Genomic DNA, 139,508 nt, shown 5'->3' on the forward strand with positions numbered 1-139,508 from the left:
TTACATGGGGACAGACACAGAGCCTATAGAAGTGAGGCAAAGCAGCAGCGGAGTCATGGGCTCTATACCAATTACAGAGGAGGAGGTGTTTGCTATCCTGAGGCAAATAAGGGTGGCCAAGTCCTCAGGGCCTGACAAGGCATTCCCTCGGACCCTATGGGAGGCAAGTGCAGAAATTGCAGGGGCCCAAGTAGAGATATTTAAATCATCCTTTGCGACATGTGAGGTATTCGAGGATTAGTGGTTAGCTAATGTTGTTCCACTGCTTAAGAAAGGCTCTAGGAGTAAACCAGGAAAGTATAGGCCAGTGAGGCTGACATCAGTAGGGGAAAGTTATTGGAAGGTATTCTAAGGGACCGGATATATGAGTACTTGGATAGATAGGGATTGATAAGGGATAGTCAGCATGGCTTTGTGCATGGTACATCGCATCTAATAAGAGTCTTTTGAGGATGTTACCAGGAAAGTTGATGAAAGCAAGGCAGTGTATGGTGTCTACATGGACTTCAGCAAGACATCTGACAAGGTCCCACATGGGAGGTTGGACAAGAAGGTTGGCATTCAAGTAGTAAGTAATTCCCTTTCTGACTGGAAGCTTGTGACTAGTGGAGGACCACAGGGATCGGTACTGGGTCCATTGTTGTTTATCATCTTTGTCAATGATCTGAATGATAATGTGGTTAACCGGGATCAGCAAATTTGAAGGTGACACCAAGTCTGGGGATGTAGTGGACAATGAGGAAGACTATCAAAGCTTGCAGTAGGATCTGGACCAGCTGGAAAAATAGGCTATAAAATGGCAGATAAAATTTAATGCGGACAAGTGTAAGGTGCTGCACTTTAGGAGGAGCAATCAGAATAGGTGAGCGGCCAGGCACTGAGGCGTCTGATAGAACAAGGGGATCTGGGAATACAGATCCACAATTCATTGGAAGTGTTGTTACGGGTAGATAAGATCATAAAGAAATCTTTTCGCACATTGGACTTCCTAGATCAAGATATTGAGTCCAGGAGTTGGGATGTTATGTTGAAGTTGTATAAGACAGTGGTGAGGCCTAATTTGTAGTATTGTGTGCAGTTTTTGTCACCAACCTACAGAACAGATAAGTAAGATTAAAAGAGTGCAGAGAAAATTTACAATGATGTTGCCAGGACCGGAGGACCTGAGTTACAATGAAAGATTTGATAGGTTAGAACTTCATTCCCTAGAACGTAGAAGGTTGAGGAAAAATTTGATAGAGGTATACAAAATTATGAGGTTGGACAGGGTAAATGCAAGCAGGCCTTCTTCCACTGATGATGGGTGAGATTACAACTAGTAGTCATGGGTTAAAAGTGAAAGGTGAAATGCTTAAGGGGAACATGAGGGAAAACTTCTTCACTCAGAGGGCGGTGAGAGTGTAGAACCACACCTCTGTGAAAGTTTGTCAACGTTTTAGATAACTTGCTGAATCTGCCTAAACTCTAAGTAGAGGCTCTGCCGTGCCTTCTCTGTAATGACATTGCATTGTAATAGTAGGTTTGTAGGGAAAGAATTTGTTAGGTCCTGAGATGAAGTATGAGAAATGGTACTCTTACATAATGTAACCACTCCATGAATCCCTAATTCTGTAAAACAAAAGGGGGCCTTGGATTAATTTAATCAAGGTCTTTAAACTTATGTTCCGTTACAATGGTGGGCACAGATAAAATATTTCCATTTATTGGAAAGAGCACCATCATTGGAAGATAGTCACCATGAAATTCAACTCCTCTGTCATTGTGGTTACATCAGAGGGAGTGCCTGATTTGGAACCTGCACCAATAGATTTACAAGACGGCTGAGATTTGAGGGTGGAGACTGGAGAGAAGATTCAGCGCAGCAGACACTACAGCTTGGATTGGTTAAATCTAATGGCTCGCGATTAGACGGAGAGTACCAAACGCACCACTAAATCGTTCACAGCGCCGCCCGTCAGTTATTTCACAGGCTACTCTGATTGGCTATTAAGGTTCCAGAATAGGGAAGTGCCGATTGATTGCTCTGACGCTACCTTAGGCGAAGAACTTTATGATTGGTCACAATATCCAGCGCAGCCCTGTCATTTGACAATAGGGTTGTGGGCTGAAGCAAAGGAGCTGATTGGCTAGTCTGGCGCCTTCGGCTAGTGGCGGAGTCTGAAGATGGCGAGTGTGGGGCTCGGCTGCTCCTGGAATGCCGGAGCGTCCGTGGCGACCGAGGATCCGCTTTACGCTTCAATCGAAGACAGTCGGCAGGAGGATGACGAGTTGGCCGTGCCCCGCTGGGGCCCTCAGCATCCCGGAGCCAAAGAGCTGGCACAGTTGTACTCTCCCAGTGAGTGAGCGACGGGAGACGGGGCGGCGGCGGCGGCTCCCCGGTTTGGAAACTCAGCCCAGGCCGAGCGGCCTCTCGGGCTCTGATCGCCACTGGGCCCGTAATGACCTGGAAATAACTGGGGGTGGAGGCCCTCTGATGCGGGGAGAGCCGCTGGAAAGCGTGGGGGCGGCCTCTGTGACCAAGGAGGCGATGGGGCTGTTGGAAAGGGTGGAGTGGTCAGGGAAAGCATTCATAAATCTGTGGAGGGTAGCCAGTAAGTTTACGTTCACCCCTCCCCCCGAGAAAGGTATTGTTGGGGAGGAAGGACTCCTACAGTGGAGCGGAATAAGGAATGTGGGGTGGTTAAGTGAAGAGGAATATACCTAGAGGAGGGGGTTTATGCGTATTGGGGGGGGGGGAATTGAGATGGTCTGGAGAATGCTATCGTTGGAAGCAAGAGTACAATGGCAAAGTAAGATTATGCTTTGTATATTTAACAATTTTAGAAGTAAAGGGAGTTAAATTTGATCTTGTAAGAACGAATAAAATAATTAAATACATCAATGATGCAGAAAAAGCAACGAGACTAGGATGGAAAGCAGGGCAAATCTGCAAGGGATAGTAACACATTTTGGATGAGTTGAACATTGAAACAGATTGTCAAACACATTGAGTCTGGAAAGCTGTATAAATGGAGAAATCATGCTTGTATTGGTTCAGTACTGATACTGTTCAGTGAAGGATTAGATTGTCAAATAACTTAGCAGTCGGGGCTGTATTTATGAATAAAAAGCCTTTTGCACACTTTATTTTAAAGGAAGCTGCATTATTAGCTGTTAATGTTTTGTACAGCATTGCAGTGTAGAGAATCTGGTATGAATCCAGTAACAAATCATTCAGCCCATTGTGGAAAGGCCTGCTATGAGGGCAAGTGTTTGGCAAGTTGTGTGGCCACTTGGTACTGAAATGTGTGGTTTCGAGTTGCACCTTGGTTGGTGTGGTGTTGTTATTAGGGACTAGCAGTTTATACTGTGTTGACAGACTACTGGAAATGATTTGCTGTAATGAAATCACTGGACTGAAGGTGATGTGCAAGCAAAGAGGTGAGAGCAGTTTTCATAATCTTCAACAAGAGGTAAAAGAGACTACAGCATATAGTCATGCTGTATGCATGTAAGCAAGCATTCCCCAGCAATAGTACAGACCAGAGCATCAGAACCTTATCCTTAAGAAGCAGCCCCTCCACAACAGTCCATGGGGTGGTTCACTGTTGGGGAAGCACTAGCAGAATGCAGGGATTCATGTGGAGTTTCTGGCACAGTATTGAGCAACTAAAGATAATGTCTCTTTTTCAGCAGATGGGTGTGTTTGCACTGGATGCTATAACTAATTAATGCCTGCAGAGCACCTGTGTATTACTTTGGAGATTTCTTGAGGCCTCTTGCCAAGCAGGCATGGAATTTGTCCTTACAAGGGAAGACAAGAAGGGTAGATTTGAGAACATTTCTTATTCAGGGGTAGGAATTTTAACAATGGTGGCAAAATGTATCAAATTTCGGATAAGCCAGATCTTTTTAAAAATATTGTCTCCTCCCTTGAGTTCAATAAATTTAGGGTCATTAAAGCAAATTATTTTAATATGGGATTTTGCTTCTGATTTGGGAATTGTGTGCCATTCTCTGGTTTTATTTTGCTTGTATGCAATGAAATAGTTGCAAAGCTAATGAAGTGAGATAAGAGCAAGCATGAGGAAATCTGCAGATGCTGGAAATTCAGACAACAACAACACACAAAATGCTGGTGGAACACAGCAGGCCAGGCAGCATTTATAGGGAGAAGTGCTGTCGACGTTTCGGGCCGGAATGAGTCCTGATGAAGGGTCTCGGCCCGAAACGTCGACAGCGCTTCTCCCTATAGCTGCTGCCTGGCCTGCTGTGTTCCACCAGCATTTTGTGTGCATTGAAGTGAGATAAGCTTCATTTGTTAGATTAAATTAATTTTCACGATTGTGGGGGCTGGTGAGGAAAAAACAATAGTTGAGCTTTCATAATCTACTGTTCGTGCCATTATTTAACTTCAGCATAATCTAATTTAAACATTTTTGCCTAAAAAAAAAGACGATTTTTAAAGCATCTGAATTTCTGCTATTTTAGCTGGAAGCAGTTTTTAGAATTTGTTTTTATTATATTTTATTTGGATAGGGTATCTGCAAGTATTACGCAAACTTTTTACATATGAAACCTTTTCCATTTTTATGTATAAATCTATATATATTTATACATTCACAAGTACACACTGAGATGATATTAAAAGAAATATAATTAGGCACTTAAATAGATATTTAATGTGCAATGGTAATTCCACACTATTAAACTAAATAATAATAATAGTTTTTAAAAAAAGTAGTAATAATAGTGGTTGAATAATTTGTATCTCTTCCGGTCCATTTCTTTCTAGTCCAAAATATTGTGTGTAACCCTATGTAACTTCCATCATGGGTGTTTGTATTTTAACACATCCATGTTTGCTCCTACCAGCAAACATCCAATTCTTGTGTACTTATTTACTTCATTTTATAATTTTTTCCCAAATCTTTTTCTTTACTTGTGTTGATTCCACGTTTTCAGAAATAAGACAGTGAACATTCGAACCAAGGGAGCTTGCGTTAACACTATTACTATGTTGATGAGGAAAGCAGTATGAACCATTAGGAGAGTCATCTAAAGTCTGCTCACATTGGGGTTATAAATTCAATCCATTTATTCCAAATTTGATAATTTTTTTGAATTCTCATGGAGTAAGTCATCTTTTCCATTTTAAATATTTCCAAAATAATTCCATGCCAATCTTCTAATGTAGATGATATTGGATTTAGCCACTTTCTGGTGATTGGTTTCTTACTTGCCACTAAAAGGACCTGCAGCAACTTTATATCTTCTGTTCCAAAAACAGTACATGCCCCAAATAGAGAGTCACAAAATCCAGAGGTATCTGTGTCTTAAATACCTTAACTAATGCTCTGTGAATACCTTTCCAGTATAAACTTAATTTAGAGCAATCCCAAAAAATATGGAAATGATTTGCCTCCTTGGAGCCACACCTTCTCCAACACACCACGTTTGTGTTTTTATATTTTTCCTGGTATGGGATCTATATCATATTTTTCCAGCAATGTCTCCAATCCAAAAAGTTAGTTGAAGACCACGGAAGGCTGCATATTTTCCCCCAAGCCTCCTCTGAAAGTACCAACCCTACTTCTCTTTAATATACAATGTGTTTTCATTTTTGGCATGAGAAAGGGCATTATATAATCAAGAAATTGATTTACTTGGTATTGAGCTGTAAGCCAAATTCAGAATCTTGAAAAATTCCAATTCTGCTGTTAATAAGTCTGTATATCTACAATTCTGGTTAAAGTAGTATAGTACTTGAAGGTAGCTTAAAAAAAGAGGAGTCATTGTGTTCTAGACAATGTCCTACAGGGATTGAAAAGCTTTGTAATGCACTAACATTGACTTCTCTAACTTCCATTAATGCCGCTCCTCCACTTCTTACCCCATCCCTGACATATTTAGTTGTTTGTTTGTTTTTTTCTTTCTCTCTGCCCATCACTCTGCCTGTTCTCCATCTCCCTCTGGTGCTTTCCCCCCACCCCCCCTTTCTTTCCCCTGAGGCCTCCTGTCCCATGATCCTTTCCCTTCTCCAGCTCTGTATCACTTTTGCCAATCACCTTTCCAGCTCTTGGCTTCATCCCACCCCTTCCGGTCTTCTCCTATCATTTTGCATTTCCCCCTCCCCCCACTACTTTCAAATCTCTTGGTATCTTTCCTTTCAGTTAGTCCTGATGAAGGGTCTCGGCCCGAAACGTTGACAGTGCTTCTCCCTATAGATGCTGCCTGGCCTGCTGTGTTCCACAGCATTTTGTGTATTATTTGAATTTCCAGCATCTGCAGATTTCCTCGTGTATTGCACTAAAGTTCGTTTTCTGCTTTTAAACCAACGTAACCTCTAGGTTCATGAAAATGTCGAAGTAGGTAGATGCTTGTTGCCCAGGTCCAGAAAAGAAATAGGAGTTTGTTTTCAAAAGTAGAACTATAGTTGTACATGAAATGGATCAGTATAAAATGTGTCCACTCCAATAAATGGAGTGTTGCCATTGCTGAATTTTGATTTTAAACTTTTTTAATGACCTGTAAAATTAATTCAGTGAATTTTATTATTGTCACTTATACCAAAATACAGTGAAAGCTTGCTTTGCATACATAGTGTAATGAGATAGAATCAGGTAAAACAATAACAAAGCATAATAAAGTGCAAAAGCTAGAGAGAAAGCACAGTGCAGCTAAATAAGGTGCAAGGTAGATTGGAAGGTGAAGAGGTCTGTTCATGAGTCTGATAACAACGGCATAGAAGTTGTCCTTGATCTTGATGGTACACACTTTCAGGCTTTTGTGCCTGCTACCTGATGAGAGAGGTCTCCCCTCTCACTGAGTGATACCTCTCTGCTCCTTTATTAGGGAGAGAGCAAGTGTGAGCCTATGGTATGTTGAATTTGTATGGTGAATGATTAGTTTTTGTTGTACTGTGGATCATGAACTTTATTGGGGGCTTTGCTTTTGCTTGGTCGGTGGAGGGTGCTGATGCTTTTTGCTGAAGTGAGTGGGGGAGGGAGACAGCCATTGCTTTGCTTCTTGAAGGAGGGAGTGGGGGGCTTTGGGGTTCTAACATTTTTACTGTCACTCATTCTTTGGGGCACTTCTGTTTTCGTGGATGTCTGCAAAGAACAAGAATTTCAGGGTGTATATCATTGTGATATTAAATGGAACTATTGAGAAGAAAATATCCACCATAGGTAATGTCTGTCTTCATGCTGGTGGTTTTTCTGAGGATGTGAAAAGTATAGAGCCCATAGAGGGGAGGGTGGTTTCTGTAATGTACTGAGTTGTGCATGAGATACTATAGTTTCCTGTCATTTGCAGAGCTGTTGTCATACCAAGTACCTGGATGCATTGCAACAATACTTTCTCTGGTACATTGATTTTAAAAATAAGTATCAACAGGGGTTTTCCAAATTTCTTTATGCTTGGTAAATAAAGGTACCCACTATTTAATGGTGAGGGTTGTTTGCCTGTGACATCAATGTGGTTGGACCAGGAAAAGCTGTTGATGTTCTATGAACTTGAAGCTCTTGACCCTGTCAAAACATTAGCACTATTGATTTTTATTCAGGAGCATGTGCACTGTTTCTCTTACTGAAGTCAATGACCAGCTGTTTTGTTGGCATCCAAGAAATGGTTGTTGTCATGACACCATATCACTACACTGTCTACCTCCTTACTGTTTATTAGTTGTAATACAGTCCCCTGTGGTAATATCTCCAAACTTGTAGGTGGAGTTGGAGCAAAACCTGGCCACATAGTCACTGCATGCTGATGAGTTTGTTTGGAATTGTATTATTAAAGGCAGAGCTGTAGTTTTTTAAAAAAAAATCACAGTAGTCTGATTTAGGTGTCTTTTCAGTCCAGATGCACCAGGTTTGAGTGTAGTGCCAGGAAGATGGCGTCTGCTGTAGACCTGTTTTCAACAGTACACAAATTGCAGTAGGTGGAAGTTATCTAGAAACCTGGAGTTGCTGCTTGGCATGATCAGCCTCTTGAAGATGGATGTCAGAGCCTCTGGGCAGTAATCATTAAGGCACATTATCTTGTTTTTCTTATGTATGGGAATGATAGTGGCCTTATAGTAGAAGTAACCACAGCTTGAAGCAAAGAGAGGTTGAAAATGTCTGCAAATACCCTGTGATCCGATCCACATAGAATTTAAGGACAGAGCCAGAGACATCATTCAGGCCCACTGCTTGCTGTGGGTTCGTCCTCCATCTGCGACTGTGACTGCAGTTTCAGGTGCATTGGAAGCTGCTGGGGTAGGTGGTGACATACCAATCCTTTCTATTCAAATGGGCTCATTGGGAAAGATGTACTGCCTGACTGTTTTGTAACCAGTTATAGTACAGTCGGCCCTCCGTATCCACGAATTTCGCATGCGTGAATTCAACCAACCGCGAATCACGAAAACCCGGAAGTGCTCTTCCAGCAGTTGTTGTTCGAGCATGTACAAATTTTTTTTTTCTTATCATTATTCCCTAAACAATGCAGTGTAACAACTATTTTACATAGTATTTACATTGTATTAGGTATTATAAGTAATCTAGAGATGATTTAAAGTATACGGGGGATGTGTGTGGGTTATCATGGATTAGGATCGAAAAAAAATCAGAAGTTCTCTTACTAATTAAGTTGGAACAGATACATCCGGTATTATTTAGCGTCAGTTAGTCAAATGTTTGTCTTGGTATATAGTATATATTTTACCTTTCTATACATATAAAACACTGAAGTATGTATGTTTCAGTGCCGGGCTTGGGAACAGAAATTCCTGAGTTTGATCCAGTGACAGACCACTCCCGAGTGCGCTGTCAACCATGCCTGGTTGTTGTGGAGGATTAAAAACCCAAAACCCAATAATTAAACCACTACGTTGCTTAGTAATATTTGTAGCTTTCATCGAGGCACAGCCTTCCTCACTTTATCTTTTAAAATTGTTCCGATTGTTGACTGACGTAGCCTAATGCTCTTCCAGTGACCGATGGCGTTTCACCTCTTTCCGATCGCTTTATTATTTCCACTTTATTTTCAATCATGATCGTGATTATTTTCGTGAACAGAAACACTGCGGATTCAGATCTCTGCCGCCAGGTCATAATGTCCACCGCACTGAGACAGGTTAAATAAGGTCTGGGGTTCTGCTGGGTCCTAAGGTCCACAGCATTGAGACAGGTTGAATAAGGAACTTTAGAGCATCCGTGAATTTTGGTATCTGCAAGGGGTCCCGGAACCAATCTCTCACGGATAAGGAGGGCAGACTGTGTACAAGCCTTGCCACAGCTGATGGCTGAACTGGGACTTGATTTTTGGATGTGCGCTGTCTCTTAGCACCCATCTTAGCTTAATGGGAGTATTATCTTGATTTCTTGTAAAGGTCAGAGTCAGACCTGATTTCAGTGCTACAGTCTAAACTTTAGAAGAGAGTGGATTTCTTGTTAATGTACACGAATTGTGGCTGTTTCATTGTTCAAGGAAATGTGACAAGGCTTTGAGCTAAATGATTATGAATTTGGCAAACAAAACCTTTGAGCAGCTTGCACAAAACAAGAGTTTGCATTTAACTTCTGAGATTACTTAAGAACACTTTGAAGCATACTGTTTTAAGTAAGAGAATGATTCAGTCAATTTGCACAGCAATGCAAATTACATAATCTGCTAAACGATTGGAGTTTCTGGGCTAGGTTACTGATACCTTCCCTTCATTTCATTAGTATCTGAGATATAAGATATTTTTAATTTTAAACATTTAACAGTCCTCTCATTTGGACATAAGACAAAGGAGCAAAAATAGGCCATCTGACCCATCGAGTTTGCTCTGCCATTCTATCATGGCTGATCCTTTTTTTTTCTATCTTCTCCTCAACCCCAGTTCCCGGCCTTCACCCCGTAACCTTTGATGCCGTGTCCAATCAAGAACTTGTCAATCTCTGCCTTAAATGCACACAACGACCTGGCCTCTACAACTGCACGTGGCAACAACTTCCTCACTCTTTGGCTAAAGAAATTTCTCCGTATCTCTGTTTTGAAAGGGCGCTCCTCTATCCTGAGGCTCAGCCCTCTTGTCCTAGACTCTCCCACCATGGGAAACATCCTTTCTACATCTACTGTCTAGACCTTTCAACATTTGAAATATTTCAATGAGATTTCCAACCCCCCATCCTTCTGTATTCCAATGAATACAGACCCACAGCCATCAAATGTTCCTCATATGATAACCCTTTCATTCCTGGAATCATCCATGTGAACCTCCTCTGGACCCTCTTCAATGCCAACATGCCTTTTCTAAGATGAGTGGCCCAAAACTGTACACAATACTCAAGGTGAGGCCTCACTGGTGCCTTATAAATCTTAACATTACATCCTTGATCTTGTATTCTAGACCTCTTGAAATGAATGCTAACGTGGCATTGGCCTTCCTCACCACCGGCTCAACCTGCAAGTTAACCTTCAGGGTGTTCTGCACAAGGACTCCCAAGTCCCCTTTGCATCTCTGATTCCTGGTTTTTCTCCCCGTTTAGAAGATAGTCCTCACACTTACTTCTACCAAAGAGTATGACCATGCATTTTCCAACATTGTATTTCATTTGCCACTTTTTTGCCCGTTCTCCTAATCTAAGTCCTTCTGCATCCTACCTGTTCCCTCAACACTACCTGACCCACAAGCAGTCTTTGTATCATCTGCAACAATGGGAACAAAGCCCTATTCCATCATCTAAGTCATTTCTATACAACATAAGAAGTGGTCCCAACATTGACCTTTGTGGAACACAACTAGTCACTGGCAGCCAACCAGAAAAGGATCCTTTCATTCCCACTCACTGCCTCTTACCTATCAGCCAGTGCTCGAGCCATGTTAGTAACTTTACTGTAATAGAATGGGCTCTTAACCTGGTAAACGTCCTTGTGTGGCACCTTGTCAAAGGCCTTCACATCAACTGCAACCCCTTTATCTAGCCTACTTGTAATCTCCTCAAAGAACTAGAACAGGTTCGTCAGACAGGATTTTCCCCGAAGGAAACTATGCTGACTTTGTACTATCTTGTCCTGTATCACCAAGTACTCCATCACCTCATCCTTAACAATTGACTCCAATATCTTCCCAACCACTGAAGTCAGGCTAACTGGTCTATAATTTCCTTTCTGCTGCCTTCCTCTTTTCTTAAAGAGTGGAGTAACGTTTGTAATTTTTCAGTCTCCCTCTCTCTCTCTCCCCCCCTCCCCCCCCCAAAAAAACAATTTTGTTTCCTCTCCTGCTTTAATCTTGTTCAAATCTTTTAAAGAATAGACGTTCAATAGCCAATCAAATTTTCTTTGGCTTTGGTTCAATTTGTGTAATGTGGCAATAACAAGTTAAGTTGCTTGTTTTGAAAGGCAAGCAGCATGACTTGATTGAGTGATTGCTTCAAATTGTGTGTTTAGACAGATGGAATACAAAGCAGTAGATCTCCAGTAACAGTTAAAAAGTAAAAACTGAATGGCCCTTCTGTTAAGATAAGAAAATTAATACTACAAAATGCTGACTTGACTTTTTCAATATCTGGAGAATTCTGCACATTGTACTTGCCACATTTAGATTACTACTCATTGTAGAACAGTATTTTAGGATTAAGCGGAATTTCCTATGTAAGGATGCATCCAGAAACATTCCATTTTGTGCCTTCAGAAGCACTAGAATTTTAACCGATATAGAATTGGTATAGTGTAGAACAATTTGTAAATCTCCAAGTGGGGATGAAGCTACTGCCTTGCAGTGCCAGAGATCTGCATTGTGTTTAAACACTAAGGTGTAGAATATAAGCATTTGGATGTAATGTTGCAAGGCTCTGGCTTGGTCTTGCTTGTAGTATGGCAACCAGAACTACAGGAATGATGTGGAGAGTGCGGAGCACATTCACCAAAGTGTTGCCCAGGCTGAAGGACCTTTTTTTTTATTTAGAGATACTGCACATTAACAGGCCCTTCGGCCTAATGAACTGGTATCTCGCAGTTGCACCCATGTGACCAATTACCCTACTGACCTGTGTGACTTTGAAATGTGTGAGGAAACTGGAGCTCTAGGTGGAAACCCACATGGTCATGGAGAATATAAAACCTCCTTACACAGAGTGGAGGAATTGAACCGGAGTTGCTAGTACTATAATAGCATTACACTAACCATTATACTGTCTTGCAGACCTCTAGTCGTATAGAAATTGGATAGAATGGTCTTATTTTCCTGGATTTAAAGGAGGCTGAGGGACAAAATCATAGAAATTTCAAATTGAGAGGCACAGATGGAATATCACCAAATCAGAGTGTACAGCACTACTGACCAAGGCGTCTTACCGTCTGGTCCCTTTACATCTTTACCTTCTTACCTTAAAACTATGTCCTCTAGCTCAAGACTTTCTCGTACCAGGGAAAAAGGCTATGACCATTCTCCTTAGCAATGCCCCTCAGATTTTGTAAACAGCCATAGCTTCTTTTGCACCTGGGAAAACAGTCCTGAGCAATCTAGTCTCTCAACACTTAATACCTTTGGTCCATTCACAGACCATCCCTCTGGCCCTTTGAAGCCCACTCTTTTCCTGGTTACCATTTTGCTTCCAATATGCTTTGAAAGTGCATTGGCAGACTTTATTAACAAGAACCCCATGTTATTTCATGGCTACTTTTGCCCTCTTAGTTTTTTTTTAAGTACTCTCCCACTCTCGCTCTCTCCCTCCATTGGGGACTCTTGTTTTCATTTGCCTATCCCACAATATGATTCCTTTCCTTCAAACCTTCAATATTCTTGTTGTCAAGAGCTCCCTAATATTGTTATTCTTACCTTTCACACTTTCAGGAACATAGTCATACCACAAGGTAGCATGCCTTTATCAAACTTTTTCAATCTGACCAAGATGCCCACCAAAGCTAATCCCACTTGCAGATAGAATCTTTTTCCCCAAAGTAGAGGTATCAGAAACTATAAGGTGAGTGGAAAGAGTTACAAAGAAGATCTGAAAGGTAAATGGTTTTGCACACTGATTGATAACTGGAATTGGATATGATTACTATGTTTAAGGGGTATTTGAACACTTAATTGGCAAGGCAGAGATGGATATGGTGCTAACACTGAGAGTAAGGTTACTTTAAGTGGGGTGGGGGAAGTGATCAGCCTGGGTGTGGGGTCCAAATTGGAAAAAGAACATGCTACATGACTCAACTTTGAGTGGTGTGTCATCCATGCAGAATTTGCACATCCTTCCTGTGACTATGGATTTCCTCTCAATGCTTCGGTTTCCCTTCCTAAAGTAGGTTAATTAACTACTGTATTGCCTCTGGTCTGTTGGTGTGTGGTGGAATGTTGAGTTGGGTGGAATGATTTATGAATGTGGGGAGTACAAAAAAATCAAGATCAATATAAGATTACTGTACAGTGGTGCTAGAAAGTTTGTGGACCCTGTAGAATTTTCTCTATTTCTGCATAAATATGACCTAAAATGTAATCAAGTCTTCACAAAAGTCCTAAAACTAGGGAGAGAACCCAATTAAATAACAAAAAATATATACTTATTTATTGACAAAAATTGTCCATTTTTTATATGTATTTGTTGGGGGGGAAAGTATGTGAACCTCTGGGTTAATGCCTTGTACAAAAGCTATTTGGAGTCTGGTGTTCCAATCAATGAGATAAAATTGGAGGTGAGTTGTAGAGGTGCCCTACCCTATAATAAAGACACAGTCAGGTTACTGACAGTCTTCTTCTCAGGAAAGGTCTGTTTAGGTGTATCTTGCCTCATTCAAACAAATTTCAGAAGACCTTAGAGCAATTATAGAAATGCATGACGCTGGAAAGGCAAAAAAAAGCACATCTAAAGACCTGAGTGTTCATCATTCCACAGAAAGAGAAATTCTTGGAGGAAACTCTCTCTAGGAGTGGGCATCCTGCAAAGATCACATTAAGAGCACAACGTGCAATGCTGAAAGAGGTGAAAAAGAACCCAATGGTAACAGCTAAAGGCCTGTATAAGTCTCTGCAACTTGCTAAAGTCTCTGTTCATGCATCCACTATAAGAAAAACACTGAGCAAGACTGGTGTTCGTAGGACACCATGGAGGAAGCCACTGCTCTCCAAAAAAACATTGCTGCATGTTGCAAGTTTTGCAAAAGACCACCTGGATGTTCTACAACACTTCTCAGACAATGTGTGGACAGATGAGAGAAAAGTTGAACTTTTTGACAGAATTGCACACTACTTTGGAGGGAAAAGGGCACTGCGCACCAACACCAAAACCTCACCCCAACTGTGAAGCAGGACAGAAGAAGGATCATGGTTTGGGGCTGCTTTGCTGCCTCAGGGCCTGGACAGTTTGCAATCGCTGAGGGAACTATGAGTCCAAAATTGTGTCAGGACATTTTATGGGAGAATGTCAGGGTAGCAGTCCATCACCTGAGTCTTAATAGAAGTTGGATAATGCAACAAGACAGTAATCCAAAAGACAAATCAACAACAGAATGGTTTAAAAAGAAGAACATTAGTGTTTTGCAATGACCGAGTCAAAGTCCTGGCCTTAATCCTATAGAAAATTTGTGGAAAGGCCTGTTCACGCAAGGAAGCCCACCCACATCGCAGAGGTGAAGCAGTTTTGTAAGGATAAATAGCCTAAAATTCCTCCAAGCGGATGTGCAGGATAGATCAACAGTTACCAGAAACATTTGTTTGAAGTTATTGCTGTACAAGGGGATCGCACCAGTTACCGAAAGCCAAGGTTCACGTATTTTTTCCAGCACATGTAATACTGGATTATTTTTCTCAATAAATAAATGAACAAGTATGATGTTTTTTTTGTGTTATCTAATTGGGTTCTTAATCTAGTTTTAGCACTTGCGTGAAGATCTGATCACATTTTAGGCCATATGTATGTGAAAATAGAAAATTCTGCAGAGTTCACAAACTTTCTAGCACTACTGTACATGGGTGTTTGATGATTGTTGTTATCGCAGTCAGCCAGAAGGTTTGCTTCTGTTATATCTCTGACAAAAAGCGAAGTTCTTTTAACCATCACTTGCATATTGGCAGATATTTGTAAGAACTAGCTTTTGGGCTAGTTTTTCATATTTTATTACATCAACTGTTTCCTTTTTGATGTGGAGATCATAGGTAAACATTTTTCCATAAGACTTGTACAATGTTCAGTACAAGGTTTGCACCTGTTACACTGGCACAAGATAGGTTAATGGAATTATTAATTCTCGTTGAGATCCTATATTGCAATCAAGAAAGTATTATCTAACATGGCTTCTTTATCCCTCCTACCTATGGGTATCACTTCACTATTTGGGTTGAAATTGATATGCTATTTAAATCCCTAACACTTCCTTGTATGTCTGCTTCAGTGTTACCTATAACTGGTGCTTGAAATTTTTTGATTTTAGCTGATTATGATTGAACACCATGATGATGATTCAGGTTTGTCTTTAAAAGTAACTTTTTCAGTGCTACAAGTGCTATCAAGATTTTATTTTCAACTACCATTTTGTGGCTTTCAATACTGACAGTCTGTGTGTGGAAACCTAATACTAATTCAGTGACGTGCCTAGATTGACTTGATGAAAGAGAAGCTTTGTATAGAAAAACGGCAGGTGGCAATGAACACCCTTAAATGCAAACTACGATGTCATTATAGGTTTAGTTGTAATTTGTTTAAGAAATTAATTGGGTAAAATGATAATTTTCCTACAAATACCAAATTAAATAACAGATAAAGTATCTTCAAACTAAATGAACTAATGTTCCAGCTCCAATAATGCCTTCAAATTTTAGTGCCTGAAAATTTTAATGTTTTATTGTAAAATTCAAGTTACTTGGTTATGGCATTTTTGTTGGAAATATGATCTGGATGATAATGTGGTAAATCGGATCAGCAAATTTGCTGATGATACAAAGATTGGAGGTGTAGTGGACAGTGAGGAAGGTTTTCAAAGCTTGCAGAGGGATCTGGACCAGTTAGAAAAATGGGCTGAAAAATGGCAGATTGTAGCGCCTCATTTCCTAGCGTATCCGAACCGACTCACAATTAGATAGCCTACGGGGGTTTGCGAGCACAGAGCTTTGGAGCCTCTTCGCCATGGGGGGCCGGTTGACAGAGGCTTAAAAGTGAGGCTGAAGTTTTCGAATAAAGTTTTTCCTTCGACTGCAGTTACCGACTCCGTGTCGTAATTTTAGCGCTGCTTGTAGCATACCGCTACAATTGGTGACCCCGACGGTCCAAACGATTTTTGGACCAGAAATGACCGACGCCGCCTCTGTTCATGCGGTTTCGTTGAAACTGCCGGGTTTCTGGACACAGCGCCCGGACCTATGGTTCCAGCAAGCCGAAGCCCAATTCCACGTTCGCCGGATCACCTCAGAAGACACCCGCTACTACTACGTGGTGGGCTCCCTCGACCAGGACACAGCTGCCCAGGTCGCGGAGTTCGTACAGTCGCCCCCGGCAGACGGCAAGTACACGGAATTCAAAGCCCTGCTCCTCAGGACTTTCGGACTCTCACGGCGCGAGCGGGCTGCCCGTTTACTGCACCTGGATGGCTTGGGCGACAGACCTCCATCGGCTTTAATGAACGAGATGTTGTCTCTGGCCGAGGGACACACAGGCCTCATGTTTGAGCAGGCATTCCTGGAGCAGCTGCCCGAGGACATACGCCTGCTGCTGTCCGACGCGGATTTCAGTGACCCCCGGAAGGTGGCAGCCCGGGCGGACTTGCTGTGGAACGCCACAAAGGTGAGCGGGGCGTCCATCGCACAGATCTCCCAGTCACGCTCCCAGCAGCAAACCAGTCCAGGCCCGGCCGCAGAGCCCACTAACCCCCGGCCCAATGACCACTGGTGCTTCTACCACCAGCGGTGGGGCGCAGAAGCCCGCCGTTGCCGCCCGCCCTGCAAGTTCCCGGGAAACGCCAGGGCCAGCCGCCGCTGATGGCTACGGCGGCTGGCCATCGGGATAGCCTCCTGTATGTGTGGGATAGAAGGTCGGGACGCCGGTTTTTGGTCGATACTGGGGCTGAGATCAGCGTTTTACCTCCGACGAGTTACGACACCCGCAGCAGGGCACCGGGTCCCCCCCTGAGGGCCGCGAATGGCAGCACAGTAAGGACCTATGGCACCCGTCAGGTGCAGCTACTGTTCGGCCCCAGCCAGTTCACGTGGGACTTCACACTGGCCGCCGTAGCCCAACCGCTTCTGGGTGCGGATTTTTTGCGAGCTCACAGCCTGCTGGTTGACCTGCCCAGGAAGAGACTGGTACACGCCGAGACCTTTCAGACGTTCTCCCTGGGCGCGGCCCAGTTGCCAGCCCCTCACCTCGGCTCCATCACGCTGTCCGACAACGACTTCACCAGGGTCCTGGCGGAGTTCCCATCGGTTCTGGCACCGCAGTTCACAGCAGCCATGCCCAGGCACGGCGTACAGCACCACATCCCGACACAGGGACCACCCCTCCATGCCCGTGCTCGGCGGCTTCCCCCGGACAAGCTCCGACTGGCGAAGGAGGAGTTCCAGAGAATGGAGGAATTGGGGATCATCCGGCGGTCCGACAGCCCCTGGGCTTCCCCCCTGCACATGGTGCCCAAAGCGACGGGGGGCTGGAGACCGTGCGGCGACTACCGCAGGCTGAACGAGGCTACCACACCGGACCGCTACCCTGTGCCGCACATTCAGGACTTTGCGGCAAACCTGCACGGCGCCCGGATCTTCTCCAAGGTCGACCTTGTCCGAGGGTACCATCAAATCCCGATGCATCCTGACGACGTCCCCAAAACGGCTCTCATCACCCCGTTTGGCCTCTTCGAGTTCCTCCGCATGCCGTTCGGCCTGAAGAATGCCGCACAGACGTTCCAGCGGTTAATGGACGCGGTGGGACGGGACCTGGACTTCGCGTTCATCTATTTGGATGACATCCTCATAGCCAGCGGCAGTCGTCAGGAGCATCTGTCCCACCTCCGTCAACTCTGCGCCCGACTGAGTGAGTACGGTCTTACAATCAACCCTGCCAAATGCCAGTTCGGACTTGATTCCATTGACTTCCTGGGCCACAGGATTACTAAAGACGGGGCAGCCCCTCTGCCCGCTAAGGTAGATGCGGTCCGCCACTTCCCCCGACCCACCACGATCAAAGGCCTTCAGGAATTCGTAGGTATGGTCAATTTCTACCGCCGCTTCCTCCCTTCAGCTGCCCGGATCATGCGCCCCCTGTTCGCCCTGATGTCGGGTCCGAGCAAGGACATTACCTGGGACGAGGAGTCCGCCGCCGCTTTCGTTCAAACGAAGGAAGCTTTGGCTGACGCCGCAATGCTAGTACATCCCAGAATGGACACCCCTACCGCCCTCACAGTGGACGCATCAAACACGGCAGTCGGTGGGGTGCTGGAGCAGCTCATCGCAGGTCGCTGGCAACCCCTGGCGTTTTTCAGCAAACACCTGCGGCCACCCGAGCTCAAGTACAGTGCTTTTGACCAGGAACTGTTGGCGCTCTACCTGGCAATCCGGCATTTCAGGTACTTCCTAGAAGGTCGGCCCTTCACCGCGTTCACGGACCACAAACCGCTTACCTTTGCGTTTACGAAAGCATCCGACCCCTGGTCATCCCGCCAGCAACGCCACCTGTCCTACATCTCTGAATACACAACGGATGTCCGGCACGTCTCGGGTAAGGACAATGTCGTGGCGGATGCGCTCTCTCGCCCTACCGTTCATGCCCTTTCCCAAGGGGTAGACTTTGAGGCACTGGCAGAGGCACAGCAGGTAGATGAGGAGATTCCGAGTTACAGGACTGCAGTCTCTGGTTTGCAGCTCCAGGACCTCCCCGTGGGCCCAGGTGAGAGGACCCTACTCTGTGACGTCGCCACCGACCAGCCCCGTCCAGTCGTCCCCGCAGCCTGGCGGCGACGTGTTTTCGACTCCATTCATAACTTGGCGCATCCCTCCATCCGGACAACTGTCCGGCTGGTTTCCAGCAGGTTCGTTTGGCACGGTCTCCGCAAACAGGTCAGTGAATGGGCCAGAACGTGCATGCACTGCCAGACGGCCAAGGTTCAGCGGCACACCAAAGCCCCACCGCAGCAGTTCCATCCCGCCCACCGGCGTTTCGACCACATTCATGTGGATATCGTGGGCCCCCTGCCAGTGTCGCGCGGAGCGCGTTACCTCCTGACTATCGTGGACCGGTTCACAAGATGGCCAGAGGCGGTCCCGCTCACCGACACCACCTCCGAATCTTGCGCCCGAGCCCTGCTCGCCACCTGGATATCCCGCTTTGGTGTACCAGCCCACATTACCTCCGACAGAGGCGCCCAGTTCACCTCCAGCCTGTGGTCAGCTATGGCCAGCCTTTTGGGGACTCAGCTGCACCACACCACTGCCTACCACCCACAGTCGAACGGGCTAGTGGAGCGTTTCCACCGTCACCTGAAGTCGGCCCTCATGGCCCGCCTGCGAGGAGCCAACTGGGCGGACGAGCTTCCCTGGGTCCTTCTCGGCATCCGCACAGCGCCCAAGGACGACCTGCACGCCTCGTTGGCCGAGTTGGTATACGGCGCGCCCCTGGCCGTCCCCGGGGAGTTCCTACCAGCCCCGAGGGGGCAAGAGGAAGAACCCGCTGCAGTCCTGGGCAGACTTCGCGAGAAGCTCGGTAACCTGGCCCCCATACCCACTTCACAGCATGGGCGGCACCCGACCTGCGTACCCAAAGACCTACGGAACTGTAAGTTTGTGTTTGTACGAAGGGGCGGGCATCGGCCACCGCTGCAGCGGCCATACGAGGGGCCGTTTACGGTGCTCCGGAACAACGGGTCCACGTTCGTGCTGGACGTTGGGGGGAAGGAGGAGGTTTTCACGGTGGACCGCCTCAAGCCGGCCCATGTGGACCTGGCGCAACCGGCCGAGTTTCCGGCGCCTCGGCGCAGAGGCCGACCTCCCAAGCAGGTTCTGGCCCAGGCTGTGGACATTGGGGGGTGTATCGCCGGTTCTGGGGGGGGGGTTATGTAGCGCCTCATTTCCTAGCGTATCTGAACCGACTCACAATTAGATAGCCTACGGGGGTTTGCGAGCACAGAGCTTTGGAGCCTCTTCGCCATGGGGGGCCGGTTGACAGAGGCTTAAAAGTGAGGCTGAAGTTTTCGAATAAAGTTTTTCCTTCGACTGCAGTTACCGACTCCGTGTCGTAATTTTAGCGCTGCTTGTAGCATACCGCTACAAGATGGAGTTTAATACAGACAAGTGTGAGGTATTGCACTTTGGAAGGGCAAACCAAGGTTGAACATACAAGGTAAATGGTAGGGCACTGAGGAGTGCAGTAGATATCGTGGTTTTTCGTGCCTCACAAATGACCAGGAGACGCAGAAGATTGTTCAAGATGGGTTAAACTTTAATTTGCAAATCAAAGCTGAGACGGTCGGTGAGCTAGTCGGTGATTGCCCACCGATCCTCCGACACGACATTTTTTATAGCAAATCCTGGTCTAGTTTCACACGTACATGACTTAATCATGTTCCAATCCACATCTCCCATCCCTCTCTCACCAACACACCATTGTCTTCTACATTCTTAAGATTTCATTCTCCTACTAAATTGGGTACATGCATAGCAAATAGCAAGTTCAAACTACATAATCTACATCAAGGCTGACTACATAGTTTTGGTTACACAGCAAACAAGTTCAAAGCAAAACATCTCTTTGCTACCTCTCATTACCACACCATTGTCTTCTACATTCAATTGGATACATGCATAGCAAACTTCAAAGCTGACTACATCTCTTAGCTACCTCTCATTAACATATATTAACACACCATTGTCTTCTACATTCCTAGCATTTCATCTTGGGTACAAGCATAGCAAACTGACTACATAGTTTTGGTTACACAGCAAATAATACAAGTTTTATACTCCATAATATTTTTATACACCAATATATCCCTCTATAATATTTTTATACTCTAATATAGAACAGAGGAATCTAGGAATACAGATACAGAATTCCCTAAAACTGGCGTCACAGGTAGATAGGGTAGTAAAGAGAGCTTTCGGTGCATTGGTCTATATAAATCAAAGTATTGAGTATAAGAGTTGGAATGTTATGGTGAGGTTGTATAAGGCATTGGTAAAGTCAAATTTGGAGTATTGTGTACAGTTTTGGTCACCGAATTACAGGAAGGATATTAATAAAGTTGAAAGAGTGCAGAGAAGGTTTACAAGGATGTTTCCAGGACTTGAGAAACTGAGTTACAGATGAAGGTTGAAGAGGTTAGGACTTTATTCCCTGGAGCTTAGAAGAATGAGGGGAGACCTGATAGAGGTGTAAAAAAAAATTATGATGGGTATAGATAGCGTGAATGCAAGCAGGCCCTTTTCCCACTGAGGCTAGGGGAGAAAAAAAAACAGAGGACATGGTTTAAGGGTGAAGGGGAAAAGTTTAAAGGGAACATTAGAGGGGCTTCTTCACACAGAGTGGTGGGAGTGTGGAATGAGTTGCCAGATGAAGTGATAAATGCAGGCTCACTTTTAACATTTAAGAAAAACTTGGACAGGTACATGGATGAGAGATGTATGGAGGGATATGGGCCAGGTGCAGGTCAGTGGAACTAGGCAGAAAAACGGTTCAGCACAGCCAAGAAGGGCCAAAAGGCCTGTTTCTGTGCTGTAATGTTCTATGGTTCTAGAGTTGAACATGTATGCAGATGTCCAATGATTTCTATTTACATTTGCAAACATGACGAAATCTACAGACACTGGAAATTCAAACAACACACACAAAATGCTGGTGGAACACAGCAGGCCAGGCAGCATCTATAAGGAGAAGCACTGTCAATGTTTCAGGCCGAGACCCTTCGTCAGGACTAACTGAAAGGAAAGATTGTAAGAGATTTGAAAGTAGTGGGGGGAGGGGGAAATGCGAAATGATAGAAGACCGGAGGGGGTGGGATGAAGCTAAGAGCTGGAAAGGTGATTGGCGAAAGTGATACAGAGCTGGAGAAAGAATCATGGGACGGGAAGCCTCGGGAGAAAGAAAGGGGGAGACTGTTTCGCTGAATACCTAAGCTCGGTCCGCCAGAGAAAGCAGGATCTCCCAGTGGCCACACATTTTAATTCCACATCCCATTCACATTCTGGTATGTCTATCCATGGCCTCCTCAACTGTCAAAATGAATCCAAACTCAGGTTGGAGGAACAACACCTTGTATGCCGGCTGGGTAGCCTCCAACCTGATGGCATGAACATTGACTTCTCTAACTTCTGTTAATGCCCCTCCTCCCCTTCTTACCCCATCCCTGACATATTTAGTTGTTTGTTTTTTTTCTCTGCCCATCACTGCCTGTTCTCCATCTTCCTCTGGTGCTCCCCCCCCCCCTTCTCCCGAGGCCTCCCGTCCCATGATCCTTCCCCTTCTCCAGCTCTGTATCACTTTCGCCAATCACCTTTCCAGCTCTTGGCTTCATCCCACCCCCTCCGGTGTTCTATCATTTTGCATTCCCCCCCTCCCCCCACTACTTTCAAATCTCTTGGTATCTTTCCTTTCAGTTAGTCCTGACGAAGGGTCTCGGCCCAAAACGTCGACAGTGCTTCTCCTTGTAGATGCTGCCTGGCCTGCTGTGTTCCACCAGCATTTTGTGCTCGTTATTAGGAGACCAGTTAGATGGATTGGTAATAACAAATACAAAAGCCTGAAGACCAGCTCTCAACAGTTCAGAAACGGCTTCTTCCCCTCCATCAGCTTTACTGAATGGTCTATGACACTACTTTATTATTCCTTTTATTTTGCACTATTGTTCTCTAATTTATAGTAACTTTGTCTTTGCACTGTACTGCTCCCACAAAACAACAAATCTCACATTAGAATCAATTTTAATATCACTGTCTTAATTTATTGCCTACTTTCTTTCTGAGGCAGTAGACAAGTATTCAAACTGCAACTTGGGAGAGCTAATGGTAGGTGATAAATGTTAAATTTTAAAAGGTGGGTGCAGTTGTAATTTCTGTGTTACAGAGAAGCATGTTCTTAAGATGTGACTATTGATGAAAGATTTCTAGTAACTAATACTTCACTAATTTTCTCTTCCACAGTGAAACGGTTTCAGGAATGGTTGTGTGTTATTTTGAACATCGTTCTCATGAACTGCAACTTGTATCATCTGATCATAAACTTCACTTGGGATCATATTCATCTGATTCTTATTGGAATTAGTAAGTAAATTTTTATTGGATATAAATTTATTATGTAACTATGTAACCATTGAATTATGGTTCATGAAAATGCATCTAATTATTTCCCATATGTTGCCTATGAAGGTTATCACCAAGACAGCTACAGTGGATTCTGGTTAATTGGGCCAAATTGGACCAATACATCTTGGCCCTATTAAGTTACTGTCCTAATTAGCTAAAGTTTCATGGAAATTGTTAAATATATTTTTAAAAAGCAGCTGCCCCAATTAACTGGAAACCACTGTATTTGTTCTTATTATATTGGCTACCTTCCACCTCAAGTGCTATCATTGCACATTGATACTTAACTGACTTGCCTTAGTTCTGTGAAAAACCAGTAATATGAGTCTTGTACATCTTTTACACAATTGTATACAACTCGAACCTGCACTTTCATTACTGGTTACTTCAGTAAGTAGTAATTTTGTGAAATGAAGTTGATGTTTGAGGAATTGGATTAATTTGCCTGTCCTTTGGATTTGTTTGTCAACGTGGAACAGGCCCTTAGGCACATGATGTTTGTTCAAATAATTAAACTAATAGTTAAATCCCTCAGTAAACTAATCCCTTCTGCCTACACAAAGTCCATATCCTGTCATTCTCTGCATATACATGTGCCTCTTAAATGCCTCCATTTGCCTCCACTACCATCCCTCAAGCACATTCTAAGTACCTACCACTCTAGAAAATATAAACGTGCCCCATACATCTCGTTGAACTCGGAATCAGGTTTAATATCACTGACATATTGTGAAATTGGTTCTGCAGTAGCAGAACATTGCAATGCATAATAAAAACTATAAATTACAGTAATTATATATTAAGAAAGAAAATCTGGCAGAATGGAAGAATCTGTTCCTGAAATGTTGAGTGTGTATCTTCATGCTTCTGTATCACCACCTTGATGGGAGCAGTGAGAAGAGGCTGTGTTCCTGGGCAATGGATGCTGCCTTTTTGAGGCACCACCTTTTGAAGGTGTCTGAATGCTGGGGAGGCTAGTGCCATGATGGAGCTGGGAGAGTTTACAACCTTCTGCAGCTTTTTCCAATCCTGTGCAGTGGCCCCAGCATGCAATGACAGTGATACAAACTTAGAATGCTCTCTGCGGTACATCTGTAGAAATTTGCGAGTATCTTTGATGACATACCAATTCTCCTCAACCTCCTAATGAAATATAGCAACTATTGTGCCTTCTTTGTAATCATATCAATATGTTGGGCCCAGGTTAGATCTTCAGAGATTTTGACACCCAGGAACTTGAAACTGCTCTCCCTTTGCACTTCTGATCCCGCGATGAGGACTGTATGAATTCCCTCAACTTCCCTTTTCCAAAGTCCTTGGTTTTACTGATGTTGAGTGCAAGGTTGCTGCAGTGTCAACCAGCTGAACTATGTTGTTCATTGCACCACCTCATCTGAAATTCTGCGAACAATAGTTTTCTTCAGCATATTTACAGCTGGCATTTGAGCTGTGCCTAGCAACGGAATTGTGGGTGTAAAGAGAATAGAGCATTGGGTTAGAGCATCCTTGAGGTGTGCCAGTGTTGATTGTCAGCAAAGAGACGCTTTTTCCTGACCTGCACAGACTGGGGTCTCCTGTTGATGAAGTCAGGGATCAGGTTGCAGAGGGAGTTAAAGGCCCAGGTTTGGAGACTGTTGATTAGAACTGAGGGTATGATTGTGTTGAATGCTGAGCTGTAATCAATAAACAGCAGTCTGACACAGGTATTGCTATTGTCCAGATTATTCAAGGCCAAGTGAAGAGCCAGTGAAATTGCATCCATTGTGGCAATAAGCAAATTGCAGTGTGTCCAGATCCTTGCTTAGGCTGGAATTGGTTTTAGACATGGCCGCTCAACACAGTAGATGTGAGTGCACTAGTATGAACTTGCTGTTGTGTTTCTATAAAGGTAAATGGCTACAAATTTCAACAATACAATATTGGCAAATGTGCTTTTTTTTAATCTAGCTGGGCTGGAAAGTGTTGCTTAAAAGTGCTGTTTGAGTGAAATATGATATACAAGCTGGAATCCATGGCCTGTGTGGTTTGGTTTATAAATCCTATTTCAGGAGCTAGTTTCCTTTCTTTCAAAAAAAAATGGGAACTGACATAGATAAAAACTTATTAGCTTATAGAAATGACAAAATTGACAAAGTTAGGTAATGATACAGGTTAAGAGAGGCAAATTAAGTTTTACTGCATTTGGATCCACTCCTGAGAAGTGAATGTAGAAATCTAATCTGAGATTTCAGTGCAGTGCTTCTTGTTTTGGGCTAGGTGAAGGATTAAATGAGAATTTTAAACTGAGCAATGCTGGAGACTTGGTAAAGGTTATTTATTGTAAGTTGGTGAAGACAGGATAGGATTTTACTAAAGACAGTATTGAGGCTGTGGGCACTAGGATGTAGGCAAGAGTCCATTCTCAACTGAAGAGTGACAGGGGTTCCCAACCTGGGGTCCACGGACTCCTCAGTTAATGGCAGGAGTCCATAGCATACGGGTTGGTAACCCCTGATATAGATGCTGCAGGATGAAAGGGTGGACTACACTTAGTGTCTGGAAGTAATGAAAGCATGGATGAGTGTTTTAAATTGGAGATTAGAGTCTAAATTGGGCTATAAATTGCAAATTATTTATGAATAATGTTCGTACTAGCAAAGAAATAACTTTGAGCCAGATCTTAACCGTCTCTAGCCAAGGTGACTAGTGTAATTGAAGACCTATAGATTAGAAATATTAATTACAATTTGGACTTGCATGGATGCAATTTAATAAAGGCCTTGCATAAAGACTAATCTACTAAATTATTTAAAATTTTACAAAAGATCAGTGAAGTTGATTCAAATAATCACAGTAATGCCCAAAACTATACATGCAAAATTTCTCTTCCAAAACAATAGGTGGGAAATCTTTCTCAACATAAGCTTACTCACCAGATAAGTTGACCAAGTATGCCCACAACATCCCCACCAATCTATCAATCATTAATAATGCTGAGAGGTAATCAGAGATTACCTGTTCTCTCAAAGTAACAGCTTTTTTCCCCTCCCCTCGTTAATAAACATGGATCTTTACTACAAAGGTGTTTATTTAATTTGTTGCCGATGAAGGTTTGGTTTCTGTGCAGCAAAAAGGTGGAAAAACGTTTCATAATCTTCAAGTGCAGATACATCTTTTAAAACATTTCACAGTCTTGAGTGGATCAGTGGAAAGGAGTCTACTAAGTAAGACTAAAATTGAGGAAAATAATAAATAAGAAAACCTGCAGATGCTGGAAATCCAAGCAACACACAAAATGCTGGAGGAACTCAGGATACTGCCTGGCCTGCTGAGTTCCTCCAGCATTTTGTATGTATTGTGGAAGATAAAACTCTTGAGCATCTGGCAGTGATAGCCTTTTGAATGACTTGTAAACTTCAGCTTGTCAAAGCAAGTGTAGTTAAGCTTTTGATTTACTGCATCCTTGTTGAAAGATGATTGTGACTTTTCAAACCATTCACAGTAGCTGTATCACCTTTGTGGAAAGGTTTACTGTACCTTTTCAATTTACTTTTTTGGCCCATTGTAAGCCTCTTCAGGAACCTGAGTCCATTAACTGGGGATTACAGTGCACATGAATATTTCGCCACTTTTTTTTTACCCTCAATCATCCTTACACTATGCCTCTTTCAAGGGTTAAGAATTTCAAAGGTTTCAAAGATACATTTGTCTGAGAAATGTATATAATATACATCTTGAAATTCTTTTTCTTCTCAACCATCCATGATAACAGAGGAGTGCACCAAAGAATGAATGACAGTTAAATGTTGGAACCCAAAATCCCCTCAGATCCCCCTCCTACCAGCAAAAAAAAGCATCGGTGCCACTCCTACTGAGCACTCAAATGTGCAACAAAGCATCAGTAAAAAGACAGACTTGCAGTACCTGAAAGTCTACTCGTTCACCCAGTAATTCGACATAACACAGGCGCCCTCATCCTGTCGGAAAAAGAGGTGTCTCTGTTTCACAGTGAGAGGATGGATGTAACAAACAACTTGCTGATTTAAAATGTTAAAAGTCCCTTGCATCACTTTTTCCGAGTTCTGTGCCCAAAGAACTTGGGTCTCTGGGCACACAGCCAGAGATCTTCCATCTCCAACGACACACACTGATTTCCTGCAGAGGCACCGACCTCAAGTCCGTCCACCTCTAGAGCCACGGAATCCCAAAACTCTGATGGTGAGCTAATCTTCTTGGCCACGTCCTTTGTACTTCAAATAATGGCCAGTCATGAGACCCTGAAAGTGGGCACCATTCCCACAAAGAACTGAAGTTGGTGTGTAGCTCCAGGTCAGGGTCTTTAAAAGAACCCTGAAAGGGAAAAATAAAGATATTCAGGTTATAATTCAGAATATATTTTTAAATTAAGTGCTTTATAAGTATGAGTTGTTCAATACGATGGGAGTTGCAGTAATCAGAATCAGGTTTATTATCACTGGCATGTATTGTGAAATTTGTTAATTTAGCAGCAGCATTTCAATGCTATACATACTTTAGAAGAAAAAATAAAAATAATAAGTAAATCAATTACAGTATACATATAATGAATAGATTAAAATCATGCAAAAACTGAAATAATATATTTTTTTAAATGAGGCGGTGTTCACAGGAACACCGTCCATTTAGGAATTGGATGGCAGAGGGGAAGAAGCTGTTCCTGAATCACTGAGTGTGTGCCTTCAGGCTTCTGTACCTCCTACCTGATGGTAACAGTGAGAAAAGGGCATGCCCTGGGTGCTGAGAGTCCTTAATAATGGACACTGTCTTTCTGAGACACTGCTTCTTGATGTCCTGAGGACTTTGTAGGCTAGTACCCAAGATGGGGCAGACTAAATTTACAACCCTCTACTTCATTTGGTCCTCCCCCACCCCCCCATACCAGATAATGATGCAGCCTGTCAGAATGCATAGGTATTTGAATGTTTTTGTTGACATACCAAATCTCTTCAAACTCCTAATGAATATAGACGCTGTCTTGCCTTCTGTGTAGCTGCAACGATATGTTGGGACCAGGTTAGATCCTCAGAGATCTTGACACCCAAGGACTTGAAACTGCTCACTCTCTCCACTTCTGATTTTCCCCCTTGAGGATTGGTATGTGTTCTGTCATCTTGCCCTTCTTGAAGTCCACGATCGGCTCTTTCGTCTTCCTGATGTTGTGTGCAAAATTACTTAAAATCAGTGAATACATATGGGAGTACACAAAATGTTGGAGGAACTCCATAGGTCAGGCAGCATCAAGGGAGGAGAATAAGCAGCTAATGTTTTGGGTTTTCATCATAACATCAGCCTGACCTGAGTTCCTCCAGCATTTTGTGTGTTCCAGTACCTGCAGAATCTCTTGTTTGTGAATTGCTATGGGGATGTTATTTAAAGGACATACTTAAGATTTATTTGCCCAGTGGTGTAAGTATGTCATGTGTAAGTTAATGAGATTTCTTCTAACTGCAATTATTTTTTTTAAACTAGTTGCAGGGATGGTTACTGCTGACTTTGCTTCAGGATTGGTCCACTGGGGAGCAGACACCTGGGGTTCTGTTGATCTTCCTATACTTGGCAAGGTATCTAATAGGACTGAAATTATGAACCTTTGTGTCATTCTAGATTGCATCTCATAGGCTTGATTTGTTAATGCATGTGCACCATAAGTTGTGTTTTTCTGTAATTTGTGGACTTGCAAACTGCAAACCAGTGAAATGTAATATATGGAGTATAGACTTAAATTATCTTTAAAGTGTTTATGTGGATATATTGACTTATTGAGAGTTAACATTTTAGCTGGGCCCACATGCACACTAAATACCTGTTGAATGTTCAGTTTTGTAGTTACGTAAAGCTTGTAAGGTACCTGTTGAGTTTGAAGTTCTACTGAATGTGTAGTGTCATAACCTTTGTAATCTAGGGTGGCTTAGATAGAGTACTTATTGACTGAGATGTTTGGTCAAGTGTTTACTGTTTCTGTAAATAAATGTATAATATGATTACTTGTAATCAGAGCCTTCTGTCCCACTTGCTGAATCTGCGAACCTACTGTCCCATAACAGCTGGTGCTGTGAGCAAGGTTCTGTGTTTGGATGGAAAGTGAATTCCTTTAGAAGGAAAAGTAAGAAAGAGTCCTTGTGTGAGTAGAGCTAAGACCAGAGTTGGACCAAGGGTAATGCAGGATTTGGGAGTCTATCCAGCCTACTGATGGTCTTCTGGGCCCCTGTAGACTGGTCAGACAAGTTGGACTCCCGTGTGGTGCAAGTAGGACACCTCACAGTCTCAGTACTTAATCGGGCAGGGTTCCCCAAGAGGAAGGGGAGCTGGAGGAAAGCTTTCTGGCTGCTGGCAGCCATTGTAAGGCACCATGAGATGACTGCACTCAGCAGGAGATAGTCTCAGGAAGGGGGAAGCTGCACAAACTCTTGACCAAAGAGCTCGAAGAGAAGGGTGTGGAGATGGCCCATTGGGCATACTCGAATTACTGAAATTTTATTAGTTGATAGGCTATTTGGCAAATGGATCCTGTTAAGGACTGAGCCTTGATGCTGTGGGGAGTTGATCCGCATCCACATGGTGAAGAAGGTGAAGAGAATAGAGCAGAGTCCTATGAATTCCCCTTGTAAAGATTCCCCTTGCCTTTATGCACCTAAGGTAGTACCGGCCAGACTGGTAACCTCACAGTCCCAGACCAGGTAAGGGTGTCTTTGGCTCTGTGTGTGTGAGATCTGAGTGTGAGTGATTGTGATCTGAGAGGATAGAGATCAGAGAGCTCTCCACTAAGAAATTAGTGGGATTGGGGGACGTACAAAGAAGCTGGGGCAGCCTCTGTCCTTGTGGTTGAGGATATGGAATGGGGGGAAGGGGGTCCAAATATGGATCAATAGCACCCTGAGGATCTGTTTGCTTCCCGTGAGGGTAATACATCATTATAGGATTGGGTAGCAGCGGTGGTTAAAATCCCTCCTTGAGTGGGATTTAAGGCCCTGCAGGAGTGGAGTGGAGCACTGTAGATGAAAGGACCAGAGCCCTTCAGCAGTGGGCTCTCATTACAGGTTTATAAGGTAAAAGTCATGGCTGACCAGAGATCTCTGACTTGACCCTCGCTATGGTAGGGCATTTGGTTAAAGCAGCAGTTCTTCACTTGAAAGGGGTGACGCTGCCGTTAATGGCAGTTGGGTACTGTAAATGCAGCCATTTGGTTCTTGGAAGGGTTAGAGTCCCTGTAGTCGGGTGTGCATATTATATAAGTGATCTTGAGGTATAGGGGTAAATGGGGTTTTCACTCTGACTGTCAAGTGGAGGGAGCACTGCCAGGGGCAGAGGTCAGGAAGCCAATAAGGATGAAGGGTTATTTTCAAAGCCTTCTCACAATAAGAATTCCTCCTGTCCTCTGCAGAATTTCTCCCATTCCACCCAGGATTCCCTATATCCCTCTGGAGGTTCTGCAAAAGGCACTGCCAGAACTTCGAGCGGTGGGTGGAATTAGGTGGAGGATGAATGCGTGGCTGAGGGATTGGAGTAGGGGGCAGGGATTCAAGTTTCTGGGTCATTGGGACCTCTTCTGGGGCAGGCGTGACCTGTACAAGAAGGACGAGTTAGACTTGAATCCTGGGGGGACCAATATCCTAGTGGGGAGGTTTGCTAGGGCTACAGGGCAGACTTTAAACTAGTAAGATGGGGGGCGGGAATCTATTTGAGGAAACTATGGGAGAGGAGGTTAGTTCACCAGTAGAGCAAGTAAGTAGACAGTGTGTGAGGGAGGAGAGGCAGGTGATGGAGAAGGGATGCGCTCAGCCCGAAGATGTAGGGGAGAAGAAAGAAAAGGATAATAAATTTGAATGCATTGTTAGGGATGAAAAGAGAGGAGGAGGTGGAGAGTATCTTAAATGTATCTATTTTAATGCTAGGAGCATTGTAAGAAAGGTGGATGAGCTTAAAGCGTGGATTGCTACCTGGAATTATGATGTTGTAGCTATTAGTGAAACATGGTTGCAGGAAGGGTGTGATTGGCAACTAAATATTCCTGGATTTAGTTGCTTCAGGTGTGATAGAGTAGGAGGGGCCAGAGGAGGAGCTGTTGCATTGTTTGTCCGAGGAAAATCTTATGGCGGTGCTTTGGAAGGATAGATTAGAGAGCTCCTCTAGGGAGGCTATTTGGGTGGAATTGAGGAATGGGAAAGGTGTAGTGACACTGATAGGAGTGTTTTATAGGCCACCTAATGGGGAGCGTGAGTTGGAAGAGCAAATGTGTAAGGAGATAGCAGATATTTGTAGTAAACACAAGGTGGTGATTGTGGGAGATTTTAATTTTCCACACGTAGACTGGGAAGCTCATTCTGTAAAAGGGCTGGATGGTTTAGAGCAGGGGTCGGCAACGTTTACCACTAAAAGAGCCAATATGGACCCATTTCCCACAGAAAAGAAAACACTGGGAGCCACAAAATGAAATAACACTGCATACAACGGGTTTTTTTTGCCTTTATGCTATGTATAAACAAACTATAATGTGTTGCATTTTTGAAATTGATGAACTCCTGCAGAGAAAACGAAATTACATTTCTGCATGCAACAAAAACATTTTGAACTCCGAAAAAAAGACGTTGGGTTGAAGGTTACTACATAGGTAGCCTACCTTGGATCGAAGAATTAAAAGAAAGCGCGCACTGGCGGGTGTCAGGCATTGGCAGTTGTGATGTATATTAATAGCGATAAAAAACACGTTGTAGCGGTGTAGCGCTACACGCAGCGCTAAAATAAAGACTGCAGTCAAAGGTAACTTTATTCGAACTAAACAGCCTTGCTTTAAAGCCTCCCTCAACCCATCCCCGTGGGCGCGGATGCTCCAAAAGACACGTACTCACAAACCCCCATAGGCTATCTCCCTTAGTCGGAACGGTGGCTAATTGTGAGCCGGTTCGGATGTGCCAGGAAACGGTGTCTCCGCAAAGTTTTCATATTGTACAAGATCACCATAATCTTCAAATTTCGAATTACATTTCAAAAGCTAACAAACCACGGGGAGCCGCATCACAGAGATCAAAGAGCCGCATGTGGCTCTGGAGCCGCAGGTTGCCGACCTCTGGTTTAGAGTTTGTGAAATGTGTGCAGGATAGTTTTTTGCAACAATACATAGAAGTACCGACTAGAGATGGGGCAGTGTTGGATCTCCTGTTAGGGAATGCGATAGGTCAGCTGACAGATGTATGTGTTGGGGAGCACTTCGGGTCCAGTGATCACAATAGCATTAGCTTCAATATAATTATGGAGAAGGACAGGACTGGACCTAGAGCTGAGATTTTTGATTGGAGCAAGGCTAACTTTGAGGAGATGCCGAAGGGATTTAGAGAGAGTGGATTGGGTCAAGTTGTTTTATGGGAAGGTTGTAATAGAGAAATGGAGGTCATTTAGGAGTGAAATTATGAGGGTACAGAATCTTTATGTTCCTGTTAGGTTGAAAGGAAAGGTTAAAGGTTTGAAAGCACCATGGTTTTCGAGGGATATTAGAAACTTGGTTCGGAAAAAGAGGGATGTCTACAATAGATATAGGCAGCATGGAGTAAAGGAATTGCTCGAGGAGTATAAAGAATGTAAAAGGAATCTTAAAGAGATTAGAAAAGCTAAAAGAAGATACGAGGTTGGTTTGGCAAATAAGGTGAAAGTAAATCCGAAAGGTTTCTACAGTTATATTAAAAGCAAGAGGATAGTGAGGGATAAAATTGGTCCCTTAGAGAATCAGGGTGGTCAGCTATGTGTGGAGCCGAGGGAGATGGGAGAGATTTTGAATGATTTCTTCTCTTTCGGTATTCACTAAGAAGGATATTAAATTGTGTAAGGTGTGGGAAACAAATAAGGAAGTTATGGAACCTATGACAATTAAAGAGGTGGAAGTACTGGCACTTTTAAGAAATTTAAAAGTGGATAAATCTCCGGGTCCTGACAGGATATTCCCCAGGACCTTGAGGGAAGTTTGTGTAGAGATAGCAGGAGCTCTGACAGAGATCTTTCAGATGTCATTAGAAACGGGGATTGTGCCGGAGGATTGGTGTATTGCTCATGAGGTTCCATTGTTTAAAAAGGGTTCTAGAAGTAAGCCTAGCAATTATAGACCTATCAGTTTGACATCAGTGGTGGGTAAATTAATGGAAAGTATTCTTAGAGATAGTATTTATAATTATCTGGATAGACAGGATCTGATTAGGATTAGCCAGCATGGATTTGTGCGTGGAAGGTCATGTTTGACAAACCTTATTGAATTTTTTGAAGAAGTTACGAGGAATGTTGACGAGGGTAAGGCAGTAGATGTAGTCTATATGGACTTCAGCAAGGCCTTTGACAAAGTTCCGCATGGAAGGTTAGTTAAGAAGGTTCAGTCGTTAGGTATTAATGCTGGAGTAATAAAATGGATTCAACAGTGGCTAGATGGGAGATGCCAGAGAGTAGTGGTGGATAATTGTTTATCAGGATGGAGGCCAGTGACTAGCTGGGTGCCTCAGGGATCTGTTTTGGGCCCAATGTTGTTTGTAATATACATAAATGATCTGGATGATGGGGTGGTAAATTGGATTAGTGAGTATGCCGATGATACTAAGGAAGGAATTGTTGTGGATAATGAGGTGGGTTTTCAAAGCTTGCAGGGAGATTTATGCCGGTTAGAAGAATGGGCTGAACGTTGGCAGATGGAGTTTAATGCTGAGAAGTGTGAGGTTCTACATTTTGGCAGGAATAATCCAAATAGAACATACAGGGTAAATGGTAGGGCATTGATGAATGCAGTGGAACAGAGAGATCTAGGAATAACAGTGCATAGTTCACAGAAGGTGGAGTCTCATGTAGATAGGGTGGTGAAGAAGGCTTTTGGAACGCTGGCCTTTATAAATCAGAGCATTGAGTACAGAAGTTGGGATGTAATGTTAAAATTGTACAAGGCATTGGTAAGGCCAAATTTGGAATATAGTGTACAGTTCTGGTCACCGAATTATAGGAAAGATATCAATAAATTAGAGAGAGTGCAGAGACGATTTACTAGGATGTTACCTGGGTTTCAGCACTTAAGTTACAGAGAAAGGTTGAACAAGTTAGGTCTCTATTCATGGGAGTGTAGAAGGTTGAGGGGGGATTGGATCGAGGTATTTAAAATTTTGAGAGGGATAGATAGAGTTGACGTGAATAGGCTGTTTCCATTGAGAATAGGGGAGATTCAAACGAGAGGACATGATTTGAGAGTTAGGGGGCAGAAGTTTAAGGGAAACACGAGGGGGTATTTCTTTACTCAAAGAGTGATAGCTGTGTGGAATGAGCTTCCTGTAGAAGTAGTAGAGGCCAGTTCAGTTGTGTCATTTAAGGTAAAATTGGATAGGTATATGGACAGGAAAGGAGTGGGGGTTTATGGGCTGAGTGCGGGTAGGTGGGACTAGGTGAGATTAAGAGTTTGGCACGGACTAGGAGGGCCGAGATGGCCTGGTCCGTGCTGTGATTGTTATATGGTTATATGGGTGGTGCCTTCCTGCCCCACCCCCATAGTGAGGGGGTCATTTGAGGCGTGGCCACATGTGAATTCACTTGAGTGAGAGTTGGAGTGCAAAGTCTGTCCGTGTTTATTAAATCAACATCAGAAGGATGTTTGAATTACTCATGTGCTTCAGTGGAATAGGTAACCAGTAAAAATATTTTACTACCTGGTGAAGTGATTTTGCAGGAACTCTGTCCTTTAAGAAAATTGTCCCTTTAAGCAGCTGTGTGAATGTGTTGATGCACCTAGCCGTCTTTTCCTTCATTCTTTGGAAAATTTTTTACTTTTTGGAATGAACTATTTATTCTAAGTTTTTGTAGATACTTTCGATGGTTCTGAAAGAAGAAAAATACAAGCGTGGATTTTTTATTTGTGTAATACTCGGGTTCTGTCGGCTGCACAAGTCCAGGGAGGACAATCTCTCGTCCCACCAAACATGTGAGATTGAGGTCGCCCGAAATCCCCTCTTTCTGTGGATGCTGCGTGATTTGTTACCCTGCTACAATTCAGTACCACTAAATAACACCGTTCACCATATACAGTTAAACAATTTAGCTTATCGTTAATTTGACTGAAGGGTTAGTAAAGAAAAAGCAAAAGGGCCCATTTTAATGAAGCAGTCTAATGTGCACAAGTTGGAGCTCAAGTTTCCCTTTTCTCCGATCCTCCATTGATTACCCCGGGCATCATTGACTCCCAGCTCCACTCCTACTACCTCTCCTCTCTGGTGTCTTCTCTCCCCATCTCCCGCCAAACAAAAAACCCAGATTACCTCGGTGTCAGGCACACAGCATGAAAACACACTCCCTTCATTGGACAGCTCACATTTCAGAGCACCCGTTATCTCTAACCATAACCCAAACACTGCTTCTACAGAAAGACCATTACATTAGCAGTGAAACCTTTTCCAGAGTGTTACACTCTTTTCCCCCACCCCCTACCAAAATTAGTCATATCCTCATGACACTGAGATAATTTGCCAACCCTTCAAACAGCACAAAGTCTAAACAGGTGTAAAAGGTAGTGACATAGCTCCCCAAGGCAATAGGTGCCACACTCTGTTCACCTGGTGCTACACCGGCCAACCTGTCCAATGGTCTGATTCTTTGAGACTTCCTTACCCCATCATCTCCTGCTGTGGATTCTGACACTCCTTGGATACTTCTGATCTCTGTGGCGAGGCCTCCCCCGGTCTATCACTCATGCCCTCCCGCAACTTGGATCTCTCCGTCCTTTGACTGAGCCCCGCTTCATCCCTTTCAGGGTCCTGCCAAAACCTAGTCTGTCTACAGATAGCCCTGCCGATTTCATCTGACTCAGCCTGAGAAAGGTTGGGAATCTCTTCCTCATGCTCTGAGTCGGAATCCCCTTCAGGGCAGGGACCATTCTAATGTTGGTCCTTCAGTCGCCCGGTGTCACCGCAGAGTCCTCTTACTAGTTGTAGGCTCCAGGACGGGCTCTAGGTCAACCCGCACGGAAAGACCATTGCAATAGCGGTGAAACCTTTCCCAGGGTGTTACAATTATCCTAGTTTCTTTATTTGTTTTCCATGGGATTGGTTTTAGAGGCCCAGATTCACACTGGCCATGTGGAATCCAGGACACAGTGAAGGAAATTTGTATCTCTGTTCCTGATAGTAGATCCCCACGCTTCAGCGGGAAGTCAGTATTTGGCGAAGTTGTTCATAGGTGAACAGTTAGGTTGGAAATTTGGAATTCATATTTTGGAAGATCTGGAGAGCAATCCTAACAGTTGTTTTTGTTACGAGGTTGTTTTATGTCTAACCCAGTGACTAATCGAGTCAGTGAGTTTGTCTCCATTTATTACAGAAAGGCAAAGTTGTGGATGCTGACAGCAGTAGTAATGACACTGACCTATGCTATGAGGTCCTATAACTTGTTCCTGTGGATGGTGTATGAATATGCAAACAAGACCAATGTATTGGATTGCTGGATTTGCATGAGGATCCCTAAACACCCTTCATTATGGATGCCAATAATACCAGTCTCCTTCGAAGATGAGGAAAAAGACTGTTGGACAAACTTGTTCAGCTTTTTGGGTTTTTGGCATTTTGTTTTGAGAGCAGGAGGGAGTAGTTCATTCCAGCCAATCTCGCCCCGGGCTGGTATTTCCCTGCATATAATTTGTTTAACCCAAAGGTCCCGACTCTGGAAGTGATTCCCCAGCCAACAGGGAATGGGAAGGAATGTTGGTGTAGGTGGTATGATAGGCACAGGTCCCGTGGGACACAGCGAGTGTGAGCAGCGGTATCCTTGAATGAATGGTCTACGCCGAATGGTACAGTGAAGGTGGACACTAAATGGCACTTAACTGGAGTAGTAGACCCTGGGCCTACCGCGAACATCCACTGGGTGGTGCAGCTGATACTATTTGGAATATCTAGTGCTTTACATGCACCACCTCAGTGCCCTAGATGAGCACCCTGCCTGTTGCAGTGGGCATAGTAAGATGGCTTTCACAAAGGTAGAATGGTTTTGGATAATAGCCTTTCCCCACATATAATATGACCAGGCTGTCCTGGGAACTGATGTGCATGGCCTGTGTGATGGAGACATTGGCTAATGAGATAGCTGCAGCTTTCAAGCACATGGAGGATGTGCTGACTCAAGTACCAGCTGAAATGATGACTATTTGAATGGTTGCCTTGCAGAATTGGATGACCTTAGATTACCTGCTTGCAGAGAAAGGAGATACTTGTGCTGTTATCGGTCAAGAATGCTGCACCTACGTTCCCTAAAAGCCAGGAAGCATCTCTCACCCAGCTGATCACATTTGACAGTCGGTGGATAAGATTAAGAATGCGGAGGACCAGTTCCATAGCTATTACACTCTGGGGAGGAGGGGGAGTTGGTAGATTCTGGGGTGCTAGGAGGTGGGTGGAGTACTGTAGTGTACTAGGTGGTCATTTTTGGGCATTTTCCTTTTATGGTTTTACATATAGTTTAGTGGGGTGTACAAAGGGTTATACTAGCTGAAGGGAGAATTGTTATGATGCATCTTTCGAGGAATGTGGTGTCGAAAGCTGCTTCTACGGTGTCAGTCTTGGATGGACTCCTTCAAAGAATGCAGCAGCTCTCTCCTATTTCGTGCTGTGGCACCGGCTTCAAGTTTTTGGTACTTCAGAGATATAAAAACACATGCAAAAGACTGACTCTCACTAGGGGCATGTCTTCAGGCTGAAGTTATGACCAGCACTGAAGAACCATTGGTAAAGTATGTTAAAGTACCTGTTGAGCTTGAAGCATTACTGATTGTTTAATGTCATAATTTTTGTAATTTACAGTGGCTTAGATGAGTACTTGTTCAACTTGGTGTGGTCATTAGTAGCTAGCTACTAAAGGTGCAGAGTACAAAATGGCGTATCCACCATATAGCGTTTATAGTAATTCCTAGAAATAGCTTACAGACTTGACTTTAGACCCATTTTATGAAATCCTGGTTTCTTCCAGCTGCCCAAAGAGCAGCTGGCTGAACAAATGTCCCACAGCTTTTACTCTCCCAGTCATCCTTATTAATTCGCTGGAAATGATAACTCTAGATTTTTCAATTCCAGCAGTATTCAATGAGCTGGCTGTTAGGCGATTTGAAACTCTGTTCCTAATGTTTCAAATTATGTAGTTATCTAGAATCTTTTTGTACATTAATAGATTTTGAAAAGCTATATTCTGTTGGCTGTTGAATCTTATTACTTGTCAATTTAATCTTTTGAACAAAACTAATTATTGCAAACATCCAGCACATGCCTTCTGCAGCTGTTCAAATCCTGCCTATCAGTTGGTGGATGTATGTACAGTATATCTATATATATATATACATTTATATATATGTGTGTGTGTGTGAGAAAGTTTTATATAAATATATATATATGTGAAAGTTAAAAGTGAATGTTTGGTTTTTGTTTCTAGTGCATGAAGTATATGGTAAATCTGCAACAGTGCTATATTTCCAAAAACTAAGCTGTTCTGTGGATGGAGAAGCAAGAAAAGAGAACATAATTTTGTGGGCTATTGAGTAAACCACCTGAAGGACTTAAACATTCTTTTCTACAAGAATGAAATCGTTTTTAGATTTTCCGCCTGCAGTGAAGGGAGGTGCTGGAGTTCATTGCTGTCACCTAAGCATGCATTTTGGCTTAAAATAGTGGTCGCCAGCCCGTCGATTGCGATCAACTGGTCGATCTTTGAGACTTTCCCAGTAAATCCTGGGGGGTGGGGGGGGAAACACAAATGAAAAATAAATACACAAATACTGTTGAGGGATTGTTTGTGGGTTGCAGAGTTTTAGTTCTGTTTTTACTGCCCAGTGCAAATGTGTGTAGCCCCCCCCCCCCCCCCCCCCCCGCCATGCACTACACGGTGTACTTCAGTGGTCTCCAACCACCAGGCCGCAAGAAAATGGTATGATTTGGCAATTATGAAATGATGGGACAACTGCACCTTTCCTCATTCCCTGTCATGCCCACTGTTGAATACACGCGAGATCATCAGTCGCCTAAATGCAGTGATACCCTCGCGCCAGGGATCACTGGTTGGCCTCGGGTAACCGGCTGCCTCGCATGGCCGGGGAGAAATGCCGTTGCTACTGGCCTGGAGTGCGAACAGATGGGCGCCACCTCTAAACCTGTTTAGCACACTGAATGTTCATGGGGAACCCGGTGCTAAAATATTCACAGCGGACCTAATTTGGACTCAGTTTTGTAAGTAGCAGAGCAGCTACCTCGCTGCGATCCACTGAAAGTCATCCCTCCAGCCAAACTTTTGTCGGCCGATAGATCCTACAAGGGGTGCAACCTGTCGCACTCCTTGCTCGGTCAGTCGCTCTCTCCGGACTGTGACCACTGCGGCCCCGGCATGGGGACGTCGGGCTCTGACCTTGTCCTTTCACCCCACCCAAGACCAGCCGCACCTGGCCAAGGTGTCTGGCGGCGGGCAGGCGGGAGGCTGGAGTTCAGGCCCAGAGGCTGTCTAATGAGGCGATGAAGCACTCAAAGCTGCTTAGGTACCCTGAGTCCAGGCACCCTGCACTTAAAGACAAATATGTTGAGTTTCTTCAGCGGTCATGTTTAACAACCAATCCCCCACCCCCGTCAGCCGGTCTGCAAGAATATTGTCAATATTAAACTGGGCTGCGGTGCAAAAAAGGGTGGTGACCCTTGGTGTACATACTTTATTTCTACTTCTGGGTTGTGGGGTTTTACTTCCGGTCTTTTCTGCCCGGTGCACATGCGTGTGACTAATCGATTTAGTAGGTCAATCTTGCCTTTCAGTAAGGCCGAGGGAGGGGATCTTGGGCTTAAAAAGGTTGGTGACCACTATCTTAAAAGCGCAACATGGAAAGTCCTATTGGTGAAGGTAGATTTACCATAAGCTAAGGAAGGATCTGACTCTAGCAAATTAGAACTAGGGTCTAGGCAAAAAACATTGATGCTGTAGCAGCCTTGTTATGATTTATATGCAGAGTAAGTCTCCAAAGCCATTCCTCCAAGATGATTGAGAAAGTGAGATGAAGTGGATAATTGAAGGACTTGTATGAAAGATTGCAGGAGAATGAACCAGTGCTCCCAAGGATTAGAAGATTGTGATTGCATTGGATCATTTTAAGACCATATGGCAGTGGTTCCCACCCTGGGGTCCATGGACCCCCATGCTTAATGGTATTAGTCCATAGTATAAAAAATGTTGGGAACCCCTGCTCTATGGAGACTTAACAGGTTAAATACTGCGATTGTCTTTGTTAGTTCAGGGTGGGGGTTGGGTAGGAGAATTCGAACTCTCAGGTTGGAGAGTTGGCCATTAAAAACCATCTGGAGAAGCACATTCTGTCGGGATTGTGAACTGTTGGACATTCTGTATCCCAAGGAGCTCTGAGTGCTAATTCATTAAATATGTAAAAGTTGGGCTAGCTTTTGGGCTATAGTTGTTTTGAGAGTCATGTGTAACAGTGGGGAATGGAGTAAAAATCCTATTGAATGTCAGTAGCCTAAAAGGTGTATTAGCCTACATTCTGTTTTTAGTATATAATTCAAGGCTGAATATTTGAAAAATGTGGAAAGTACACAGTTCTGTAGATGCATTAGCAGTTAAAACATTGTACACGGTCATGACCATTAAACAACCTCTGGCGAAATCTTTCAATTGCCCTTACTAGTGCAATGCTGTGGGGTAATTGTGCCGAATTATCAACAGATCACCTGTTTCTTCAACCCTATTCCCACTAATCTGTCAACTTATTGCATTCTGATTGTGTTAATGGCCTTTGTTGGGTATCTTTCTCTTTCCCTATCAAATCTGCAACATTTCACAAAAACAAACCTAATCAAGTCAAGTCAACTTTTATTGTCATTTTGACCATAACTGCTGGTACAGTGCATAGTAAAAATGAGACAACGTTTTTCAGAACCATGGTGTTACATGACACAGTACAAAAAACTAGACTGAACTACATAATAAAAAAAACACAGAGAAAGCTATACTAGACTGTAGACCTACACTGGACTGCATAAAGTGCACAAAAACAGTACCGGCATTACAATAAATAATAAACAGGACAGTAGAGCAAGGTATCAGTCCAGGCTTCGGGTATTGAGGAGTCTGATAGCTTGGGGGAAGAAACTGTTATATAGTCTGGTCATAAGAGCTTGAATGCTTCGGAGCCTTTTCCCAGATGGCAGGAAGGAGAAGAGATTGTATGAGGGGTGCATGGGGTCCTTCATAATGTTGCTATCTTTGCAGATGCAGTGTGTAGTGTAAACGTCCGTGATGGCAGGAAGAGAACCCCCAATGATTTTCTCAGCTGACCTCACTATCTGCTGCAGATGGTGCAATTTCCGAACCAGGCAGTTATGCAGTTGCTCAGGACACTCTCAATACAACCCCTGTAGAATGTAATAAGGATGGGGGGGGTGGGGGTGGGAGATGGACTTTACTCAGCCTTCGCAAAAAGTAGAGACGCTGCTGGGCTTTCTTTGCTATGGAGCTGGTGTGGAGGGACCAGGTGAGATTCTCTGTCAGGTGAACACCAAGAAATTTGGTGCTCTTTATGATCTCTACCGAGGAACTGTCAATGTTCAGCGGGGAGTGGTCGCTCCGTGCCCTCCTGAAGTCAACAACCATCTCTTTTGTTCACATTAAGAGACAGATTGTTGGCTCTGCACCAGTCCGTTAGCCGCTGCATCTCCTCTCTGTAAGCTGACTTGTCGTTCTTGCTGATGAGACCCACCACGGTTGTGTCATCGGCGAACTTGATGATATGGTTCGACCTGTGTGTTGCAGCACAGTCGTGGGTCAGCAGAGTGAACAGCAGTGGACTGAGCACGCAACCCTGGGGAGCCCCCGTGCTCAGTGTGATGGTGTTGGAGATGCTGCTTCCGATCCGGACTGACTGAGATCTCTCAGTCAGGAAGTCTAGGATCCAGTTGCAGGGGGAGGTGTTCAGGTCCAGTAGGCTCAGCTTTCCAATCAGTTTCTGAGGGATGATTGTGTTGAATGCTGAACTGAAGTCTATGAACAGCATCTGAACGTATGTGTCTTTTTTGTCCAGGTGGAGGGTGGTGGCAATGGCGTCATCTGTTGAGCGGTTGGGACGGTACGCAAACTGCAGGGGGTCCAGTGAGGGGGGCAGCAGGGTCTTGATATGCCTCATGACAAGCCTCGCGAAACACTTCATGATGATGGATGTAAGTGCTGTTACGAAATCCCGTAACTGGATCACTTACCAGCAAAGATAGAGAGGTCCTTTGAAGTCTGATGGTACTATTTTTAACGGTATTGGTTGATAAAAATACACAAAAATAATATCAATGCAAACATACAGATAATATACATCGTCAATACTAAATCTACAAGTGCAGGTATAATAATAATCAATAAGAAATAGGTCTATCATTGTCAAGGGGATAATGTGTTGTCCGATGGAAAGATAACAGTCACTATCAGTTCGTTCAAGCTGCAGCGTTGTTGGGTTTGAGAGCGATGCCGTTTAAACTTGCCCAGGTCTTTTATGATGCCAATCCGTTGGGTCAGGGGAGCAGATTCCCCGGTTGTTGGCTAAAAGATGTTTTCCGTGGTTCCAGCCACCAATTCCAGCCACGGAATTGAACGCACGTGGCCTTCAGATGACTTCCTGCTGTTACGTGGTCGCTTAACGTTTCTTCTGGTGCGTCTGAGGGACTGTTCCTACAGACCCTCTTTTATCCTGACTTGCAGGGTCGTAGATGTCAATCAGGTTGGGGGTGTGCACCCTCTCCCTCAACCAGCCCACTTTGCCTGAGGGCATTCACGTAGTATAGTAGCTCAATCCACAAATTGGTCTCCAAGAGACAATGGCCATGTCCCGTAGCTTTACATCGCCGGGGAAACGAGCCAGCCTGTACATCTCTTTTCCCATTTCCTGGGCCCCTTGACCCAACCTAACAGTGATCTTGCGATTCTCACAAAGGAGGGGGCTACGGATGTAACAGTGCAACGAGACGGTAGTAATTTAGGCAGGACACTGAAGGCTTCTTCAGCATGGGGACAATGGTGACGGCCTTGAAGCACATTGGAATGGTGGCGCTTCTCAGGGAGATGCTGAAGATGTCAGTGAGAACATCTGCTAGCTGGTCTGCACATCCTCTGAGCACTCTACCAGGAATGTTGTCTGGTCCAGCAGTCTTCCATGGGTTGACCCTGCACAGGGTTCTTCTCACGTCAGCCACGGAGAGACACAGCACCTGGTCATTGGCAGGAGGGGTGGACGCGTCATTTTCCGCCTCAAACCGGGCGAAGAAGTTATTCAGTGCATTTGGGAGGGAGGCATCACCTACACAGTCAGGTGATGTTGTCTTGTAATTGGTGATGTCCTGGATGCCCTTCCACATGCATCGCATGTCGCCGCTGTCCTGGAAGTGACTGTGGATTAGCTGGGCATGTGCACATTTTGCCCCTCTGATGGCTCGGGACAGTTTGGCCCTTGCTGTGGTTAGAGCTGCCTTGTCGCCTGCTCTGAAGGTGGAGTCGTGGGACCTCAGCAGCGCACGCACCTCTGCGGTCATCCATGGCTTCTGGTTAGTGCGTATAGTGATGTTCTTGGACAGAGTAACATCATCAATGCACTTTCTGATGTAGCTGGTCACTGATGCTGTGTACTGTAAGTTGGTAGAGTTGCCGTCGGTTGCAGCCTCCCTGAACATGTGCCAGTCAGTGTGCTCAAAGCAGTCTTGAAGAGCAGAGATGGCTCCTGCTGGCCAGGTTTTCACCGGCTTCTGAACTGGGCTGGAGCGCCTGACGAGCAGTCTGTATGCTGGGATTAGCATAACAGATGTGTTCTGAGTATCTGAGGTGGGGCGGGGCTCTGCCCGGTATGTGTCAGGAATGTTTGTGCAAATCAGGTCCAATGCGTTCTCCCCCCTCGTTGCAAAGTCCACATACTGATGGAATTTGGGGAGCACTGACTTAAGGTTTGCGTGGTTAAAATCACCGGTGACCATAAGTAGACCATCAGGATGTGTGTTCTGCAGTTCGCTAATAGCTCCGTACAGTTCACAGAGCGCCTCCTTAGCATTAGCGCTGGGGGGAATGTAGACACTGAATATAAGGACAGAGGTGAATTCCCGTGGCAAATAAAATGGTCTGCATCGAACTGCCACAAACTCCACTAACGATGAGCTGTGTCTGGAAACCAGCACGGAGTTCTTACACCATTCTGTGTCGATATAAACAGACACCGCCATCGCGAACCTTACTGGAGATGGTTGCATCTGTCCAGACAAAACAAAGCTAGCCCATCTAGCTGGATGGCAGTGTCCGAAATTCCATCAGTGAGCCATGTCTCTGTGAAGACATACGCGGAGCAGACTCTGTACTCCTGCCGAGTATTACGTTGGAGTTGGATGTAGTCCATTTTATTGTTCAGGGAGCGGACATTGGAGAGCAGAATGGACGGGAGAGCCGGCCGGCTAGGGTTTGCTTTTAGCCTGACCCCTGCCCGCTTGCCTCGCTTCTGCTTCCTTGCCCATCGCTTTTGACGTCTCCATCTCCGGCTCCCAACATCAGGCAAGTCCAAGGATTGTAGGCCCATTCCCCTCAGCAAGCCGACGTCGCGTAATTCAGCCAGCAGATCTTTGTGGAGGTTTGTTTTTGGGTGATCTCTGTATTGTAGTAGTATCTGGCGATGGTAGATAACCGCTCTGTTATCCATGAGCCCTAATCGAAAACTCTGTATCACACTTAAAATAGAAAATTAAATTAAAGTAACAACTTGTGCCTCATCTCCTGCAGGCTGAGAGTAAGCCAGCACTGGGCCCTTCAGAGGTGATGGCACTAACTGCTGTGCCTTTGCAACTCTGTCATCAATGAGACCTTGTGTGATTTGTAAAAAAAAAATCCATCCATTCTTTCTCATTGACTTATTAGTAACTTCTGATATGATGGAGCACATTCTTCTCAAATGTACTTCATATAGCAACTGGAATGGTTTCTAATTGTCTAGTTGCATTATTATTTACAGTGCCTTGAAAAAGTATTTAGCCTCCACTGCTGTTTTACTGTCTCATTTTCTAAATTTAGGATGTATTGATATGGGATTTTTGAACTAGTCTATAAAATATGGTGCATCATGTCAGATAAAAAGAAAAATTCCAAAACCTGTCAAGTTTAAAAATTAAAAATCTGAATTGTGAAGCTGAAAAAGTATTCATCCCTTTTGTAATTGCTAAGCTAACTTTCCTCAGGTACAAATATATTAGCTTACCAACTCACTCAATTTGTTACCACAAAGTACAGTGCAGATGCTGGGGTCAAAGCAACACGTACAACAAACTGGAGGAACTCAGCTGGTCGGGCAGCATCCGTGGAAACGAGCAGTCAACGTTTCGGGCCGAGACCCTTCGTCAGGACTCAATTTGTTGGTGTGGAAAACTAGAGGATCACCTTTTTTCAGTTAATTCATATGAATAAATCCCCTTTCTCTGTAAGGTCCAACGGTATGGTAGATTTTTCAACAGACCAAACCAAAATAAGACAAAAGCGCATTCAAGTCAAGTCAGGGAAGTATAGTACAGAAGCACAAATTTGGGGAAAGGGACAAGACCACAAAAGCATGGAACACACCTTGGAACACAGTGCAGTCTATCGTGAAAAAGTGGAAAAAATATGAAACCACAGCTGCACTGCCTAGGTAAGGCTGCTCATCTAAAATTCGTTGCCGGTGAAGAATGGCATTTTTAATGAGAGGGTACTGTGATGCCAACAGCCACTGAGTGAGCTGCAAAAGTCAGTGGCTACAACTGGAGATGAAGTTCATGCCTCCCCAATCTCTAAGGCCTTGCACAAAAAGACTATGTATGGAAAAATGGCCATTAAAAAAAAAACACATAACCTTGCCTGTAAATACTCTGCAAAGCATCATTTAAAAGTGACGATATGGAAAGGGTGTTGTGGTCAGATGAGACTAAAGTGGAACATGTTGGTCTCAGCACTAAGTGCTACATCTGGAATAAATCTAATGATGTGCATCAGCCAAGTAACACCATCCCTATTGTAAAGTATGGTGGAGGTAGCATTTGCTATGGGGATGCTTTTCAGCAGCAGGACTGGAAATCTGGACAGGATTGATGGGAAGATGAATGCTGTTAAATACAAATAGATTTAAAAACCTGCTAATCTCTGCCAGAAAGTTCAAACTGAAGTTAATCTTTCAGCAGGACAATGACCCAAAGCACGCTGCGAGGGCAACCATGGAATGGCTTCAAATGAAGATGCTTGATGTCCTTGACTGGTCCAATCAGAGTCCTGAGCCTTAACTCGACCAAACATCTGTGGCAAGACCTCAAGATTGCTGTCCACTGCTGCTCCCCAACTAACCTGGCACAGCTTGAACAATTTTGCAAGGAGGAATGGGCAAATCTTGCTCTATCATGTTGTGCAAAGCTAATAGAGACTTGTAGCAAAATACTACTGACTAATAGCTGCAAGTACTGACAAAGGGAGATGGATACTTCTGAACTGCTGACATCCCAGTTGTATTTTTAGTTTTTCATGTTTTACTATTTTCCCTGCTTTTTGGGGCTGTACTGTGTGTGTGGGTGGATGGGGAGAGGAACATGTGACTCACAAATTTTTAAAAAATTCTGTTAAATTGATCAAAATCCCTGGTTATAATACTCATGTGAACAAAGGGTTGGGGCTGAATACTTTCACAAGGGAGTGTATTCAGTCATAACTAAGGATTTACCTGCAATGGTTTATTTCACTGCTACTGACCTCATTTCCCAACAATTACTACTTGGGTTTCTGCATGTTTTGTTCTTTCTCTCTCCATGCTGCTGCACTGTGACTTTGCCTAAAATCAGTTTCGATATTATATTGATCACGCTCAGCTTTGCCACATTTGAATCCTCCATAGCTAATAAATGATTCTGTCCATCATCCCTGTCCTTGAGTACAAACTAAATATTGTGAAGAATTAACATGCAGCTTTTAATCTGTTATAAACTCCGCCTCTCTCTGGGTTCTACTGCCGCTCCTGTATTATATTTATAAATGACTACCATCTTTATAACACTTCTGACTAAAGTAATGATCTGCTAATCTGGCTGAAAACGGAGTGTGCATTTGTTATATCCAGGATAGGCCATTTCAATCCATTCCTGGCTGCCTCCTTTAATGTTCTGTGGATTTGTCATTCAAACTTTTCACCCTAATTTGCAATGAGCATCATTTGTCCATTATCTTCCATTTGGTGATCCACCCTGGCAGTCAGGAGGTAACCGTAACTTTTTCTGGGATACTTCTGAGAAAATCTTGGAATTTCACATTTTCTACTGCTGGATGTATCTGCAAGGAACTGGCGTAGGGCATTTTTGCCAGTACAGGTTTCTTGGGCAGTTTTTGAATTTCCAGAATACTGTGGTCTCTGAAATTGTTCTGCCTACTCCATTAAGAGAATACTGATGAACTTGGTATTATTACTTCCTTAAAGTACAAGCATATCTGTATTTTTGTATCCACCTTTTAACTTTTGACTTGGGTGCCAGAAAGGATTGTGTGAAGTTAGTAACACAGAAAATGCTGGAGAACTCAGTAGGCCAGGCAGCATCTATTGGGGTGGGGGAGGGGGGGCAGTACTGGCTGTGTTTCAGTCCGATGCTGCCTGGCCTACTGAGTTCCACCAGCATTTTGTGTGTGCTGTTCAGATTTCCTGCATCTGCAGATTTTCTCTTGTTTGTCGTCTGATGTTAATATATTGCTTTGCCTGTTCTAGGCTTTCATTAGACCATTCAGAGAACATCATATTGACCCCACTGCTATAACAAGACATGATTTTGTAGAAACAAATGGTGATAACTGCATGCTTACTGTGATTCCTCTGGCCCATATGGCATACAAGTTTCTTACTCTGTCTCCAGGTATGTTGATCTATTGCTTTTCCTTTCCTACAATTACTGTGTAATTGAGTAGTGCTGCCATTATGTATGTTAATAATATTGGAATGAAAACAGAACTGTAAACCAACTGGATGGTGGACATTAGGGCCATTCTTTCACAAATGTTAGATTAGTTAATATTTGATTTGGGCGGTGAGTAAGAAAGTCAGTTATAAGAAATTGGATTGTGGAAGAGACTTGATCTTGTTAAATGTTGAAGAAAGTTCAGAGCTAAATATCTGCAATCACTGTCCTTTGTGGTGCAAAAAATTGCTTATCTGAGCTAAGGTGATACCTTAAAGAAGGCTTTATTGTAAACCACCCTTATTTCATTTTCCAACAAGTCACCAGAAGAGTTTAATGAAGCAATCCATTATTGTGGTCCATGGCTAAAGAAGTTGATGTCTTTGTTCTGAAGTGAGATTTTTAAGAAAAACATGGGTGATGTGCAGATTTTATTATAAAATTAATGGGAGTAAGGAGATGCAGAAATCCAGTTGCACTCTGAACTAATAGTTAAATAGTATGAAAAGAATTCTAATCATCTAGATAATTAAATGTCATGGATATCTTTAATTGATAATTATATGGTTCCATTGAGAATGTTTTTTTTTAAACCAAGACCTGACTGTTGGAAGAATTACTCTTGTACGAGAGGCGGAAACTAGAATGTGGTTGGCAAAGTAGGGCTGTGAAAGAATTTGGATGGGAAGGTAATTTTGATCTGGTGCAGTATATTTTAAAAAAATGTTAATGATTCTGGGGACCATGTGAGGAGAGAAAATTAGAGCAGTGATTTCCTAGAATGAAGATATTTGAAGAAAGCATTTAAGGAAGTTGGTCAACAAAAGCTTGATATAATTAATCCTTTTGAGAATGGCGATGACTCCAGCATTGAAGTAAAGGAATCTATAAAAAAAAATAGTGGCTTTAGAATTGAAATGCTGCAGGAATACAGAGTGAAGTAGGTCAGAGTTACCTATCTGTTTCAATGAATAGAGTCTAAAAGTGAATGAGTTAAGTGGATATATTTGTGTGGAAGATGCCATAGTGCAACATACCGGGTAGAATGAAGGGGAAATGAATCGTGAAATAATAGTGGCTCTTAAAGGGGACTATGTTGAGATCAAGAATAAAAAAAATCAGTGATACCAGTTACTGTCTATCAAAGATATTGTGCCACTGATGCAAGTAGAAGTGAAACTTGGGGATGAAAAGCATTATATTACCCAGCAAGGTAGAGTAGCCAGCATTCTTTTAATCTGGAAGCTGAACTTTCAGCCAAAATGAATGTTTTGATTAGTTTTTATCCTTTATTTCTGAATGCACTGAACAAGATAAAATAATGTATGCATCCCTTGGGCACTAATTCAGTTAATTCAGAAAGTGGCTACACAAGTCGAGGACAAACAAATTGACGTTCAGTTGGAATGTAAGCCAGTTGTCTAAGATTGACAGGGTTTGAGGAGGGGTGGTGGTGGAAGGAGAGAGTATTAGCTTTGTGATTATGGAGATAATGCATGATTAAAGGTTTTGTATAGCTGTTTTTTTTGGCTAAATTCTAATTGAAATAATTACCTTTTACAGAGGGCATCTATGCTATTTATCCTTGGGAGTGCTATATCTTTTCTCTTGGATTGTTTGTGACACTGACAAACCAAATTCACAAGTGGTCTCATACGTATTTTGGATTGCCTTCATGGGTCTGCTTTCTTCAAGACTGGCATGTAATTCTACCACGAAAACATCATCGCATTCATCATGTATCTCCACATGAAACCTACTTCTGTATTACCACAGGTTAGTTCTTGGAATTGGAGAGCTCTGTGCAAACATGCAAACCTGCATTTGGTAGTTTAAATGTTGTTAAACTGTCTAACTTGGAGTGTGGAAAAGGAAGAAATCTGGGCAACTTGCAGGGAGCATTACTCATTGCTCTCAATTAACCTGAGCTTTGAGTGTTGGATCTTCCTGCTGTAAATCTCTGCCCAGAGAAATGCAGTGATAACTGTACAAACAAGCTGGAGGAACTCAGCAGGTTGGGCAGCATCCGTTGAAACGAGCAGTCAATGGATGCTGCCCGACCTGCTGAGTTCCTCCAGCTTGTTTGTACGTGTTGATTTGACCACAGCATCTGCAGTGTACTTTGTTTGCAACGGTAAATGACTTAGCAACACTTTCCAGGCTTTCCGGTTACACGTGCATGCTTAAGTGGGGAAAAGGTCCTTGCACTTATGGCTGTTTTTCTCCAGCAGTCACTGGAGCAAGTGTAAATTAATACCACTGCAAGATCACCCAGATAAATTTCCTAGTCTATCTGCTGGTGAATAACATCAGGCTGATATTCCATCTCTGACTCCACAATATACACTGTTCAATGTTAGATTGCCATCAGTGACACAATGAATGTTCTGCAGCAATTGGAGTATCACTTTGCATTCCATGGAGGAGAATGACTTTCACACAGAATCGTTGCTATTTCGTTGGAAGAATGTGTCCAAGAGTTCACTGCTGTGGAGGAGATAGGTTACATTATCTCCACTATTACCATGCTCAACCATTTGTGTTGAAATGTAGCAACAAAAAAAAACTAGTCTAAACTTTATACTGATGCAGAAAATATGGGGAAAACGTGTTAGTTCTTTGATGTTGCTGCTCCAAATCACCAGTTAGACATTGCTGACTAGGCCAATACTTCTGGCCTTTTGAGAAAATAGGCTAATCTATCACCTTCGATGTTATAGAGTTCAGTAAGCTTTGCCCTTGTTTTCCATCACAAGCTAAGGCTCCTTAATGCTGCACTTGATTCAATACTGCCATGCTGTTAGGAGTATCCAGCTGTAGCCAAAATATAAATGATTCTGTTGCCTTTACTCAGTCCAGTGTTCACTCATTTTTTTGAGATAGTTGACTGAAGACTGGCTTTTACGTGGGGTTCTCAGGAGGAAGCAAGTGTGAAATGGTGTTAATTTTGTATATGGGCAGCTTCCAGTGATGCAAATTTAATTTTAAGTTATTTTCTAATTAAATTTGTAACTGAAATATCATGGCTGCCATTTAAAAAAAAAATTGAATGCCTTTTCATGTTTCTTTTCAAGGTTGGCTGAATCAACCCTTAGAAAAAATAAGATTCTGGAAAACTCTGGAGGATATTATTCAGCGATTAACTGGAAGTAGACCAAGAGATGATGATTTCAAGTGGGCTCAGAAAACGAAGTAAACTACACCAATATTTTGACTCTTAAACCTTTTGCCAACTAATTGCACCAGCCAAATCTGTTACTGCGTTCTGAAGATGTACTCTGGAAACGGATAGCATGCCAAAAAAGATTATCGTAAAAGATACTTGAAGGAATTTCAATGTATTTGGATAGTAATCCTTTGTAAACATTTTGTGGTTCAAATTAACATATGAATGCAGAATGTGCAGTACATCTTAATGTGAACTAAATTAAGTTACTAGAAATATTATTGGGACATAATCAAAAATGATGGAAAGAGAAGCATAAAGGGTACATATCAAGGATTCAAATGATCAGAATTGCAGGGTCCATTTGGTGCTTGCTTGTTTTGTATACTATACTGACAAAGCCTTAAATTTTTGTTTGCCAGAGAAATTTAATTAATTATTTTGAATATATGTATAAGAACTACTTATTAAAAGTAAAGCTGTATTTACAATTGCTTTGGGTATAATGAACAATTACGGAATTCTTTCAATTGTGGCTGTTGAAAAATGCAAGAAGAATTTTATCTCTTGCTTCAGAGAATGGTTCAATATTAACATTTCTCTTGTCTCCAGTCAGCCATGTAGTATTTTCCATAATGGACTATTCTAGGCGCTTAAAATGAAGTTCAAAAGGCACTGTACCATAGCTTTCAGGAGCCCTCGTGTACCAAGAAATACACTGCACTTTCTACATTAGGAATCTGAATTTGTTTAGTTTGACTTTTAAGGACCAGTTGAAATGCTTGATGTACTCACCAAATAACAAATGTACCATTCATTATACCTCATTTGTGAATGTAATTGCTTGAATTAAATTATTTAATTATTACTGGACATGCAAGTCACATGCAAGTTCTCTAGTTTGATACTCCAAATATTATTGCAGCCAACTTAAATAGTCAGAAGTGAAGCATTGAGAACTTCAAGTCTGCATCATTAGAAATGTTGCCATTATCTGGATCAATAAAATATTTCCACTGAGGTTTTGTCATTTTGTAGTCCAATTACTGTATTTACTTGTTTTAGCAACACATTGAGAGACCTTCTTCTCATTCCATCCCCTTCAGGGGAAGGTGTTGTTGGAGAAAATCTCAATTTCAGCTGCCACTCTGAACACCAGGCCCTTGGACATGTCTTAAACCTTTTGGTTTTCTTGTAAGTCCCTTTTTCTTTTTTGTTAGAATTAGTGATGTATTAATAAGAAGTACTTTATTGATCCCCAGTGGGGTATTCTTTCTTTACAGCAGCAAAACTACAAGAAATCACAGGATGCTATGTTGTGTATTGTTTTATCTCTACTTTGTAGGATAAATTTGACTGCTTTCATTTTTGCAAAGCAATGTTAATTTTGTACATTGAGGGTCAGTATTTAATGCTGTCGAGATTTTTTTTGCCAATATATCGATCTGCTAAATGTAGAAGATTGTTTCTGGCTAAATTTATCACTATTCATAAGTTCTTTTCAAATCATCTGCTCGATCATCATGCTTTTGTATTAATAAATTTATCTTCCTGGTGAGCTCATGGTAACCAGTAATGAATTTAAAAGAAAAATTAAATGTAACTCTGTATTTGCTTTATAAGTTTGTAAACTTAAAATATGAATTAACATTAAAATTGTGTAACACTTGTCTTGGCTGATCTGTCTTTATGCTTATTGAAAAGCGTGAAGCTGAATGTGTCATTAACTAAAAGTGGTAAAGTTTGAACTGAATCCTTACCCCTCCCCCACCCACCTGTGGTCAGTTAATAAAGTTGGTACAAATGATGAGGCACTCTTACACAAATCAGTACAATGATTGGAGTATAGATTTCAAAATTTTTTTAAATTGTAAAGAATAGAACTGCAACATGGTTTTGGTTTGTGCAAGCTATGTTCAAGGGAAAAGCTTTGTTCTTGTGTTTGGTTTTAAGCTTTGTCACTATGACTCTTCTATTTGTAATCTTTTGTCATTTGTTCAAAGTTAAAGTAAACATGATCAAGTTCCAAACCTTAGCTGGTCAAATCCCAAATCCTCCCTATTGTTTATTTCATGTGATATCAAGTCAATCACTGTGCAATTTCAGTTGGTTAATGCGTGATTCCTTTACCCATCCACAAAATATTCCTAGAAGACTGCACAGAGAATGTTCTGGAATTAGAGGCTATTGTAATAACCAGACAAATTAGAACTGAAAAGAGAAATTTCTTTATTCAAGGGTTAGAAGTCTGCTAGGATCTGGTTATTGCTTGCATTCAAAACTGAAATTAAAGATTTTTGAATGTTAAATGAATTGAGGGCTTGGTGCATGAAAACAGTGCTAAAAACAGAATGGAGCAGGCTATTACAGCCCTCAAAATAAATGTTGCAATCCATCTACTGAATCTGATCCTCAAATAATGCATTTTGCTTATTAACTTTAAAGTATCTTGAATGTGCTATGTGCACCTGAATAAAGATGTAAACTACAAGTATTGTAATTTTATAACATGCTCACACCTAATTGAAGAATAAATCCATAACTCAAATGGCAATGTCTAGTGATTTTGCTTATCTGAGTGAGTGAGTGAGATTAATATGCATTCAGATAAAGCTTTCACCGTACAGACCATGTGCTAGCGTATTGGTTAGCACAACATTTTATAGTACTGGCAGCCCAGGTTCAATACCCCCCACTACCTATAAGGAGTTCGCATGTGTTACCTGTGACCGTGTGCGTTTCCTCCCATGGTCCAATGACGTGCCAGTTGATAAGTTAACACCTATCAACTGTTCTGTTGCTTGGATCTCCTCCCTCACTACTATTCAGAACCCCAAACAGTCCTTCAAGGTGAAGTGACACTTCATCTGCTGTTCCCGGTGTGAGCTGACGAAGATTGGGAGAGCACCTCAGTCCATCTGCCAGAAAAGGCAGAATCTCCCAGTGGCCACACATTTCAATTTTACTTCCCATTCTCATTCCAACATGTCAGTTGTTACGTACCCCGTAACTGGGTTACCTACCAGCAAAGATAGAGAGGTCCGTTGAAGTCTGATGGTATTATTTTTAATGGTATTTATTGATTAAAAATACACAAAAGTAATATCAATGCAAATGTACAGATAATATACATCGTCAATACTAAATCTAAAAGCGCAGGTATAATAATAATAAGAAATAGCTCTATCGTTGTCTAGGGGATAATGTATTGTCCGATGGAAATATAAAAGTTACTTTAGTTCATTCAGGTTGCAGCCTTTGGTTGGAGAAAGACAGATTTTTAGAACTTGCCAGCTTTTCCTCTTTATGATGTCGATCCTTCGAAATTTTGTTGGTGGTGATCTCTTCTTTAGCTAAGCCGTCTTCCGTGGTAAAGCCCCAATCCCAGCAACAGGAAAGGACACACGTGGGCCCTCCACCAGCTGTCGCTATTAAACGCTGTCATGGGATTTCTAGCGTTTCTCCTGGTGTGTCTAAAGGGGTTGTTTCCCAGACCTCCTCACGGGGTCTCAGATGTCAATCAGGTTGGAATGATGCCATCCCCCAACCAGCCCACGTTGCTCATTCCTTGAGGGCTTCGATGAATAGCACAGTGCTCAATACACAATTCCGTCTCCAAGAGACGATGGCCGTTTCCTGTGGCTTTGTATCGCTGAGGGGCCAGAACATTCCAAACCCCTTGTGGATTCTGCGTGTCTTTCTCTCATTTCCTGGGTCTCCTGACCTGAATTAATAGCGATCTTGCGATTCTCAAAAAGGAGGGGGCTACTTTGTACCCTTCGGTCCCTCAGAGTTGGGGCACAGGCGTAACACAGTCCATAGTCCTCTCTACTGCCATGATGAGGTCACATTAAGGTTGGAGGAACGACACCTTGTATTCTGTCAGGGTAGCCTCCAACCCGATGGCATGAACATTGATTTCTTAAACTTCCAGTAATTACCCCCTCCATTCACCAATCCCCCATTCCCATTTCCCCCTCTCCTTATCTCTTACTTTTCAACTTTTTTTCCAGTCCTGATGAAGGGACTCAGCTTGAAACACCGACTGTCCACTCTTTTCCATAGGTGCTGCCTAGCTTGCTGAGATTCACCCAGCATTTTGTATATGTTAGTGAAGGGGTGCTGTGTTGCAGGAATAATCTGCCAAATGTGGTGCCAAACCAATTAGTCTTTTCTGACTCAGTGTACAGTAAAGATGCCATAACACTACCTGAAAAGAAGATATTCTTTGCTTTGAATTAATTTCCTTTCAAATTCATTAATATCCACCAAAAAATTTTAATATTCATGATTAGACTCACAATTCCCTTGATTTTATCGTCTTCCATCCTGCATCAAGGACTATTCTTTCAATTTTTCTTTCTCCTTCATATCTGCTCTAATGATCAGAGCATCTACAACAGTGTCTTTAAAATGTTTTCTCTTACTGTGGATTTCAATAGTGTCTCCTCCAATTTTTTTACACTTGTGTTCTCACACCCTTTCTCCTCTAGCCAGAACAAAAATTCAATTTTGTCCTTTGTTTCTATTCAAGCAGCTTCTATATAATTCAGCCACCTCCAGCTGAATTCCAAGAGCAAACGTATCTTCTCCACTATCAGCAATCCAAAGGGACTGTTCCCTCAACGTCTCCCTGATCAGGTCTTATGAATTGCTCCCCTTCTCTACAGAACTTTTCCATGCAACATCTGCTTTTTAAAGGAGACCTGAGAGACTGCAGGATTTTTTTGTCATCTGATCTTGCTTTGTATTCAGAGATCCAAATTGCCCTTACAGATTAAACAACAAAGGACTGATTTTCCAACATGACCTCTCTAGATTGGAAAAACCAAACGTAGATTGAGAGATCCCCGACATCGAACTTCCCACGAAGAATTCACGAAACAGAACGGCTTAAAGGCACTGACCTTTCCTTCTCCACTACCTTCAATCCTTTCTAGGTAAACCTAGGGATTAACACGAAGATAGTCAACGAAATCCTTCCAAATAAGGATCAAACAAAGGTCACCCCCGTTTCACCGTAGAAAGCGATTCTCCTCGATCTTTAACTTCCAACTTCGAATCTTCACTCTCCTCTAATTTCCTCGAACTAACAGAATCATAAAGAACCTGCTGGCAATAACCTTTTAAACTTTAGGCATTAAATAAAAACTTCATCCTTCAACTAAACTGCGTCATCACTTCAAACACGCAGTGGCATGAAGTCAACCTGGCAAATCCAGCCACGAACTGCCCCTCCTCACAGGGTGGGGTCGACCTTTTATAACCTGTAAAAAAAAACCGTCACATGATCTCTACTGGCGGGAAAATGACATCATTCCACCATCACAAGACCATCACCTCAAGTCCAGTACAGCTTCAACCCCAGTCACATGACAAGGGCTCCACTGTCATGTGTCACGAGTACGTAACACCTCCCTCCAAAAAAACATTTTTGGTCTGACAAGAACAAAAATTTTTAACAATTGCTTACAAGAAAAACAAAGGTATAAATTTTATAACATATACAATACACAACACCAGCATATAACAGCTTATAAGTCACAATACAGTAGGAGTGTTACAATCGAAAAAAAAACTCCATAAAAAAAATACAGTGTACATTCAACATCGAGATAGACAATCAGCAACCACATTATCTTTACCTTTAATATGAGTTATCATAATATTGTACTCTTGTAACATCAAACTCCAATTTAATAATCTTCTGTTTTTGTTTTTCATCTTACTCAGAAAAACTAACGGATTATGATCAATGTAAACAATAAGTGGTTTCTGAGTTGTACTAACATATACCTCAAAATATTCTAAAGCTAAAACAAGAGATAACAATTCTTTCTCTATTGTCGAATAATTTCTTTGATGCTTATTAAATTTCTTAGAAAAGTAAGCTACTGGATGATCAACCTCATCACCCTCATTCCGTTGCATTAATACTGCTCCTGCAGCCTCATCACTAGCATCCACAGCCAATGAAAAAGGTTTTCCAAAGTCAGGTGCCTTAAGCACAGGTTGTTGACATATCATTGTTTTCAATTTTTCAAATGCTTCTTGACAAGGCACCGTCCATACAAACTTCTCATTCTTCCGCAGAAGGTTAGTTAATGGAAGGGCAACATTAGCAAAATTCTTACAAAATTTCCGATAATATCCTACCATTCCCAAAAACCTTCTGAGAGTTTTTTTCCCCCGTTGGAGTGGGAATCTCTAAAATTGCCTGAACTTTTGCCTGAACAGGAGCTACCTTACCTTGACCCACAACATAACCAAGGTAAGTCACAGTGGCATGTCCAAATTCACTCTTAGCTAAATTAATAGTTAAGTTAGCTTTTGAAAGCCTTTCAAACAATTTCTCCATCGCAATAACGTGTGCTTCCCAAGTATCATTTCCTGTCACTAAATCATCAATATAAGCATCAGTATCTTTCAATCCCTGAATCACAAAGTTAATCATCCTCTGGAAAGTACCTGGGGCATTCTTCATCCCAAATGGAAGAACATTATACTCATATAACCCAGATGGAGTTACAAATGCAGAAATCTCTCTACCTCTGTCCGTTAATGGAACACACCAATACCCTTTCAATAAATCAATCTTTGTAAGGAACTTTGCCTTTCCAACTTTATCTACACAATCATCTACTCTAGGAATTGGATATGCATCTGTTTTCGTTACAGCATTCACCTTCCTATAATCCGTACAAAACCTAATACTACCATCTGGCTTTGGCACCATAACACATGGCGAACTCCAATTCGAGTTAGAATGTCTAATGATATTATTCTCTAACATATATTCAATTTCTTTCTCAGCAAGTTCACATTTTTCCATGTTCATCCTATATGGATGTTGTTTAATAGGTTTGGCATCCCCAACATCTACATCATGTGAAGCTATAGTAGTCCTTCTTGGAACATCTGGAAACAACTCCCTATATTTAAAAATCAACTCCTTCATCTGTTGTCTCTGCTCTAACTGTAAATGTGCTAATTTTTCGTCAATATTTTCCAGAATGGTTGAATTTGGTAACCTAACAGAAACAATGTTGGATTTAGAATGAAAGTCAGATGAATCATCTATCATGTTCCTAGTTAAATCAAACTCATTCTCACTAACCACAACAGTCACAGTATCAGTTTGTTTCTCAAAATATGGTTTCAACATATTTATATGGCAAAGTTGTGTTGACCTTCTACGATCTGGAGTTTTTACCACGTAATCCACATCATTGATTTTAGACACAATTTCATAAGGACCATGAAATCTATCTTGTAAAGGATTTGTCTGCACTGGGAAAAGAACCAACACCTTATCTCCAGGCTTAAACATCCTCATCCTAGCTTCTTTATCATACCAAGTCTTCATTTTCTCCTGAGCCAACTTTAAATTTTCCTTAGCTAAGCTACAAGCTTTATGTAACCTGTCCTTAAATTTCAACACATAGTCCAACAAATTAGTGTGTACTTCCTTATTAATCCACTGTTCTTTCAACAAAGCTAAAGGTCCTCTAACTCTATGCCCAAACACAAGTTCAAATGGATTAAAACCTAAAGATTCCTGTACCGATTCCCTTACTGCAAATAAAAGTAAGTTTATACCCTCATTCCAGTCACTTTCATTTTCCACACAAAATGTCCTAATCATATTCTTGAGGGTAGAATGAAACCTCTCCAAGGCACCCTGCGATTCTGGATGGTATGCAGACGAAGTGATTTGCTTAGCTCCCAATTTATAAACTATCTGTTGAAATAATCCAGACATAAAATTACTGCCTTGATCAGTTTGTATCTCCTTAGGTAATCCAAAATAAGTAAAAAAATTTATAAGGGCCTTTGTCACAGTCTTAGCTTTTATATTCCTAAGTGGTACTGCCTCTGGAAACCTAGAAGAAGTACACATGATAGTCAACAAATACTGATAACCAGTTTTTGTCTTTGGTAATGGACCAACACAATCTACAATAACTTTAGAAAATGGTTCACCAAATGCTGGGATAGGTTGTAATGGAGCTACGGGTGTAACCTGATTTGGTTTACCCACAATTTGACAAGTATGGCACGTTTTACAAAACATCGCCACATCTTTTCTTAGACCAGGCCAGTAAAAATGTTTTAAAATCTTGTCCACAGTTTTCCTTACCCCTTGATGTCCACCTAAAGGCACACTATGAGCTAAAGTCAAAATCTCATTTCGATAAGCTTTTGGAACAACTACCTGGTAAACAACATTCCAATCCTCACTTGCAGGAATTGTAGGCGATCTCCACTTCCTCATCAACACTCCTTTTTCCAAGTAATATCCTACTGGCACCTTATCAATTTCACTATCTAGTAAAACCTGCTCTCTTAATTTTATAATCTCAGAGTCTCTATTCTGCTCTGCTATCATCTCCTTCCGAGACAAAGATAAATCTTTATAGTCAGACTTACTCCCAGAATCTTGTTCAAACAACGAAGATAAGAAAGTCTCTGACACATCCTCAAAACTCGAATCCTGAGTTGAACAGTCCTGAATAACAACCTCATTCTGCGCATCAATCTTTTTAGCCATAGCTCTAGTCACAACACAGGAAGAATCTGTGTTAGAATTCAACTCTGGTTCCTCTGACTCCATTGTCAAATGCACTTCAGGAAAAACTTGTCCACCTGCCAAGTCATTACCTAACAATAAAGAAATACCCTTCACAGGTAAGCTATGCTGTAATCCTACTTTAACAAATCCGGTAACTAACCCCGACTTTAAATTTACTTTATGTAAATGTACAGGCATAAAATCACTTCCAACACCTCTTATGTAATTTACCTCACCAGTATCAGACTCTTCATTAAACTTCAACACACTGTCTAACATCAATGATTGAGAAGCACCAGTATCCCTAAGGATTTTTATTGGCACCAAAGTAGATCCTTCCTTCAAGGATACAAACCCTTCAGTTACAAAATGATCATATCCCTTTCTAACTTGGTCAGACTCTAACAAAGCCTCATTTGTGTTTATCAAACCCTGTAACTTTACAGGTGCTTCAGTATGTTGCACACAAGCATCTGGAACTGCTTCCTTCTCTTTCTTTTTCAATCTGAAACAGTTAGCTATTACATGGCCAGGCTTCTTACAATAGTTACAAGTAAGACCAAACTGTCTTTCCTTCACAGGCTTTCCTTTCTCATCAACTTTCTCATTAACCTCCAATTTAATTTCAGATTTACCTGGAGTCTCTGTGTTATTTTTCCTCTTAAAAATTCTGCCCTGAGGAAATTTGTTCTTATGGATCAAAACATACTCATCAGCTAATCTAGCACAGTCCTGCAATTTATCAGTATCCTTCTCATTTAAGTAGGTCCTTACTTCAACAGGAATGCTTCTTTTAAATTCCTCCATTAAAATCAGCTCTCTCAATGTATCATAGTCCCCATTTACATTTTTAGAAGAAACCCATCTCTCAAAACACATAGCTTTATCATAGGCAAATTCCACATAAGTTTTTTCCACAGATTTTTTCAAACTTCTGAATCTTTCCCTATATACTTCTGGGACTAACTCATATGCGTTTAAAATATGCCTCTTTACAATATCATAATCAAGTGCTTGCGCAGCTGTTAAAGCTGTGTAAACTTGTTGTGCTTGCCTTTAATTACACTCTGTAACAACACTGACCATTTATCTTTCGGCCACTCTGACATCCGAGCAATAGTTTCAAAATGTTGAAAATACCTTTCCACTTCTGTTTCACTAAATGGAGGGACCAATTTAATTTCTTGACTAGCAACAAACGTTTTTTTAGAACCAGAAGACTGATTTCCAGTCCTTAATTCCTCCATTGCATATGCAAATTCTCTCTGCTTTTGTTCCATCTCCAATTTACACCTCTCCAATTTCATTTGTTCGATTTGCAACTGCATCTCCAGATTACTTATTTGAAACGACTCTAAAATCGATTAATCAAAAACACCTGAATCCACATAGTGTGACGCGATTTTCCTCTGTATTACAGCCTTAGAAGTAGTCTGCAAAATACCTTTAAGTCGCAATCTACCAGCTATCTCAAACACCTCAGTTTTTATCGCCTTCGCCAACACCTCCGCAGCTGGCGAAGCCAGAAACTCATCAATATTCATTGCTGCCAAATACCACAACAAGCCAAACAAAAGAACCGAGTAATCCCCGTTTCCAAAACACCGATTTAAAAGTTAGCAAGCATTTAAACTCAAATGATTCAATCCTGGACGAGCCCCCATATTTAATGTTACGTATTCAGGCAACAATAAATATATGAGATCGGCAAGGGTTTCTTATAACAAACAACACGTTTATTAAACACAGAAAACAAACCCCCCCAAAAGTAAACAAACACTACCGTAACCGGAAACAGCTGCTGAGCAGCTGTTCAAACAGTTCATAAAGTGATATTGCAAAAACAGTTCTTTAAAGTGGTATTGCTAAAAGTTCGATATGCTCACAGTCCATTTAAAAGGAGAGACTTTATAGGACGATTTAGGTTCTCTTTCACGTCGCTTGCTTCGATCCCCGACATCAAACTTCCCACGAAGAATTCATGAAACAGAACGGCTTAAAGGCACTGACCTTTCCTTCTCCACTACCTTCAATCCTTTCTAGGTAAACCTAGGGATTAACACGAAGATAGTCAACGAAATCCTTCCAAATAAGGATCAAACAAAGGTCGCCCCCGTTTCACCGTAGAAAGCGATTCTCCTCGATCTTTAACTTCCAACTTCGAATCTTCACTCTCCTCTAATTTCCTCGAACTAACAGAATCATAAAGAACCTGCTGGCAATAACCTTTTAAACTTTAGGCATTAAATAAAAACTTCATCCTTCAACTAAACTGCGTCATCACTTCAAACACGCAGTGGCATGAAGTCAACCTGGCAAATCCAGCCACGAACTGCCTCTCCTCACAGGGTGGGGTCGACCTTTTATAACCTGTAAAAAAAACCCGTCACATGATCTCTACTGGCGGGAAAATGACATCATTCCACCATCACAAGACCATCACCTCAAGTCCAGTACAGCTTCAACCCCAGTCACATGACAAGGGCTCCACTGTCATGTGTCACGAGTACGTAACAATGATTAAGGAACTCTCCATCATCTATTATCGGCATGTATCAAATTCAACGATTTCAAAACAAGGTAAACATTTATATTTTTAGGAATTTTTTGCTCAGAATGTTGAATTATTACCAATATCTAAAGATGTGGGACAGTTTGTTGGGATGTGGTATTATCTATTTTAATCTGTTTATTCTTTTTCTGTCTCCAGCTGCTGCTTGTTAAATTAATTGTTAATTTTGCAGCTTTGTTCTGCATTTTACTATACTATCTGTTGTCTACCCCAACTCTTTCCTGCAATTTAAACTGTGGCAGTGCCTCACTTGTCGAGTTCTGATGAAGAAGCTAATCCACTGATCTGGTAAGTGCTTCCATCATTTCCTGTTTTTTGTTTCAAATACCACTAAGTTAGCTGGTCATTTTTTTCATTCAATGCTTGGAAGATTTATAATAAGAGAATTGGAGAAATGTTTGTTTACATAACAAAATCCTAGTAATGTTTCATTGTTTCTTAAATATATTGGAATAGATTGACAAAATGAAGTTTAATAAGTCTATTTTATCTTTTGAACAGAATCCTCATTAATGAAAGGTATTGTCCTTAACAGAAAAAGATGTAACTTAATTAAGGTTTCTGCTTCAGTTTCTCAGAGTTCTTGAAAATGTGAATTTTCAGAATGATTTTACTCTTTCTGTTATTCCATGCTGGTTGAATCTTGGATGTACACTGATCGTGTTGAATCTAGAACATTTGTTCATTCCTTCTAATTAGGTTTTTCATCAACAAACATATTTATATTGATAAGGAGGCTTTAGATACTGATTATATTTCAACCTTCTGAGCACAACATTTCTAGACAAATTATAAATTTGTACCTTGTTATTAAAGAACTACCCTTTCCCTTTGTTAAGGCATATTCATGTCACTCATTGCCTCAATAGTACAAGTTCTTCGTTGTCATAGGCAAACACACAGAGGAAAAAAATGCTATGAAAAATAGCAGCACAATACATTACAAGTGTGACAAAAGTTAACATGATTAACTTTTCATACATAATCATACATAACTTACACGTAGGTAAAATAAGCAATAAAATAAACATTGGTAATTGGTTTATTATTGTCACATATTCCAAAACATAGTGAATACTTTTATTTTCGTTTTGTGGCTATGCTTTGCCATATCAAAGTCTGCTGATAACACCACTGCTGTTGGCCGAATCAAAGGTAGTGATGAGTCAGCATATAGGAGAGAGATTGAAAATCTGACTGAGAGGGACCATCAGCAAGACTAGGAAGCTGATTAAAGTGCAGAACAAAGCCAATTATTCACTTCAGGAGAAGGAAACCAGAGGTCCATGAGCCAATAGACAATAGGTGCAGAAGTAGACCATTCGGCCCCTCGAGTCTGCACCGCCATTCTGAGATCATGGCTGATCATTCACTAACAATACCCAGTCCCTGCCTTGTCCCCATATCCCTTGATTCCCCTATCCATCAGATATCTATCTAGCTCCTTCTTGAAAGCATCCAGAGAATTGGCCTCCACCGTCTTCCGAGGCAGTGCATTCCACACCTCCACAACTCTCTGGGAGAAGAAGTTTTTCCTCAACTCTGTTTTAAATAACTGACCTCTTATTCTCAATCCATGCCCTCTGGTACTGGACTCTCCCAACATCTGGAACATATTTCCTGCCTCAATCCTATCAAATCCTTTAATTATCTTAAACGTTTCAATCAGATCCCCTCTCAATCTCCTCAATTCCAATGTGTACAAGCCCAATCTCTCCGATCTCTCTACGTAAGACAGCCCTGTCATCCCGGGAATCAACCTAGTGAATCTACGCTGCACTTCCTCAATTGCCAGAATGTCCTTCCTTAAAGCTGGAGACCAAAACTGTACACAATATTCCAGGTGTGGTCTCACCAGGGCCCTGTACAAATGCAAAAGGACATCCTTGCTCTTGTACTCAATTCCCCTTGTAATAAAGGCCAACATTCCATTTGCCCTCTTCACTGCCTGTTGCACTTGCTCATTCACCTTCATTGACTGATGAACTAGGACTCCTAGATCTCTTTGCATTTCTCCCTTACCTAACTCTACACCGTTCAGACAATACTCTGCCCTCTTGTTCCTGCTTCCAAAGTGGATAACTTCACATTTATTCACATTGAATGACATCTGCCAAGTATCTGCCCACTCACCCAGCCTATCCAAGTCTCCCTGTATTCTCCTAACATCCTCTTCGCATGTCACACTGCCACCCAATTTAGTATCGTCAGCAAACTTGCTGATATAGTTTTCAATGCCCTCATCTAAATCGTTGACATAAATCATAAAGAGCTGCGGTCCCAATACCGAGCCCTGTGGTACCCTACTAGTCACCTCCAGCCAGTCTGAGAAACACCCATTCACTGCTACCCTTTGCTTTCTATCTGCCAACCAGTTTTCTATCCATGTTGAAACCCTGCCCCCAATGCCATGAGCTCTGATTTTACTCACAAATCTCCTGTGTGGCACCTTATCGAATGCCTTCTGAAAATCTAGGTACACTACATCCACTGGCTTACCCTTGTCTAACATCCTTGTTACACCCTCAAAAAACTCCAACAGATTAGCCAAGCATGATTTGCCCTTGGTAAATCCATGCTGGCTCGGCCTAATCCTATTACTGCCATCAAGATATGCCACTATTTCGTCCTTAATTATGGACTCAAGCATCTTCCCCACGACTGATGTTAGGCTAACAGGGCGATAGTTCTCCGTTTTCTCCTTCCCTCCCTTCTTGAAAAGTGGGATAACATTAGCCACTCTCCAATCTTCAGGAACTGATTCTGAATCTAAGGAACATTGGAAAATGATTACCAATGCATCCGCAATTTCCTGAGCCACCTCTTTTAGAACCCTCGGATGCAGACCATCTGGACCCGGGGATTTATTAGCCTTCAGTCCTATCAGTCTACTCATCACAGTTTCTTTCCTAATGTCAATCTGTTTCAATTCCTGATATCTTATGACCCTGGCCCATCCATACATCTGGGAGATTGCTTGTGTCCTCCCTGGTAAAGACAGATCTAAAGTATGCATTAAATTCTGTTGCCATTTCCCTGTTTCCCATAACAATTTCTCCCAATTCATTCTTCAAGGGGCCAACATTGTTCTTAACTATCTTCTTTCTCTTCACATAGCTAAAAAAGCTTTTGCTATCTCCTTTTATATTCCTGGCTAGACTGAGCTCATACCTGTTTTTTTCTCTCCGTATTGCTTTTTCAGTTAAGATCTGCTGTTCCTTAAAACTTTCCCAATCATCTGTATTCCCACTCATCTTAGCCCTGTCATACTTCTTTTTCTTTAATGCTTTACAATCTCTGACTTCCTTTGTCAACCACCGTGGCCCCTTCCCCCTCTTTGAATCCTTCCTTCTCATTGGAATGAACTGCTTTTGCATCTTTTGTATTATCCCCAAGAATATCTGCCACTGCTGATCCACTGTCTTTCCTGCCAGGGCATCCGCCCATTTAACTTTGGCCAGCTCTTCCCTCATGGCTCCGTAGTCTCCTTTATTTAATTGCAACACTGACACCTCTGATCTGCCCTTATCCCTCTCAAATTGTAGATAAAAACTAATCATGTTATGATCACTACTTCCTAATGGCTCCTTTACTTCAAGATCACTTATCAATTCCTGTTCATTACACATTACCAAGTCCAAAATAGCCTCGTTCCTGGTTGGCTCAAGCACAAGCTGTTCCAAAAATACATCCCTTAGACACTCCACAAACTCCCTATCCTGGGGTCCAGCACCTACCTGATTCTCCCAGTTCACCTGCATGTTGAAATCTCCCATAATGACTGCATTACCTTTAGCACATGCCAATGTTAACTCCCTAATCAACTTGTACCCAATATCCACGCTACTGTTTGACTGTTTGGGGGCCTGTACACAACACCCATTAGGGTCTTTTTACCCTTACTGTTCCTCAGCTCAATCCACACAGACTCTACTTCCCCTGTTCCTAAGTCACCCCTTGCTAAGGACTGAATCTCATTCCTCACCAACAGGGCCACCCCACCCCCTCTTCCCATATTTCTGTCTCTACGATAGCACGTATACCCTGGTACACTCAATTCCCAGGCCTGATCCCCTTGCAGCCATGTCTCCGTTATCCCAACAATATCGTAGTTCCCCATTTTCATCTGAGCTTCAAGCTCATCTGTCTTATTTCTGACACTACGCGCATTCAAGTATAGAATTCTTAGCCCATTCCTCCTCTCTTTGCTTAAAACACTGTCTATTGTACCTAACCCAGCTCCTTGAACTTCCATCGGGCTAATTGCACCTTGAATTTTGATGACCTTCTCAAGATCACCCAAACCTTCTACACATTTAACCCCATGCTCCTTCTGACCAACCCTCTGTACATGTAACTTTTCCAACACATGTTCTGTCTCACCTTTCTCCTTTACACAATTAATATTTGGGAAACGTGTATTCCCCACCTGTCCCTTATCCTTCATCATATCATCTTCTCTCGTATTCTGGATCCCTGCCCCCTGCACATCTAGTTTAAACCCCCCCCCCACCCCCGAGCAGCACTGGCAAACATTCCTGCAAGAATAATGGAGCCGGTCCTCATCAGAGGATCAGAGATGGACAGGGTCAGCAACTTTAAATTCCTTGGTGTTATTATTTCAGAGAACCTGTCCTGGGTCCAGCATGCAGGTGCAATTATGAAAAAAAAACATGGCAGGAGTTCTTTCAGCATGACATCTAAAACTTGGATGAGTTTCCATAAATGTGTAGTGGAGAGTATATTGATTGGCTGCATCACAGCCTAGTATGAAACACCAATGCCCTTGAAGGAAAATCCTACAAAAGGTAGTGGATACGGCCCAGTCTTTCACAGGTAAAACCTTGCGCACCATTAAGCACATCGACATGAAATACTATCACAAAAAAGCAGCATTTATCATTTTGGATGGCCACCACCCAGGACATTGCTCTCTTCTCACTGCTGCCATTAGGAAGAAAGTATAGGAGCCCTGGACTCACACCACCGGGTTCAAGAACTGTTATTACCCCTCAACCATCAGGCTCTTGAATCAAAGGGATAATTTCACTTAACTGTACTTGCACCATCATTGAATGTTCCCACAAGCATTCCCCTTCATCTAATGTTCTCAATATTTATTGCATATTTATTTGCTATTATTATTTCTTTTCGTGCTTGTTCAATTTGTTGTCTTCTGCACTGTGATTAAACATCCAAGTTGGGTGGTCTTTCATTGATTATGTTATGGTTATTATTCCATAGATTTATTGAGCATGCCCACAATTAAATAGATCTCAGTGTTATATATCATGGAATTATACATACTTTGATAATAATTTTACTTCAAACTTTTTCATGCTATCTATGAAGATCATTTTGAAATTTAGTTACATTGTGATATCAGAATCAGGTTTACTATCACTGGCATATGTCAAGTTAAGTCAAGTCAAGTTTATTGTCATTGATATATGTATATGTTGTATATAATGTATATAGAAACAAGACTATGGATCTTTGAACCAGGGTGTAAAGCACATTAGTACACATAACATACGATAAATTATGAAGGTGACATTTTTTGCAGCACCAGTCCTTTGCAATATATAATAATTTTTAAAAACTACTAATTGCAATAAAAAGTTATATATATATATATATATATATATATATATACATACACACACATACATATATAAATTTATGCAAAGCGAGAGCAAACTGTAATAGTGAGGTAGTGTTAATGGGTTCATTGTCCATTTTTGAAATCTGATGGCAGAATATAAGAAGCTGTTCCTGAAATGTTAAATTTGTCTTCAGGCTCCTGTACTTCTTCCTTGATGATAGCAATGAGAAGAGGACATGTCCTGGTTGGTGGGGGTCCATAACGATGGATTGTGCTTTTTAGAGGCATTGACTTTTGAAAGTGTCCTAGATGTTGGGGAGGCCAGTGCCCATGATAGAGCTGGCTGAGTTTACAAATTTCTGCAGATTTTTCTGATCCTGTGCAGTGGTCCCTCCATACCAGAAGGTGATGCAAACAGTTAGAATGCTCTCTGTTATATCTGTAGAAACTTGTGAGTCTGTGATGACATACCAAGTCTCCTTTAACTCATAATAAGAAACATAGCTGCTACCGTGATGTCTTTATCTTTACATCAATATGTTGGGCCCAGATTAGATCTTCAGAGCTGGTGTCACCCAGGAACTTGAAACTGTTCACTCTTTGCGCTGCTGATCCCTCAATGAGGACTGGTAGCTATTCCCCTGACTTTGTCTTCCTGAATTCCACAATCAATTCCTTGGCCTCACTGTTGTGGGGTGCAAGGTTGTTGCTGTGACACTACTAAACTAGCTGATTTATCTTGCTCCTTTTTATCTCCTTGTCAAAATCTGAAATTCTTCAAACAAAAGTTGTATTATCGGAAAATTTATAGATGAAATTTCAGCTGTACTTAGCCACACAGTTGTGGGTGTAGAGAGTCTAGAGGTAAATACGCATCCCTTGAAACGTGCCGGTGTTGATTGTCAGCAAGGAGAAGATGTTGTTTCCAATCCACACTGACTTTGGTGTCCCCGTGAGGAAGTCAAGGATCCAGTTGCAGAGGGAGGTACAGAGGCCCATGTTTTGGAGCTTGTTGATTAGTATGAGGGTATGATGGTGTTGAATGCTGAGCTGTAACAATAAACAGCAGCCTGACGTAGGTATTACCATTGTCCAGTTGATCTGAAGCCTAGTAGAGAGACAGCAAGATTGCAAATGGTGCAGAACTATTGTGGTGACAGGCAAATTGTAGCAGATCCAGGTCTCCAGGAGATGATGACGGCCATGACCAATGTACAGAATACACAATATAGTGCCACAGTTGCAGTTATATAGAAAGTGTAGTGAAGGTAAGGCAATAAGATGTGAAAGCTATGAGGTCGATTGTGAGATCAAGATTCATGTATATTGTATGAGGTCTGTTCAAGACTCCTATTATAGCCAGATAGAAGCTGTCTTTGAGCCTGGTGGTGTATGTTTTTAAGATTTTTATCTTCTGTCCAAAGGAAAGGAGAAGAGGAAATGTTTGTGCGTCTTTGGTTACATTGGTTGTTTTCTTGAGGGAGTGGAAAATGCAGACAGAGTCTGTGGGAGCAGTTGGTTTTTGTGATGGTCTGAGATGTGTCCACACTCTTTACAATTTGCCACACCAAACTGAGATGCATCTGGAAGGATGTTTTCCATCAAAGTTCATTTATTATTGAATGAAATGCCCCAGTTTCCTTGGCTGAGTAAGTCTAGGGAAGACAACCTCCAGCCTCGCCAAACTCATGAGATTGAGACACGCTTGATCCCACCCCAAACCCTGGTTTGTGTGAATGCTGTGTCATTTGCTGCCCTGTTACAAATTAATCCCATGAAATAACAGACAGTTATTTCATACAATTAAAGGAATTATATTTATGAATCTTAACTGAAGGATTAGTAAAGAATAACAAAAAGAAAATAGCCTATTCTAATTAAACAGTCAAATATACACAATTTGTAGCTCGTCTTGAACTTCTTTGTCACTCAGCGTGGGGCCCTTAGTCCATGTGAAAGCACCACCACCTTTCGAATGTCACTCGCAATCCATCTCAAACAAATGGGTTTCCCACCAATCATATGCTACAACCTGTTCTCCCCAGCGCCTTCTCTCTCCATCTCCTCTCGAACAAAAAAACCTCAAGCCCAACCTTACTGTCCCTCACCAAGAAAACTTCCCGCTAATTGGATGCTACACATTCCACACCTCTTATCTTCAACAATAACCCAAACAGGCTGGAAGCAGAACAGCATCTCTTACAGCATAACAGTAAAGGTGTGAACCAGGGCATTACACATATTACTGTATATATACAATATACATTGAGGATCTATAAATATTGGTGAGGATCAATGATAACATTCCAAATTTCCTTAATCTTCTGAGGTCATTGCGGCGTTAGAGTGGTTTCTTGGATAGATTGTTCATTTGGTTGAAACAGGATAAACTATTGATGATGACGATTTACTAGAATGTTACCTGGGTTTCAGCACTTAAGTTACAGAGAAAGGTTGAACAAGTTAGGTCTCTATTCATTGGAGCGTAGAAGGTTGAGGGGGGATTTGATCGAGGTATTTAAAATTTTGAGAGGGATAGATAGAGTTGACGTGAATAGGCTGTTTCCATTGAGAGTAGGGGAGATTCAAACGAGAGGACATGATTTGAGAGTTCGGGGGCAGAAGTTTAAGGGAAAAACGACGGGGTATTTCTTTACTCAGAGTGATAGGTATGTGGAATGAGCTTCCTGTAGAAGTAGTAGAGGCCAGTTCAGTTGTGTCATTTAAGGTAAAATTGGATAGGTATATGGACAGGAAAGGAGTGGAGGGTTATGGGCTGAGTGCGGGTAGGTGGGATTAGGTGAGATTAAGAGTTCCACATGGACTAGGAGGGCCGAGATGGCCTGTTTTCGTGCTGTGATTGTTATATGGTTTTATGGTTTTATATATATGATTATACTTTGGGACTGAAGCTCTCAAGCATCTCCACTTTAGCAGTATTGATACAACAGGGGCATGTGCTTCCTGAAGTCAATGGCCATTTCTTTCGTTTTGCTAAAATTTTGGAATATGTTCATCTGACACCATGCCACTAGACTCTTTATCTCCTTCATAAACAAAAACATTTATGCAAGATTGAGAGTGAGAAAAAGAAATATAGTCCAAGGTAGCATTAGGATTTTTCAGATAGAGTCAAGAACTCAATGGCAGTTGGAACAAAGCTTTTGTTGATCCATGATATGTGGGCCTTCAGGCTCCTGATGGCAGCAATGAGAAGAGGGCATTGTCCATATGGTGTGAGTCCCTGGTGCTAGTGATGAATGTTGCTTTACTAAGACATTGCTTCTTGTAGATATCTTTGATGGTAGAGAGAGATGTACACATGATGGGTCTCGATGAATCAATTAGTCTCTGCAGTTCTTGTGTTTCTGTGCACTGGATAGGACTGCTGAGTCTTTCAAAGGCAAGGGAGGAGGAGTGTGCTTCGTGATCAACTCCTCAGGTGTACAAACGTGGTGGTGCTGTGGCAGTCCTGCTCAACAGACCTGGATCACCTCACGATCAAGGTTTGTCCATTTTACCTGCCATGGGAAATATCAGCAATCATTCTGGTAGCAGTATACATCACACCTCAGGCCAATGTCAAACAGTCTCTAGATAAACTGAGCAATGTAGTCAACAGGCATGAAGCATGATGTATTATTCATCATTATGGGGAATTTTAACTGGCCAGCTTGAAAAAGTCTCTAAATAATTATTACAAGCAAATCATTTGTAGTAATAGAGGAAACAACACACTGGACCACCGTTACATCACCATTAAGTGCACTTACCGTGCTACCCAATGCCCACACTGTGGAAAGTCTGATCATCTGGCTGTACTTTTACTCCCTGAGTAGAGGCAGAGACTGAAGACTGCAGCATCAGTAGTGATGACCAAGACGGTATGGACAAGGGAAGTGCAGGACTGTTTTGAATCGGTGGATTGGATTCAGGGATTCATCCGCGAGTCTGAATGAGTATGCCACAGCTGTCACTTACTTCATTAAAACCTGTGTGGATGAACCAGGAAGTTTGTAGTCTGCTGAGGGCTAGATCTGTGACATTCAAGTCTGGTGACCCACATCTGTACAAGAAAACCAGGTACAACTTGTGGAGGGCTATTTCAAGAGCTAAGGAACAACTCTGAGCGAGGTTGGAGACGACATTGGATGCACGTCCACTCTGGCAGGGTTTGCAGGACATTACTTCCTACAAAGCGATACCCAATGTCATGTATAACAGTGATGCTTCACTCCCAGACGAGTGCAACGCCTTTCATGCTCGCTTTGAAAGGGAGAATAAAACGACAGTGATGAGGATCCCTGGAGCACCCTGTTATCTCTGTCTCAGAGGCTAATGTCAGGCTGTCTTTCAAAAGGGTGAACGCTCGCAAGGTGACAGGCCCAAATGGTGTACCTGGTACAGCTCTGAAACCCTGCAATTTACCCATCGCCACAATGGGTTGATGGCGGACGCAATCTCATTGGCTCTCTACATGGCCTTGGATCAGCTGGGCAATACGAATATCTATATTGGACGAGCAAACACGAGGAAATCTGCAGATGCTGGAAATTCAAACAACACACACAAAATGCTGGTGGAACACAGCAGGCCAGGCAGCATCGATAGGGAGAAGCACGACGAAGTCCTGACGAAGGGTCTCGGCCTGAAACGTCGACAGTGCTTCTCCTTATTGATGAATACCTTTTATAGGGCACTGTATTATTACCCAGGAACTTGAAATTGCTCACTATTTCCACTTCTGATCCTTCTATGAGAACTCACATTACTCTTTCTGAAATACACAGTCGATTCTTTGGTCTTACTGACACTGAGTGCAAGATTTTTGCTGTGACACCACTCAACCAGCTGGTATATCTTGCTCTTGTATGCCTTCACATCCAATCTGAGATTTTGCCAACAATGGGTGTAATGGCAGCAAATTTATAGATGGCATTTGAGTTGTCCCTAGCCACACAGTCATGGGTGCTGAAGAGTAGAGCAATTGGCTAAGCACACATCCCTGTGGTGCGCCAGAGTTGATTGTCAGCAAGGTGGTGATGTTATTTCCAATCCACACAGATTGTCGTATTCTGGTAAGGAAGTTGAGGATCTAGTTGCAGAGAGAGGTACAGAGACCCAGGTTCTGGAGCTGGGATCACTGTATTCACCCTTTGGCAGTTTTCATGATTTATTTCTTTACTACATTGAATCACAGTGAATTTAATTTGGCTTTTCTGACACCGATGAACAGAAATAGAAAACAGATTTCTACAAAGTGATCTGAATTAATTACAAACATAAAACAAAAATAATTGATTGCATAAGTATTCACCCTCCCTTCAATAGGAAATCATCACTGGTGCAGCAAATTGGTTTTAGAAGTCACATGATTAGTTAAAGAAGATCTGTTTTTGGAGACAACACGAGTGAATCTGCAGATGCTGGAAATAAATAAAAACATAAAATGCTGGCAGAACTCAGCAGGCCAGACAGTATCTATGGAAGGAGGTAGTGACGGCGTTTCGGGCCAAAACCCTTCATCAGGAGTGAAGTAACATGGGATGGTCAATGGGGGATAAGAAGTGGGAGGAGGGATAAAGTAGAGAGCTAGGAAGTGATAGGTTGGAGGGAAATGGGCTAGGGGGAAAGTGGAGAATTATGGGAAATAAAAGAGAAAGAAAGGTAGGGCTGGGGGGGGGGTAGATTATAGTGAGGGGGGGGAAAAAGAGAGAGAAAGAGAACCAGACTGAAATAATAGATAGGGATGGGGGTAAGAGGGGGGCAGGGGTATCAACGGAGGTCTGTGAGTTGGATGTTCATGCCGGCAGGTAGGAGGCTACCTAGGCGGGAGATAAGGTATTACTCCATCGACTTGCGCGCGGCCTCATCTTGACAGAAGAGGAGGCCCTGGACAGACATGTCAGAGTGGGAGTGGTCTGTGGAATTGAAGTGTGTGGCCACAGGGAGATCCCACCACTGCTGGAGGACTGAGCATCGGTGTTCGGTTTTTGGAGACCTGTGTGCAGTCAAGGTGTTTCAGATGATTGTTATAAAAATACACCTTATCTGGAAGGTCCAACTATGAGTGAGTTAGTATCCGGGCAAAAGCTTCACCATGAAGGCAAAAAGATTATTGAAAAGCACAAGTCAGGAGATAGATACATGAACATTTCCAAGTCATTGAATATCCCTTGGAGTACAATTAAGCCATCATCAAGAAATGGAAAGGATATGGCACAGCTGTAAATCTGCCTAGAGCAGGCCATTCTCAAAAGCTGAGTGACCATGCAAGAAGGGGACTAGTGAAGGAGGCCACCAAGAGACCTATGACAGCTTTGGTGGAGTTACAATCCTCAGTTGCTAAGATGGGAGAGACTGCATACAACAACTGTTGCCTGAGTGCTTCACCAATTGCAGCTTTATGGGAGATTGGTAAAGAGAAAGCCACTATTAAAAAGACTCACATGAAATCTCAGAAAGATTTTGCCAGAAGCATGTGAGAGACTCTGAAGTCAGCTGAAAGAAGGATCTATGGTCTGATGAAATCAAAATTGATCTTTTTGGCCATCAGACTAAATGCTATGCACATCATCAAAAACACACCACCCTACCGTGAAGCATGGTGTTGACTGCTTCTTGCTGTGGGGATGCTTCACTGCGGCAGGCCCTGGAAGGCTTGTAAAGGTTGAGGGTAAAATGAATGCAGCAAAATACAGGGAAAACCTGATGCAGTCAGGAAGGGAACTGTGACTTGGGAGAAGATTTGTTTTCCAGCAAGATAATGACCCCAAGCGTTAAGACAAAGCTACACAGGAATGGCTTAATAACAACAAAGTTAATGTCCTGGAGTGGCTAAGTCAGAGTCCACACCTCAATCCAATTGAGAATTTGTGGCTGGACTTGAAAGTGGCTGTTCACTCATGAACCCTATGAAATCTGATAGAGTTTGTGCTGTTTTGTAAAGAAGAACGGGGGGAAATTGCAGTGTCCAGATGTGCAAAGCTGATAGAGACCTATCCACACAGACTCAAGGCTGTAATTGCTGCCAAAGGTGCATCTACTGAATACTGACTTGAAGGAGTGAATACTTAGGCAATCAATTATTTTGTGCTGTATATTTGAAATTAATTTAAATCACCTTGTAGAGATCTGTTTTCACTTTGGCTTGAAAGACTCTTTTTCTGTTGATCAGTGTCAAAAAAGCCAACCTTAATCCACTGTGATTCAATGTTGTAAAACAATAAAACATGAACACTTCCAAAGGAGGTAAATACTTTTTATAGGCACTGTACCTCTATCAAAACAGCAGGATACTCCCAAATGCCAATTGTACATCGGTAACCAATAGACTGGTAGCTTTGTATCACAAGATGCTAGAAATAAGGTAGAAATAAAAAGAAGAATTGCCATTGCCAAAACCAACTTCCAAAAAATGAAACCCATTTTTACCAACAGACACATTTCTATGACAACAAGGCTTAAGCTGCTAAAATTTTACATCTGGTCAATCTTGCTGTATGTTTCTGAAACATGGACTATAACACCAGAACTCTGAAGAAACTTAAAAGCAACAGAAATGTGGTTTCTTAGAAGAATGCTGAAAATATAATATATAGAGACAGGGTAACTAATTGATGCACCATCAATAACTCTCGGAGACGGGAGGCGAATGCTAGGCTTTTATTAGCAGCAAAACGGAGCACAGCATCTCAGAGACTTGGTGGGGGGGGGTGGTGCGGAACAGTGCCTCCAATCGCCTTTATACAGGGGTCTGTGGGAGGAGCCACAGGAGCAGTCAGCAGAGGGGCGTGTCCAGACAGGTATACATAGTGTACCACATTAATGAGACAGTACTCCAACATGCCCATACAAAAAGATCTGTAATGAGAACATTAAATGAGAGGAAATTTAATTTCTTGGGCCATGTCATCAGAAAGGGAGAAATAGAATGCCTTACATTACAAGGCCGTATGTCTGGGAAATGCGGAAGAGGAAGGCAAAAGAGAAAATATATGGACGCTGTGAAAGAACTAACAAATCTAGATGTGCGAGGTATCATTGACGCTGCAAGGGATCGTTTGATGTGGAGAGCCATGATTGCCCAAGCATCTAATGCGCAAGGCACATGAAGAAGTAGTACGTCTGAAGACCTAACCTGGATCCAATATATCAATGCAGTTATAAAGAAGGCAAGACAGCAGCTATATTTCATTAGAAACTTGAGGAGGTTTGGTATGTCACCAAAAACACTTGCAACTTTCTACAGCTGTACTGTGGAGAGCATTCTAACTGGCTGCTTTACCATCTGTTATGGTAGGGATGGGGGTGGGGTGCTACCGCATGGGTTCGAAGTAAGTTGCACAGAGTTGTAAAGTTAGTCAGCTCTATCATAGGCATTAGCCTTCATTATATCCAGGACAGCTTCAAGGAGCGGTGCCTCAGAAAGGTAGTGTCTATCATTCAGTACCCCCATCACCCAGGACGCTCTCTTCTCATTATACCTCTCAGTAAGGGGGTAAAGAGGACTGACGGCACACACTCAATGATTCAGGAACAGCTTCTTCCCCTCTGCCATCTGATTTCTGAATGGACATTGAACCCATGAACACTACTTTGCTGCTTTTTTTTTTGCACTACTTATTATCTTAATTATTTAATATATATATTCATATCGTAATTTACAGGATTTTTCTTTACTATTATGTATTGCTTTTTTTTTGCTGGAGCAAAGTTAACAAATTTCATGACATATGCCGGAGATATTAAACCTGATTCTGATAATCCATACCAGGCCTTGCTGTACTATAACTAGTCAGAATGCTTTCCACTATGCATCTGTATAGGTTTGTCAGAATCTGCAATGACACAACAACTTCTTAGAAAGTAGAGAACACTGACATGTCTTCTCACAATTGCATCTACTGTATGTGCTGGGCCTATGATTGGTCATCCAAGATATTGACACGCAGAAACTTAAACTTGCTCATCCATTCCACTGTAGCTTCTTTAATGAGAACTGATGTGTGCTCGCTTGACTTCCCCTTCATAAAGTCCACAGTGAGTTCTTTGGTCCTGCTGACATTGAACGCTGAGCTGTCACACAATAACACTCAACCAGCCAACCCATCTCATCCCAGTACTTCTCCTCATCATCATCCATGATTTTTAGGTGACATTGGAGCTGTCCTTAACTGCAGAGTTGTACATGTAGAGAGAAACATTACAATTGTTAAACAAGCTTTCATTTTTCCTTTTTATAAGCCTAGTGGTATTTCCTCAAAACATTTTAGGCTTTCTAAACTTTTCCTTCAATTGCCTTTACATATTTTGCTTCCTTTTTATTTTTCAATAGCCTTAATTTGACAATATCTGCTTCAAACTTCTTCAGGTTTTAGTTCCTATCTCCAGCATTTACACTTTTTTTATTAATATTTTTTGATTGAGGGAATCATGACTAAATGTTCCTGCCAAATATTGTGAAGATTACTCTAAAATTGTAAAGGAAAGGGCAAATGCTTTGCATGAAGGCTGGTCTACTTCCTCAAGTGTTGTCTTTGCTTCCTTGGATGGAGGCCTCAGAGTTGGCCTTCTCTGGCTGTGATCTTTCCTGACTTTTCTCACTGCTGTTGCAGGTGAAGTTATCAGAGCTCTGGCCTGTTCACAGGATTTAGTTATAACCCTGCTGTGCCCTTCCAGAAATTCATCTTGGCTTAGCCAATTAGAATAGAATAGAATAGGCATCCATTAGTCTCCTGAGACCATGGATTTGCGCGTTGGAAGGTTTGCGCCTGGGCAGGGTTGTATGGGAGACCGGCGGTTGCCTAAGCTGCAAGGCTTCCCCTCTCCACGCCACCGATGTTGTCCAAGGGAAGGGCACTAGGAGCCAAGCAGCTTGGCACCGGTGTCGTCGCAGAGCAATGTATTTGTTGTTCAGTGCCTTGCTCAGGGACACAACATGTTGCCTCAGCTGAGGCTCGAACCAGTGACCTTCAGATCACTAGACCTGATGCTTTGTCCACTAGGCCATGTGTCAACAACGTGGTCAATATGAGAGGGCCATGGCTAGTCAAAGATTAAAGAGATTACTTTATATATCGAACCATACAATGAAATGCATCACTTTGGTCAAATCAAATTGGTGATAATTGTGCTGGGTAAGTGTTGTCATGCTTCTGGTGCCAAAATACAATCCCCACAATGCACTATGCTTAACCATACATCCTTGGAGTGTGAGAGAAAGCCAAAGCACTCGCAGAAAACCCACACCATCACAGGGAGAACATACAAGTTCCTCACAGGCAGTGCCGGGAATTGAACCCCGATCTTACAACTGTCATTATAATAACATTACACTAACTGCTAAAAGACAATCAGATATACTGTAGAATTAGGCCATTTGGGTCATTGAGTTGGCTCCACCATTCCATCATGGCTGATCCAATTTTCCTCTCAGCCCCATGCCCTGACCAATCAAGAATCTATCAACTTCTGCCTTACATAAAGACTTGGCCTCCACTGCAGCCTGTGGCAAAGAATTCTACATATTCACCACCCTCTGTATAAAGAAATTCTTCTTCACTTCCATTCTAAAAGGACACCCCTCTATTCTGAGGCTGAGTCCTCTAGTCTTAGATTCTCCTTCCATAGGAAACATTCTCTCCACATCCACTCTTTCAAGGCCTTTCACCATTTGATAGGTTTCAATGATGTCACCTCTCATTCTTCTGAATTCTAGTGAATACAGACCCAGAGCCATTAGACTTTCTTCATATGACAAGCCATTCAATCCTGGAATCATTTTTGTGAACCTCCTTTGAACCCTCTCTTGTTTCAGAACATTCTTTCTAAGTTAAGGGGCCCAAAGCTGCTCACAATACTCCAAGTGAGGCCTCACCAGTGCTTTATAAATTTTCCAACAGTACGTCCTTGCTTTTATATTCTAGTCCTCTTCAAATGAATGCTAACATTGTATTTGCCTTCCTCACCGCAGAATCAACCTGCAAGTTAACCCTCAGGGAATCTTGCACATGGACTCTCAAGTTCCTTTGCACCTCAGTTTTCAGTATTTTCTTTCCATTTAGAAAATAGTCAACACTTTCACTTATTCTACCGAAGTGCATGACCATACACTTCCTGACACTGTATTCCATCTGTCATTTCTTTGTCCATTCTCCTAATCCATCTAGGTCCTTTTGTAACATCTCCAATCCTCAAAACAGCTATCTTCATATTGTCTGCAATCTTTGCAACACAATCATCAATTCCATCATCCAATCATTGACATATAATGTAAAAAGAATTGGCCCCAGCACAGACACCTGTGGAACACCACTAGTCACCGACAGCCAGTCAGAAATGGCTCCCTTTATTCCCACTCTTTGCCTCCTGCCAATCTGCCACTGCTTTATCCATGCTAGAATCTTTCTTGTAATACCATGGGCTTGTAGCTTGTTAAGCTTGTGGCACCTGTCAAAGTCCTTCTGAAAATCCAAGTACACAACATTGACTGATACTCCTTTGTTTATTCTACTTGTTACTTCTTCAAAGAATTGCAATAGATTTGTCAGGCAAGATTTTCACTTGAGGAAACCATGCAGACTACCGCCTATTTTGTTTTGTGCCTCCAAGTACCCTGAGACCTCAGCCTTAATAATCAACTCCACCATCTTCCCAACTACTGAGGTCAGACTAACTGACCAATGGTTTCCTTTCTTCTTCCTCTTTACCTTCTTGAACAGCAGAGTGACATTTTGAAATTTTCCAGTTGTCTGGACCCACACCAGAATCTAATGTTTCTTGGAAGATCGTTACTAATGTCTCCATGATCTTTTCAGCCACCTCCTTCAAAACTCTGGGGTATACACCTTCTGGTCCAGGTTACCTACCTACCTTCAGATCTTTCAGCTTCCAAGAACCTTCTCTCTAGTTATGGTAACTTCACACACTTCATGCCCCCTGACTCTTGGAACTTCCACAGTGAACACCATGCAAAATACTAATTCAATTAGTCCATTATTTCATTGCCCCCATTACTACCTCTTCTAATAACTAATCAATTAGACCTATATTGTGGTCATTGACACCTGTTCTTGTCATACTATCACTGATAATAAGCTCAGATAAATGTCTGGCCTAAATAGTCTTATGGGTTTGGATTTACCACTACTCTATATTTGCCTAACCTTCCCATCTGTCAATTCTAAAGAGCTGCTTGGCCACAACTAAGAGGACAGAGGACAAGAAATGCATGGGAATATTACTGCCTGCAGGTTCCCTTCAACCTGCATGTCCTACTAACATGAATTAATTTACTTCATTGTCATTGAACCTAGATCCTGAAACATCCTCCCCAATAGCATTATTGGAAGATCCTTTGTCGGAAAGACTAGTGAAACAAAAAGTGCACCACCAATTTTTCAATTAGAGTGTGCAATCAATGCAGACCCTGACTGTGATGCTCACATCCTGAATTATGAATTAGAAAATTGCCATTTTTCCTCCTATTTACTTGAGTCAACTTTATTTCAAACAGAAAATTTGCAGTGAATTATTTATCTTTTATCAGTGAGGTGCTTTCTTCATCAGGTTTGACCTGCTGTGTTCCTCCAGCATTTTGTGTGTACTACTTGATTTCCAGCATCTATGGAAAAGAGTAAACAGTCAACGACACTCTTCATGAGTCTTGATGAAGGGTGTTGGCCTGAAACGTCGACCGTTTGCTTTTTTCCATTGATACCGCCTGGGCTGCTTCCTTCAGCATTTTGTGTGTGTTTCTTTGGGATTACAGCATCTGTAGATTTTCTCATGTTTGTGATCTAAATAATCTGTTCTGTGCATGGTGTTAGTGGTATCTCGGTATCATAAGATGCCTGATGTGCCTCAAACGCATCTTGAAGGGCAGCAGTCACTAGTGCCAAGTGGACAATGAGATTTGTCGTGGGTCTGAGGTTCTTGATCTTCAAAAAATTTGAGGCTACTCCTGCTCATTTTAGGCAATGGTGAGTTTTATATTTCATGAAATGGGATGCAGACACGTTTTCCGTGGTTTTACCATTTATAATGAGAGGGTATAGTGTGATGCAACAAAGCGAGGTTGGCAAGAGTTTTTTTCATCTGTAAACTTGAGTAGTATAAGGCTGAATGACCACGGTTTTGGAAATCATCCTCGGAGTTGCTATACAAGTTAACCTTACGGACAACATGTCTTAACAGCTTTAAGTACATACAAATTAGTCTGTCAGGCCAAATCCTTCTTGTTCAATGTTACCGCAATGCTCCTTCCGCTTACGAAGACTCGCTGAATACAAAAAAAACGAACAAGAGAAAATCTGCAGGTGCAGGAAACCCGAGCAGCACACACAAAATGCTGGAGGAACTCAGCAGGGCCTCGGCCCGAAATGTCGACTGTTTACTCTTTTCCATAAATGCCTCTCGGCCGGCTGAGTGCCTCGAACACTTTGTATGCTCGGTACCTCTCCGCTTCCAGAAGGCGCAGTGCGCCCCCGATGCGCGCTCCCGCCGCCAGTTCCCGCGTTTAATGACGTCACGACCGGCGGAGGTCAGCAGCGACCGGTAGCGACACAAGATGGCGACCACCGGGAGCAAGAGTGAGTCGGGCATAGGGTGTGGGTGTATTTTTTTTGTTAAATCTCCCTTCACTTTATAAAGGCTCCTACTTGGAGTCTGCTGGGGTGAGGAAGCGGTTGCTCGATCAGAATGCGGCCTTTCCCCGCGCCTCTGGGAGCTGCTGGTTCTAGGGGAAGGGCCCAGGGAACCGCGTTCCGCAGGTTAGCCCTGGAGCCTTCGCCGTCTGTGTTGGTCTGGGCAACTTGGCTTGGTTTCCTTTTCACTGGGGAAGCTAAAACCCGTCAATCGCCTGAGCGGCCTGCCGTATTTATCAGCGGCACAGAAGGGGTGGGGAGAGCGGAAGCGCGTTTAATCAGCAATAAATCATTGTCCGGCGGGGTCTTTACTTAGTGAATGTAATCGTATTTTATCGTGTTTAATGGCAGTCTGATCTCGGCGGAGGGAGGTTGCCGTCCCCAGCCTGCGCTCACTTTCCTGTGGGTGAGGCTGCGCTGCTTTTTTTTTTGCCGTTTACTGGGGTTCACGCGGTTGCCTGCAAGTACGTAGCACACGCAGGCCAGCGTTCTGCTTCCTCCACGGCCCTATTTTGGGCTCCCCTCCCCCTCGGGACCTTTTTTTATTAGTTTCAAACATCTGCTTAAATATTTCAAATGTAATTGGCATGTCCATTAGCAGTTTCTTTGTCGTAATTTTTTTTAGATACTCGTACTTATTCTTGATACTGCAAAATCTTACTCTGCAATATCTATCATAGTTGTTAAACTGATTTTGGAACCTTTATATGATCACTAGTTTGTGTTTTGTATTTTGCAGCATTTTTAATTTTGGCATTAACTGTTAGAATTTTATGATTATTGACAAGTTGAAACTTTTGCTTTCAAGCTTCAGTAAAGTTTTCACTCAGTCTGCTTTAGAATTCAAAACTTCAGGACCTTACAACTTAGTTTGATGATATTTATTATTCTGAGTTTTGTGTCCTTTTTTGTATTTGAGACGAGATTATTTTTTGGTTAATTTAGAAGGAGACTATACAGAAATGACTGTAGTTATTGTAGTTGATTATTTCAAGGAATGCTAAAGAAATTAGAACAAGAACTTTTTTCCTCAATTTCTAAATATCTTAAGCGATGTCTCTTGTAGTGGATGACTATTGAGTTGCTATTTTAACATTTCTGATGAAGTCTGACAATAAAGATGGCAAAAATAAACAATACCAAGCCAGTTTTTCTACTACTTAATGGTGAGCAACGTTGTAAGGTGTTTAATATGCGAGTAAATCTGCTGATGTAGATGTGTAGAGCTAATATTTACTGCTTGGATTGCTTGTAACTCAAATGCAGGTGTATTTAGCTGGTGAATATAAAGTAGTGATGAAAATAACCAAACAAGTGTCAGTACTGTGTGTAATAGAATAAGGGGGACATGCCATTGTAAATTATTAAATATTGAAATACCTAAATAGAATGGACTTGGAGAGGATGTTGCCAATAGTGAAAGTTTAAGACTAGAGAGCATTGCCTTAGGATAGAACAGTGTTGCTTTAGAACAGATGAGGTATCTCTTTAGTCAGAGTTTAGGTTATCTGGAATTTTGCCATGGATAGGTGTGGTGGCCAAGTCATTGGGTACATTTAAAATGGAAGTTGAGCAGTTTTGATTAGTGAGCAGGCAGAAGAATGGGGCAAAAAGAAAATAAATCAGCCATGGTTGAATTGTGAACCAAACTCAGTGGGCTGAATGGCCTGATTCTGTAGCAGCTGGAAATCCAGAACAAGACACGGAATGCTGGAGGAACTGATGAGGTCAGGCAGCGCCTATGGAGAGGAATACATATTTGATGCTTTGGATTGAGACCTTTCATTAGAACAAATAATTCCTGTCAATAGATGCTGCCTGACCTGCTGAGTTCGCCAGCATTGTGTGTGTGTGTGTGTGTAATGCTCTACTCCTATGCAGTAGGGACTACAATTTCCTATGTTGGACAAACATAAGAATGTGGTTATTCAAAGAGGACTCTAAATAACTTCATAAGAAAGTCATTTAGCCACATGCATAGTTGAAATTTTAACTGAAAAGGATGTGAGTAACTAAGCATCAAGCAGAGAGATGTGGTGTATGCACAGATTTTTAAAATGGAAGAGAAAAGAAGTTGAGACTAGAGTTTAAAAACACCAGGATATAATTGAAGTAGTAGTACTACTTGTTCAAACACCTGTTTAGGCTCCGATTGGAATATTAAGTTTTAAATTTTGGTAAGATGAATAAGTGTGAGGCAACACCAGAGCAATGGAGTTTTTAATTACCACGAGAGGAGCAGCCTGCTTAGCCACTTCCTGTGTTGTTAAATTCTATGCGTATACTTTGGTGATTTTCCTCCCTTTGTATCTTCCTTTCAAAACCAGATGAGTATGAAGTTTTTGTTGTTTTCATGTATCAGCCTTTTTAAAATTGGACATTAATTTTGATTTTTTTTCTACATCATCCTCTTGGAATTTATTTTTCTGATATGGTACTCCTCAGATGGAAAGAATAGTATAAGAATATATATTATAAAATTTTTGGGTAATCATTGCAGCCACTTATTTGGGACTACTCTTGAGGAACAAAAAAAAACTAATCGACAAAATTCCTGGGATTTTATATATTTATTATAATTAAAATGCCACTTAATTGGAGCAGGATTCTTGCTGAACAGTTTCTGACTAGTGTCAGATGCCTGTATTTGTGTGGCTGTTAGATGCTACACCATGATTGAATCAAACAGTTTTTAAAATAGCATCAGTTTGTGGTCAAAAAGCAGTGACTTCTGTCACTGATTGTTGGCGAGACATAAGCAGAAAGACAATTCCTAACTGCCTTGTTCACTGTTGTTTCAAGCAATCGTGCTTGGAGATGCTAGAAATGGCCAGGAATGAAAGTGAAGCAATTTCATTACAGCATGGTAGGAACAACCATCTTGAATGTTGCAATGAAAATTAAGAGGATGCAGTTGTTGACAGCATTGTATAAAATCAGTCCATTATCTGTACTAGGTGTCTGCAGTGATTTTGTTCACTGTATGCTCTGAATAGTTGATAACTATTATGAACTAATTCAGTTTTCGAGTACTGTTCTAATTTGTTCTGTATTTCATTTAAATACAAAATTTGTAACACAAATTGCCTTTTTCAGAGAATTAGTTAAAAATATAAAAATTTAGTTAAATGGGTGGCTGCTAAATTGATGCAAAATGTACTGGTCCTGATGTCCCAATTAACTGGAATCCACTTTTCTGGAAGTTTGTAAGAATATGCTGAGAATAAACACCAGGTCTGCTGCTTGCTGTATGGAAAGTTGATTGTTTCCACTATATAGTAGGGTTATACTATTTTGGCTGATGTTACTGCTGCCATTTACTCTTGCATCTTCTACTTTTAATTGCATCATTCTGAAGATATGAAGTAGATTAAACAGATTCTATCTTGCTCCAGTTTTTTTCTTGCTATTTGATAAAGATTTTCAGTATTTGTTTTACCAAGTAGATGTTGAGTCTGTTAAAACTCCAGAGCTTTCAGCTTCAGCCGCTGGTATTTCTGCTCCCACTCATGCATTCTCTGTGGAATATTTTGTATTCTTATTTGTAAGAATGCCTGTGTCTTTATTAAAATAGTATTGATTTACATATTTTGTCTACTCTTTTGTAGAATCTTAGCTATCTAAAGATTGAGTTGTCTATTCTAATTTTGGATTTGATGCTTTTTTTTGCTTTAAGATTTTTAAAATTTGTTAATGTTTATTAAACTGCTCAAATACTGTTTTATGAGGTAATTCCTGGAATGTTGGAGTGCAAAAAGTGAATAGTCTAGGAAAAAAATCTGAATTATTTACATTTCTTAAGTATTGCCTCAATGTTAAATGGGGTTCATTTTCAGATACTATATTAGAAACATAAAATGGAAGCATTGTAAACATGCTCACCTTTGCTTTCTTAGTAATATAACTAGTGGTGGCTTTTTGAAGGTAAGCTGCAGTGAGAGAAATCAAAGGGCAAAGGATTGAGGTTTTTGTTAGGATTTGCAGTGTTGTAAAGCAACAGTGGGTCATTGGAATTGTCTTGCAGATCAGTCATTTCATGACAGAATAATCTCTTTCGACAGGTCGTCTCTACTTCCTGTATTTCTATGAAGGGAACATAAGTTAGTCTTTTGTTGAAGGCAGAATAGACTAAGTTGTGTAAAAGTAGTCCTTGTTTATTATTGTGGTCAATGCATTGGTCTTGACTCTTTTTTGGGAGGGAGTGGGGTTGGTGTCCTGAATTGGTATTTGGTTAAGAGCGAAAAAGATATTCCCATGTTTGAAAAGAATATGTTGTATAGCATTGTGGTTTGTTTTTGAAATCCAAATTCTATTATTGCTAAATTTTTATGTGGCAAATTTAGTTCTTCACTGCTTTAACTAGAATGCTTGATAACTAGGTGATTAAATAAAATGCATCATAAAATGCTCCAATTTCCTACATCACTCTTTGATTGCACTGGAAATGGATAGATTATGTTAGAGTACTGTACTGCACTCCTTCCATTTTAAATGTTGGTTGCTATTTATGACATCAGACTTGGCTCACTAGTAGTACACCATTGCTGAGTAAGGCCATGAATTCATGGAGGCTGGAGTTCATAATGCAGGTTGAATGAATATTGAGGGCTGCACTATTTATGCCTGCTTGCCTGTCTGCTCTGCTAATTCCTTTCAGTTAGTGTTTATTCTGCAACAACTATCAAAGGGACAAAGCCCCAAAAATGTTTAGAACAAAAATGGGTGCATTCATAACTGTAATTTTGATCCATGCATCTTATTATTATGATTCAAATTATTCTTTGTCTATATATAATTTTTTAAATTGTTTTTAAGGAAGAGATCCGAGGGCTAGAAATTAATTTCTCTATCCCTGGGTAGTTACCTGAATTTATTCAGGTGACAATATTTAAACCTTGTAATTGCTGAATTGGTTAGGTGTATTATTAGGCAGTGTCCTTTTGGGTTTGTATGCTTGGAGGTTCTTGTCAAGGTGATAAGTGAAGCTTGGTAGGTGGGAGGGTGAAGTAAGAAGCTGGGAGGTGATGAGTGGAAAAGGCAGAGTCCTCTTCTCCAGCCCTTTGCTGTTTTTATTTAACATCTCTCAGCTTCTTACTTCATCCCTCCTCCCCCACCCACCTGGCTTCACCTTCTAGCTTGTCCTCCTTCCCCTCTTTCCACCCCCCACCCCCACTTACTCTGGCATTATCCCACTTTCTTTCCAGTCCTGATGAACGATGCACTCTGCCCGAAATGTTGACCGTTTAATTTCCAGAAACTCTGCCTGACCTGCTGTGTTACTCCGTGTAAGTCTGTATATTTGATATAATTTGAACCTACTCACCTGCTTTTTCAAAAAGCTTTTAAGTGGAGCAGAGCAAGCCAGACTCTTGAAACAGACATTCTGTTTGGATTTTCATCATTGCAGGTAAGGGAGGTGAAATGATTTGGAAATGCTTTCTTTGGGGGTAGGGAATGTGAGATTAATATCACTTCCACTTTGCATGATTTCTATTTTATAGCTGATCAAAAGAAAGGCATTCTTAATGGAATTGAGAATATGTCCATGTGTGAGAGCGCACAGAAACACATAGTAAATGAGAAGTATGCACTGTGTCCCAAACTACCTATGTACCTGCATTGTCAAGCATCTCTGTCCCCCCTGCGGCAGTATCTCCAGGTCTCACTATAGCTTCTGACCTGTTCAGAACCCATCGTGCAGAAAAAGGTGCAAGTTATCTTTAATCCTGCAGGAGTGCCAAAGAAGAAAGTAGGTGTTGCATTGTTAGTTGTCTGTTGTTTCTGACAATGACATTTGTGTATCTGAAGAGCTGCACAGAGGAAAATCCTATGCGGGAGGAACTTTATAATGGAAAAAGTTGTTGCACTGGGGCAGTTCCAGTTGACCTCAACTTTTGGTCCAATGGTATGAAAATTGTCGTGACTAGAGACTTTCTCGACTGCAGTGGATAGCCATGAGGCCTTCTGTGCCTTGTCGTGCCCTTTGCTTTCCAGGAAGCGTTGCAGTACTGCCTTTTTAGTCGTTGGATCTTGTAGTTGATCTAATCTACCCAGTCTGCCAGAACTGTCTTCACATGTTGGGGTTGATATATTCCTACCTCTCTGAGGTTGGAGGTTCCCGGCTACCCTCACCTGGTTTAGCCCGCCTTTTGAAGCTGTGTACCAGGGTTTGGCCACTGTCACATGCAAACAGTTAGAGCTAGGTGGCAGGTGGGGACCAAAGGTGGACGAGCTGCAACTGGGAGGAGGACAACAAGCCCACATACTGGGGTGCTGCCCCTCCCTGGATACCCCATACACCTAAGCTAAGTGACTGAGAGTTTGTAAATACAGGACAGTAAACCTGGACCTTGACCATGCCTCTTCAATATGGACTGATGTATAGTTGTCAGATATAGCACTGCTTTCTGCTTCCTCATCGCTTAGCCAGTTACCTAAGTAACACTGATTATTTGAGGCACCTTAATGAATGTATATATAAAACTGAGGTTTAGTTTCAGTTTGCTAATCATGAATTAACTGGTGGTGGTGTGTTATAACTAATTAAAGGGGAAATGTATGATTTGCATTAACAAAGGATCTATGCTCATTGTTCCTGAGTAGATTTAGTATCAAGTTTATTTTTTTAAATAGTTTTCCAAGCAAGCTAGTGAATATTTCAAGTTCACATCAATTGTATTTTGACAATTTTTGTCCTTTGCATTGCACAGAGGTTAAAACGAAACCAGCATTGAGGCTACACTATTTGTACATTTTTAACCTTGCATATTTGAGGGTGGAATTTATATCTTCTTGGTAATAAATTTATGGAGGATTTGAAATGGGTCTTGGCGATTGTAAACACATTTTGCCCTGACAATATATTTTCTACCTGTCACAATTGAGTTAGTTTTGGTCTTTTGGTATGGGACTGTATATGATTGAAAAGAAGAAATAACTTGGTATGGCAGTATTTTAAAGATGTTTGACAAGCTTAGTAGCTGAGTTGCCACAAATTGAAGATTAGCTTTATTTGTCACATCTATACCAAAACATACTGTGAAATATGTTGCTGCATCAGAGATGTGCTGGGGCAGCCCCAAGTATCTCCACACTTCTGGCACCAACATAGCATGCCCACAACTTGTTAACTCTAACTCGTACATCTTTGGAATGTGAGAGGAAACCCATATGGATAAATGACCAACTCATTGCCAAAGTCAGAGGTTCCCACAGGGTATCAATCATATCAGTGGCCAAGAGCAGAGTGAGCTCCATCTATAGCCAATGCCTTGTAGCACTAACACATATTGTGATGAACAGCGTTGAGAGAGAGGTCATTGCTATAATGAACCCTTGATTGTCAGGAACCTCAACCTGCTGTTGCAACAGGTCTACAGCAGACACAATCTCGCTAGCTCTGTCGTGCTGCTGTTTCTTGATTTCAACTTGGTTTTTAACACCATTGTCCCCTCACTAATCACTAAGCTTCAAATCCTGGGCCTTTACCTCCGTCTGAATTGGATCCTTGACTTCCTTATCGGGAGACCACAATCAGTGCAGGACATTTTCTTCTCACTGGCAATCAACACACACACACCTGAAGACTGCATGCTTACCCACTGCTCTACCCTCTCTACATTCATGACTGTGGCTGGATGTAAATTCTGGCAGAATGCTTGATGGCAATGAGAGGGCATATGGGAGTGAGATCAGCTGGTTGTATTCAGTGTTAGAAGACTAAGGAACTGAACTTAAGGAAGAGGAAATCGGGAGAACCTACACTTCCTCATTGAGGAAAATATGGTGGAAAGGATGAGCAGCTTCAAGTTCCTTGGGGGTAAACATCTCATATGATCTACCCTGGGCCACATACATTGAGGCATTGTCAAATTTTGAGAATGTTAGATTTTTAATTGAGTTATTTATGGAAATTTTGGCATTTATTGGCTGATAGTGTTGTCAGTGATGGGATGGGATGAGTGGAATGTTGCATATCACTTGCAGCAGATAGTCTGTTTAAAGAGTAATGGTCATTCAACATGTAAATTGTTATTTAGCCCACTCCACATTGGTCTGTAGCCACAAAATATTCTTTATCAGCTCTTTGGCTTGCAGCTGTCTATGCCAAGTGATTGAATTGTTCACCTAGACACTTGACTCTGCTTTCATCACCCTCTGGGTGAAAAGGGTATGTCTGCATTCCTCTAAATCAATGTATTTTAGTTTTATTCATGTTTGGGCATCACAAGTAACATTGGCACAAGCTTTGTTAGCAGGGAATTTCCTGGTCTGCTCATGGTTTCATTGTATGCAACCAAAATATGTAACTGAAAGAATGACCCCATGTAAATTATTTTAATTAGTAATTATGGAATAATTAAACGATGGTCTTTTGTGTGGCATCATGTTATCGGTTATATTTCATTAGGAGTTTGTGGAGATTTGGTAAGTTGCCAAAGACTCGAGCAAATGGTTGGGTTGAGTTGTTCTCTGGTCTTAGCAATTTACTTGCAAATGGTTTGTCATCATACAAGGAGACATCATCAGTGCACTGTTAATTGTGGTATCCTCCGAATGCCTTTATATTCTTGTCAACCAGCTGATTGGTTGTCATCACGTAAACTCAGTTGTGATGTAGTCTCATCACTGATTAGTTGCATGGCAATTTCGTGCATTGTGGTCTGGAATTTTGCCTGTATTGGCTCATAAATAGGATCTATCACAACAAACCGAAAATTGAAAGTAATTGTGAATATTCAGCAGGCTGGTTGCAGAAATTTAAGAAAAGGTGCGGCATTATATTTTTAAAGATTTGTGGTGATAAAGTGTCTGCTGTTTGTGAAGCAGCAGTGAAATTTATTGAGTTTGCTAAGATCGTCGTCAGCGTGTTAGATCTTCATCAGCTTCATCAGTACATATGGATGATGAACAAGGGTAAGGCAAAAGCTGCTTAGCAGCAGCCATACATTCAGGGACTGAAATTATGGTGATCCCAAGTTATTTCATTATATATTCTAAAATCTGAACCATTTCTTGAGCCAAGTATTTTGGATAAGGGGTACTTAACCTGAAATTTAAGAAGCCAGCATCCGTTGTTAAGAAGCTTCACCATCCAGGACAAGTCCTCTTCTTGTTACTGCTACCAGAGAAGAGGTGTAAGAGGCTGTTTGAGGAACTGCTTCCCTTCTGCTGTCAGATTTTTGAACAGACAATTAACCCATCGACACCACCTCACTTTTGTTCTTTTATTATGAACTTATTTTTATATTATTGTAACTAATTTTTAATGTATTGCATTGTACTGCTGCCACAAAACTGTGGATACAAGTTCTGCGAATTCACATTGGAATGAGCTACAACACACTGCTTCCGGAGGATGATGTGGGAACCACTAAAAATAGCTCTGGATTTCAGTATTTTGCATGTATTTGCTTCAAAGTACACTTTTACTGTTTTACATTATAACAATATTGATAACTCATTTAAACAAAACCAAAGTCAAAGTAAACTTATCAAAGTACATTTACATCACCATATACTAAAGATTCATTTTATTATAGAAATTTACAGGAAAATAATAGAATTTATGCAATACCATACCTAAATAAAGACTGACAACCAATGTGCAAATGAAGACAAATTGTGCAAGCAAACAAAGAACTTTTGGACAAATATATGAAAGCCAGGTGCCCATGAATTATTTGCATGTAAATCTTTATATCTTTTTCTTTTTAAATCTTTTTATTAATTTTAAAACAAACAAATGAAACATGAATACAGAGAATTTGAGAGTACATAGTTAATAGTTTAAATAAACATTCAAATATATGATAATCCATATATAATAACCTCCCAAACATAGTAATTACAAAAGAAGTAAAAAAAAACAAAAAAAAGAGGGGGGAAAACTAACCAACATGGGCCATTGCATTATGTCAAATATATACAGTAATGTCAATAACTCCATACCTCCATCCAAATAATTAAGGATAGTAAAAGTGAGGTTTAGGAAAAGACAGTTTAACTCATATGAAAATGTTGAATAAATGGTCTCCAAGTTTCTTCAGATTTAACTGAAGGATCAAAGACAACACTTCTAATTTTTTCTAAGCTCAAACAGGAGATAGTTTGAGAAAACCACTGAAATATAGTTGGAGGATTAATTTCTTTCCAATTCAATAGAATAGATCTTCTAGCCATTAATGTAACAAATGCATTCATCTGTCGAGCTGAGGGGGATAAACGACTATTATCCGCCATTGGTAAACCGAAAATTGCAGTAATAGGATGAGGTTGGAAATTGATATGCAGAACTGTTGAAATAATACCGAAAATATCTTTCCAGTAATTTTGCAAACAAGGACAAGACCAAAACATGTGGGGTCAATGAAGCAACTTCAGAATGACATCTGTCACAGGTTGGATTAACATAAGAATAAAATCGAGCAAGTTTATCCTTAGACATATGAGCTCTATGTACAACCTTAAATTGTATTAGGGCATGTTTAGCACAAATAGGAGAAGAATTGACTAATAGTGAAATTTTCTCCCACTGCTCAGTGGGTATAAGACAATGAAGTTCTTTTTCCCATTCCTTAATTTTTTTCTGATATTTCTGGCTGTATTTTCATGATCATATTATAAATGGTAGCTACTAAACCTGACAAGGATTCAGAGCTAAAAAAATTTCTGTAATGTCTGATGGACATAATTTCGGAAAAGACTAACTTACTATTCAAGAAATTTCTAACTTGCAAATAACTTTTAAAAAAAAAGAGTTTTAGGTAAATTATATTTATTAGATAGCTGTTCAAAGGACATACAACTATTATCTAAAAATAGATCAGGAAAACATGTTATACCTTTTGTTTTCCATAAAACAAAGGCGTGATCCATAAAAGCGGGCCGAAAAAGCAAGTTAGATATTATAGGGCTTGATAAGATAAACTTATTCAAGCCAAAAAATTTACGAAATTGAAACCATATTTGCAATGTATGTTTAATTATAGGATTAGTTATTTGTTTATTCAATTTAGATAAAGAAAAGGGATGTGAAAATCCTAAAACTGAAAACAATGAGAAGTCTTGTACAGATTTACATTCAAAATTTACCCCTTGTGGGCAAGCTGCTATAGTCGATTCTTGTGTCCAAAATATTAAATATTGTATATTAACTGCCCAATAGTAAAATCTCAGGTTTGGCAAAGCCAAACCACCCTCCTTCTTAGGCTTCTGTAAACATTTTTTGCTTAGTCTAGGATTTTTATTCTGCCACAGATAGGAAGATATTTTGGAGTCAGTATTATCAAAAAAAGATTTAGGAATAAAAATTGTTAATGCTTGAAATAAATAGAAGAATTTGGGTAATACCATCATCTTAATAGCATTAATTCGACCAACCAATGATAAAGATAATGGAGACCACCTGGTAACAAGTTGCTTAATTTGGTCAATTAAAGTTAAAGAAATTAACTTTAAATAAATCTTGTTTTTTTTTTGGTAATTTTAATACCCAAATAAGTAAAATAATCTGTGACAACTTTAAATGGTAAATATTTATAAATTGGAACTTGCATATTTAATGGAAATAATTTGCACTTATTAAAATTCAATTTGTAACCAGAAAAGTTACTAAACTGAGCAAGCAAGGACGAAATAGCAGGAATAGATCTCTCAGGGTTGAATATGTATAGTAACAAATCATCAGCATATATTGATAACTTATACGTCCCTTCCCCACGAGTAATACCCAAAATATTAGGTGATTCACGAATGCCTATAGCTAAAGGTTCCAAAACAATGTCAAATAGTAAAGGACTTAAAGGACAGCCTTGCCTTGTACCACGGAATAACTGAAAAAAAGATCTTTGATTATTGGTAAAGACTGAAGCCAAGGGTTTATAGTATATTAATGTAATCCATGATATAAATTTCAAAGTAAAATTAAAATGCTGCAATGTATTATATAAATATGGCCATTCAACTCTTATCAAATGCTTTTTCAGCATCTAAGGAAATGACACATTCTGGTATTTTGGATGAAGGAGTATAAATAATACTAATTAGTTTTCTAATGTTAAAAGATGAGTAGCAGTTTTGAATAAATCCAGTCTGATCTTCAGAAATAATTCGAAGTAATATATTTTCTAATCTAGAGGCCAAAATTTTACTAAAAATCTTAAAATCCGTATTCAGCAAGGATATAGGTATAGGCCAATAGGATGCACATTCAGTGGGGTCTTTATATCTTTCTTAAGAATTAAAGAAATAGAGGCTTCATAAAAAGATTGTGGCAATTTACCTATAGTTAGCGCATCTTTAAAAATTTTACAAAGCCAAGGAGAGAGTACAGCGGAAAAGGGTTTAAAAAATTCTACAGTATCACCATCCGGACCAGGAGCTTTACTGGAATTCATTGAAAAAGTAGCCTCTTTTATTTCAGTTTCTGTAATAGGTGCACCTAGGAATACACTATCTTCTGTTGTTAATTTTGGGATATTCAATTTTCTTAAAAATTCATCTATTATAGAAGAATCCTCAACAAATTCTGAGTGATATAAAGAGTTATAAAAATCTTGAAAGGCTTTATTTATCTCTTTATGGTCAATCGTCAGAGTGCCATCTCGTTTACGAATCCTAGTAATCTGTCGATTAACCGAAGCAGTTTTCAATTGATTAGCCAATAATTTGCCAGGCTTATCTCCATGTACATAAAACTGGGTTCTAGATTTAATTAACTGATGTTCAGTCGACGACGATAATAACAAACTATGCTCCATTTGAAGTTCAACTCTTTCTTTATAAAGTTCTTTGCTGGGGATCACTGAATAAATCTTATCAATTGCTTTGATTTTATCAACCAATGTTAGTATTTTAGAATTAGTTTGTTTCCTAACTCCAGCAGAGTATGAAATAATCTGTCCACGAATAAATGCTTTAAAAGTGTCCCATAAAATTCCACTAGAGATCTCTGCTGTAGAATTTGTTAAGAAAAACAAATCAATTTGTTGTTTAATAAAATTAGGAAAGTCTTAAGTCCTGCAATAACATAGAGTTGAATCTCCAAGATGTAGCATTAGTAGATGAGTCCGTTGTCTTAATAGATAGCTTCAAAGGTGCATGGTCAGAAATGGTAATGGAGTTTTTTTTTACAATTTTTTACAATCAATAACATCTGTAAGTAAACAGTGATCAATAAAAAAGTAATCAATTCTTGAATAATTATGATAAACATGAGAGAAGTATGAAAACTCTTTGTCATTGCGGTGTAAAAAAAACGCCAAATTTCGGAAATTCCAGAATCAATCATAAAGGAATTAATAAGAGAGGCCGATTTATTCGGAAGAGCTTGGGTGGGCTTAGATCTATCCATCGAAGGGTTTAAGCAACAGTTAAAATCCCCACCCATTATCAGCATGTACTGATTCAAATTGGGAAAGGATGTAAATAGACACTTAATAAATTCAGGATAATCAGTGTTTGGAGCATAAACATTAACTAAAACAACTTTTTGATTAAAAAGTAGACCAGTAATAAGCAAAAATCTACCTTGTGGGTCTGAAATTATTTCGTAGTGTATAAAGGAGGTTGAAGAATCTATAAAAATGGAAACGCCTCTTACTTTGGCTTGGGAATTTGAGTGATACCATTGACTTTTCCAAAACCTAAAAAAAAGTTGACTATCCACCTTTCTCACATGAGTCTCTGATACAAAGATAATATTAGCATTCATTCTGTGGAATACCTTGAATATTTTTTTCCATTTGATTGGATGATTTAAACCATTAGTATTCCAAGAAACAAAATTAGTAATCTTATCCATATTGCCAATATTTATTACAATTAACACATAGGGTTTAAAAAAAAGATGAACTCATGAATCCGGAAGAGGGAAGTAAGTTCAAGGAGGAACCGGAAGTCATGACACTGCAACCATTTTTGTAGCTTCGAGTCAGCCCATGAAGTAAAACTAAGCGTGAAGCAAGCAAAAAGAAAAATCTCCCTCCCTCCACCCGCAAAACCCCAAAAAAAGCCAAAGAGAGGCAAGCAAGTGATCTAATACTAAATTTATCCCCATGTCTCAAGACAGCAACTCAAACAAAAAAAGTTAAATAAAAGATACAAACCACCCATATTATAAGAACGGGTTAGTATAACAAAGATTAAAGTATAAAATTAGTATTATATATATATATATATATAAAACAAAAGGATTAAAAAAAATTAAAATGGTAAAGCCCATAAATAGATAATATTGTATTAGTGTTTTAAAAGAAAGTCCTTAATCTTTATATCTTTTATCTGCTTTTCATAACAAAATGAGGTATCTTAACTCTACTTTTTTACCAGCTTTCTTCTGGACAATTCCACTGCAAGAATACTAGCAATTGTAACTTATTGGGTTCAACAATATCATAACAAAACTGCATATTATTAATATGCTCCAAACTGCGGCCCTGCTCCTGACACCTCTTTGACGATGTTAAAAAATGGCAAGCTAAGCCCATATTCCACTATTTTCATTGTAATTGCAAAGGAAAGAAGGCGTACAGTGTATTGGCCTTCATCATTCGTGGAATTGAATTTAGGATCTGAGAGGTAATGTTGCAGCTATATAGGACCCTGGTCAGATCCCACTTGGAGTACTGTGCTCAGTTCTGGTCGCCTCACTACAGGAAGGATGTGGAAGCCACAGAAACGGTGCAGAGGAGATTTACAAGGATGTTGCCTGGATTGGGGAGCATGCCTTATGAGTATAGGTTGAGTGAACGTGGTCTTTTCTCCTTGGAGTGATGGAGGATGAGGGGTGACTTAATAAAGGTGTATAAGATGATGAGAGGCATTGATCATGTGGATAGTCAGGGGCTTTTTCCCAGGGCTGAAATGGTTGCCACAAGAGGACACAGGTTTAAAGTTCTGGGAGTAGGTACAGAGGGGATGTCAGGGGTAAGTTTTTCACTCAGAGAGTGGTGAGTGCATGGAATGGGCTGCCAGCAATGGTGGTGGAGGCGGATACGATAAGGTCTTTTAAGAGACTTTTGGATAGGTACATGGAGCTTAGAAAAATAGAGGGCTATGGGTAAGCCTCATAATTTCTAAGGTAGGGACATGTTTGGCACAACTTTGTGGGCCCATATTGTGCTGTAGGTTTTCTATGATATATTATGCATGGGGTGACAGTTGGTGCATTGAATCTATGCTAATTTGCTTAGCAACCCATGTCTCCCTACCAAAGTTGCCTTTAACCTATGTCCCCTTCTCTCCTTCTCCTCCCCATGATTTCTACCTCTTGCCAATTCACTAGGGAAAGTAACCTACAAATTGCAGATTTTGGGATACAAAAGAAAACTTGAAGCACTTGGCAAAAAATCCAGGTGGTCACTGGAATAATGTGCAAGCTTCACACAGTACTGGCAATCAGAATTGAACTCTTCAATACATACAAACAAGCTGGAGGAACTCAGCAGGTTGGGCTGAGACCCTTCGTCAGGACTGACGATGGTTTGATGCTTTTTGGTGGGTCCTGTTCCCGAAATGTTGACTGCTCATTTCCAGGGATGTTGCCCGACCTGCTGAGTTCCTCCAGCTTGTTTGTACATGTTGATATGACCACAGCATCTGCAGTGTACTTTGCGTTTAGAATTGATCTCTTGGTTGCCAACAGTGAGGCAGCACAGCAGCCGTACTAACTATCATTGTCACCTTGTTATGGTTGGCACTATTTGATAGTTGGTTTTCTGTAATAGAAGGAAAATATGCTACTTGTCTTCAGAAATTCTTCTGCTCTTTCACAATAACTGGGTGCGTGATGTGCTCAGAGGTATTGAGATGTTGTGTAATCCTAAACAGAATTCAATTGTTCATTCTATTCTGACAGGGTTCTTAATTCCAAGCTGTGTATTTTAGAACAGAACAAACAGCATTTTGCGAGCTATACAAATCTTCTAGCTGGGATTGAGTTGGGGTAGTAGTTTGATTACTTTAGCTGCAGATTATTCCACTAAGAGTTTTTGTAGTCTCCAAAGCATTAGTGTTTTCGGAGTTGGAGTTTTTGCACATCTCTTCGTGTCTGTTACTAGAAATTTCCAAATTGAGCCAGATCCATTCCCCTGCTCCAAAATGAGCATTGTGCCAAGGGCTGACTAGTAGGACCTTGAAAGCTCTTGTACTGAGTAAGAGTGAGGACACCAAAGAACATTACGTTAAGAGTTTTTGAGTGTGAGCAAAAGACCAATGACCAGAGTTGCCCTCACCATTTGTGAGGATATGTACTGAGACAGAATATTGAGGAAGCGGAGTGATGTCAAGTGGCATACTATGCATTCAAGGAAATGGAGGAAACAGGTATTATAATTTTGAAGTTTATTTTGGTGTTCAAGTTATTAATTATATCTTGACATTTCTGGCTTTCTGCCTTTGGTTTTGTTTTATAAATGTTGACAATTCTGAGCAATGACACCAACTCCCACCTTTCAACCCATCAAACTGCACTCCCTACCCACACAACATATTCTCACTTCTCTCTTTGGTTTCCTCAAAGATGAGATTGCAGAGGCCTGCATGCTAAGGATTTTGTGTTGGAATTCACATACTCAGTGGCCACTTTTATTAGGTACAGTTGTACACCTCACCAATGCAGATATCTAAGCAGCCAATCATGTGGCAGTAACTCAATGCATAGAAGCATGCAAACATAGTCAAGAAGTTCAGCTGTTGTTAAGACCAAACATCAGAATGGGGAAGAAATGTGACTTAAGAGACTTTGATCGAGGTGGTTGAGTACCAGAAGCTGTTCATCCTTTGGGATTTTCATGCACAACAGTCGCTGGAGTTTGCAGAAGTTCCCACCCTTTTTTACAACATGGACCTTTGGACCCCAGGTTGGGAATCCCTGCTTTAAAGGTCCATTTTTTTAATGGTGTTGGTAACAATCTGTTCACTGTTACTGCGTGATAACATTTTACAACCCTAACAAAAATACAGGTTTCCCTGTATATTACTCAAGATTGTCTTTGTTCACTGATTGGTCATGTCTGATCTCCAACTACAAACTCCATTTCCAGAAAAGTTGGGATATTTTCCAAAATGCAATAAAAACAATGATCACGTGAAAACAGTTCACATGAACCTTTATTTAACTGACAAAAGTACAAAGAAAAGATTTTCAATAGTTTTACTGACCAACTTAATTGTATTTTGTAAATATACACAAATTTAGAATTTGATGGCTGCAACACACTCAACAAAAGTTGGGGCAGAGTTAAAATAAGATTGAAAAGTGCACAGAATATTCAAGTAACACCGGTTTGGAAGACTTCACATTAAGCAGCTAATTGGTAGCAGGTGAGGTATCATGACTGGGTATAAAAGTAGCATCCATCAAAAGCTCAGTCTTTGCAAGCAAGGATGGATCATGGCTCACCACTTTGTGCCAAAATTCGTGAGAGAATTGTTAGTCAGTTCAAAAGGAACATTTCCCAATGCAAGATTGCAGAGAATTTAGCTCTTTCAACATCAACAGTACATAATATTGTGAAAAGATTCAGAGAATTCAGAGACACCTCAGTGCGTAAAGGGCAAGGTCAGAAACCACTGTTGAATGCGCGTGATCTTTGAGCTCTCAGGCGGCACTGTCTAAGAAACCATCATGCTACTGTGACAATTATAGCCACCTGGGCTCGGGAGTACTTTGGAAAACCATTGTCACTTAACACAGTCCGTCACTGTATCCAGAAATGCAACATGAAACTGTATTATGCAAGGAGGAAGCCATACATTAACTCTATGCAGAATCGCCAGCGAGTTCTCTGGGCCCGAGCTCATTTCAGATGGACTGAAAGACTGTGGAACCGTGTGCTGTGGTCAGATGAGTCCACATTTCAGCTAGTTTTCAGAAAAAAACGGGTGTCGAGCTCTCCGTGCCAAAGATGAAAACGAGCATCTTGATTGTTATCAGCGAAAGGTGCAAAAGCCAGCATCTGTGATGGTATGGGGGTGCATCAGTGCCCACGGCATGGGTGAGTTGCATGTATGTGAAGGTACCATTGACTCTGAGGCGTATATTAGGATTTTAGAGAGACATATGTTGCCATCAAGGCGACGTCTCTTCCCGGGACGTCCATGCTTATTTCAGCAGGACAATGCCAGACCACATTCTGCACGGGCTACAACAGCATGGCTTTGTAGACACAGAGTGCGTGTGCTTGACTGGCCTGCTGCCAGTCTAGATCTATCTCCTATTGAAAATGTATGGCGCATCATGAAGAGGAGAATCAGGCCATGGAGACCACGGACTGTTGAGCAGTTGAAGTCTGGTATCAAGCAAGAATGGACAAAATTTCCAATTGCAAATCTGCTACAATTAGTATCCTCAGTTCCAAAATGATTAAAAAGTGTTATTAAAAGGAAAGGTGATGTAACACAATGGTAAACATGCCTTTGTCCCAACCTTTGTTGAGTGTGTTGCAGCCATCAAATTATAAATTTTTGTATATTTACAAAATACAATTAAGTTGGTCAGTAAAACTATTGAAAATCTTTGTACTTGTGTCAGTTAAATAAAGGTTGATGTGAATTAACATCACAGATCTTTGTTTTTATTGCATTTTGGAAAATATCCCAACTTTTCTGGAAATGGGGTTTGTACATTTATATTTCTATCTTGCTTACCTGCTGTGGTCCACTAGGTCTGCAGTTAATTATTCTCAATGCTCTTCTTTCCCTCTGATACCACTTATAAATTTTGCAGCAAGATTCCCCTGTGTTTTGATTGGTAGAATAGTGTGAAATTTGAATGCCTGTAGCTTTAAATGACATTTGCTTTGCAGAATTGTATTGGCATTATTTTCTGATCATTTTGTCAATATTTTCCTTTCTGACCTTGTTGTGATTTATGGAACATTTTCCTGTATATGTTACCAGCGTGTCTCTTGTTTCACAAGGGGCCCAAATACCCTTAACAGCTGTACAACCATCAGAGATGCTTGTTGAACCATTAACACTGCCCCCCCCCCCCAACACCACCACCACCACACCAGCCTCCTTTCATACAAACAGAAGCTGAAATGGGAGGTTCTTTGTGTACAGCATTCAAATCAGGTAGCCCTGACCTTCACAAGAAATAGAGATAGAACCTCTGTAAAGCTACCAGACATGCCAGGAAACAATACCAGTCCAAAACAGAGTCCCAGATCAGCTGTCGGTGGTGGCAGGGCTTACATGTTATAATGAGCTACACAATGAAGTCCGGCAAAATTGCACACAACAGCACATCCCTTCCCATAGGCTTAATGCATTCTATGCAAGTTTTGAACAGTAAAGGATTGCAGCTGAACCCCCAGTCACTGTTGCAGATAGAAGATCAGTCTTCCAGAGTGTGAACTCTGAATTTGTCCTTCAGATGAATTGGTGAGAGTATGTGCAGATGTTCTTAATGTATCCTTGTTTCAGTCCAGTGCTCCTACCCTCTCTGAGGAGTGTTACCGTCCCTGTATCTATGAAAAACAAGGTAATGTGGTAGGGCATTCAGGACATCAACTACAGGACAATGTCACCTGCCTGTACTTATGATGCCTCCCTCTCAGATGTGTTGAACAACTTCTAAGCTCGTTTTGAGGCAGAAAATGATGTGGTGGTGAGGAAGACCACTCCTCCTTCCAATGGCCAGATGCTGTCTCTTAACCATGGCCGATGTGAGGAAAACTGTATGCAGAGTCAACCCACAGAAGGCTGCAGAATCAGACAATATTCCTGGCAGGGTGCTTAGAGGATGTGCAGACCAGCTGGCAGATGTTTTCACTGACATCTTCAACATCTCCCTGAGTAGCGCCATTGTTCCAATGTGCTTCAAGGCTGCCACCATTGCCCCCGTGCCAAAGGAGTCTTCAGTGTCCTGCCTCAACAACTACTGTCCTGTTGCAGTCACATCCGTTGTCATAATGTGTTTCGAAAGGCTCGTCAAGAGGCACATAAAGACCCTGCTGCCCTCCTCACTTGATCCCTGCAGTCTGCATATCATCCCAGCCGCTCCACAGACGACGCTATTGCCACCACCCTCCACCTGGCCCTCACCCACCTGGAAAAAAAGACACATATGTTCGAATGCTGTTCATAGACTTCAGTTCAGCATTCAACACAATCATTCCTGAACACCTGACTGGAAAGCTGAAACTTCTGGGCTTGAACACCTCCCTCTGCAACTGGGTCCTAGACTTCCTGACTGGGAGACCTCAGAAAGAATGGATCGGAAGCAGCATCTCCAACACCATCACACTGAGCATGGGGCTCCCCAGGGCTGTGTGCTCAGTGCACTGCTGTTCACTCTGCTGACCCACAACTGTGCAACAACATACAGCTTGAATCACATCATCAAGTTTGCCGATGACATGACCGTGGTAGGTCTCATCAGCAAGAATGATGAGCCAGCTTACAGAGGAGGTGAAGTGGCTAACAGACTGGTGCAGAGCCAACAACCTGTCTCTGAATGTGAACAAAAGTAGAGATGGTTGTTGACTTCAGGAGAGCATGGAGCGACTGCTCTCCACTGAGCATCGACGGCTTCTTGGTAGAGATCGTTAACAGCACCAGATTTCTTGATGTTCACCTGGCAGAGAATCTCACCTGGTCCCTCAACACCAGCTTCATATCCAAGAATGCCCAGCAGCATCTCTACTTTCTGCGAAGGCTGAGGAAAGTCCATCTCCCACCCCTCCATCCTCATCACATTCTACAGAGGATGTATTGAGAGCATCCTGAGCAGCTGCATCACTGCCTGGTTCGGGAATTGCACTGTCTTGGATCGCAAGATCCTGCAGGGGATAGTGAGGTCAGCTGAGAAGACCATTGGGGTCTATCTTCCTGCTATTACAGACATTTACACCACACGCAGCACCCGCAAAGCTATCAGTATTGTGAAGGACCCCTCACACGAACTCTCCTCCTTCCTGCCATCTGGCATAAGGTACCGAAGCATTTGGGCTCTCATGACCAGACTGCAACAGTTTCTTCCCCCAAGCCATCAACTCTTCAATACTCAGAGTCTAGACTGACATCCACATCATTTATTATTATATTGTAATTTGTCCTCTACTGTGCCTATTGTCTTTATTAATTATTGTACTGTCCTGCACTGTTTTATGCACTTCCTGTGCAGGTCTGTAGTCTAGTGCAGTTTTTATGTTGTTTTACATAGTCTAGTGTAGCCTTGTGTTTCATGTAGCACCAGTGCCCTGGAGGAACATTGTTTCGTTTTTACTGTGTACTGTACTAGCAGTTTATGGTCGAAATGACAATAAACTTGACTTAATAATTACCGCCCTGTGGCTCTAACATTTACCATTGTGAAGTCACTTAACAAACTGGTCATGGTGTGCGTTAACTCCAGCCTCACAGATAACATTAACCCTCTGCAATTTGCTTACTGTCAAAATGGGTGTATAGCAGCTGATATCTCCCTGGCCGTACCCTTACCTTTGGTGCATCTGGATATTAAAGACATCTTTGTTAGATTATTATTGATGACAGCTCCACTTTCAATACTAATTAAAACAAACTCTTCACCAAACCTGTGCAACTGGATCCTTAGCTTCCAGGCCAACAGATCACAATCACTAAGAATAAGCAGGAAGACTGTCGTCACCATCATTTTAAACTCTGGTGCTCCACAAGTTTGTATGGCCAGATTCTCAAATAACCATGCATTGAATCAGTGGTATGCAGAAGTGCATCTCTATGCACGATATGTTGAACCTTGGAGTGGATGGGCTATAGCAGCAGAAGACCATGAACATGCAGAAATGCACTCAGTAGCCACTTTACCATGTACCTCCTATACTTCATAAAGCGGCCACTGAGTGTATAAATATCCCTAGGTTTTCTAGTATGCATTTATTTATCCTGTGTTATATAAAAAGACTTGGGTTTGGTTTCTCTTTCATAAAGGCATGCTAATTGCCCTGTGATCATGCTTTTTGTGCTCTTTTACCACTTCCTTGATTGTGCCTTTCAACATCTCAGCAGCTAATGTCAAAATAATTAGCTCATACAGCATTATGGTAGTGTAGTGTTTAGCACAATTTTTACAGACCTGAGTTCAATTTATCTTGCTGTTTGTAAGGGGTTTGTAAATTCTTCCCATGACCTCTTGGGTTTTATCCAGGTGCTCCACTTTCCTCCCACAGTCCAAAGACGTACTGGTTGGTTGGTTAATTGGTTATTGTAAATTGTCCAGTGATTAGGCTAGGATTAAATCAGTGGATTGCTGGGTGGCACAGCTCAAAGGTTCCATTCCAAGCTGTATCTCAATAGATAATATTCAATCATGTCAATCTGTTTAAATGGAACCTGTGGTGAATCATAAGGAAGATGTAGAGTCAAAGACTTTAAGGCAAGTTCTTGGCTTGGTATGAAGAAATGATATTTCCATGTTGAGCTGGTGTATTTGAAAGGAGAGTGCATTTGGCTATTCTCTCCCTCAGTGCTATGAACTGTCTTTGGTGAAGTTTTGCTCATACAAAATTTTGAATGCAGTAAATTCAAACTAGACCTCAACTTCCAAAATTATCCATGTTTGACTAGATGTGGGGTACAGTTATTGTGATCAAATACTGGGGTTCTGTGATATTTCTAAGCAAATTGTACTGACATGGATTTACTGAATTGGTTGTCTGTAGGTGATGGTAGGCCACTTTGATAAGCTGCAGTCTCTCAGTTCTCATACTTGGATCCCACAATCCATTTCCTGGTTAGAATTGTGTATGACTTGAGGACACCTTGCAGGTGATGGTGCTGTCATGTGTGTCTGTTACATTATACTTCGTGAATATCATGGAGTTGGGAGTTATTCGAGTACACAAGATGGATGACTGACTGGTGGTAGAAAGGATGAATGCTTTCATGAGTTCATGTGCCAGGCAAGAGCAGAGTTTTAACCTGTGTGGTGTTTTGTAGATGATCAATTGGGGTGTCAGAAGGTCTCACATGAAGACAGCTACTGATCTGGTCTTTATGGCTGGTCCAGTTGAATTTCCTGTCAATGTCGAGTCTTAGAATGTTGATAGAGTGGTACTTGGTGATTGCAATGCCCTTGAATGGCAGAGGTAGCTTACTAGACCTCTGATGGAGATGTTGTTTGTGTGGGATGTGCGGTGTGATGCTTCTGGCCTCTTATGAGCTCATTACTGCAGGTTGTCAAGGACTTGCCTGTAGTCACAGACTGCTTCATTTGTTGACTATTTCCAGATGGAATTAATTGAACATTCCAGTCATGAGCAAACATCCCATTTCTGGTCTCATGATGAACGGAAGGTTATTGGTATACTGAAAACGATTGGGCCCAAGACACTGCCCTGAGAAGCTATTGTAGAGTGTTCTATGATTGAACTACAAGAACCTTATTACTTTTACTATATTAGCATGTTTTCTTCCTAATGCCAATTTTGTTGAAGTTTCACAATGAGGCATTCTGTAGAGTACTTTCTTTGATGTCTAAAGGCAGTCACACTTCTGCCACCTGAAATTTTGCTCTTCAGCTCATTATTTGAACCAAGGCAGCATTGAGGTCTGGAACAAAATGCCTTGGTAAAACCAAAATTGTTTGTTAGTGAGCAAATACTGACACCACTTTCAACCACTTAGCATTGCTGGTTAGAGAGGAGATTAACGCAATAGAAAAGAAGGACATAAGCCTGGAGGATGTGGAATCGATATGAGTAGAGTTGCATAACACTAAGGGGCAGAAAATGCTGGTGGGAGTTGTGTACAGCCCACCTAACAGTAGTAGTGAGATTGGGGATGGCATTAAACAGGAAATTAGAAATGCATGCAATAAAGGAACAGTAGTTATAATGGATGACTTCAATCTACATATAGATTGGGTGAACCAAATTGGTAAGGGTGCTGAGGAAGAGGATTTCTTGGAATGTATGCGGGATGGTTTTCTGAACCAACGTGTCGAGGAACCAACTAGAGAGCAGGCCATTCTAGATTGGGTATTGAGCAATGAGGAAGAGTTAGTTAGCAATCTTGTCGTGTGAGGCCCCTTGGGTAAGAGTGACCATAATATGGTGGAATTCTTCATTAAGATGGAGAGTGACATAGTTAATTCAGAAACAAAGGTTCTGAACTTAAAGAAGGGTAACTTTGAAGGTATGAGACGTGAATTAGCTAAAACAGACTGGCAGATGATACTTAAAGGATTGACGGTGGATATGCAATGGCAAGCGTTTAAAGATCGCATGGATGAACTACAACAATTGTTCGTCCCAGTTTGGCAAAAGAATAAACCAGGGAAGGTAGTTCACCTGTGGCTGACAAGGGAAATTAAGGATAGTATCAAGTCCAAAGAAGAAACATATAAATTACCAAAAAAAAAAGCGGCACACCTGAGGACTGGGTGAAATTCAGAGACCAGCAGAGGAGGACAAAGGGCTTAATTAAGAAAGGGGAAAAAGATTATGAGAGAAAGCTGGTAGGGAACATAAAAACTGACTGTAAAAACTTTTATAGATACGTGAAAAGAAAAAGATTGGTCAAAACAAATGTAGTTCCTTTACAGTCAGAAATGGGTGAATTGATCATAGGGAACAAAGACATGGCAGACCAATTGAATAACTACTTTGGTTCTGTCTTCACTAAGGAGGACATAAATAATCTTCCGGAAATAGTAAGGGACCAAGGGTCTGGTGAGATGGAGGAACTGAGGGAAATACATGTTAGAAGGGAAGTGGTGTTAGGTAAAGTGAAGGGATTAAAGGCAGATAAATCCCCAGGGCCAGGTGGTCTGCATCCCAGAGTGCTTAAGGAAGTAACCCAAGAAATAGTGGATGCATTAGTGATAATTTTTCAAAACTCCTTAGATTCTGGATTAGTTCCTGAGGATTGGAGGGTGGCTAATGTAACCCCACTTTTTAAAAAAGGAGGGAGAGAGAAACCGAGGAATTATAGACTGGTTAGTCTGACATCGGTGCTAGGGAAAATGGTAGAGTGTCAAAGATGTGATAACAGCACATTTGGAAAGAGGTGAAATCATCGGACAAAGTCAGCATGGATTTGTGAAAGGAAAATCATGTCTGACGAATCTTATAGAATTTTTTGAAGATGTAACTAGCAGAGTGAATAGGGGAGAGACAGTGGATGTGGTATATTTAGATTTTCAAAAGGCTTTTGACAGGATCCCACACAGGAGATTAGTGTGCAAACTTAAAGCACACAGTATTGGGGGTATGGTATTGGTGTGGATAGAGAATTGGTTGGCAGACAGGAAGCAAAGAGTGGAAGTAAACAGGACCTTTTCAGAATGGCAGGCAGGCAGTGACTAGTGGGGTACCGCAAGGCTCAGTGCTGGGACCCCAGTTGTTTACAATATATATTAATGATTTAGACGAGGGAATTAAATGCAGCATCTCCAAGTTTACGGATGACACAAAGCTGGGCAGCGGTGTTAGTTGTGAGGAGGATGCTAAGAGGATGCAGGGTGACTTGGATAGGTTAGATGAGTGGGCAAATTCATGGCAGATGCAATTTAATGTGGATAAATGTGAGGTTATCCACTTTGGTTACAAGAACAGGAAAACAGATTATTATCTGAACGGTGGCTGATCAGGAAAAGGGGAGATGCAACGAGACCCGGGAGTCATTGTACACCAGTCATTGAAGGTGGGCATGCAGGTACAGCAGGCAGTGAGAAAGGCAAATGATATGTTGGCATTCATGGCAAAAGGATTTCAGTACAGGAGCAGGAAGGTTCTACTGCATTTGTACAAGGCCTTGGTGAGACCGCATCTAGAATATTGTGTGCAGTTTTGGTCCCCTAATCTGAGGAAAGACATTCTTGCCACAGAGGGAGTACAGAGAAGGTTCACCAGATTGATTCCTGGGATGGCAGGACTTTCATATAAAGAAGGACTGGATTGACTAGGCTTATACTCACTGGAATTTAGAAGATTGAGGGGGGATCTTATTGAAACGTATAAAATTCTAAAAAGATTGGACGGGCTAGATGCAGGAAGATTGTTTCTGATGTTGGGGAAGTCCAGAACGAGGGGTCACAGTTTAAGGATAAAGGGGAAGCCTTTTAGGACCGAGATGAGGAAAAACTTCTTCACACAGAGAGTGGTGAATCTGTGGAATTCTCTGCCACAGGAAACAGTTGAGGCTGGTTCATTGGCTATATTTAAGAGGAAGTTAGATATGGCCCTTGTGGCTAAAGGGATCGGGGGTATGGAGAGAAAGCAGGTACAGGGTTCTGAGTTGGATGATCAGCCATGATCATACTGAATGGCGGTGCAGGCTCGAAGGGCGGAAATGCCTACTCATGCACCTATTTTCTATGTTTCTAACCATTTTGCTGATGATTGAGAATAGACCTGAGGAAAATGTACATGGACAACATTCCATATTGGGTAAGTGCCAGTGTTTTAAAATTACCGGAACAGCTTGGTTATGGTGGTATGACATAACAGTGGTATGACTTGTTCTAGTGCATGGACCTTCACTCACTTGCCTGCGGTTGATATTCTGAGATTGAAATTTTAGTGCTGCAATGGGCTTCCTTTATTTTACACTTAGCATGCTACGTTTTTTCCCCGTTTTCTTATTCCCAGTTCGGAAAACACTAAATGACCAAACGCTCCCTTGTCATTTAGATTGTCTCTTGACATGAATTTTGCCATTTACACTTGTATTTAGGTGAATTTTGCTCTCTCCTAGTAAAATTGCTCATTGTTCACCTGACCATCAGGATAATGGGGTGGTATGGTAGTGTAGCAGTTGCTGCAACACTGTTAGAGTGCCAGTGCCTGGGTTCAATTCTGCTGTTGTCTGTATGGAGTCTCTATGTTCTCCCCATGACCACATGCGTTTCCTCCCACATTCCAAAGGTGCAGGAGTTAGTAGGTTAATTGGTCACATGGGTGTCATTGGGCTCATCAGGCAAGCTGTATCTCTAAATTTAAAAAAAAACCCTATTCTTCGTTGTAAGCTATGGCCTTTTCTCTCTCCTCTGTCCTGCAAGAAAGAGAACCTTGGTCTTTTGATCTTCAGGTTGAAAGTATCTGATTAACATCTGGGTTTTCCACTCCCCTGTTTTACCACTCTGGCAACTCTTTTGACATTCCCTTCTAGCCAAGCACTGAACTAGACTTCTCATATCTCCTTGCTGAAAACCACAATTCTATTATCACCAAGCTTCAAACAAACATGCCCCCAATGGTTGCTAAGACCTTCAAGTGGTTCTCATCAAACACTTGCTTCTCATGTCTTTCCAAAGCCTTGCTTTTCTCGAAATTACTGGATGTGCTATTGCAAGTTAAGTCCATGTTTATTTCTAGAACTTCATGAACATATCCCTGCAATTGGACATGTGCTACTCAGTAGGAAATTGTCAATTACTAAACTCAAGAATGACAATCAAAAAACTGGTGATGTGTCCACAGATATGATTTGACCTGCTGAGGGTTGCAAGTAGTTTGAATTGTTTCTAAATAAGTTTGTGATGGATAAACAGTGTAGTTGACTTCACCACTCTTCTAGTGTTTCTAAGGTGTAATTCTGTAGGTGTGCACTGATGACATGGTCCATTTAAGCACCCCAGCTTTTGCCATAGGTGTCTCGTATTTGTCCAGCTGCTTGTATAATATCTATGGATTGAGTAGAATTTAACTTCAGTTATTCACAACCAATGGCTGTTGTCCCTGTGAATAGCTCTCCGTTTTCCTTCATCAGCAATCCAAATTTTCTTCAGCCTTCATTATGGACTGGAAAGTTGTACTTTTCTATTTTGTTTCAAAATATGGCTTCTCTCAATCAGAATAGCACTTGGGTCAAGTGTTTCAGATCAGGAAGGTTTTTGTAGCTTGACCAGAAGGAATTCCTCTATCTGAAATCTAATGGATGTTCTAGCTGACCTTTGCTATCAGCCTACTTATCCAAAATTCTGCCTTATGTATTTTACCTTTCTCATCCATTGTTCCTTTCCTTGCCACTACATTAATGCCATCTCCTTACATCTGTAAAATTGTGTCCAATTATTGAAAAGCCAGCTATGGAGAACTTGATATAGTACAAGAGTTTTTAATTAAATGCCAAAGAAGATATTTATAGACCTATTGGGTAAGTCACTGCTTGGTCAGTGTATGGAACCACTGACCACTCATTACATAACTAGGTCTTGCTTTTAATTTATTTTATAGAATGTTTTAAAACCATAAATGGCTGTATTAATTGAAGATATAAGATCCACCTTTTTTAAGCCAGAGGGTGTTGAATTTGTGGAATGTATTACCACAGGCGGCTGTGGAGGCAAGGTTGCTGAATTTATTTAAACTAGAACTTTGATAGGTTTGTGATTTTATTCATTCAAGCTAGAAGGTAGTACAGGTGGCCCCCATTTTTTGAACGTTCACTTTACAACAGCTCACTGTTACGAAAGACCTACATTAGTACCTGTTTTTGCTAACCAAAGAGGATTTTTTGCTTTCACAAAAAAAAGATGCCTGCTTTATATATGTGTTTACCCTGAGAAAGACTACCATGACCCTGAAGCCTTGTACGGGCAGTTGTATGCGTATGCGTGTACGTGCTGAATTTTTTCTCTCCAAATCGATTTTGGGTCGCTGTCTTCCCTATTCTGATGTGAAACTACACCGTACATACAATATTTCTACTTTATATAGGCTGTATATTTATCATATCATTCCTGCTTTTACTGTATGTTTGTGTTAGTTTAAGTTTTATGTGTTATTTGGTTTGATTTAGTAGGTTATTTTTTGGGTCTGGGAACACTCAAAAAATTTTTCCCATATAAATTTATGGTAATTGCTTCTTTGCTTTACGAAATTTTGGCTTACAAACAGTTTCATAGGAAGACTCTGCCTTCGGATGGCGGGGGAAACCTGTATTAGGGAACTATGCATTTGTTTTATGTTTCACTCACACCTCAATCTGGGAAGAAGTTCTATTAGCTAATAATTATGAATTATTTCTGCCATTGCTCTGAACTGCTATGAAAATTGTAACTTTGCCATAAGTATGTGTTGTATCCTATAGGTTTGTGCCAAAACGATAATTGCAAGAAGTAAGCTATAGAAATGTAGTACTTTTGCAGACCAGCAGTACTTTTTTTTTATCAATGAACATTGCACTACCTGTTTTTCCATAAATATATTTTTTGTATCTTTGTTACTTTTGGCTAGAAAGATTTAAGTAGAACCTTTTTTCTAATGTCTGAGTAGTTGGTTTTCATTTCTAATTTTGATTAAAGTGTTTTAAAGCATTAATAGTTAGAGACTGATTAGTAAATCCCCTGAGACCTGTTTATCGTTTAAGCTCTACTGAAGATGGAGAATATGACATTTACTATTTTTTGGAGTTTTGGAGGCAGTATGCAGATTAAACATATGTTTACTCCCTCAGAAATTATGCACTAAAAATAAAATCTCTGCAGTTTTTATATGAGTTTGGGTGCTTCATCAAAGGTGTGTATTTACATTTTATTAAACATTTTTGTAATTCTCTTCCAGTAATTGACATGTAGTTGAAGGTTACATCCTAACAGTTAAAGTCATGCCCACAACTCTGTCGTTATATTGATTTATCAGGGTAACTGATGACTGACCATTATTAGTCTTATATTGCACTAATATTTTCAATGAGTTGTATAAATATTTCAGATTTTCCCAGGCAATATCTTTCCAAAGTGCAAAGCTGTAGTAATTTTATGAATATTGTCTCTAAACTTTGGGTTTCTTGCTGGCCTTTTTTCTTCCTCACTGAAGATTACCTTAGATTAGTGGAATTGTCATTGGTTAATCAAACCAAAGAAGATGCATGCCATAAATTTTTGTATGGACATGAGAACTTCTGTAGCTTTACAGAATGGGGAAAATAAACATCTCTTGCATCAAAAGGATAGGATATATCTCTTACATCACAAAGAAGTGGCATATTGGATGGAAAGCAAATGTTAATGTCCAAAGGAAGTTTGTAACTGGAACTCTGCTATTGGATTTGGCTTAATATCAATCCTTAGCTTTTCATTGTGTCTTTTTTTGGCCAGCATGGAATGATGGAATGAATTTCTCATTTTGTAGTACAGTTCTTCAAATGTATCATAATTTGAAAGTTAGCAATAGAAGTTTCTTTAACTGTATGTAAAGCGTAAAACTAATCAAAGAACTGCTACAAACTGAAATACAAACATTAAAATTGTTTAACAGATCAAACAACTGGAAGAAGAAACGGTCAATGTTTTAGCTGTTTTTTCCTTCACAGATGCTGCCTGACCCTCTTGTATATAAAACTCTTTAATTTGTACTGTCTATTACAGCTGTAACAGTTCCACGTAATTTTCGCCTTTTGGAAGAACTAGAAGATGGCCAGAAGGGAGCAAGTGATGGGACAGTAAGTTGGGGGCTTGAAGATGATGAAGATATGACACTTACGAGGTGGACAGGGATGATTGTTGGACCTGCCAGAGTAAGTAAGATTTAAAAAAAGCTTACTGATTGCAGTAATAATTATCTAGTTTCTTGGGATTCGTATGATTTGAGTCTAATGTTTTGTGTAAAGAAAATGTAAGATTCTGAGTACAGGAGTAATGTACAAAACACCAGGTCAGGTTCTGTTCTTGTATTAAAGAAGAACAGAACCTTTTATTTGTTCTAGATTCATTTAAATTGTGGCTCATTTAATTCAGTTATGCTATTTGCATTTGTTCTAAATTTGCTGAATTTCTTGGTAATCTAGCATCAGACTCAAATTAAATTGATTCGGCCTTAATATACTTATGAAAAGTGAATAAAAATATGTAGCCCCCACCTTTTTAAGAATACAAATGCCTGAGATAATTGGCTTGAGTGATCATTTGTGCATATCATCTTTTACAAGATGCTGTTTAGCAAATTGTTTCTAGAAATCTGTGTTTCAGTTTTACAAACTAATGTTATTTGAAATGGATTTCAGTATTTGTGTACACAATTGTTTTATATATCATACTTGCCACATGGGTGAGGGCAGCTCAGCCCATCTACTCCATGATTGCTCTCAGTTCAATCCTGTTCCTCCACTTATTTCTCTGGCTTTTCTCAAACCCATCAAATTGCAACAATTATTTAAAATTTGGCTTTGGACAACCAAATTCAATATCAAATTAATGTTAGTTTGCAGTTCAGGCTAGTAAAGTTTTAAAGTGATAAAAGTTTTAATGATATGATTCATTGAAGGAAAACTGCCAAAGTCAGCAGCAAATTGGAGAGTTAATTTATGCCTTGTTATTTTTATTTAGCTGTTTCAACCTTCTCAATGGTCAAAATGGAAGTATAAAATAAAAAATATGGTTTGAATCTTCCATTTCTGAAATGGCAAATATTTGAACTAGAACTCTGAACTAGAACACTGGAATCTCAATTCAACATTTCAACCCAAAACTCGATTGTCTCTCTACAAATGCTGCCTGACCTGCTGAGTTCCTCTAGCAGCTTGTTTGTTTTTGCTTCTAATACAATTACCTGTATTTGATTTATTATAGAAGTAAGTCAAGTTAAAACATTTTCTTTCTGCAGACAATTTATGAAAACCGAATATACAGCCTTAAAATAGACTGTGGACCTAGATATCCAGAGGTAGCTCCGCATGTTAGATTTGTAACAAAAATAAATATGAATGGAGTAAATAGTTCCAATGGAACGGTGAGTCTCTGTGCCTTTTGAGCATTTTTCACAACTGTCTCTGCAATCTCATTGTCATAATACTATTGTATTGAAAAAATCCATGGTTGTAAATTTTTGTACAGGAATGATTTGAAGGTGCAACTTTTGGATGCTTTATTTTGATTGGGAATTTAAACCTTTAGAAAAGTTTGGGTATCAAACAAAGACAAACCATTTAAAATGTTTGGCTTCTGAATCAGACAATTGTAAAACTATATGTACCAAAAGTTCTATTTTATTTCTGTTGTAATTTTTGGTCCATTGGAATTTGGCCCATCAAGAACCCCTATTATAATCCTATTTGATCATTGGAGGAGACAGTTCCCGATTTTCTTCCTCCACAAAGTATTTTCTGTTGCTTTCTTTGGTGCTTTAGCTAAAATTTCATAATTAAGCACAAATGAAAACTGGTAATCAAAAAGAGGGTTTGGAAAATTGAAGTAGATAGCAGATAATTTTAAATTAATTTTCTGCACAATTACATTTTAATATCAACTCTTTTAATTATCCAGTTTAGTTGTTTCCATAAGTTGAATGGGTTTACAGTGTAGCAGACATGCAGTAGCTTATACAAGATGATTTTGTGTTTCATTTCTACCATTGATTATACTGAAATTTGTCTTAACCAGACCAGTATGAATTGTTATTTTAGGTTATTCCAGAAGATGGAGCACTTCTTAATATGGAGCATTTGAGAAGGATGCCCTGCACCAGCCTGCAGAGAGCATGTAGAATATTTTAATTTCATTCTGTTCATAGTATTGCACTTAAATTTATCTTTTGTTAAAGACAGTTTTTAATACATTACCTAATAGGATGGTATTATTTATCAATTGACCTGTCTGAATTCATTTGGTAGTTTTCTGGATATTTTAAAGACATTGAACCTTGAGGCATATTTTGAAAGTCATTGTAAAATGTTGGTCTCTGAAGCTTTTCATAGTGAGGATCACATGAAAGCACATGAAGGATTTTATCAAAAACATTGCTTAACATAGCAGCTTATTGACCTGATTTTGCTCTGGTATTTAAATGTACAAAATGTGAGATACCCATAGTTCCCTTAATTAAAAAGTGAAAATACGTGCCATTTTTTTAACCTGAGTTTATTTTTTTTTTAGGTGGATCCAAAAAGCATATCAGTTTTAGGTAAATGGCAGAATTCATATAGTATCAAAGTTATTCTGACGGAGCTTCGGCGTCAAATGATGTGTAAAGAAAACGGAAAACTTGCTCAGCCCCCAGAAGGACAAAGTTACAGCAATTAATCCGGAATCGTTCCTCCCTCAATTCAAGCTTACTTCATTTTCCACCGTACCGTAGTAATTTTTTTTTCTAGGCGCATCTTGTAGATCTCAAAGTACTGGAAAAAGAATAATTCCCATTAAAAAGCAATTAATCTTAATACTGTAAATGTAAGCCAATACTAATTGTTTTTGTTGGACAAAAGTTGTATGATAACACGAATAATCTTGCGCGTAACCACTGTCTACACAATAGAATCTTTGTTGTCAGGAATTATCTATGAAATTAGTACTGTTGAGACCCGTGTGGCACATTTAGCTAAAGCTGTGAATATGCACATCACACAGACACTTGCTGCAGGTTTGCCCTTTAAATTATTGTCCCTTTGCAATAGTATTAAAGCTCAGGGCTATTTATTAGAGTCCAAACACAAAGGTTGAAATGATCAGTGCAGTGCTGTTTTCTGGTCTCCATCTGTCAATGGGATTTATCTTACTTTCAGAGCCAACTTTTCCTTTGTGCTGTCTCTAGTAAATGCTGAACACGGCTGATGTATTTTGGACCACTAACCTTAGTTTGCTGTATTGTGGATGCAAGCTACGTGTATAACTATTTGGTGCGTCCAGAAATTTTTTGACATTCATATTTGTACAAAGCCACATTTTAAAGCAGCGATATTACAACACTTAAAACAGCCATTGTTTCCATTAAAAGCATATTTTGTTGAAAAATGTTTAAGATATTAGATGTATGGATATAACAGTCTCAGAAATTAAAGAATTTAACATAACTTAATGGTATTCTATTGATAGCCTTTTATTGTGTCAACCTAATTTTGAAATATTAAAATTGTGAAGTGAGGGTAATACATGGATTATATTTAAGCTAAATTGTAAATGCATTAACTTTGATTGAATTAGAAGTACAAGGGCATATAAAATGGAAGACAAAAACATCTTAAGTTCATCATTAAGCTTTGACTTGTACTTTTTAGTGGACTGAATATTAGTGTCTTGTACCGCACTTAAGACAATTGTAATTGAAATAAGGCATTTAAAATATATATTTGGATACGTTTGGCTATTTGTATCTTTTGGAAGTTTGTCTGCATTAGTTGCAGAACTTGAATTGATTTCTGTGTTGCTGCTGAACAGAAGTTCAATAAGTTGGAGCAATCGCTTTGCTTTTGGGGCTTCAGCTATTGAGACAAAATTCATTGACCATTGCACAATGTGGCTTGATTTATATGAAAGCACAATCTGGTTCTCCGAGCTTGAATCCACAAACTGGACTGCTTTTTCTTTGTGTTAATTGTCAATAGTATAGATAGAAAATGATGCAGTAGTCCATCTAAAGGTGTACAATTTGGGTGAAAGCTTTTTGGTCCATTTATCCCACCATCTATCACCACCTCCCAATTTTCCTTAGTGCAGATCTCGTCATTCTAAATTGGATAGCAGGGTTATTCTGGTTGTTCTGCACTATATGCCAAACTTCCTGTTTCTATGTAGAGATCTGTCGTGAATTTTTGAATGCTATCCCAGATTTTCAGTCTTTCCACAGTCCCTCTGGAATGATATTTCTGCAAAGAAGGCAACAATGTTGAAAACTCCATTTTTTAAAATTTGAGATAAGAATTGGAAGCCAATATTTACTATGTGGCACTCTGACTGTTCGTCATGTGCTAAAATTCTACATTAGTCCTGCTTTCTAATCCTATCCTCATTGATTGCTTTAAAAAAATATATATTGACCCCATTCTTGTAAAGATTCATTGCCCTTGAGGAATGAAATTCCCAGAAAAACACAACTTTCTGAATGAAGAAATTTCTCCTCATCTTAGTCCAAAATGGGCAAGTTCTTATTCAAAGAATATTATTGTGAGTCTTAGATTTTTCAGTGCGGCAAATCAGCTTCTCAGCATTTACTTTGTCAAGCCTTATAAAATCATGAAGTTGGCTGCTATTGAGTTAGGGGAAAATAAGTAGTGTGTTTTTAAGGGTTTTCTCATTGAGAATTTCTTCTAGAGAACTTTGTATTCACTTTCAGTGAATTTTCTGCCCAGTATCTTAAGTGGAGAATTCTGGAGGTCAAATAAAATTTTTAGTGTATACTCCAGTGACTGAAATGTTACTGCTTCTTCCAAAATCTGCGAAATAGATTATGTAATCCTATAAGGCAGGCTGGAGTTTTGGGCCAGCAAGTGTTTTATTTGCATAGGGTAAACGAATGAGCAATAAAGAGTGACAGGTGAAAAACAGACTTGCCTGTCTCAATTTTCAATGCAACTCTTGTTCAAACATAAACATTAACGTGAAAATGTGAACTTGTCGGTAAGCTGGAAAAATATTCAGCTATAACTCCTGATTAACATCATCATTTTGAACATGTTCATTTGACTATAAGATTGGAATTAATTGTATTGAATAATTCCAGGTGAAATTGGTTTCACTTATAAATAAAATCTGATCTTTGAAGTATCCTGTAAATGAAAGATGCAGCAGCAGTTACATTATCACATTTGTTCTAATTCTAATTCATCACTGAAAAGAATTTGCATTAAAAGTGTCAAACAATATTTGCAGATATTGTCCCTGGGTTGATTAACCAAGTAAATATATTGTACCACTGTGTGGGCTACAGCAAGAGCACCTTTTTGGAGTCCTTTCCAAGAAACATACTTAGTAATGCAAACTGCAGTTTAAATTTCAGTGGGTGTTTTTTTTTAATGTTACCTGATGTGCCTAGGTGTATTTTATGCCAGGACTGGTCAACAAGATGATGTTCTATTATATAGCACTGAGTATACAATGTTCAGCATAAACTCCAGTCTTGTTTTTTCTGAAACCTATTCCTCTTTGGAAATATCATGCCCTTGTGTACATCTTGCCAAGTAGTTAGACATCAGCTCATCAGTGTCTTAACCCTCAACATGCATGGAACAAAGAAAATTGAGACATTTTGAAGTTTCCTGTTAATTTTTTTGGAACCCAGGGCATAGTCTATAGCTTAATAGGAATTCTTGATCATTGTTAATCCATTAACATTCACTTTTTCCCTGAAAACACATTTGGTAAATCATAGTTCCTAGATTGTTTTTATTTTCCTATTCAGTGCTGTATTCTTACAGTCTGCCCTCTGTGATATGATTCTCTCCATCTGCCTGACCTATGCCATCCTTGTGCTGTTACAGTGGCTTATTTCTACTTACAGCACAATCATTAGAGATTACTGTGAAATTATTTCTCATTTATTCTTATTTGTCGATTGCTATTTAACATGAGGAAATACCAGGGTAAGAAATTAAAATTTGAACACAATGAAAGGAAGTGTTTAAAATAGTGACTAAACCAATGTACACAAAATGGAAATATTCAATAATAAAGCCTGGCAACTTTCCATAACTAGGATGGTATATAAAGTTCACATTTAAAAAAAGCCCAAGGTGGGTTCCCATAACCTTCTCCTGATAGCAGTACATCAAGATTACTTGGGATGCAAATATCAAAATTGGTTTGGGATACTGGATTTGATGGTCTTTTTCATTTCCATAAATTGGGTGAGGACAATATGAAACTAAGCGCTACTTAGCCTTGTGTAATTGATTTTTTCTTTAGTTTTGGTTTCTTGTTTCATGTATGTGCTTAACCAAAGTGTGACCAAACAATTTGCATAAAATAGGCATGATGCTGAATATTAACCATGTGAAACATGAGCTGTGTTCAGATAGAATGTGGACACAATGTGCATTGTTTAAAATATCAACTTGCAGTAGAATAGGTAAAATGCAGTTTTATAAAGGGTGTCAAAAGTGAAATTAAAGAGCTCATTGCGGCTACTGTTAAGTAGTGGCTGTAGAAGTCAAATATATTTATTACATCAGATTTAAATATTTTTCAAATCATAATTCCATTTTCCTGTAATGAGAATTTCAATTGATCCTCTGCATACATAACAATCAATATAATCAAAAGCCTTGCATATTGCACGTCAAATGCATTGGCAAGAAATGATAATGGTAGTTATTCCTTTTCCTTTGTGAACACTTGTGCCAGGTAACTAATGATGCTGTGGCTAATTCCAACTTTTTCATATTTTTCAAAAGGCTGTGTTCTTTTGCATACTGGTATCTATATAATTGAATGACTTGCATGTAGAATGTAGACTATATGACATTTCAAACTGTCAAATCTTAGTGTGCATGTGATACTTCTGATTAATTCACATTCACCAAATTACTATCAACAATGATACTGATTACCATAAATAAATTTTATTTGAAGGTATGATTGACATTTTAATTTAGTTCTGAAAGTTATTTTAAAATAATTTTGTATCATAAGGCATCTGCATTTTCTTTCATACATGGTATGGGGGGCAATAATTTCTCTTTTTTTTACTTAGTCCTTAAAAGAAGGAACTACAACTTCAATTTGCAGCTTTTAAATAGCCGTATTGTAGAAGCAAGAGCAAGAATTAAACTGCATTGTAGTTGCACATTGAATGCCCGATTGCTGAGTTTTAATACCATTGTCAAACTGCTTGGGAATCACTGGAGATAACGTGGCCTTCCAGTTCTGTGCATTGGAGTTTGCCACATTATTATTTCATTTGGAGATAAAAGCACCAATTCAGTGCTTACTAACTGAAAATTATACAATGCTGTCGCCTGTTAAATGGAAGTTCAAAGTATCCTTTCTCAAATATAAGTGCATCCTGGGCTTTAGAGTAATTGAAAGGACAAGGGTTTTAATCGTTAGCTACTTGTGTGTGTCTGCGTGATCCACGGTATGGTAAATGTTAAAAGAAGATGAGCTTAATGAGTTAAGTGATTGAATGTTTGAACATAACATTAATAGAAATTTCCACCCCTAATTTACAGATGAGTTCCACTATGTCTTTTATTCTGTTTGTACCAGCAAAAGTTGCAACATTTTTTTGCTTAGGTTTTAGCAAAAACTTGGTGAAGCTGTTTAACTTTTGCTGCTAAATCTTGTTTGGGAATAAAACTTTAGGTTCCTGAAGGGAAGTGAAAAAATACATGAAGCAGGCAAAGCTGGACGATATTACCGAACCTGTATAGTTTTATTGACACATGGCTGTTGGCATAATTCCAAACCAATAGGTCGAATACAGGGGCCCCACACCCCTTTTCAAAGGTAGATCGTTCCTATGAAACATTTCTTAAGCCAAAATGGCGTACAGTGAAGAACCATTAATTTATATGGGAAAAACTTTCGTAAAAGCGAAAATCCTCTTTGTAATGCGAAAATAGGTTACTAATATAGTTCGTTTGTAAAAGTGACGTGATGTAAAGTGGGGGGTACCTGTAATTGAAAAATAGAGTTTTATTCTATGAAAATGGTACTAGAGTGAAGCAGAATATTGCAATTTGCATGCAGTATACCAGCAGCGACATTATTTGTGGGATCACAAGAATCAGACATGTATTATGAAACATTACTCTTAACTCAAATTATGGTAGATCACACGTGCTGAAATGTTTTGATGCATGAGCAAATAAAGGAGATTGAGCTACCAAATCTGGGGGGTGGGGGGTTTAGGGGAAAGACATTTTGTTATTTGTCAGATACTTAAAAGAAGATTAGTGGGGAGATGGTATTGCTCTGTGAGCCAGCATTGACTTGATGAACCAAAAAGCTTTCATCTATATCATAAGGTGATGAATATACACAAGGATAATGCAGGAAGAAAGAAATTGTTATTTGTAAAATTTGTCCAGAGGGATAGGAACATCAATTTTTGATGAATAGTTTTGTGAAACTAAACGTGATGAATAGATTTACAATCTTAGTCTTGAAATGCACGGTGCAACCTTTATTCTGAGTTGAAATATATTCTAGTTCATGTTGTCTCAATCCTTTTCAAGAAACGTTTAGGTTGATGCTGAATATAGATGTGATGTTGGTGTTTACATGAGACTTTAAGCCATGACTTCATCTGCACTATTTATGTAAGAGAATTGTGTCTCATTCTCTGAGTTGTTATTCCTAGTGAATTGACTTGTATTATCGCTCAAATAATGTTTCTAAAACATTATAGGCCCACTGTCATGTCTGCACAGATGTTAATTGCTGCATTTCCCAATTTGTAAAGTGATTGCACTTCATTGGAGGCAGAGTGTAGAATTAGACCATAAGATGTAGGAGCAGAATTAGCCCTATCACTCATCAAGTCTGCTCCACCATTCTATCATGGCTGATTTATTATCCATCTCAACCCCACTTTCCTTTTTCCCCATACTCTTCGACACTCTTACTAATCAAGAACCTATCAACCTTCGCTTTAAATATACCCAACAGCTTCATATTCATCTGTATTAGTGGGAGGAAGGCAGAACACACCATTGGTGGCAATAGATTCCACAGATCACCCTTTGGCTGAAGGAATTACTCATCGTGTTCTAGAGACATTTTTGTATTCTGAGGCTGTGCCCTCGAGTCCTTTACTCCCCTGCTACAGAAGTATCCTACCATGTCCACTCTGTCTAGGTCTTTCAATATGTGATGAGTTTCAATCAGACCCCCCATCACACACACACATTCTTCTAAACTCCAGTGAGTACAGGCCCAAAGCCATCAAATGCTTCTCATATGTTAACCCTTTCATTCTCGAGTTTACTTCGGTGAACCTCCTTTGAACCTTCCCCAATACCAGCCTGTCCTTTCTTAAATAAGGGCCCAAAACTGTTCAGAATACTCTCAAGTGCAGTCTGACCAATGTCTTATAAAGGCATTTCCTTGGTCAGGTCGAGTTAGTGCACTAGGGCAAAATCAAAGGGCCTTGTATAAAGCTGCAACTCCAACTTTTTATGCTCAATGGCCTGTTTTTTCATTAAAAAGTACAGGTAAACCCACAAAATTTATGTTCTAATATACTTAATCATCTATGAATTGGGATGGCAGGGTAGCATACTGTTCAGCACAACATTTTGCAGTACAGGTGACCTGGGTTCAATTCTCATAGCTGCCAGTATGGAGTTTGTACATTCTTCCCTTACAGCGTGTGGGTTTCCTCCAGGTACTCTGGTTTCTTCTCTCAGTCCAAATTTGTGCCAGTTGGAAGGCTAGTTGGTCATTGTAAATAGTCCCATGATTAGGCTAGAATTCAGTCAGGGATTGCTGGGCGTCATCGTTTGAAAGGTTCCATGCAATCAGTATATTGCTGAGAAAACAAAATTGGCATCAGCCTAATTAATTAAATATTCTTCCTTCCTGCTTGGATGATGTGACAAATCCAAACTATCTGTATTTGAGAGAAACATAGTAATTAAATTTTTTTAAAATCCTTTTGCCTTCATGGTTAAATGGTTATGACCATTTACGAATGGGTCTGCCTGAATGTAGGTGAGTTAATTGTAGTATTGAATGATTTTTCAGAATTAGATGACTTGATGAGGATGCTGAGAGGGATTCAAAGGAGAAACAGTGCAAGTGAACAAGTGAAGAGTGGTGCTAAAGGTGATGACACTGATAAGAGGTGAGGTTGGTCCAATTAGGAGCACCAGGTGAATGCAGACAGCAAAGAAAATTATCCAGGTAAATCTCTAATTGGTTTTAATCTTTGGGAGAACGCAAACAATTCTAAGCAGAAGTGTGGGAGTGTGAAGCAAATAGGATGAACTGAGATGATATAGGTAGCTTTGACAATTACACAATGAGATGATAATTATGGACAAATTGGAATAATATATTGAGCAGCCAAAGTAGAACTTGGATAAATAATGCAAACATTACTGGTGCACAATGATGCAGAACATCATAATGTAGATGTTGATTTAAAGCAGTGTTCAACAGAGTCTGGAAGAAATATATTTGTTTAAAAAGTTGAGAACATGCTTAACATTAATGAGGCATCATGGAGAGAAAAACATTGAGGACCTGTAATGAAGAACATGGGGAAAACGCAGATAGCATGATTAAGATAAAGAACAGAATATGCCAAGAAAACAAGCAGCAAATTGAAGATGAATAATGAAACTAAATAATTGTCAAGGAGCAAAACAAAATGGTAATGTGCTCCGCCATGTAAGCAAATGAAGTCTATATGGTAATAATACACGACGGCTTGGAACAGGGTAAGTTTAGAAATGGTGCAAATGGAAAATAATAGCATTTTGATTTTTGTCAGATTAGGTAATCTAACTTCAGAAATGGAGATTAGAAACAATATAACCACTCTTAAGATAGATAAAAAGATGCAATCCTGGGAGTTTGAAAGAGAAGATGGAAAGAAATATATGAAAAACTACAGCATTCATTTATTATTAAGGTGGTACTGGATAAGGTGAGCTGCTTTGCCACTTCTATCAGATGTGAAGCTCAGGTTATCTTAGAAAACAGAACAGGTATTGAACACTTTATGTGGGACAGATCTTGCCTCTGGTTATGTATTTGATATTTAGATAGGCTGAGATTTCTTCCAATTGTAGGGAGCAGAGTCAGGAAGGCCTGTACCTGGTTAAAAAGTTGACTTGCCATCATAAAGGGCAAAAGAAAATCCATTTGCATTGAATTTTGTGAATAAAATAAAGGCTACAGACAACATAATTAGAGGAAAAGAAAGGGGTACAGGCCTGGAAGTAGGAATTTAAGGGGTTGAGTCGGTTGCTGATTAGGAGACTGAATATGGATTAGATTGGGCAGTTGAGGGCATTGAGGCTTGGAAGCATGGGAGCTTCAGAAAAGTCAGGAAAATAATGATGAAAAGAACATTAAATGTGAATTTCAAAAGTGGCAGCTTTGTTTGGCAACACTGGGGTAATGAAGAATGCAATTAAGGCAGGACTTTGTGAAGCCTCATGATAAATTAATGTACATGAAAGCCTATGGTTGGAGTACAAGAAAGAGAATGGAGAACAGCTGCTTCATTACAGAAAACAGATTATGGTTAAAAGGTGTGTCTTAAAATAGATTGGTCCTCCAAGGACAGCTGCTGAGCTTGTTAAATTATTGGACTGTAAGGGAATTGAAGTTATGGAAGATTATTAAATTTTCACTTGAATGAGAAGATGCATTCTGGTTCTAGCAATCTATTTGGTTATGATCTTGCACCTTATTGTCTATCTGCACCATACTTTCTCTGTAGCTGTTGCACTTTATTCTGCATTCTCCTATTGCTTTATTTTGGGCTACCTTAATGCATTGTTTAATGATTTCGTTTGTATAAAGGGCATGAAAGACGAGCTTTGCTACGGTACTAACAATAATGAACCATTTTCAGTTCAGTTCCAAATTGCAGTTGAGACCAAAGATCAGGCTGCTCACATTTTTTATTATATGGTAGAACAGAATAAGGAGCTCCTGGTCCTCACCTGTCAAGCTCCCTGTGTCTTCCCTTGTGGGGACAGCTGAAAACAAAATCCAGAAGAAAATATTTCACCCAGAGCATGAATTTGTAATCATATACCTTTGAAAACAATAACAAAGTAGCATCTCAGGGCAGGACTGATAAGCATAAGAGCAAAATGGAAATGGGATATGTAATCTGAGTTTGCTGTGGGGCAGGTGCAAGAAGAGCATAAATACAGGTTAAATGGTCAACATTAGTGCTGTTTATTGTGCAGATTGGTCATCGATCCACTAACAATGATGTTCATAAGTATTTACAAATCTGATTGAGCATTCTAGTATCTCCAGGTGCAATATTGATTTTAAAGTCAAAATTGAGTTCATTGTCTTAAGCGCAAGTAGCTTTTCACGTGCAATAAAAACATTGCAGCAGTATCACAGTTGCATTGCATCATGTGGTGAGCATTCACAAGAAAAAAAGACATTAATTACAGATAATTTTTACAGGAAAACACAATTAGAAGAAAAATGTATTTTAGTGCAAGTGATAGTGTTGCTGAACTGTAGTAATTAGGGTTCTGCTGGTTGGTTTAAGAACCAAATAGTCGAGGTAAAGTACCTGTTCCAAAACCTGGTGGTGTGGGACTTGAGGCTTTTGTATTTCCTGCCCAGTGGTGGCTGTAAGAGGGTGGCATGGCCCAGATATTGGAATCTTAGGTGGTGGATGTTGCTTTCTAGAGGCAATTCTTACTGCAGCTGCTACCAGTCGTAAGGAGGGATGCGCCCGTGATATTGGAAAGAGTCTACACTGATATCTGCAGCTGCTTATTTTCTCGCACATTTGAATCGCCATTCCAGGTCATAATATAACCATTCAGGATAGTTTCAACAATACCTCTGCAGAAATTTACTTGACAGTTCTACCACGAACTGAATTCCTTAACCTCCTAAGAAAGTAAAGATGCAGGTGTGCTTTTCTGCACTGGACTTGAACAGGGTTGCACAGTAATATAGCGTTGAGCATAAAGCTTTACAGTGCCGCTACGCGGAAGGAATTTGTACTTTCTCCCTGTGTCTGTATTTCCTCCCACATTCAAAGACATACGGGTTAGTAAACTGTAGGCATGCTATGTTGGCACTTGTGGGATGTCCCTGGCATATCCTCAGAATGTGCTGGTTGCTGATGCAAACAATGCATTTCACTGGATGTTTTGATGTACATTTGACAAATAAGCCTAATCTTATATTAAGTCATCGGATATGCTGCCATCTGAGATTTTAAGTCTGCTGACTCTCTCCATCACCAATGAAGACTGCTCACTCTCCTCTCCCCCCCCCCCCACCAAATTCAATAATTAGCTCTTTAATATTGTTGATGATGTGTGAGAAGTTATGTGCCTGATCTCACTCGATAAAACTAACTTAGTGCCACCTGTGAGCCGTCCAACAACGGTAATGTCACTGGCAAATTTGAAAATGGAGCTGGAGCTGTGCTTAGTGTATGGAGAATAGAGCAGGGGCCTCAGCACACCTGAGGTGCACCTGTGCTGACAATCAATGAGGCGGTAATGTTATCAATGCTCACTGGTTGAGATCTGCCAACGTGGAACTCGAGTATCCTATTGCAGAGGGTGGTATGGAGGCCCATGTCTTGATGCTAGATAATGAGTTTTGATGGGATAATTGTGCTGAATGCCAAGCTGCGGGGATGAACAGCACTTGACATGCAAGCTCCTATTGGCCATATGGTCCGGAGCACAATGAAGAGTGAGAGAACTCACACCTCCTTTTGACCTGTTGTGACAGTAGGCAAATTAGAGCAGATCAAAGTAATCTCTGAGGAGTTAATTTTCCACTATAACCAACCTCATAAAGACCTTCATTATGGTCAATGCAAGTGTCACCAGACAGTAGTCACTGAGGCAGGTCACCATGCTTTCCTTGGGAACAGGTACAATAGATGACTTTTTGAAGATGGTGGGAAGATCACACTGTAGTAGTGAGAAATTGAATTTGTCCATAAATGCTCCAGCTAGTTTGTCTACACAGATCTTTTATTCAGCTAGATACGCTATCTGGGCCAGATGCTTTCCTGGATTCATCCTCTTGAAGGATGCCCAGACGTTGGTCCAAGTTTTCTTGTATACCATGCTTTCTGACTTTTTGACAAGCTAACTACACAGAGCCTTGTCAAATGCCTTACTAAAATCTACATACACCATATCTACCACTCTACCTTCATCAACTTGCTTTCTCACTTCATCAAAGAATTTTGTAAGGTGTGAGGCGTGACCTGCCTCTCTCAAACAGGTGTTGACTATCCCAACTCAAGCTATGCTTCTCCAAAAGCTCATAAATCCTGTCTCAGGAAACCTCTCCAATAGTCTGTCCATCACTGAAATAAGACTTACTGGTCTATAATTCCTAGGGTATTCCCTGTTACCCTTCTTGAGCAAAGGAATAATACCTGCCATACTCCAATCTTCTGCTACCACTCTTGTGGCCAGTGAGGATGCAAAGATCATTGCAATGGCACAGCAATCTCTTTCCATGACTTCAGGTGTAATCTGTAGTATATCCTATCTGGCCCCAGGACTTGCCTATCTTAATATTTTTTTAAAAACCATGTCTTCTTACTTAACCTCAGCACATTGCAGCATATCAGTCTGTTTCACACTGTTCTCACATTCCTCAAGGTCCGTCTCACTGGTGAATACTGAAGTAAAATATTCATTAAGGACCTCCCTTACTTCCTCCAGTAAGGAGCATGTTTCCTCTTTTATCCCTGATTGGTTTACCTTATTCTTGTCATCCTCCTGTTCTCAGTACATGTAGAATACAGTACCTTTGTTTTTTTTCTTAATTCTTCTTACCAAGGCTGTTTCATATCCCCCTTCTAGTTCTCCTAGGTCCATTCTTAAGCTCCTTCCTGGCTACCTTGTAACTCTCTAGTATTCTATCTGATCCTTGCTTCCTCAACCTTCTTTTTACCTCTTGACTAGATGTTCCACATCTCTTGACAACCATGGTTCCTTCATCCTATCATTGTCTTCCTGCTTGAAGGGACAAAGTTATCCAGAGCCCTATGACTTAATGACTCTGAATTATCTCATCTAAAATTGAACCAAGTACAGATGTTGAATCCTAAAATGAAGTTGTTACAGAGTTGGATCCAATGCAGGCTTCAGGGGTTAAAATGTTAAATATAAGCAAGTATGAAGAAATAACCTTCAAATTCACAACCAAGTAACATAACCAATAGATTTGACACATAAACATGCAGGGAGATCAGAAAAACTCCAAAAACTGTTCATTCAAGATTGCATACTGTCATTCAGCAGAATACAGGTGCAAAGGAGACTGAAATGGTTCAGATCCAATGCAACATAAAATACAATAAGCATAAAGAACACAATAAATACTGTACATAAGATTGGCTTAAGTACATAGATGGACAGTATGTATGTGGCATTAGGTACAGGAGTACCTAAAAATAACATGGCTCAGACAGGAAATAATGAAATAATGGAGGGGAGTGTGGAGGGTGAGTTAATGGGTAGAGCTGTTGATCAGTGTGATGGCTTGGGGAAGGGGATGGTTTTTGTGTTTGATGGTCCTGATGTGGATACTGTGTAGCCTTTTCCCTGATGGGAGTGGCCAAACTTGTTTATGAGCAGGGTGGGTGGGATCCTTCATGATACTACTAGACTTTTTAATGGCACCTCTCTGTAAATATGTCCTGGATGGTGGTAGGCTGGTGCTGGCGATCTGTTGAGCAGGTTTAACTACCTGTTGTAGAGGCTTCCTGAATGCCACAGATTCAAAACCCATGTTACAGTATTCTAGAGTTATGTAAATGTAACAGATATTAATTCAAGCAAGAACCAATCTTCAGATCTTAATGTAAATCGTAAATAAATTGAAGTTAAAAGCACATCTTTGCAAATAAACAATCTGTCTGTGGAGCACAGGCTGGCCGACAGACTGAGTAATGATTTGCATATTCATCAGCCAAATGTTAAGACAATGAGGCTATATTAATTGGCCTGCATTAATACAAGCAGCTATGTGTTAAGTAATTTGAACATTGTAAACAAGTTCAAGGAAGCTTGCAAATTAGTTTATCCCAAAAAAAGGTATTTGAACATTCAAAGGTATCTCCTACTGTGGATATGCGCTTAAAAGGAAGCATTGTCAACTCAAAGTACTGAAGTAATCAATAATCATTGTAACTAATGAATTGAGTTGAATCACCTACTCTTACCTTTGACTTTAAGTGTATAAAAATATGATGTGCTTTTGAGTTAGTGGGACTCTACCAAGATGGTTTCCAAGAGAATGTCTGTCATGATTAATAAAGTCTTTCATATCCACAACTTCACCAGTTTTTCCAATGACTTAGTCATGGTCACAACAGTCAGAATCTGAATCAGGTTTATAATCACTGAAGCATGTTGTGAAATTAGTTTTGTGGCAGTGTTCATAAAATAGACATATATTACAATAAAATATGCATAAATTAGTACAAAAAAGAACAAAACTAGTGAGGTAACGTGCATGGGCTCATGGACTGTTTAGAAATATGATGAAGGAAGAAGCCATTCTTAAAGTGTTGAGTGTGTGCATTCAGACTCCTGTACCTCCTCTCTGCTAGTTATAAAGAGATAAGCACATATCCTGGATGGTGGGGCCATTAATGATGGACAATGACTTTATGTGGCATCAACTATTGAAGGGCTCTTCGACACTGGGGAGGCTAGTGCACGTGACGGATCTGGTGGGTTGGCTAAGTTTACCTCCCTCTGCGGTTTTTTCCCAAAACTGGACTGGTTCCTCCATACCAGTCAGTGATGCAACCAGTTAAATATTTTCCATGTTACATCTGTAGAAATTTGCTAGAATCTTTGGTGACATATAAAATCTCCTCAACTACTAATGAAATATTACCACTGATGTGTCTTCTTCATAATTGCATCAATAGGTTAGGCCCTGGATAAGTCAACAGAGATGTTGACGTCCAGGAACTTGAAACTGTTCACCCTTTCTATGGCTGACCTCATGATGAGGACTGGTGTGTGTTTGTTTGACTTTCCCTTCCTGAAGTCCACAATCAGTTCTTTGGTCTTACCGACATTGAGTATATGGTTGTTGTGACACCACTCAACCAGCCAGTCTACTTCAGTCATGTGTGCCTCCTCATCATCATCTCAGAGTTTTGTATTTCATTATGGTCTTTGTTAAACAAAGGATGTTTAATTTTCAATATGCATGTATCTGTTGCGATCCTATTGTGCAGTGGATGCCTTGTCTCAAACAATGTAAGAGTTTCACAGATGTTCAATTCTGTGGAAGTAGCTTAGAGAAAGATCATGTAAATAGTGCGGTGATTTTGTAAATAAACCTCTAATACAGGGTATATAATTTCTCTGCCTGAATAGATTCTGAGCAAGTGCTTCCTGATTTGCTATCTGCCAGGCACATTGAAGACTTCACCATTGCTGGGATCTTTTATAACAGATAAAGAATCTTTTATAAAGAATCAGCATGGAAATGACCAGTCCTTGCTAAAGTGATCACTAAAACATTGTTAGCAGCTATAATCATTGCTTTGTTTCTCAGCATAAAATCTAATGCTTTGTAAATTATAATTTTATGCCTTTCAAAATGTAATGCAAACCAGGAATATGCACATCGTAAAGTCTTATGGACCACATGTTAGGGTTAAATGGGTTTTCTTACATCTTCAATTGTAAACCAGTATATTTTAACTGGATTTAAAATCAGCCTAGTGTGTATGGAGTATAAGATCAAACAGGACTGAACTATTACTTATTAAACAGAACTGCCATTGGAATTGGAAATAAATCATGGAGCGTAGTTTGGGATACTTCTGCACTGATGTTATGTAAAATTGTTTTTTATTGGTTTAAACGCTATCTAAAAATAGAAATCTAAATAAGGCCTAGAAATATTTTCAACTATTTGCCAAAGTACATAGTTGCAATTAATTTAGGAATAAAAAAAAACTTTATAGTATCAAATCAATAGAGTTTGAAATAGGCAATACAACAGAACCTTAAACAATCTGATAATTCTGATCCCTGAATAAGCACCTCTTTTCATTTTTAAAAGCATTCAATTAATGACCATATAATAGGAATTAAATATATCATGTATGTTCAGCAATTGTAGCTTTTTTTAAAAAAAAATTCTTATTAGTTTTTCAAAACATTTTACAAATTAAAAACCCCAAATCCCAATGAGGAACATTAAAACAGTGTAAAATTAAGCATACAATAACAATATAATTGTAGCTTTTAATCAAAGACAATTTTGACATAAACACTTAAAGCGAGATCATAAACACCAGTTAATATATGAGAATAGAAGGCAAATGGATAATTTGTAGTAAACAGCAGAAAACCTCTTCTTTAAATAGATCACAAAATTTGTAAACCAAAGATTGATCAGAAATGAATCCATTTGATCCAAATATATTTGTAATATAGCTGATATTATTTCAGCTGGAATGCAAGTAGAGCATATGCTTCAAATATTCTTCAGAATTTAGTGTAAATTAGTTGATTGGCTATCAAATATTAATTAAATGTCTCATAAACAGTAAGTCTCCCATGTAAGTAAGAAATGAAAAATTCACATAAAATTCATATCAGATGCTTGCAAGTGCTTAGGGACATTTGTATGTAATCTCTTTAGCTCATATAACTATAATATACAAGAGGTCTAGTCCCAAACCATGTAAAACAACGGGATCGTTTCTAACTCTCTGAACTTCTTGGGAGATGTAAAATACTAAGAAGCAAAAACTGAAGAAAATGCAGCAGAAAGTCCCCAGATATTTAATTAATACGGGACATAGAAAGGACAGGATTTATCCCCTTGGCACTTCACCCTCTCAATACTTTGATTAATCTTGACAAATTTAAGAAACTTCCACACAATGGTTTACATTTCAAGTGTTGCTTCTGGCAAGGGCATCATCAGTAGAAGCCTTGATGTGAGAGGAGACAAATTTGAAATAGAGAATCATAGAGATATATGGCATGCAAGCTGACACTCACTTCAGCCCACCAATCACCAATTTACAATACTACTACATTAATCCAATTTTTATTCTCCCCACATTCTCATCAACTCCACTCAGCTACACACTAGGGCCAAATTACAGCGGCCAATTAACAATACCGACCTGCACAATTTTGGGAAGTGCGAGGAAAATGAAACACCCATAGGGTCACAGGGAGTGTGTGCAAACTCTGCACAGGAAGTGCTTGAGATTAGGCTCAAAACTGTTCTGTTGCTGCTGTGAGGCAGTGTCTGTACTAGCTGCATCACAGTGTCTTATCAATCAGCATTTAATATTTAACAGACGTTGCTAGATAATGAACACACACAAAACACTGGAGGAACTCAGCTGGCCTGGCAGCATCTATGGAAAAGAATAAACAGCCAACAATTTGGGTTGAGCCCCTTCTTCAGCAGAGAGAAGGAAGGGAGAAGGTGCCAGAATAAACAACTGTGGGAAGGGGAAGGTGGTTAGGTGATAGGTGAAGCCAGGTGGGTGGGGAAGGTCAAGGGCTGGAGAAAAAGGAATCTGACAGGAAAGGAGAGTGGACCATAGGAGAACGAGAAGGAGGAGGGGACCCAGGGGGAAGTAATAGGCAGCTGAGAAGATGTAAAAGGTCAGAGTGGGGAATGGGGGTGGGGGGGTGAGGAGGAAGAGGAATTGTTTACCGGAAGGAGAAATCGGCATTTATGCCAACAGATTAGAGGGTACCATGATGGAATAGAAGGTGATTCTCCTTTATCCTGAGTGTGGCCTCATCTTGGCAGAAGAGGCGGCCATGGACCACCATGTCAGAACAGGAACAGGAATGGGAATTAAAATGCTTGGCCACCGGGAAGTTCCATCTGTGGCAGATGGTACAGAGGTGATCAACGAAGCTAGGTAATGATCAAGATACATTGGTAAATTTCCCTTTTACCTGATGTGGACAGGCAGTCAATTGAATAATCTATGTTGTCACCTGGCACTGAAATTAGGTAACACGGCACTGAACTGCAATGAATCTTCACCCATTTTGGTTTGCAGAAGTTCATAAATATTTGAGTGTACTTCATTAAGGAACAATATAATCTTTTATTTCCTGCTTTGAAGATAAAACATCTTAGCCTTAGCATTTCTATGACAAAAATATAAGATACAATTTAAAGAGTATGTCACTTTCATGTACTGAAATAGGAAGCTTTTCAACTCAAATTATTATTATAAAAAGAGAAGATATTTGCAATCTGTATTGAGAATTTTCATTAGTTCTGCTTCATGGTTCTGTTTATACTAGGTGATTATAATAATCCTACAATTTAACAAAGTCTAAGTATATACTACTTTATCAAAAGTGTCCAAAAAATAATAATGTGAAACCAGTACTGATTCCAAATGATTCAATTTAAGGCTTCAAAATAAACCTGAACTAAAATGAAAAATAAAAATAAAACACAAACTCTCTTAAATCCTGAAAACTTATTCATAGAAATTCTAATCAGCTTCACCAAAACAAATGGGCAAATATGTGTGTGACCCATATTATTTTATATATGCTAAGATCTGTGTCCGTGTTATTTCAGTTGGTAAAGTTAAAAGTTTTAGATAATGTTGGCTGCAGACAGCAGAGGGAGCTGCTGCCTTTTATCATCCTTTGTAGTGAAATCTGAACAGGGAATTGCTTCCTTCCCATATGAGAAACATTCAAATTCTGCTTAATTTCTAATGCTCACAGACCAGGCCTTGCCCTACAAATAATAAGGCTAAAATAAGGTTTCAAATGTGCTTAAATAAATGCAAAGTTAGAATATAGGTCATTATTAACAATTTCATAACATGTGGTTTGTTTAATTTTGTGACCTGTTACATATTGTAAAAATCAATGCACAACTATAGAACTGATGACATTAGAAACTTTATTGGAGAACTAGCAAAACAAAACCTGTTACTAGTAATTAAAGGAACAAAATTATATATTTGAATTATAAATTCATATCAATATTAACATTATTATAATTTCAAAGGGACTTTGGGTAGTTAAAACAATAATTGATTTGGTTTTAGAATAATAATTAGTTCACAAACAAGAGAAAATCTGCAGATGCTGGAAATCTGAGTAGCAAGGGTTCCAGGTTAAAACGTTGACTGTACTTTTTCCATCGATGCTGCCTGGCCTGCTGCGTTCCTCCAGCATTTTGTGCATGTTGCTAGTAATTATTAATTATGGTTATATTTGGCATATTAAATGTAGAAAGAAAACTTCAGTGCATAGTTCTCTACATTCTGATGTCAATGTTAATGTTACCTTTGTATTGTATAAACAATACTCTCACTGTTCCTTACATGTAAGCAACTATATAGGAAGTACATGAAAAAGCTGAAAAAATCCAGGGATTGATGAGACTGTTCATCATGGATCTGATGGACCAAAAGCCCTTCTTCTCTACTGCATTGTGCTGTAATCACAAGCATGAAGTTTAATTCTTTGTTCTCTGCTTCCATCCACCAGCTGAGTTTGTTTTAAATATACCATTGAAGCAATGCGTTTGTGTATAATTCCTGTCCAAATCACTTTTGTCACAATCTACTGCTTATATTTTGCTCTATTCAGTTTTTGAGATGCGGATGCAACTGGCAAGGTTGGCATTTGTTAATCATCGTGAATTGTCCTTCAGAAACAAAATAAGCTTCTGAAACATTGCAGTCCTTCTCTAGCACGGTAACAACATACATTCTGGTCAAACTGGAACTTAAAGGAACATTTTTGATATGCAGTTTGCCACTTTTATTTCAATTTAATGTTGAAACAAGTTAACCTTACTTGTACCTGTGAATTAGTCATATATGTACGTTCCATAATCCCTTTCGGAACAAGATACCTTCTGTTCACCACTAAATTCAATATTATTGATTATTCTGTCCTTTGCTTTGAGGTCGATGGATAATAAGTAAATATTGCATAGGTCTATAATTCTTATGTTAAGGTTGTTACTTCCTTTGAAAGAAAGAAGCACGTCACATTATTTTCAAGTGCCAGGGACAAGTTTGGTAAGAACATCCTGATGTTATGTTTCTTCAAGGCAGTACCTAATTCATGATTAAGCATTTTAAAAATATAATTTAACGTACTATAAAATAAAATGTATGTCCTCTCTTGAAAACTTCTGTCTGAAATGTTTTTCTTTGCCCCTTGTTGCCTCTCAGGAATACTTTGGAAAAAAGAAACACCATAACCGACATAATTGTACGTAATATGATGGCTATTTAGTGTTCATTTTAACTACATTATTAGGCTTAGTGTAAAATGTAAAAGTCTATAAATTGTTGTATCCTGAGTAAATAATACTTCAATAATATATTCTACTTTTTTACTTACTTTATCCAATAGAGTAATGATAGTTTTATGACAATAGGTAAAGATCATCAGTAACCTATAGCTTTGACAGATAGACAGGCTCAGTAATCCATGTAATCCTCTTCAAGTTTTACAGCCCTTAAAAAGGCTTAATGAAGACCTTAAGTAACAATGATGGCTGTTTGAGAAGAGAACAGAAAAAAAGTTCTGGGCACCAGATTAAGTGAAATTTATTATGTTGTTTCAGGTTGTTTGCCAGATGTTCCTTAGATGCTTCTCAGGTTGTTTGATCAACAGCAAACAAGGTTTATTCATTTTTTTTAAAAATTGGCATTGTCAGCGTTAAACTTTCAATTCTAACTTCCAGCAGTCTCTTAAACTGTAATGCAATCACTGGCAACTATGATATTTTTCTTTTGAGAAGAGGGGATCATTGATATTTTCTGTAGAATATTTCCATATCCTGCGTGGGCCAGTGTTGGATTGCCACCTGCTATTGCAGTGTACAACTGGTCCTCCCCCTCATTTCTCTGGCGCCAGAGCAGTGTGGTCCCTGCAATGTGATTATTTGTGTTAGCAGATAATTTAGCCCAGCAGACACATGTGCCAAAGCTGCCTGTGCCTCATAATGGTCTTCAACAAAAGCTACTTTTATGGCTCCCTTCTCTATATTTTTTTCCAAATTGTGCTCAGATTTTGTGTAAGGATATTATTTTTGTCTGTTGCTATGAGAAACTGTAGTGTTTATGTTGTCTTTAAGGGGATACCAGATTGATTCAATAATTTCGATAGAGTTTTGACGTTTTTTTTAAGAGCAATTGCACTTCCTATTTAGTTACAATTAGCTGCAAAATAAGTTGATGTTGATTCTACTGCATTGCTTCACAGAAAGATATATTACCAGGTAAAGACCTGGGAGTATTTTGTAATGGAAGCCAATATACATAATTCTAAGGGGGAAAAACTTACAGCTTTCACTTAGTATTATTTCAGTAACTTTATACGCAAGGCCTGCGTTTAAAACCATTACGAGTTCATTGTGAAAAGTTAAATTGGAAAAACATTTAGAATGGAAAGAAAACTTGTGAGAGTAACACGGGCTCACTCAACTCTATTTATTTTTGTAGTTGCAAGCCTTAATTGATTGGTATTCAAAAATATTCCAAGGCTTTAATCCTTAGATATTCACAATTTTTTTTTCAAATTATCTTCAGCCATTTTATTTTTTACATTTTTTTCTTACCGATTTTCTTCCCCCCCCCCCCCCGGTTTTCTTCTGACAGCATTTGCTGAGAGATTGAAAAGCATTTTCAGGTTTAGGTATGTAAGTTTATACCTAGATGATGATCCATTTGGCAGAAAGCTTGCTGCAGGGAAATTCATCAGGACATAAAGCCCAAGTTGTTCTCATTACTGACAAGGCTTTGTACAATTAAAGGTTCTTCAATGTGGAGCCTAAGAAGAAAATTAAGTTTGAGGCCGAGTCCAGGTGTAGAAGGTCACAAGAGAGAGAACTTAGAGAGAACTTAGAATAGGAAAGAGAAGTTGGAGCCAATCAGTGAACGGAACAAGCAGTTTTGGGGTCAGCGTCGGTGTCCGGCTAGGTGGTTGGTACTGTTGGTCGTTGTGGGAATTGTCCACTGACAAATGGTATCCATGAGGACAGGGCCCTTTGTAGTTGGACTGGGGTCCAAGGCCAAAGCACAGAAAGGATAGTGGTGGTGGTGGTGCAGGGGGGGCATAGTGGTTAGGGTTAGCAGATTGATGTGTATAGGGAAGTTATGTCAAGCCAGTGATAAGTGGGTTTAGTTAGATTGAGTTCAGCAAGTGGATGCTGGGTTGTAGTTCAGGCAGGGATCACAAGCTTAGAGTGCACTGGGAGCTGCCAGACTAAGTTAAAGGGTAGTGGAGTCCATGTTGGAAATGGAGTAACTACATTACTCTGATGTTTGCTATCTGAGTCCGGTTCCCAGCAGCAGGACAGGATCTGCTCAGTAAAGCTACAGAAGGAAATTCTGTTAAGTTTGCTTCTACATGAGTGTCCTGTGGGCAATGCAGATTAAAGGGAGATTTTAGCGAGATATGGTTTATTTACCACATGTACATCAAAACATGCAGTGAAATGCATACCTGGCATCAAATCAAATCAGCGAGGATTGTGCACTGCAGCCTACAAGGGTCGCCATGCTTCTGGCACCAACAGAGCATGCCTGCAACTCACTAGTCCTAACACAACAGATCTTACAAAAAACAGCAAGAAGGCATGGTCTTTCATACGCAAACTTGGAGACGATCCCAAGAAAGCTGCCCAACATCGCAATGTATCTGCTAACCAAGCTGCACACCAGTTGTGCCTAACTGGTAAAACCAACAAGAAACAATCAAGAGCACAACTAGATAGGAAGTACAGCGATGACCCTGGCTTCACTGGACCATTCACCATGGAAGAGCTGGAAATTGGTATAGCTAGTCTAAAACATGGGAACGCAATTGGTCTTGACAACATAGCGTCGGAGCAGATAAAGTATTTTGGACAGCAAGCAAAGAAGTGGCTCCTACAATTGTTCAGCCACTGTCTGGCAATACACAAACTACCTAATATTTGGCGGAAGTCACACATAATATTAAAGCCCGGAAAAGATCCCTCAGATCCTAAGAGTTTTTGGCCAATTTCACTGCTTTGCCACATCAATAAGCTGTTGGAACGCCTGATACTCAATAGGATAGCACCAACTGTAGACGAGAAGATCATTGCAGAGCAAGCAGGTCTCCGCTCCAGCAAATCAACAACAAGCCAACTGCTCAACCTCACGCAATGGTTTTGAGCAAGGGATGGTAACAGGTGCTGTTTTTGTAGACTTGTCAGCAGCTTACCATAGGCGTCTCCTCTGCAAGGTCCTAGAGATGACAAAAGATATTCACTTAACAGAGCTGTTAGAGGCATGCTTCAGAATCGCCGGTTCTGTGTTGAACTAGGTAGAAGCGCAGCAGGCGCCGTTTTCAGAAGAATGGCCTTCCTCAGGGAAGTGTGCTCACTCCGCTGTTGTACAACATCTACACGAATGACCAACCTATAGGTGATGTCACACGCCGTTTTATATATGCTGATGACTTAAGCATCACTGCCCAAAGCACTGATTTTAACACCGTGGAGAAAACGTTTTCTGAGGCCTTGGAGGGACTCACATCCTACTAGGAAGAAAACCACCCCTGCGCAAACCCATCAAAGATGCAAGTTTGTGCATTCCATCTCAGGAACCGTGAAGCCAAACGACAGCTTAAAGTAACCTGGTGTGGAGCAATCCTGACGCATTGCGAGCACCCTATCTACTTAGGAGTCTCCCCTGACAGATGCCTCACTTTCAAGAACCACATCAATAAGACAAAGGCAAAAGTGAGAACACGAAACAACATCCTGAACAAGCTCAGTAACACAGAATGGGGAGCAAGCTTGGAAACGTTGTGGGCCAGTGCACCTGCTCATTGCTATACCTGCCCTGCATGGGAAAGATCTACTCATGTTAAGAAGACGGATATCTTTCTGAATGCAAGCTACTGACTTATCACAGGTTGTTTAAAACCAACAAACACCAACAGCCTATATATCCCGGTGGGTATCACTCCCCCGATATAAGAAGAACGGTAGCCAGCAAGAAAGAGCGATCGCGTCAAACATCAGATGAGAGGCACCCTCATCTAGTGGTCGCCACCCGTCAATCGCGATTGACTGGTCGATCTTTGAGACTTTCCCAGTAGATCCCGAAAAAAAAAGAAAAATAAATACACAAATACTGTTGAGAGATTGTTTCTGGGTCGCAGGGTTTTAGTTCCGTTCTTTCTGCCCAGTGCACATGCGTGTGTGGCTCCCCCACCACGCACTACACAGTGTACGTCAGTGGTCCCCACCCACCGGGCCGCGAGGAAATGATATGATTTGTCGATATGAAATGATATGAGTCAGCTGCAGCTATCCTCATACCCTGTTATGCCACTGTTGAACTTAAACACACGTGAGGTCAGTCACCTAAATGCAGTGATACCCTCGTGCCAGGGATCACCGGTTGGCCTCACGCGGCCAGCGGGAAGTGCCATCGTTACTGGCCTGAAGCGCAGACAGGTGGGTGCCGCTAAACCTGTTTACCATACCAAATATTCATGGGGAACCCAGTGCTAAAATATTCGCAGACGACCTAATTCCGGCTCAGGGTTTCATAAGTAGCTGGGCAGCTACCTTGCTATGATCTACTGAAAGTCTTCCCTTGAGACAAACTTTTATCGGCCAATAGATCCTACGGGGGGGGGGGGGGCAGGCGTGCGCCCTGTCGCACTCCTCGCTTGGTCGGTTGCTGTCTCCAGACTGTGACCGCCGTGGCCCGGGCACGGGGACCTCCAGCCCTGACCTTGTCCTCTCAGCCCACCCAAGACCAGCCACACCTGGCCAAGGCATCTGGCGGTGGGCAGGCGGGAGGCTGGAGTTTGGGCCCAGAGGCTGTCCAATGAGGCAATGAAGCCTTCAAAGCTGCTTCGGTACCCTGAGTCCAGGCACCCTGCACTTAAAGGCAAACCCGTTGAGTTTTTTCAGTGGAAAAACCATGAGCAAGTGGGGCAGAAGCTAAGTGCTGAGAGCCACGTAAACTAAATTGTGGAATAGACTGAACATAAGGAACCTGCTTCAAGTATCGCTGTATTCTGATTGTGTTTAACACACCACCCTCCCACCGGCCGGTCCGCAAGAATATTGTCAATATTAAACTGGTCCACGGTGCAAAAAAGGGTGGTGACCTCTGGTGTACATACATTATTTCTACTTCCGGGTTGCGGGGTTTTACTTCCAGTCTTTTCTGCCTGGTGTGCATTCATGTGACTAACCGATTTAGTAGGTCGATCTTGCCTTTCACTAAGGCCGAGGTAGGGGTTCTTGGGCTTAAAATGGTTGGTGACCACTACTCTACGTGGTCACACACCTACACCCAGCAGCCTAAAGTGAAGGAAGAGCTTCATGAACAGTGTTGTTCCATTACAATCAACCCCATCTGAAGCCCGCATCGCCTTGTGGACAGACTGGCTCGCCAGTCTCAAACAACCCCCAATGATGGAAATTC

General features: G+C 40.6%; 1 protein-coding gene across 2 annotated transcripts; it reads left to right on the top strand.

Moving 5' to 3' along the window:
- The first annotated feature begins 2,127 nt into the window (after nt 1–2,127).
- Nucleotides 2,128–115,755, top strand: LOC132399777 (ubiquitin-conjugating enzyme E2 variant 1-like). 2 transcript variants are annotated; one of them, XM_059980510.1, is made up of 8 exons: nt 2,128–2,335; nt 23,063–23,182; nt 28,712–28,803; nt 47,997–48,141; nt 49,747–49,959; nt 112,049–112,197; nt 113,283–113,408; nt 114,551–115,755. In XM_059980510.1, exons 1-8 carry the CDS (start codon nt 2,164–2,166, stop codon nt 114,695–114,697), a joined length of 1,164 nt encoding a protein of 387 aa, XP_059836493.1. In that variant the 5' UTR covers nt 2,128–2,163; the 3' UTR covers nt 114,698–115,755. The 2 variants fall into 2 exon arrangements, with proteins under 2 accessions (XP_059836493.1, XP_059836492.1); XM_059980509.1 differs by lacking the exons at nt 2,128–2,335; nt 23,063–23,182; nt 28,712–28,803; nt 47,997–48,141; nt 49,747–49,959 and adding an exon at nt 81,537–81,690.
- The last annotated feature ends 23,753 nt before the right edge of the window (nt 115,756–139,508 follow it).

Source organism: Hypanus sabinus, chromosome 9, assembly GCF_030144855.1.
Source record: "Hypanus sabinus isolate sHypSab1 chromosome 9, sHypSab1.hap1, whole genome shotgun sequence".
Lineage (NCBI taxonomy): Eukaryota > Metazoa > Chordata > Chondrichthyes > Myliobatiformes > Dasyatidae > Hypanus > Hypanus sabinus.

Bases quoted from the DNA above. Each gene is read 5' to 3' on its own strand.
- LOC132399777 (XM_059980510.1), top strand. From the start codon at position 2,164: ATGGCGAGTGTGGGGCTCGGCTGCTCCTGGAATGCCGGAGCGTCCGTG. The intron at 49,960-112,048 runs GTTAGTTCTTGG...TGTCTATTACAG, and splicing joins CTACTTCTGTATTACCACAG to CTGTAACAGTTCCACGTAAT. The intron at 113,409-114,550 runs GTGAGTCTCTGT...TTTTTTTTTTAG, and splicing joins TAAATAGTTCCAATGGAACG to GTGGATCCAAAAAGCATATC.